At 37.5% G+C, this 128,954-nt stretch overlaps 1 protein-coding gene across 2 annotated transcripts; it reads left to right on the top strand.

The window, feature by feature from the left end:
- Window positions 1-3,287: 3,287 nt before the first annotated feature.
- ZNRF2 (zinc and ring finger 2) lies at window positions 3,288-115,126 on the top strand. 2 transcript variants are annotated; one of them, XM_025873093.2, is made up of 5 exons: window positions 3,288-3,803; window positions 61,061-61,156; window positions 86,190-86,295; window positions 94,188-94,267; window positions 97,790-115,126. In XM_025873093.2, exons 1-4 carry the CDS (start codon window positions 3,347-3,349, stop codon window positions 94,243-94,245), a joined length of 717 nt encoding a protein of 238 aa, XP_025728878.1. In that variant the 5' UTR covers window positions 3,288-3,346; the 3' UTR covers window positions 94,246-94,267; window positions 97,790-115,126. The 2 variants fall into 2 exon arrangements, with proteins under 2 accessions (XP_025728878.1, XP_073755119.1); XM_073899018.1 differs by lacking the exon at window positions 94,188-94,267.
- The last annotated feature ends 13,828 nt before the right edge of the window (window positions 115,127-128,954 follow it).

Consider the following 128,954-nt stretch of genomic DNA (forward strand, 5'->3'; position numbering starts at 1 on the left):
GCCAGGTACACAGGATTTAGAGAAGGGCTCTGTGAGGAGTCTGGGGGTCTGCTTAGCCACTGCGTAAGAGCCTGGGTCCCTGAGCCACCACTTGAAGAGAAACCCAAGATTGCCACTCAGGTGGGGAACCATCTGAAGAGATGAGAGGGAAGACCAGGTGAGCTCACAATGTGCTTTCCGGGCATTATGACCCTCAAGTTTAGTGGTTTGATTCTGCTGTGTAGCTTAGCCTGTCCTGACTAATGTTCTGCCTGGCATGACTAACACAAAACACCTATTTATGAGTTTCATGATCCACTTCAATTTCTATTCTCTTATGTCCAACATTCAGCCTGTAAATGACTTTCTGGCCACTCATTTTTTTTTTAAAGATTTTATTTATTTATTCATGAAAGACAGAGAGAGAGAGAGAGAGAGAGAGAGAGAGAGGCAGAGGGAGAAGCGGGCTCCCAAGGAGCAGGGAGCCCGACGCAGGACTCGATCCCAGGACCCTGGGATCATGACCTGAGCTGAAGGCAGATGCTCAACCATCTGAGCCACCCAGGCACCCTCTGGCCACTCATTTATTCAACAAATACTTACCCAGAGGCTACTGTATGCCAAGCACTGCCGATGGTGAGCAAAAAACCCACATGCCTTCCATGCTCTCAGGGAATTTAGTCTTGTGAGGAAGGGACATAAATCAAACAATTGTTCAGACATGTAAAATTCCAACTCTTGTGGATGATGTGAATGTTAGAAACCTGGTGCTATCAGATTTTTTTTTCCTAGTTAGGAATAAATGTTGAGTGCTTTCAGGTGTAATTGCCATCTGAGTAAAAATGATTTAAAAATCTAAGTTTGGATGTGATGAAGCAAAATATAATTAAATCTGAATACGACTAAGAGTCATACAGTTTTATCATTAAATCTTTTCATTTAATAGTTTTAACTACTGAATGGCATTTGCTCTATATTATAGTTACCTAAACTTTTAAAATGCATATATAATGATGAGTGTGAAATCCTTTAACTTACCAGTTGTTAGCTCCTCAGAGACTTGCTGAAGTCCTTTACTCCTTTTTTTAAATCATAGTGTTACTTTTCTATATTCCTGCTGAACCAGAGTTTTACACCAAAGGCCTCATTCAATAAAAGTTAAATCAGATCAAATCACTAAATACCTTCTTGAATTAGAACTTGTCATTCTGGTTACCACTTTAGCCTTTCAAATTTTTCTCTGCTTACCAAGTAACCAATGGTTTCAGTAAGCTCGTACACAAGATGAAATAATTTTAGATTTCCATTGAGTAGCTTTATTTTTCCATTTCCCTACATATATATGCACACATTGACACATATATATTGATAAATATATGCATACATTCACATCTTCAGATGTCTTATATATACAAAATGTATCTATCTATACATATATTCTTCACTTTTGTTTGAAAACTTAATTTTCATATTTGAATGATGAAAATCTTTACATAAATGACATTACAAATGTGGAAAAAAGATAAGGTATTTATTTTTGCAGTTCGTACAAAAATACCAGTTGCTATTATTTTCACATAGTGGACACTTCAGGAATTTTCAAAAAGGATATCCAGACCATGCTCTGCCACCAAGATACTACATCACAGTTAGAAATGAACTGAGGAGAATTTTGCTAAATTCCATTTTAGAGAAATTACAGGCTTTTATTATTATTTTTAAAGTTTATTTATTTAAGTGGGGCTTGAACTCACCAACCAAGAGATCGAGTCTCAGGCTCTAGTGACTGAGCCAGCTAGGTGCCCCTAGAGAAATTACAGGGTTTTAAAGCTGTCAGTGCCCTAGGGATTTAATACAAACATGCCAGATCAGGAAACTAAAGTCCAAAAAGGTAAAGTTTGCCTACTACACGTAGTTTAGTTCTGATCCCAGACCTAGACCCCAGATCTCCTAAATCAGATGCAGCTTTCTCTGCACCACGGTTTTTGCCTTACAACTGAAGGTCAGGCCGGATTATCTTTAGTTCTTCCAACTGCGCTTCCTCCACGGTCAGTTTTATGGGGTAAATCTAGTTAAGATCGAGTTGACTTCTGCCTTCTTGGTTATTTCTTATGTTTTTGCGGTTCTTAGTCTTTTATCATCAACATTGCTGAGCTTCTGTTTTATTTAAAAGACACACTCTTAGTAACACCAACGAGGAGGTTAACACCCACCCAAACTGGAAGCTCAGGACCTAGGACACAGCCATTCCCAGCCCCGCTGGGAAAACGTGAAGTTTGGAGACGCGGTCTAATCCACGGTCCCAGGGCCACGTGCGAGAGGAGGGGCCGCCTTCTGGTTGGCGCCCCGAGGGGCTCCGTCCCTCCAATCCGTTTAGGCCCCGCCGTGGAGGAAGGGGCGCGCCCGGGAGGAGGGGGCGGGGCCAACGACCTGTCCATCACCGAGTCCGCGGGTGGCGGCACCTACCACACCGCTGTACCTTGGCGAGGCGGGGCCGGGGCGGGAAGGTCGCGGCCGGGGGAGGCGGGGCCGGGCCGGCGGAAGCCAATCCGCCGGGCGGCGCGAGGGGGCGGGGGTGGGGCCACCGCCTGCGACCCAAACACCCTAGTCCGGGTGCACTTTGGAGCGGCGCTGCTCATCGGCCTTCCGGTGCGAGGGCCGGGGAACCTCCTCCCCTACTGGGCACCCCCACCTTCGTGGCCCAGAACCTCCCCCCCTCGCCCCTCCTTCGCAGGGGGTAGTGGGGCGACGGTTGCCGGGAAGCGCGCGCCGCCCCTCCCTCCCCTCCTCCATCCTCTCCTCACGCGCCACCCGTTTTTCCTCTTTCTCCGTTAATAACAGCTGGGTGGCTGGGGGAGGAGGGAAGGTGGCCCCGGCGGAGTCTGGGCGGGCGCCTCCCACTCACCCGCGAGCCGCCGTGTGAGCGGGAGGATGGCGGCGGTAGCTGCGGCCGCCCGGGAGGAGGCGGTACCGAGGCCCGGGGCGCAGAGAGCGGCGACGACGGCAGAGAGCGGTAGCGACCCGTCGCGGCGCACCAGAATCGAAACCAGCGGCAGCCGCACAGCCACCTGAGCCGCCCCTCCCGCCGGAGCTAGCGAGTGGCGTCCGCCGCAGCCCGACCTCCTTCCTCTCCTCTCCTCGTTTCCCGCGACTTCCCGCAGGCCGCCGGTCTCGCCCGCCGCTCCCGAACACAAGAGCGCGCCGGGCGCCGACCGCCCTTCGGGGCGCCGGGCGGCGGCCCTGGACGTGCGGGCTTCTCCTTGCGCCGGCCGCGGCGCTTCGGCCCTGCCCGCTCGCTCCTGCGCTCGCTCCCGCCCTCCCGGCGCTCGGGGCGCCGCGCGCGGGCCCGGCCCGGGGCAGGGCGGCCATGGGCGCCAAGCAGAGCGGCCCGGCCGCTGCTAACGGCCGCACCCGTGCCTACTCGGGCTCGGATCTACCTTCCAGCAGCAGCGGAGGGACCAATGGGACCGCGGGCGGCGGCAGCGGCACGGGGGCGCGGGCCGCGGCCGCGGGGAGGTTTCCGGCTCAGGTGCCCGGCGCGCACCAGCCCAGCGCCTCCGGCGGCGCCGCGTCGGCCTCGGCGGCTCCGCGCAGTCGCTCCCTCGGCGGGGCCGTGGGGAGCGTGGCGTCGGCGGCCCGCGCGGCGCAGTCCTCCTTCAGCATCCCCAACAGCAGCAGCGGCCCGTACGGCTCGCAGGACTCGGTGCACAGCAGCCCCGAGGACGGCGGCGGCAGCAGAGACCGGCCGGCGGGCGGGGGCTCCGGCGGCCCGCGCCTGGTGATCGGCTCCTTACCAGCTCACCTCTCGCCGCACATGTTTGGAGGTACGGCTCCCTCCCCTCCTCGGCTCCCCGGTTCCCTGCCTCTCGCGGGCCGCACGTGCGCCACGGCCGCGCTGGGGTTTACCCTTCTTCTTTTCTCCTTCAGCCTGAGCGTCGCGGCTTTGCCGCGCGGCCCGGCCGGCTCGCCCCTCTGGGGAGGAGAACCGCCACTGAACCCCGGCCGCGCCGCTCCCGCTACTCCCTGGGCTTTGGTTTTTAGACACCGGGGGGTACCCCCCGCCTCACAGTGGGTGCCCAGTAGAGGAAGCCCTTGTTTTCCCCTTGGGGTGAATGGAGCAAAGATTGTTTCTGAAACAAACCGATGCAACAGCCCTCGTGCTTGTAGCTTCTAGTATCAGGAAGTCAGAAGACCAGTTGCCAAACGTAGTTCTAACCGGGGACTCAAGTGGTGAGCATTTTTTTTTAAAGGCCAACAGTCAGAGGGTCTCAAAGGAACATACGAGTATTTGATAAAGGAGGGAGTTATCTCCGTTGGACTGTTAATATAAAACTGGAATCCTTAAGTCTATGTAAACAGCCCCACCTACTGCATACAGTTTAATTGGTTGAATGTGTGATGGAAAAATGTATTTTTGACCCCAATGAATTGCTACTTTAGAAAATGGTTAATGTGAGTTCCTCTTAATTTGGACAGGGCATTTTAAAAAATTGAAAGCAGTTTCTTATGGGAATCCTGCCTAAAAGATGCCGTAAAAGCATAGGTGCTTTTGGAAAAGCAGTGTTGACTGCGAGTTCAGGAAAAGTCACTTGTGATAAGTGGAAATTTTAAATAGCAAAATGTTGTGCTTTTATGTAGAAACAGGAAGGGTGCACTTGATCTGAGGAAACTTAATTTGGCCTGCTCAGTTATGTTCAGTAGTGATTTACTTTACCTCAAAACGGTTAATATCGTAAACGAATCAAGACACCTTTTCCTTCGCAGTTCTTGAGAAGAAATTGGAAGTTTAATCTGGTTAGAGAGGCCGACTATAGAAGATAAACATCCCCGTGTCACTGCATTAAAATACATAAATTCACAAGTGAGCACAGCTGAAACTGAGGAAACCATTCCCTCCATTTTTGTGGCCCCTTTTTTATATGCTTATATATGCGAGAAATTTGAGTTGGTGAAGTGGAATGTTCAATAATGTAATTTATCTGTTCTAATATTCTGTACTATCAGTATTCATGTTAGCATATTGAGAATGGGAATGTCATGTTTATTTTATTTTTTTTTTTAAGATTTTATGTATTTATTTGACAGAGAGACACAGCGAGTGAGGGAACACAAGCAGGGGGAGTGGGAGAGGGAGAAACAGGCTTCCCGCTGAGCAGGGAGCCCGATGCGGGGCTCCATCCCAGGACCCTGGGATCATGACCTGAGCCGAAGGCGGACGCTTAACGACTGAGCCACCCAGGCACCCCCATGAAAGACAGTTTCTTGAGAATGGGAGATTAGTGCAAGAATAAAGGATAAGCTGGTTTTTAAAAATATCTTTTTAAAGTGAAAATTTGCATTTAGCAGTTATCAAAAGATGTATTTAAAAGTTAAAAGAGTAAGAAGCAGCTTGTCAAATTAATATCTTATTTCAAATATATTGATTAAAGGGCTAATAATTTCCTTTAACAAAGAGTATATCTGTATGGGTTTATTTTCTGAAAATAAATACCTTCCATTCAGAGCAGGGGGCAAATAGTTGACACTTAGGTTTTTAATTCACAGTAAATTAGCAAATAACAAAGACCTGGTTCATAAAAGTAGAAGTAAAGCAAATTTACCTTTTTTCTTATTTAAGTTCCTAGTTCTCTGCGCTTAGTTCTTTTTGTACTTTCAGGGTTAGGATGATTGGGGCCTAATAGCACAGTGATACTGTGGAACTTGGGGCAGCCTTTCTTAACCAGGTGTCTGCAGAGAACAGTGCCCTAATGTCCTAAGGCAGCTAATTGTAGGCCAACTAATTTTTTTCTCCTGTGCTCTTAGAGTGATTCTAGTTATGTATCATTTTTCTGAAATTTGAGAAAACAAATAGTCTGTGGTAGTTCAGATAAAAAACTGGAGAGAGCGTGGAAGGGGATCAGAGAAATTACTTGTTCCCATCATATGATAGGAACAAATCAATATGCCAGGACCTTAAATCCTGGTTGACACAGGGAGATGGAGTACACTTAACGTAAAAACACATCTTTCTACTGGCATTTGCTTTATTGAGATTTTTACTTCTGTTTCAATGGGTAGGTTTATCAGGGAAACTTAATAGAAGCATATTTCTCCTTATCCTGAGATTTAGGAAGCCAGATGATGAATCTTACTTTATATTTATTTTCAGATGATGAATCTTACTGTAAAAAATTACACTTGATTATACTTCACATTGATTTAATTTCTTAGTGTGTATTATAGTATCAATGTCTTCAGTTACAAATTGTATAAATGGGCATATATGAAGTGATTCCCTCTGAAAATTGAGAAAAGGAATTATTTTTTATTTAGTGGGAAGTTTTGCTGTAATTTTTTAAAACTTAATTGATATTTGTGTTATTTTGTAATAGGAAAATATGGTACTAATAAGATGGAAAATTGTCCTCCTCTTTTGGGCTGTCATGTAATTTATAGAAAACCTAAACAATATACCACTTCTTTCTTTATTTAAATAGTAGTCTAGCAAATTGAATTGTTAGTAGTTTCATCATAATGAATTACCAAATTGAATGAGGTTTTCTGTGTCAGTTTTATGTTTTGAGTATGTATTTTAGGTGAATACATTCTTAGTTCTCTCTGGAGAGAACCAGAAGAGAGGTGCTTAATCCAGAATATTTTAGTTTACAGAAATTTCCTAGAACTGAACGGTTTTTCTTATTTTTGTTACTTTTTTTGGACTGCTGAGTCTAATACTATTAAAGTGAACAAAAGCCTTCTCTTGTCTATCACCTTTGTTTTAAAACAGGCCTTTAGTGATATATATATATAGGCTAATATTTTAAAGCCTTGGTATTTTAGGATTTTTTTTGGCTTTATGTCTACATTTTTTCCACTATCAAGTTGCTAATGTTCATAAAATCAGTTATTATGGGTGGTAGAATAGTCTTTTAATGATCCAGCAAGGATAGGGAAGGTATTTGAAAAAGGACTATAAAATATACCAGTGAATGGAGATTATTTCTGGAAATATGTGGGCTTCTCTTATAACCTATCCGTGAGTCTAGAAGTGAAAATGTAAAATGCGTTAATCTAGACTGTTAACTGGTGCTACTCAGTTGCTTTCGGCCTTCTCCTAATTGGCTTGAGTTTGTTTGGGTCTGTTGTGTCCTTCAGTGTTTCAGTAGTCTGACTAATTCAGGCGCCTTCTGTTACGTAGGAAACCTGATTCCTTATGTTGAAGGAGTGTGGGTTATCTCTTAAAATGGAGTATGTTAAATGAAATCTGTATTTCTAGACAGATTTATTTCTCCTAATCTTCAAGAAAGATGCAGGTTTTGGGGCACCTGGGTGGCTCAGCCGTTAAGCGTCTGCCTTCGGCTCAGGTCATGATCCCAGGGTCCTGGGATCGAGCCCCACATCGGGCTCCCTGCTCGGCGGGAAGCCTGCTTCTCCCTCTCCCACTCCCCCTGCTTGTGTTCCTGCTCTCACTAATTCTCTCTCTGTCAAATAAATAAATAAAATCTTAAAAAAAAAAAAAAGAAAGATGCGGGTTTTTAAGGTAGTGGATTATCTCCATTGTTACTGAATCATTCTCAGTCATCCCTTCTTACCAGTATCTAGTGCCAAAATACTTGAATTTGGGTTATTGTGATTAATCTACTTCCTGTTTCTGAATTTTCTTTAATTCATTTGAAAACCTTTATGCAGTGTGGCAGAAGAGAAATACCTGCTTCTTCATAAGAAAAATTACACTTCTAACTACCACCCTTGTCACTGCCCAAAAGAACAACTCTGGCGGTTAATGTTTCTCACTTGTAATCCCACATATCTTTAAACACTATAGGAGATACCTGGTGTTGTATGCTTTGTTATGCTAAAGTGTGGGCTCTGTCCTGGAAGTTTCTGCTTTGGGAATATTTTGAAAATCCTCTTTCACCCCTCTTCTTCCACCTCCAGCTTTATTTTATTATTTTTTTTCCCCGAAAGTTCTCTTGTCTGCAGGGTAGAAGGTGGGCTGGAGGAAGGAGTGGTTTGTGTTGCACTGGGCATCAGCTGATATGAAAGGTGCCTGACCTGAGTACTTCTGATGCTTTGCTAGTTGCAAAGCCAGTCCTTGAACTAAGGATAGTGCCTCCAGCAAGTCCCCAGCCCCCTCCAATTTGATTGCTTAGCCTCGTAACCAGTAAGTGGGTTATTTGTTTTTTGGTTACCAATACTGTTAATTAGGTACGAGTTTTTAAAATATTTATTATTCTGTGTTTATAAGGAGAATTCCCTTAATGTTATACTTAACTGAATATGCTGGGTATATCTATGATTGAGTATATTAGCAAATGGGTTAAAAAAAGTATAGGAACAGTTTTATGTAGCAAAGTACTTCTTAAATGTTTCAATTGTGCATGTATTTGGGATTAACTAATGAGTTAAGTTTGTTCTACCCTTGTTTAAGTGTTTGGAAATTGGGGAAGACATGTCTTTTGTGTAAACAGTAGGGTTCAGAAATACCTTAGGTTCTGATTTTGTAAGTTTTCTCTTCTCATTATTAACAAATTACTATACATTTTGCTGTCCAAAACAAAACATATCTATTCTCTCAGTTTTTATGGGTAAGGAGTCTGGGTTCATTTTAGCTTGGGTCCTCTGCGAGATTGCAATAAAAGTATGCCAGGACTGGGTTGTTATTTAGAGACTCAACTGGGGAAGGGTCTCTTTTTAAGCCGCCTCAAGTTGTTGTCCGAATTCATTTCCTCATAGTTGCTAAGCACATGACATCTTGCTGCTTCAGAGCCAGCAAAGGAGACAGTCTAGTGAGGTGAGCTGGTGCTACATACACTCTTACATAAATATGTACATGTAATCACATAGAGTTCATTGCTTTGCTGCTTGCACTGGTTGGAAGCAAGTCACAGGTCCCCCTATACTCAAGGGGAGGGAATGACAGGTGTAAATTTCAGAAGACAGGGATCATGTGTGGCCATCCTGAAGTTTACCACATTGATTGTAGACTTAGGTTGACCAGTTAAACATGCTACTGTTCTAACTTTATTTTTAAACTCACTTTTCATTTACTTTAGAAAAGTTCTAATGTATGTGGTAAATGTTGCTTTAGTAAACATGAATTTATTTTTTTAAGGGGCTGGCATTGTAGTTTTCAGGGGTGCAAACAAGGCTTTTCCTGTGCTTGCTCAGGTCTCAGTTGAATATACATTGTAACAAGTGCTGTAATAGGACTATTAACAAAATGTTTTGTAAGGTATCCTTGTTTCAAGTAAGGAATACTTCACAGAGACAGGTAACATTTGAACTTTAAGGATTTAGCAGTCGTTGGGGACGGGGAGGACACTAACAGACTAAGGAAGAATCCACAAAAGCCTTGGATTTTGATAGGGCATATTGAAAAGTTAAATGTGTCTGGGTTGTAGGCCGTAAGGATGACTGATGAGGACATGAAACTAGAAAAGTCGGTTTGGACCATTTGTTGAGGATTTTATAGTGCTGTACCTTTGTTTTACTTAGCCAAGTTTTAAAGTAGGCACCCCTGTGGTCATAGTTGATAATGGATGGCAGCCTTCCTGAGGAGTGCAGTGCTCAGCCTGTGACACTGTTAGAGCACTGCTACTCATGATTAAATTGCTTGTTAGGAGGGGAGAGATAGCAGGAAGATAAGCTAGGATTCTTTTAGACTATAATTGGTGGAAGGTGCCTAAATTGAAATTACAGCTTTGGTGGAGGAGAGGAAAAGTTGGATTTGAGTGAGGTTTCTAAGGTAAAACTGATAGGATTGAGAACCGGGGTGCATAGTGATGTCATTAACCAATACGAAAAATAAAGGAAAAAAATTTTAGGAAATGAGTTCCTTCAGGCCTGTTAAATTTTGAGTGGCTATGGGGTTTCCATCTAGAAACATCCTTTAAGCAGTTGGAAATATACGTCAGTAATTTAGGACATTACCAAAAATTGAGAAATAGTCAATTAGCAGATTTTAAGTGAAGCCAAAAAAATAGGATTACTAAGGGATGAATATAAATTGAGGAGGAGCAAGCATGAAATCCTGGGGAGCAAGAATTTTAAAAGACAAGCAGAGTAGGAGAACAATTGGACCTGTCATTCCCTCCCCTTGAGTCTAGCAGGACCTGTGACTTGCTTCCAACCAGTGCAATTGAACCCAAGGAGAAGTTGATGGAAATTTTTTTTTTAAATCATAAAAATAATACATGTTCATTAGAGAAAACTAAAATGCAGAAAATACTGAAAAACACATACAAAAAAAATAGCAAATAACTCGTAATCTTACTGCCAGAAATAAAATTTGGAACATTCATCCTATATATTCTTTTCATTTTATTTTTTATTTTTTTAAAGTTTTTTTTTTTAAGATTTTTATTTATTTATTGAGAGAGAGAGAGAGAGAATGGTAGAGAGAGAGCATGAGAGGGAGGAAGGTCAGAGGGAGAAGCAGACTCCCTGCTGAGCAGGGAGCCCGATACGGGACTGGATCCCGGGACTTCAGGATCATGACCTGAGCCGAAGGCAGTTGCTCAACCAACTGAGCCACCCAGGCACCCTATATTCTTTTCATTTTAAACTTTTGTGATGTTCTAATGTAAAATTTTAAAGCTACAGATTTCTCTCTGAGAATTGCTTTAGCTGAATCCCACAGATTTTGAAGTGGTTTTGTTAACATGCAGTTAAAAATATTGTCTAATTTCTCTTGTGAGCTCTTCTTTTATCCATGGGTCAGATATTCTTTGATGACATGCTCTTTCCACTTAATTAGTTTCTTCCATGACATTGAATTTTTTTATAACATGGTTTTTAATGACTGCTCAGTGTTCCCAAATTCACTAAGTATTTAATGAGGACCTACTTTGCCATGTACTGTACTGAGGATACAGAACTGAAGAAATAAAACACATACCCCTGCTTTCATGGACCTTCTGTCCTACTTGAGGAAGAAAGTAAACAAGTAAAAATAATGTGTCAGTGGGTGTTGAATGTGACAGGGAAAAATGGAGTGGAAAGGTGGGTAGAGATTGGGGGGTGGAGACTTGTCCCTATGTTAAGTAGTGTTCTGGAGATAACTTCACTGACAAGGTTGACGTATAAGCAGAGGGAAGGGAGCAAGCCATGAGGGATCTCTAAAGGAAAAACATACCCAGGCAGAAGGAACGGTTAGCTAGAAAGGCCCCGAGGAATGAATGTACCTGATGTGTTTTGGTGAGAAAGGCTGTGAAACCAGTGTAGTTGGAATGCAGAGGGTTGTAGATGAGGGCAGAGAGGAGGAGTGGGATGGGGCAGAATCATAAAACCACTGAGCTGGTTTTTTGACTTTTGTTTTAGAGATTTGAGAGTTTCGTTTTGTTTTTAAAAGATTTTATTTCTTTATTTGTCAGAGAGAGCGTGCTTGCGCAAACAGGGGGAAGGGCAGGCAGAGGGAGAAGCAGGCTCCCCACTGAGCAAGGAGCCCAATGGCAGGACTCGATCCCAGGACCCTGGGATCATGACCTGAGCCAAAGGCAGACGTTTAACTGACTGAGCCACCCAGGCATCCCAGCATTTGAGAGTTTTTTGAGCAGAAGATTGACATAACCGGCCTTGGGCCTTTAAAGGATTACTCTGGCCACAGTGTGAGAGTGGACACTAGAGGGCAAGAGTCAAGCAAGGAGTTAAAAATCAGGGCAAAAGAGAACAGTGGCTTGGACCAGGGTGGTGGCACTGAAGGTGGTGAGGAGTGGCCAGACTCTGGATGTCCTGTTCTTGGAAGATGGAGCCAACTGGATGAGCTGTTGGAGGAGTGAGAGTGAAAGCAGAGGCGGGGTTTATATGGTTTATTTGCAGTTGGGTGCTATTATGTACTAGTGCTGTCACGATCCTGGCATGCAAATGTTTATGTTTCTCCAGTTCTTAAAAATTTATCGGGAGTGTGGGATTGTTAGAACCAAAGATAGGCATTTGTTCAAGGCATTTGATCTTTATTGCTGAATTGCCCTTTAGAAAGGGCAGCTTCTTCAAAGTATAATTTCAGGAGTATTTAAATTTTTTCTCCCCATGAAAACTCTAGTGAGGTTTTTAATACTTAACAGGGCAGGTTGGTAGATGCATTTTGAGTAATATCTATCAGTCATGATTTAGTGCTCTTTTTTTTAATAGTAAATTTAGTGTATCAAAAAAGAATAAGTATATTCCATCATTTGAATTTAATAAATTCTGACCATCTTATATATCCTAATTTTTGTTGAAATTGTGATTAGTTTGATAATATATAAATTTATTTGTATACATGTGAGCTGAGAGAAATAGAACAAAGAAAACATATACAAAATGAGTTATTACATGTAATTGATTTCAAAGAGCCAGCTTTTGGTTTGAATGATAAATTTTACCACTTTATTTTTTTTAAATTTCATCAGTACTGCTCTTATCTCTTATTTTCTTTCTCATTTTGTAAAGTTAATTGTGCCCTTCTAGCTTTTTTTTCCTTTTTTTTTTTTTTTTTTTTAAAGTAAGCTCTACACCTAATGCGGGGCTTGAATTCACGGCCTTGAGATCAAGAGTTGCATGCTGTATTGACTGAGCTAGCGAGAGGGGCCCCTCTTTTAGCTTCTTAGTCCATTTTATTTTTCTTTTGTTCTTTTTTAATAATAAAAGCATTAAGGCGATGATTACTCCTCCGTACATGTAGTCATTTCCTATAGCTTTCGATACTTAGTATTTTTATTGTCATTAAGTAAATGAACACTCTTGAGGAATAATTTTGTTAACTAAGATTTTTTTTTTTTTTAAACCTAGGAGTTATATTAAAATGACTTTAACATCTTTGGTAAATTTACCGTTGTTTTGCTACCCTCTTGTTATTTCTAGTGTAAATTAGAAGTATTGCATTGTGGTCATAGAGTCTTAAGACTTTTTCAGTTGCAAATGATAGAAATTCAATGGAAAAACAGTATTATAGATCTTGGGATAGATCTGTGTTCATCCACTCTGCACTGCATTTTTGATTGGCGCTTTCAGCTTGCTAGCTCTTATCTTTCATTTTGGGTAGTTGTTTGGAATTATTTCTGTGATTATTTTTTCTGCTGTTTTCTCATTTCAGTGTTGGATACTTAGAGTGATCCTTTGCTGTATCTTTTTTCTATCTTTGTTTTTGGTTCTTTTTATGGGAGTTTTTTCCCCAACTTCTGTCTTCTAACTCTTTACTTGACTTTTGTTTATTTCTGTAATCTTTTTAATTTCCAAGAGCTTTTTTTTTTAATTGTGAATTTTTTCATACATTTTGTTCTTTTGTGGGTACAATCTTTTTCTAAGAGTATTAATGATACGTGTTTATGTGTATGCATATGCTTTATTTCCCCCTCCCAATTACTCAGTTTCTTCCCAGTTGCTTTTTCTCTTTGTTTGGCTTCAGTCTTCTCTCTTCAAATGTTTGGTGATTGTTGCCTGGTCACCATTCATTCTCGTTGGAAGCTGTGTGTGCATGCAGGGTTATCTGTTTGGGCCCCTTTTCTTAGGAATTGGGAAATTCCTAAGAATTACTGTCTTTTTTTTTTTTTTGGATTGGCATATTTTCCAGAATGGCTTTTCTCTCTCTCTCTCTCTCTCTCTTTTTTTTCTTTTTGCCTGGAGGATGTACTATTTTATACATCTGTTCTAGGAGCAGAGTGAGAAGAAAGTTGGGAGTGTTAACACTCAGTGTGGTACTTTCATTTAATTCCCATACTCATTATCAGTAGGTACCTCTGTCTTTATTCCTGTTATCCCCAAGTCCAGAAACTTGCTCTCTCCGAATAACAAACCTCCAGTCTAATGCCAGCGTGGGGGAGGAACAGCTGCCTCGTTGCTGGGAATCGGGGAGGATAACTGGAAAGAGACTTGCAGTGACTCTTTCTCTCTTGTGCCTCGTGTAAATCAGCTTGCCTTTCTGCTTTCCTAATTCTGCAGTGAAAGTTACCACTCATTTTCTTTCTGTAGTCTAACGATATCCCTTTTTCCCCCTCTATACTTTTATAGGCTTAATTCCTTTAAAAAAAATACATTTTTCATGCTTTTAGTAAGATGTTTGAACTGAGGGGAGTCTGATAAATGTATTCAAGCAGTTGACTTTAACTGGGAGTCCTCTTTTTTTCCCCCTAATTGCCTAAGAAATAATCCATTTCTATGAAATTTCAACAGTTCAGATAAATGAAAGTCATTTTCATTCCTTCTCTGATGATCCCATTCACTCCCAGATGTCACTGTTATCATTTTTATGTATGTGTACTTCGTAACTTTTTGATAAATTGATTTACATACTTACAGAGAAAAGCAGTTTGATTTTTATGAGATTTTGCGATACTTATTGTTGACAAGAACATGGTTGTACTATATTCTTCTAAAACCTGCTTTTTTCTTTTTAATGGGTTTAGGAGTTTTTAATGTGGAAGGACATATATAAGTGTAACTCTTCTTTTTAACTGCTTACTTTTCCATAATATGCATGTACTGTAGTTTATTTATGGTAAGCATTTAGGATGTTTACACTTTTCAGTGTTGTAAAAAACATCTTTATCAATATATGCATACGTACAGATTTTTCTCAGATAGGCACTACTATGACACCAACCATCTGGAATTAGTGTCAGACTCCACAGGTTTAAGGGCACTGCCCTGAGAAGACCGTCCTCATTTCAGCTTTAGCTACATTTTGGGGTTCCCGGGCTGCCTGAATTTCTGATCAAATGACTACAAATTTGGAGGAATGGGGGTGTGAGGGAAGGTCCCATGACTTCTCAGGTTTGATAATTCACTAGAATAACTCATAGGACTCAAGAAAATGGTATATTCGGGATTATAGTTTTATTATAAAGGATATAAAGTAGGACCAGCCAAATGAAGAGACGCAGTGTGAGGTCTGAGAGGATCCTGAACACAGTGCTTTCCTGCCTTCTCCTTATGGAATCAGGCTGTGTCACCTCCTGGCCCTACTGTGTGTTCATGAACTAGAAAGCTTCCAAAGCCTAGGTGTCCAGACTTTTTATTTGGGTTTTATTACATAGATATGGTTGGTTAAAAATCGGCCATATGATTGGACTCAGTCTCTGACTCCCTCTCCTCCCTAGAGGTTGGCCTGTCTCATCACCCCTCAAGCTTTTACTCTTAGGACCGGTCTTTCTGGTGACTAGCCCCTATTCTGAATTGTCTTAGTAGCATAAAGTCACGTGTGATCCCAGGGGCCTCATGAATAGTGAAGACATTCTTACCACTCAGGAAATTCCAAGGGTTTTAGAAGCTCTGTGCCAGGAGCCCAGGAACAAAGACCAGACAAATTCCTTATTGTACAGCAGGTAGCTGGAAGTAGGATTTTCTGGTTGGATGGTATCAACACTTTAACCTTTAATAGATACTGAACAGATAACTGATTTCAGTAGATACCCACCTCAGAGGCACTGCTAATCTATTTTGCACCATTTTATGACAGTACTATATTTTCCATAACTTTGCTCTTAGATGTTATTTGTTCCTCCATTTCACTTGATGAAAAATTTTGATTTGCATTTCATGATTGCTAGTGAAAATAAGCATCTTTTCATGTGTTTATTATTAGCTGTGTATATTTCTTTTTTGAATTGCCTACCCTTTGACTTTGTCCATTTTTTTAAAGATTTTATTTATTTGAGAGAGAGAGAGAATGAGAGACAGAGAGCACGAGAGGGAAGAGGGTCGGAGGGAGAAGCACACTCCCCGCTGAGCAGGGAACCCGATGTGGGACTCGATCCCGGGACTCCAGGATCATGACCTGAGCCGAAGGCAGTCACTTAACTGACTGAGCCACCCAGGCGCCCTGTCCATTTTTTTTGGTTATCTATTTTATATTGATTTGTAGTTCATTATATATTCTACAGATTAGTCTTTGGTTGTTTATATATTTTAAATATTTCCTTCCAGGTTATTGACTTACAAGATTAAATTTTTATGAATTAGATTTATTGTGTCAATTCTAATGGTGCAGGATTATGAATTTAAATTATTAAAATGCTATTTAAAAGTCTGTTGCTTCCTATAAAGAAGAAATGGCCTTTTGGGAACCTGGGTGGCTCAGTCGGTTAAGCGTCTGCCTTCGGCTCAGTTCACGATCCCGGGGTCCTGGGATCGAGCCCCACATCATCTGACTCCCTGCTCAGTGGGGAAGCCTGCTTCTCCCTCTCCCTCTGCCTGCTGCTCCCCTTACTTATGCTCTCTGTCAAATGAATAAATAAAATCTTTAAAAAAAGAAAGAAAAAGGGCCTTTATTAATGGCAAGATTTTTTAAGGTGATTTTTAGCTGTCTCAGATATATTGGATCTAGTTTCAGAGGGATTTAAATTATATAAGCTCCCAATTGTGTCCCATTTTTGGGGAACATTTGAACTCTTTCAGAGTAATGAAGAAAGGGAAGAAGAGAATATTTATTGTGGCAGTATGGTGGGAGAAGTCCAAAAGTAATAACTAATTAAAAAAAAAATTCTGCAAATGGATTTATCCAGATCATTCCTCTTCTGTTTTATTAAAGGTGATTTAAAGGGCACCTGGGTGGCTCAGTCAGTTAAGCGACGGCCTTCGGCTCAGGTCATGATCCTGGAGTCCCGGGATCGAGTCCCGCATCGGGCTCCCTGCTCAGCGGGGAGTCTGCTTCTCCCTCTGACCCTCTTCCCTCTCGTGCTCTCTATCTCTCATTCTCTCTCTCTCTCAAATAAATAAAATCTTTAAAAAAAAAAAGGTGATTTAAAATTGACCATAACTCCAAGTGACATAATTCTATAAATATTAAATTCTCTATTCTAATAACTTATATGTTTAGTATCTTTATAAATTGATATATGATGTGTTCTTCATGGATTATAAAAGTTTGTAGTAGAAGATTTAGTTCTTGTATTTAAAATTTTTTAACATTGAAGGGTCTCTTGGCTAGCTCAGTGGGTAAAGTGCAGCTCTTGATCTTGGGGTTGTGAGTTCAAGCCCCACATTGAGTGTAGAGCTTACTTAAATTTTTTTTTTTAACCATTGAAGTGATTTCTTAGAAATATTAATTTTTTTGGCCTCAAACTTTCAGAAATACATAGTTTCAATAAATATCAATGAAGCCTTGTTTATAGAACTCTTAGTTATATATATATATATGTATGTATTAAATATATCTTAATATTCCAGCATGAATGTTATCTTGTGTGATAATATTACTAGTTCACATCTGTAGATATTTTACAGTTTATAAAAGCATATTTACATACTCTATTTTCAGGTAACACTTTGCAATACACAGAACATAATTTTCATTTTATAAATGAGAAAACTGAGCCTCTGAAATGTTAAGAAATTTGACTTTTAAGCTATATAAATCATTATGACTCTGAATCACATCAGTGTTTTGTTTTCATTTCACCATGTGTATTAGTTTCCTATGGATGTTGTGACAAAGTACTACCAATCTAGTGACTTTTTTTTTTTTTTTTAAAGATTTTATTTGACAGAAACACAGCAAGAGAGGGAACACAAGCAGGGGGAGTGGGAGAGGGAGAAGCAGGCTTCCTGCGGGAGGCCGACCTGGGGCTTGATCCCAGGACCTTGGAATCGTGACCTGAGCTGAAGGCAGACGCTTAACGACTGAGCCACCCAGGCACCCCCCAATCTAGTGACTTAAAGCAGGGCATATGTAGTCTAGTTATGGAGGTCAGCAGTACAAAAATGGGTCTCACTGGGCTGAAATCAAGATGTTTATAAGCTGCTTCTGGAGGTTCTAAGGGAGTACTTGTTTCCTTGTCTTTTTCCAGCATTTTTCCAGAGACCACCTGCACCCCTTCCTCTGTCTTCAAAGGGGGAACAACATTGGGCCAAGTTCTCTCACACTGACCTCTCTCTGGTTTTAATTCTTCTGCCCCACTTCCACATTTTAAGGACCCTTGTGATTGAGTTGGGCCTACCCAGGTAATCTAGGATAATCTCTCTATTTTAAGATCAGTGACCAGCAACCTTAATTCCACTTTGCCATGTAACCTAACGTGGTTCCAGGAAATAGGCTATAGACATGTTTGGAGGGCCATTATTCTGCCTACCACACCATGATATCTCTTCAGTATCCCATTATTTAAGGAAAATGAGGTGGTTTTTGCTTTCATAATGAGTTATCGTTATAAGAGGAGAAAAATGATATCAAACTGGAAAAAAATATTTAGAGTAAGTGTTATGTATTGGCTATTGTTTCTAAAAGAAAGTTAGAAATTCTTTTTCGGGGTGCCTGGCTGGCTCAGTCGGTAGAGCATGCAACTCTTGATGTCAGAGCCATGAGTTCAAACCCCACATGGGGGTAGAGTTTACTTGAAAAAAAAAAAAAAAGAAAGAAAAGAAAAAATTCTTTTTCTAAAAGATGGTTAAATAAATATTTCCCAAATCTTCTATGAAGCAATAAAAATGAACTGGTAGAATTGGAAAAAAAAAAAACCACAGTAAACAAAAGAAAAAATGCAGTAATAATCTGATACAGTTTCTTAAATAATTCAAAGCAGAGTTGTCATTTTTATTCATATTAAATACTAAAGTCAAGTCTAGTTATAGAAAAAGGTTCTTCACTTACAGTCTTTTGGTCATTGAGTTCATGGGATAAACTTCAGGTAGTTCATAAAGCTTCTGAAATTATATACAAAATTTTGTGGTTAATGTTAATTTTTTTAGAGGAATAATTTATGGTTTTCATCAGATTCTCAGAGAAGTCTGTCACCTTAAATTAACCATTGGTCTACAATTTTTTTCATCTCCAGTTAAATTACTTTTTTTGCTACAGTTCTCTGATGTTTTTGTATAGTTCTTTTATACTTTAGATTTAACATGTAAAACAAAGTATTAAGCTTCTGCCACATGCTAGGTGCTGATAAGTAGTGAATGTAACAGATATGGACCCTGTTTTCATCAAGCAGGGTAATTGTCACATTCTTTTCTAATCTTTTTTTTTTTAAACCATTTTAATTTTTTTTCCCTGAGCCTTGTCTTAATTATCATTGAGAACTGACCGCTTTGTGGAAAGGAAGTAACTACTTTTTTCCTTTTTTTTAGAAGTTGAGGATTAATTTCCATACATTGGAATGCACAGATCCTAAGCGTACAGTTTGAAGAGTTTTGGCAAATGCATTTGACAATACACTGTGTAATATACTATCAAAATAGAGAACATTTTCTTCACCCCCAAAAGTTTTCTTATGCTTCTTTACAGTTATTCACACCCTACTTTCAAGAGGCTGCTTAGTAGTACCTGTTTCTATTATCATTAGTTTTGCCTGTTCTTGAACTTTATATAAATGGAGTCAGACAACATGTACTCTTTCATGTTTGGGGTAATTGTAAAGTAAGTTAGAAATGGGAGACATTGGAAAGATTAATGAAATTTTTTCTTGCTGCTTCCATTTCTCTGTCCCTTCATGCTACTCCCTCTCGATTACCATACAATACTATTAATGTGTGCACACTGAAACTAAGAATATACAAAGTGTTTAATGATGGATACCTACAAGGTGTGATTGTGTGGATATCTCAGATACAAGACAAACTTTTATTTAAAAATTAATGCTTAAATTTGTTCCTACTTTATTCTTTATTTTTAAATTATCTGGGAAAGTTTTTAGATGATATTAAATGTTTTAGAGGGTATTCACTATAGCAAAGTGGGATATAGTGGTTGATTTATTTGCAAATTGTCAGTCGTCGGGAGAAGGACAAAGTTCCGAGAACTTTATTTTTCAGGATCAGTATTGCCAAGTATGAGGGAAATTTTTACTTGTCCATGGAATATAGATAAGTGGTTGAACAAAAATTCAAGAGTTGGAACTTTTGCTTTAGTCTAAATCTTTTTAAAAATTAAATAGACAATGGCCAGGCATAATTTTCTTTTTGCTTATAACATGTTTTTGTTTTCATACAAGTCTAAGTATAAATGAGTCAGCAATCATATTAAGTTCTGTGTACAATTTACCTATACTCCAAAATAACAGCTGGGCCTGAAAGAAATTCTAGCCTTTATGCAAGAGGAATCAGAATCTCATGGCTGTTATGACAGCGAGACAGACTATACCAAGTCTCTGAAATCAAGATTCACCAAAGCTGAGACAAGTGAGGAGAAGGATCTGCTCATCTGTTCTAGCCTTCTGTATTGAGCTGTATGGATTGAGAAAGGTGGCAAGGATAGCAGAACCTCAGCTGCGGAGTCCTTTAGTAATTATGAGGAGTGTTTTTATATATTTTAAAAATACAACATTCTGTAAATTTAAGGTGTACAGTGTGATAATTTGATATGCATATATATTGCAAATTGATTATCAGAATAAAGACACTTTCATCACATCATATAATTACCATTTTTTTTGGTGGAAAAAACATTTTGGATATACTGTCTTAGGAAATTTCAGGTCTATAATACAGGACTATTAGCTGTAGCCACCAAGCTGTACATTAACTTCCCTGAAACATATTCATCTTATAACTGGAAGTTTGCACCTTTGGCCAACATCTTCTCATTTCCTTCACTATCCAGTCCTGGCAACCACCATTCTTTCTGTTTCTATGAGTTTGGCTCATTTTTTTTTTTATTTAAGTATAATTAACATCCAGTGTTATATTAGTTTCAGGTGTACAGCATAAGGATTCAGTAGTTCTGTATGTTATTCAGTGCTCACCACGGAAAACATAGTCAACCATCTGTTACCGTACAACACTATTACAATATTGTTGGCTGTATATCCTGTGTTGTACTTTTCATCCCTATTTTTTTTATTTTTAAGTAAACTCTGCCCCTGACGTGGGACTCAAATTCGTGACCCCGAGATCACGAGTCACATGCTCTACCGACCGAGCCAAACCAGGCGCCTCACCACAACTTTATTTTATAACTGGAAGTTGGTACCTCTTAATACCCTTTATCTATTTCACCCATCCCCCTACCCACCTTCCCTTTGGCAGCCACCAACTCTGCATTTGAAAATCTGTTTTTTTTGTTTTTTGTTCATTTGTTTTGTCTTTTAGATTCCACATGTAAATGAAATCATATGGTATTTGTCTTTTTCTGTCTGACTTATTTCACTTAGCGTAATACCCAAGTGCATCCATGTTGCAAATGGCAAGATCTTATTCTTTTTTATGGCTGAGTAATATTCCATTTGTGTGTATGTGTGTATGTACATGCGTGCACACACATATACATATGTATGTGTATGCACCACTTTGGGGAAGAGTGTTTTTAAAAAGCTAGTAAAAATTACTAAAAGCAGTCTGGGGCACAGTTCGCTGCATTTACTTTTGATATATTAAATATTTTTGGAAGACTCACTGGTAATGGTGAGACCAAGTTCTACTTAGAAGTCAATAAAACTAGCTTTATGACCTTCATCTTTCATTTTCTTGGACTTCAGTTTCCAAGATAAACTATAGAATAATAAGGCTTTTAAGTAAAAGAAAAAACATGTCCATGTTTTTTATTTGAATATACTAGGATAGGCAAATTCCATTATTACAGATTCCAAAAAGGTAATTAAATTTACTGTATAAGAACAAATGATTAGGTCAGCAGCCTAGAGAGAGTGTCCTTTTGTAGGCTGGTGCACTAAAGGGAGTCATAATGATACTTATAGAAAGATAACCTGCTGTTGCTTGTTCAAAGAAGGAGGTGGTTTCACTTTTTTCAGGGGTGGTGGTAAACTTGTGCTCTCAGCATCATTTCTTTGGTGTTCTGAAAACAATTTTCCTCTGAGAGTCAGGAGCTATAGAGGAATTTGGGAAATTTGACAAGCTTACTCCACAAAAATTTGAGATCTGTTGGGTATCAAATTGTCTACCATCCCACTGACATTATTCTTGCTTTTGCTTTGTATGCACATACTTAATGTCTTAAGACATTTTAAAAGGTGGTGTTATATATAGCAGGGACTAGAGAAGAATATTCCTTATATTATATATGAAAATGTGATAGTGGACTTTACAAGCGAAGGCAGCACAACAAAGCCTAAATATTCTTTTGTGTTTTAACCGCCTTTAAAAGTGAGCATGGCGGAAACTTGTTCTCTTACCATCATATATAGTCTCTCTGATTTTTCTTTGTTGTTTTACTTGGTCATTAAATATTTAATGCCTGCTGCAGTAGGCTAGGTAGGCTTTCTGGTACTGGGAATGTAAAGGTGAAAAACAATTTTGTTCCGAAAAAACACATAGCCTAGTGGAGAGATAGCTTGGAAACAAATGATTATAAAAGTGATAGGGGATTTGTTTTGGTATTTTGTTACCAAATTGAGTGTATATATGTGTAATGAGAAAAAAGACCAGGAGGTATTCATCCATATACTAAAAGTTGGTTATCTCTGGCAAGTAGGAGTACTGCTTTCTGTTTTCTCAAGTATTGTATTTGCAGTAATACACAGGTAACTTCTATAAACAGAAAAGAATTGGTAGTGGTTTCATTATCACGGCTACTATTAGAATTCTTGTGCTACCATTACTCATAATTCCAGAGCTCAGATTCACACTCAAGTCTGTCTGACTCTGGGTATATGCCATTAGCCCTTTGGCCCAAAGGAGCAAAACCTATTGTAGATGGAAATGATTAAACCTGCTTCAGAAGGTTGTACTAACAATTAAATGATATAATGGTTCCAGAAGTGCCTAGTACCGGGCCTGATGCATTCCACGTGCTTACCACCTTGCTAATTGAAGTTCATTCTCTGAACCAATGGTATTAACTTCACTTAGGAGCTTCTTAGAACGATTTCGGGCCCCACCCCAGATTTATGGAAACAGATTCTGCATTTTAAAAATGTCCGGGTGATTTGTATGCACATTGCTACGTGAGAAGCACTGATTGTAGCATATACCTTGGGAAAAGCTTTCCTGATGGAGTATGTGACTTAGTCTCTGCTTTGTAAACTGACCACCCAGGGCTCTTTCTGTATAGATGTTACCAATTGGAATATTGTTATTCCAGAGCCCAGAAATACTTTGCCTAAAATGACAATATCTACCTTGGTGCTTCCTGACTATAAAATAATGTATACTATTATTAAATCTTGAAATAACACATAAAAGTATAACAAAATAAAAAAACTACCTGAAAATCTACTCCCTGTGATAGATAAATCCGGGCACTTTGGTACACTAGTCAGTGCATGTCTTTATACATGTGTATATGTTCACACCTAATTTTGAGGGGACTTTCTTTCCCTTTTTATCCCCCCACCCACACCTTTACCTGCCAGATAAACTAACCCAGTATTTATTTTCTGAACCTTTGTGCTATGCAGGGATATAATGTTTTCACACATAGAGGGATTTTGTGGTCATTGTTTTACAAAAATGGGATTATATTATGAGTGCTTGTCTGCATCTTTTCTTGAAATACTGTAAAAATTCCTCAAGAAGTGTACAAATTCTTTTTAATAATGGCTTGATAGGCCATGATAGGGATATTGGACAAATTCAGCTGTTTTTATTGATGGTCAGTTTTTGCTACTACAAACAGAAGTAAAAATCTTTGTCTATTCTTTGTATACTGATAGCATTATTGCTAGGATAAATTACCAAGTGAAGATTGCTGGATCAAAGGTAATTCTTAAAAATTGTTTTTGTTATGAAATATATTTTACATACAGAATAGTATATAAAACACATATACATCTTAAAGACTAATAAAGTGAATCTTCCTGTACCACCATCGATGCTAAAATAGAACATCCATGGTTTCTTAAAATCTCCCTCTGTGCCCTTCTATTGTATTCTCCTTACTTAATATTTTCCCTACTTCTATAGCTTTACCACACTCAGTTATGCATCCCTAAACAGTATGCTCAGGCAGTAGGCTTGGTTTTCAACATTATATTAATGGAGTCATTCCAAATATGTTACATTATTTGTATATTTCACTTATGTTATTGTCTGTAGCTATAGCGTATTCCTCCTTATTTTTATTCATTCCATTGAATGAATACCACAATTTATCCATTTTTATTGTTGATAGAACTGGTGGTGTTAACAGTTCTTTATTATTGTAAACAGTGTTGCCATGAGGGGCGCCTGGGTGGCTCAGTCGGTCAAGCATCTGCCTTCAGCTCAGGTCATGATCTCAGAGTCCTGGGATCGAGCCCCACATCGGGCTCCTTGCTCAGCAGGGAGCCTGCTTCTCCCTCTTCCTGCCTCTCCCCCTCCTTGTGCCCTCTCTCTCTGTCAAATAAATAAATAAAATCTTTAAAAAAAAACCCCAAAAATAATGCTGCCATGAACATTTTTATTCATGACTCCTGGTGTATGTGTACACAAGTATTCTGGGTCAGTGGGCTTCAATCTTTTTTGCTTTTTTATCCCCAAAATAATTTTGTTAAGCTGTCTACCTCCTTGTACATTTTTAAGTTGACATTTTTTTATCATGTTTAAATAGTTTCAAGTATGTAATCTCAGAAACATTAAAAATATTGATGTTTTAAAATATTTATATGCCTCTATTTTTTGTTACATAATTTTAATTCCAATATTAACATACAGTGTTACATTAGTTTCAGGTGTGCAATAGAGTGATACAACACTTCTGTACTCAGTGCTTGTCACAGTAAGTGTTCTCCTAATCCCTTCACCTGTTGCACTCATCCCCGCTGCCCCACACCTCCCTCTGGTAACCATCAGTTTGTTCTCTATAGTTGAGTCCATTTTTTGGTTTGTCTTTTTTTCCCCTTGTTCTCTTGTTTCTTTTCTTTTTTTAAGATTTATTTCTTTTGAGAGAGGACAAGTGCGAGCGGGGAAGGGTAAAAGGGAGGGAGAAAGAATCTGAAGCTGACTCTGCAGTGAGCACGGAACCTGACGTGGGGCTCCATCCCATGACTGCTGTGAGATCGTGACTTGAGCCAAAACCAAGAGTCTGCTGCTTAATTGACTGCGCCACCCAGATGTCCCCCTTTTGTTTCTTAAAATTCCATATATGAGTGAAATCATATAGTATTTCTCTTTGTCTTGACTGGCTTATTTCACTTAGCATTACACCCTCTAGATCCATCCATGTTGTTGCAAATGGCAAGATCTCATTCTTTTTTATGGCTGAGTAATATATTCCATTGTGTATATACATACCATGATTTCTTTATCCATTAATCTATCAATGGATACCTGGGGGCTGCTTCCATAATTTGGCTATTGTAAATAATGCTGCAGTAAACATAGGGGTGCAAATATCTTTTCAAATTAGTGTTTTTGTATTCTTTTGGCAAATACCCAGTAGTAGAATTACGGGATCATTTTTAAGTTTTTGAGGAACCTCATACTGTTTTTCACATTGGCTGCACCAATTAACTTTCTCACCAACAGTGCACAAGGGTTCCTTTTTCTCCACATCCTTGTCAACACTTATTTGTATGTTTGATTTTAGCCATTTTGACAGGTGTGAGGTGATATCGCACTAGTTTTTTTTTTTTATTCTTATTCCAACTAGTTAACATACAGTGTTATATTAGTTTTAGGTGTACAGTATACGAAAGTGTTGAATTACTATATTGTACTATACTGTCTGCTCATCACAAGTATACTCCTTAATCCCCATCACCTATTTAAGTCACCCCCGCCTCCCTCCGCTCTGGTAACCGTCAGCTTGTTCTCTATAGTAAAACTGTTCTTGGTTTGCCTCTCCCTCTTTTTTTTTTTTTTAACCCCCTTTGCTTGTTTTGTTTCTTAAATTCCACATGAGTGAAATCTTACGGCATTTGTCTTTCTCTGACTTATTTTTCTTAGCATCGTGCTCTCTAGCTCCATCCACGTCATTGCAAATGGCAAAATTTCCTTTTGATGGCTGAATAATATTCGTGTGTGTGTGTGTGTGTGTGTGTGTGTGTGTGTGTGTGTGTGACTTCTTTATCCGTTCAGCAGTCAATAGGTGCTTGAGCTATTTCCATAGTTTGGCTATTAATAGATAATGCTGCTATAAACATGGGGTATATTGCTCTTTTAAATGTATCCAGTAGAATATAAATATAAAATACTCCAGTGTTTTGAGATTTCCTGGTATCTTTTAAAACATCCATGAACAGGCTAGTCTATAAACGTTAGAAATTTTGCATTGTTCGTTTTCCATCTTGAAATCCTATTTCTATTCAGGTTCCCCCATAGAATTTTATCCCAGAGGGGGCGCCTGGGTGGCTCAGTTGGTTAAGTGACTGCCCTCCGTTCAGGTCATGATCCTGGAGTCCTGGATCAAGTCCTGCATCGGGCTCCCTGCTCGGCAGGGAGTCTGCTTCTCCCTCTGACCCTCCCCCCTCTCATGTGCTCTCTCTCTCTCTCTCATTCTTTCTCTCAAATAAATAAAATCTTAAAAAAAAAAAAAAGAATTTTATCCCAGAGGAGCACATTTTTGTATTTAAAAGTCTTCATTGATCCCTTTGTCATACTCTTCTTCATGTATGCGTGTGTATATATGTATAAAACGTCGTATTTACGGTTTCATACATTTTAAATATATTTTAATTTTATTAAAAATTTTACGTTGCCATCAAGCTCTAGATGTTAAATATTGCAGTTTCCAACAATTGGTCAAAAATAACAGACGTAAAAATGTCATAGCATAAAAATAAAGTGGAAGAAGGGCACGTGAAATGGGAGATAGAGGGAAGGAGAACCTATACCACTTTCAGGTAAGTATAAGAAAAGGCACATTCTGAAGTTGACTATGTGAAAATTGATGCTTTGGAAAGTCTTGGGGTACCCTCTATTTTAAGACCACCGCCCTCAGGTAGGAGAGGAGTCTTTGCCTTAGTGGAAAAGAATACCATACTGTTTCCTGAAGTGATTAAACCAATTTCAGTACCCACTAGCAGTGAATTTATAGTTCAGTTATTCTGTATCCTCCCTACCTTCTGTCAGACTTCCTAATTTTTGCCATTTTGGTGGGTAAGAAATGATATTTCAGTGAGATCATAATTTTCTTTTCCGTGTTGCTGACTTACTGTTCATAAACGTTTTCAAGTGCCTGTGTCTTTTGCTTATTTTTCTGTTGTCATTTGTCTTCTTAGTGATATGTAGGAGCTCTTCATATATTCTGTATTCTACTTTTGTGTCAGTTGAGTAAGTTCTAAATTTCTTCTCCCAGCTTAATGCTTTGTGAGAGTAAAAGGAAAACTATACAGAAAGGTTGAGAAAAATAGTATAATAAACCACCATTTCTCAGATTTAACATTTACCAACATTGTTGTCATACTTTACCATCTATCTCTCTTCCCCCCCTTTTTTCCCCTGAAATATTTTAAAGCAAATTCCAGACATGCCGTTTCTAACGAAGACTTGGTAAACAGAAGTCACTTATTTAATGTTACATTTATCATTTTTTTCCTATTTTCTAAACTCTCCCCTTCTCCCAGGTTTTAAAAAATATAATAGCTTTGCCTTTTGTATTAGGACTTCAATCCTCCAGGAATTGATTTTTGTATATAAGGTCAGGGTCCAGTTTTTGGATACCCATATGGACACCCATTTGTCCCAGCACTGTCTATGAATCCTGCCTTCTGCGTTGCCACCCTTGTCATAAAATGTTTGCTTTCTGGGAGCCTGACGGCACATCGGTGGCCCCAGGCCAACAGTGTGGCATCGCCGTTGCCTGGGAACGGGTTGTACAGATTATTGGGCCCACCCGCTTACTGTGACCTTGGAAGGGGGTGGAGCAGCGGCATTCCACGTTTAAATAGGCCCTCCAGGGATTCTGACACAGGTGGAGTGTGGGAATGCCAGTTTAGGGGTTTGAGACCACCTTGGAATTACAAATTGAGACAGCAAAAGCAGCAGGAGCTCTGTTTGTGTTTCCAAATGTTCAGTGGTGATTTTTCCACCCCTTCCTCACCCAATGTCAGGGTTCAGTGGATTTTCCTTGAAGTTGCCTGGGGATGGTGGCGAGGAGAGTTACTTCTAATAGTGAAGTCGTAGCCCATTGAGGGCATCCTAGTTCAAGGCAAAAACCTACCACTGTTGGCTTTACTGCTTTGGGTTTCCAGCTTTCTCTCATTTTCTGGCCTAAGTATTTGTAGCTTTCCTTGCCAGCTCATTTATGTTTTTAAGATTTTTTTTTTTTTTTAAATCCTGGATTTGGAGTTGTTTCTATTAGGAGGGTTGATCTAAGTACTATTCTCTATTCCTGGAACAGCATTCTCTATTACTAAGTTCAATAGATTTTGACAGACTGCTTCCTAGGGAAATGCAAACTGAACTAATAATACGATAGCACTTTTATGCCAGTTAGATTGGCAGAGAGGAAAGTAATAACATAGCACTGCAGGTGACATGGGTTGTAAATGATACTGGTAGAAATGTAAATTGTGCTGGTCTTTCAGGAAACTTAAAAACAGCTTATATGCAGGCAAAAATTGTCATGTCAGAAGAGCAGCTTTGGGGAAGTATGTTGGCAGCAAATGCAACTTGCCATTGCTTTCATTTTTCTGTGGTGAAGACTGGAGAAAAGTATGAGTGAATGTTACCAGCCTCTCATGTTTGGGGGCGAGGGGTGGGGCTTGCTTAACTGAACCGCAGGAATAAGTGGACTTAGGGGACATTCACATAGGCCTAGAAGAAATGATTGCGAGAGCTTGATTGATTAAAATATTGCAGCTTTCTTCCTTGTTAATCCACCAAAAAAAGGTGTAACAGAAAAATGAGAAAGAAACAAAGGACTGGGCAAATTAAAAAGGGAACTGTATGTCAGTGGTATGCTGGAATGAGCTCTTCCTGGAGTTGATGGTTAAATCCAGGATTTTGGCAATCATTGTTAAAATGAAATTATATAAATTTACAAATAAACTATATTTAAAACATAGTAAATTCTCAACTCATCACTTCGTTATTTTATTGTTTTACTATTGTGTTCTTGAGGTTACTTCCCCATGCTGTGTTCAGTGATGATGCTTTGAAAACTTGAAATCAGTCATAGTTTATACCATGGAAATCAATAAATAATAAAAGCTAGGATTTTTTTTCTTCTGCAGAGTAATTGTTAAACATCTCCCAGAATACCACTGGGTATAAATAACATTTTGCTGTTCGAGATTCCAATTGCCTTGCATCTCTGTACATATACTTGTTTTCTGAAGTTTTGGGCCTTCCTCTCTCCTGTATGCAGTGTTAATTGTTCTTAGGGAAAGGGGGAACTATTTCTACTAGTTCTACTCAAGTGTTTTTAAAAAAATATTTTAAGCTTAAAGGAAGATATGCCTTTTATTTAGCTTTTACTAAATAATGTAGACTATTTATGCAAATTTGTTCTTAGAGTCTTTTTAAAACAATGTTATTTAAAGGTATCCTTGAAAAATCTTTCTTTATAACAATACAGAATTTATCTGTCTTCAAAGCCATTAGTCTCATTTCTTGAGCTTGTAGCAAGAAGGAATATACTTTTTTTGTTCCTTTTAACATGGACGTGTTTGCATGTGTTTGTGTGTGTGGTTTCTTATTCAGTGTTATAGGTGAGGTTGATCAGTTAACGTTAGGAAACATTACTTTTCTAGTATTTCTACTTATGACTGGAATTTGATTTTTTTGGTAAGATTACATTGCTTTTTTTGTTTTTTTAATTATTTTCTACTTGTATATTTGGTGTCTTTATGTTCTGGTACATTAGAAAATCAATGAATTGGGAAATTTTCCGTGAGACTTGTGATTCACTTTATATTTATCTGTCATACATAATTTCAGCACTTAAAGATAAGAATAAGAAAAGACTGAAACGTTGTGAACGTATTATTCTAAGTTGCTTATTTATTACCATCTATATAGTATAGTGGTTTAAATTCTTGGATCTATAGTTGGACCTTTTGTGACTTTGGCCAAATCATTTAAAGTCTCTCAGCCTCTATTTCCTCAGTATTAAAGTGGTGATAACACACCTACCTCATATAGTGGTTTTGAAGATTAGATGAGGTAATGTAGCATTTAGCAGGTTGGTAAATGGTACATTTTCATGGTAAAGTGCTCTGCAAATGTGAGCTAACATCCTTATCAAAATGATAAATTCTTTCTATAAGTTGCCCTAAAAGGTGGATATGAAAGCCAGTAGTAAGTAAAAGATTACATGAAATACTTAAAATAATAAAAGCTATTGAAACAAACTCATGAAGAGTAAAATTCAATCTTTTATGGCATATTAGATGCATATGGGTATGGTGATTAAATGTCACCTTTCATTTATTTGTTCAAGATAATGGTTTGATAGCCATACCAGCAAATAATAACACCATGTATTTTCACTGAAATGCTAAACAACTACTTTAGTTCTATAAATATATTTTTGGATAAATGTAGATGATTTTCCTAAAATACTGGATAGCCCAGTTACTAAAGAACGGAATTTAAGTCAGAATAGGATTCTGGGTTCCCTTAGCAATTTAAGTTGCTTATTGACTTGTTGGCCATAATAAAAGTTACAGACTTTACCTTCTTTGCCTTCCCAAGTCTGCTTTTCAGAATAGCTAGCTGTTAAGTAGCCCTGTGTCCAAGTAATAAGTAAAACAGGAATGGAATAAGGGGCAGAAGGGGGTATTGATAACCCACCTCTCAATACTACTAGAAAGCTAGCTGTCTAATCTCATATTTTGTATTTATTTGCTATTTTAATCTAGTTACCTAGAGTTGATATTGTTTTGCCACTTTTTATTCTTAGTATTGATTGGGTTTTCCCTCTTTTTTCTACTCTGCTACCTCTATTCCTTCTGGAACCAGTAGTTTAATGGTAAGTATTTAAATAAGCTTTACAAAGTTTTTGACCTAGTGAGGAATTTTTTGCCCTCACCTGTCTTGGTGAAAACTTTGTAGACTCCAGATGGTCTCTGTGGTTTCCCAGGTTTTCATTGTTGCCTTGTTTGTGTGTAGACTGACAAAACTTTAGTTTTGAGGTACTCCTGTCCTTGCATGCTGTGTCAAATGGCATCCATTGTTTGTGTGTTTCATAGTGATGTTTTTCCTGGAGCTTGCATTCTTATTTCCCTTCTTACTGCTGGTTTTTTTTTTTTTTTTTTTTGTGGGTGGGTTTGGGGTGAGAAAAAAAATCTTTCTCACATCTGCACTTTTATTTTTCCTGCAGTATTTGGAATCTTTCCAAATTTTGCCAGTCAGATATATGTAAGATATCTGTTCTGTATACATTAAAAGCATAATTACTGTTATCTTTGGGCAGAATTATAGATTGAGTCCAAGTCTATTAAATGATACTGTTGTCATCCATTGACTCTTAACTGCTAAATTTTCTATCAGACTCTATGTTGCTTTACTTCTAGTTTAAAATTGCAAGATGTTTGAGCCTTTCAAGTATTTTTAAAAGGTAGAGATGTGACTTTTAGGATTTATCATAGCAATATCTATTCATCATGCTGTTGCCTCAAAACTTTGTATTTTAATTTAATGAAATTTGCATTTACCACCAAGCCTAATGTTTAATTTTTTTAACTCAGCTTATGAAATACAATTTAATTGATTAAAAGGATGAGGCTAAGTTTTTTTATTTTTATTTTTTTATTTTTAAAGATTTTATTTGTTTATTCGAGAGAGAGAGAGAGCATGAGCAGGGGGAGTGGGAGAGGGAGAAGCAGACTCCCCGCTGAGCAGCGAGCCTGATGTGGGGCTCCATCCCAGGACTCTGGGATCATGACCTGAGCCGAAGGCAGACACTTAACCGGCTGAGCTACCCAGGTGCCCCGAGGCTAAGTTTAGAGCACTATAAGATTCAAATAGTAAACTTAGAAAGTCACTTTCATAACATTCTGTCATCAAAGATCTCTTAAAATATTTTTCTTGTTTATACATAAGAAAAATGAGTAAAACAGAAGAGTACAGTTTTACAATGCAACTGTCACCTATGTCTAGAAGTAGATAGTACCTCAGAAACCATCCCGTATGTCTTCCTGATTATAAAATGTTTTCTTTCTTTTAGAATAACCATAATTTTTATAATAATCATTTTCTTGCTTTGTTTTATTATGTCACCTCGATATAAGTTGGATCATACTCTTGTTTTGGGTGTTCTTTTCCCCAGTATTGTAAGATTTATTTATATGTGTGTAGGATAGGGGAGGAGGAAGAATTTTCCCTCTACACTTTTGAGTTCTTAGCTGAGACTCCTGTAATAAAAGACAGATGAACAAAACAAAAACAGGGGCACCTGGGTGACTCAGTCAGTTGAGCATCTTACTGCGGATCTCTACTCAGGTCTTGATCTCAGAGTTGTGAGTTTGAGCCGTTTTGGGCTCCACAGTGGGGGTGGAGCCTACTTAAAAAAAAGAAAAAAAGAGAAGGACAAACAAGTTTATTAATATGTACGCTTCATTAATGCATGGGAGATAGCCAGGGCAAGAAGAGTAGCCCTCATGGCTTAGATGACTGAGAATTCAGGCCTAAGTATCATCTTAATAGGGAGATGGGAGAAGAGATGTAGCCCCTCAGGAGAGAGTAAATGCTGTTTTAGTAAAGCTGAATGGGCCTTTAGAATAGATGAGACTAGAATAGATGATCATACATGACACAGTTGGTGGGGATGTGGTGTCAACTTCTAGTCTCCTCTCCTGTGTTAAGAGTCAACGGTTCCTGGTGGACGAAACTCCTAGGGAGGGGATTTATGGAAATGGGAGATAATCTCTTTAGATAGATAAGGGAGTTCAGAGTAAGCCTCTCCTTGTATTTGTTTTTTTAAAGTGCTTTCTGCTCAAAATAATCAGTATACCAAAGAGGCCTCTTTTGGAGTGGCGTATTCTGCCCTTCAGTAGCTGTGGTCATCCACATCCATCATTCCGTTCTATGAATACGCCATAGTTTATTTAGCCATTCCATTATTGGATATTTGTTTCCATTTTACTCTTCTGAACACTGCTGCTCTGAATATTTTGTTAAACACGTATTCTGGTAAACATGTGCATAGATTTCTTTAGGACAGTATTAACTCAATAGTGTGATCCTCTGACCCCAGCACTGGTGTTGTCAACCGTGAACTTGTTAGAATTGCAAATTCATGGGCTCCACCCTCACATACTGAATCAGTTTCAGGGGTCCAGAAAACAAGCTCTCTGGATTAATCTTATGCACGTTAAAGTTTGAGAATCACTGCTCTGGGTTATATACCTTGAAGTGGAATTGCTGAATCATAGGTTATGCATACCTTCAGCTTTATTTCAACTGGTTTCCAATATAGTTGTATCAATTTTTACTTAGGCTGGTGGTGTTTGAGAGTCCATTGTTGCTCTGCATCCTCTGTGACAATTAGTATTGTCAAAGTTTAATTTTTTTTCAGTAGAATTTTAGTATTTTCTGAGTTCACTTTTAACTACAGTTGAATTTTGCCTTTTCAGATTTATTGCAAAAATGGACTTTTTAGATTTACCAGAGACTTTTTAAAAAATATTAGAAAAGTTTTCATATATGACTGAGCTTAGAAATAGTACAGTGGACTCATAAACTTCATATAGACATCAGCCACACTTACCAGTTAACTGTATTTTGCCATATTTCCTTCATCTATCCCTTTTCTCTGAAATATTTTAAGCCAGATCCCAGATACCATATCACTTTATCTCGTATATTTAGTTGTGCATATTTGAAATATATGCCGTTTCTTTTGATGATGTCTTTCTTAATGAGGGCCTTTTTTATTTTAAAAAGAGCAACATCATTAAAAACATAAAAACTCTGAAATAATGACAAAGCACAGTTTATAAACTGTTATCATTTGGGATATCATGAGAGATTTTGAATGAACTTAAAGTCTTTGAACATTCTCTGTACTCTAATGTATTCAGTTAAGTAATCATACTGAATGCTTTCTATTTCATGAGCAGAGTCAAAAATTCAGGTTTCTTAAAATGATGGATTATCCAAGGTTTTGCTCTTAGGGATAAGGAAATGTTTTGAGTGCTTAGAAATTTATTATTTCTCTAATAAAATTAAACATGTGTTATGACCGTCCTAGTTGATGATTTGAGTAGACTATTAAAAGAGACTTTATTCTGACTATTCTTAGAAGCAACCTTCACAGACATACAGTCTTCCATATCTGCCACTGGCTTGCTGTGAGTTGTGCTGAGTTCAATGCCTTGAATCAGCACATCCTAGTCTCACCTTCCAGTAGAATTAAGAGTATATTCATGGTTTTATAATGAATCAAGCAGTGAGTAGTTTTTGAGTGGGACTCCTGTGTTTCATTGTTGGATAAAAGTGAAAGTAGAGGTAACTTTCAGAGTAGTTAGGAAGGCAAAAGTTAAATAACACTGCATATAATTTTACAGTACAAAAGATATACGATACTCTGGTTGATTTTTTGCCTTTGTGATTCAGTTAAATACTAAATCATGTTGATGGGAAACTAGAGCTACATGGTATGTAATATACATTATTTTTTTAAAAAGTGGTTGGAAGAGAAATGAAGCTGGAGTTGGGAGCGGAGACATAATGCAAGGGTTTGTATAATGAATAAAAAGGTGTGTGTGTGTGTGTGTGTGTGTGTCTGGGTGTGTGTTTTAAACAGAGTAACAAGATCGAATTTGTATCTTGAAGATGACCTATAAAAATAGTTTGAGGAGTAGAAGGACTAGAGCAGATGTGTATAGAAGTTACTGCAGTAGTCCAGGAAAAAAAGATGGAAGTTAGATATAAGGTGGTGATGGATGTCTGAAGAAGTAGGGGATTTGACAGGTCCTTGAGGAGGTAAAATTGACCAGGTTGGTGGTGGGTTGAGAATAAACAGGTAGGGCAGCTCCGGGGAAGCAGCAATAATACTGGACTGGGGAACAACATCATCATTCTTCAACTCTTGTAGGTAAAACTTTTTAATCAAGTTCACTGGCAGCTTACAGAGTTTTTATCATGACCAAAATTTTTCAGAGGGGTTTTCATACTTCCCCCCCGTTTTGAAACAAGTATTTAGATATTTTGAACAATTTTTAATGACTTCAGAGGTTAGCAAACTTCCAGTAAAGGGCTAGATAGCAACTATTCTAGGCTTTGCAGACCATTTGATTTCTGTCACCATTTTTATAGTGTGAAGCCAGCCATAGAAAAATACATAAAACATAGAAGTGCACGCATGTAGCGGTGTTCCAATAAAATTTTATTAGTGGAACTGAAATTTGAATTACACAGAATATTCATGTGTCATAAAGTATTTTCTTTTTTTACCCAGCCATTTAAAAAATCATTCTTGACTCAAGGGCTATACAAAAGCAGGTGATTAGGCTGCATTTAGCCCATGGGCCCAGTCATTTGCCAGAATTACTCCAAGTGCAGTTTCTTTGCAAGAAACTTTTAAGATTGTTCCAATGTTAATTCCTTTCATTCCTAAGGAGTTATAAAGTCTTTTAAGTCTGTAATGCTGTCATTTGATCCTTCCTTTTATGAGTTTGGGGAGCCCCAAGAGACAGGAATACACATAAAAACAAGGAACTACCAGAAAACTCAGTATAGCTAGGGAAATGTTTAATGCAGAATGAATTCTCTGAAGAACTGTAACTTTAAGAAGGTAATTAACACGGTAGCAATGAGAAGTAGTTTCCAGAGGTCAGCCCCTATGGGAAAGAAAGTCAATAACTTTTGTTAGACTAAATACATACAAAGGTGTTAAGAAAGTGGAGTTGGGTTATAGTGTAGAGATCTTTTTTTTTTTTTTTGAGATTTAATTTATTTATTTGACAGAGCGAGAGAGGGGGAACACAAGCAGGGGGAATAGGAGAGGGAGAAGCAGGCCTCCCACTGAGCAGGGAGCCGGACACGGGGCTGATCTCTGGACCCTGGGATCATGACCTGTGCTGAAAGCAGACAGACACTCAACGACTGAGCCACCTAGGCGCCCCAATACAGTGAAGAGATCTTGATGTGTACTTGGGAGTTGGCATTTCTTTGCTCTTCTTGGAATATCATACACTAGTGATTTCACATCTGTTAAACTTGAAAACCCTTATAGAACCAGCCCCTTAATTCTAAATCAGATTTGATAGGATGAGTCATAAGGATTAAATTATGTATGCATGGCATACTGGAGATACTGGCAACATTGAGCCTGCTTATTTGAGTGCAAACAGAGTGGGCAAAGTTTTATCTACGTAAAAGCAATACTGATTACAGTCATGTGCCCAACTGTTTCAGTTAACATTTGATTTTTATTGTGATACTAAAACGTTAATGGGTGTTTGCCTTCATTTATCTCCTCATTTCTCATGGTGGCCATAAAAAAATTAATTATTGACAATAACAAAATATTTTTAGCCAGTATATTTAATATTTTAAAGCTCCAGTTGTCCAAAGAGCATTTCTAAAAATCCAATCAAATTTTGTTAGGTGCATTTTGGATTTGATTAGATACCTAAAAGCAGTTATTTGGTAAAGAATGTAGTATTTGTGATAAGTAGATTTATGTTAAATGCACACACTTGAGAATTGCTGTATTAACATTAATTGTTGGTAAGAAATCTATAACATGAAAGACATTACTTATAGTGGAAAACAATAGAATAGTTAATTTTTTAAAAAGTTATATCTGCCTATTTAAATTAGAGTTTTTTGTTTTAATTATTTTTGTCTCATTTCAAATTATAGTATGTTAGTATGTGGGGGGGGGAAGTAGTTTTATTCACATAAGTGTAAGATACAACTAGGATGGCATGAATATGTTATAAACCTAATTTTTAAAAGTTAAGAAATGTAGATGTTTTGCATACTTGTCCTCGAATATTATCTGTGACCCAGTGCTTTTTCTTTCAGTATTGCTTTGCGTTTCCATTTAAAATAATTTTTTCTTTTTTGGAGAGCATAGAGCACACTGAGCAGGAAGTTGCAACTGTAGGAAAGAGGGTATATCTTTTCGTTCTTTGCTCTGTCTTCCTGTTTTCCCACCTATATTCTAACAGCTCTGTTTTAGCCAGTACGTCAAGGCTCTGTATGTTCTCTTGCTCTTTAAGCCTTCCCAGTTGGGTCTTAACTTTTCTTTCGCTTCTTTGTTCTAAGTAGCTATTCTTGAGGAATCCTTTCTTTAAGTCTCTAATTCCATGCAAATGAATGGTATCAGTAAGATTTTAAGATTTAGTTGATCAGGATGAGTGATAAAAGATACCTCCTTTAGAAACAAAGTACACACTAAGAATTTTAGCATTTTTTAAAAAGATTTATTTTAGAGAGTTGCGCCCACGCAAGTTGGGGGGAGGAGCAGAGGGAGATGGAGCGAGAATCCTCAAGCAGATGCCCCATTGAGTGCAGAGCCAACACTGGGCTCTCTCCCAGGACCCCGAGATCATGGCCTGATCCAAAACGAAGAATCAGGTGCCCCTAAAAATTTTTAGCATTTTATTAAAATTTAAATCCTTTAAGAATACAACGTACATACTATTTTCTGCTCTTTAAAAACTTTTTTTTTTTTTGGGGGTCAGTGAGGGAGAATTTATACTGTGATTATTTATCAGGAGAGTATGTGCCTCATTATGTTGGCTTCTCTCTGATTTTCCTGAGGCTATGAATGAAACATTAAACCCTTTAAATATGTTTTACCTGAAACAGCAGCAGAAAGGCACCACTATTGTCCACCAAATAAATAGTCTAGATTTATATTAAAAAATAACAAATCTTGGGGGGCACCTGGGTGGCTCAGTTGGTTGAATGTCTGACTCGATATCAGCTCAGGTCATGAACTCATGGTCTTGGGATCGAGCCCCCCCCATCCCCCACCCCGCTTTGTGCTCAGTGGAGAGTCCGCCTGGGATTCTCTCTCCTTCTGCCCCTCCTGCCTGCTGTCTTGCTCACTCGAGAGCGCTCTCTAAAAATAAATCTTAAAAACATGACAAATCTTGGAATTTGTTTTCTCAACTTTGTGGTCCCCACCCCATTTTCTACTTTTTGGAGAATTAAGTTTTATATATTTGTTGTCTTTAAATTTAATTCTTTTTTATTTTATTTTTTAAATTTTTTATTGTTATGTTAATCACCATACACTACATCATTAATTCTTGATGTAGTGTTCCATGATTCATTGTTTGTGCATAACACCCAGTACTCCACGCAGAATGTGCCCTCTTTAATACCCATGACCAGACTAACCCAGCCCCCCACCCCCCTCCCCTCTAGAACCCTCAGTTTGTTTTTCAGAGTCCATCCTCTCTCATGGTTCGTCTCCCCTCCGACTTACTCCCCTTCATTCTTCCCCTCCTGCTATCTTCTTCTTTTTCTTTTTTCTTAACATATGTTGCATTATTTGTTTCAGAAGTACAGATCTGTGATTCAACAGTCTTGTACAATTCACAGCGCTCACCATAGCACATACCCTCCCCAATGTCTATCACCCAGCCACCCCCTCCCTCCCACCCCCCACCACTCCAGCAACCCTCAGTTTGTTTCCTGAGATTAAGAATTCCTCATATCAGTGAGGTCATATGATACATGTCTTTCTCTGATTGACTTATTTCACTCAGCATAACATCCTCCAGTTCCATTCACGTCGTTGCAAATGGCAAGATCTCATTCCTTTTGATGGCTGCATAATCCATTGTGTATATATACCACATCTTTATCCATTCATCTGTCGATGGACATCTTGGCTCTTTCCCCAGTTTGGCTATTGTGGACATTGCTGCTATAAACACTGGGGTGCACGTACCCCTTCGGATCCCTACATTTGTATCTTTGTGGTAAATACCCAGTAGTGCAATTGCTGGATCGTATGGTAGCTCTATTTTCAACTGTTTGAGAAACCTCCGTACTGTTTTCCAGAGGGGTTGCACCAGCTTGCATTCCCACCAACAGTGTAGGAGGGTTCCCCTTTCTCCGCATCCCCGCCAACATCTGTCGTTTCCCGACTTGTTAATTTTAGCCATTCTGACTGGTGTGAGGTGGTATCTAATTGAGGTTTTGATTTGGATTTCCCTGATGCCGAGCGATGTTGAGTACTTTTTCATGTGCCTGTTGGCCATTTGGATGGCTTCTTTGGAAAAATGTCTGTTCATGTCTTCTGCCCATTTCCTGATTGGATTATTTGTTCTTTGGGTGTTGAGTTTGATAAGTTCTTTATAGATTTTGGATACTAGCCCTTTATCTGATATGTCATTTGCAAATATTTTCTCCCATTCTGTCGGTTGTCTTTTGGTTTTGTGGACTTTTTCTTTTGCTGTGCAGAAGCTTTTTATCTTGATGAAATCCCAATAGTTCATTTTTGCCCTTGCTTCCCTTGCCTTTGGCGATGTTTCTAGGAAGAAGTTGCTGCGGCTGAGGTCGAAGAGGTTGCTACCTGTGTTCTCCTTTAGGATTTTAAGGGACTCCTCTCTCACGTTTAGGTCTTTCAACCATTTGGAGTCTGTTTTTGTGTGTGGTGTAAGGAAATGGTCCAGTTTCATTCTTCTGCATGTGGCTGTCCAATTTTCCCAACACCATTTGTTGAAGAGACTGTCTTTTTGCCACTGGACTTTCTTTCCTGCTTTGTCAAAGATGAGTTGACCATAGAGTTGAGGGTCCATTTCTGGGCTCTCGATTCTGTTCCATTGATCTATGTGTCTGTTTTTGTGCCAGTACCATACTGTCTTGATGATGACAGCTTTGTAATAGAGCTGGAAGTCCGGAATTGTGATGCCGCCAGCTTTGCTTTTCTTTTTCAGTATTCCTCTGGCTATTCGGGGTCTCTTCTGGTTCCATACAAATTTTAGGATTATTTGTTCCATTTCTTTGAAAAAAGTGGATGGTATTTTGATGGGGATTGCATTGAATGTGTAGATTGCTCTAGGTAGCATTGACATCTTCACAATGTTGGTTCTTCCAGTCCGTGAGCATGGAACGTCTTTCCATTTCTTTGTGTCTTCTTCAATTTCTTTCATAAGTATTTTATAGTTTTCTGAGTACAGATCCTTTGTCTCTTTGGTTAAATTTATTCCTAGGTATCGGTTTTGGGTGCAATTGTAAATGGGATCGACTCCTTGATTTGTCTCTCTTCTGTCTTGTTGTTGCTGTATAGGAATGCAACCGATTTCTGTGCACTGATTTTATATCCTGCTACTTTACTGAATTCCTGTATGAGTTCTAGCAGTTTTGGGGTGGAGTCTTTTGGGTTTTCCACATACACTATCATATCATCTGCAAAGAATGAGAGTTTGACTTCCTCTTTCCCGATTCGGATGCCTTTGATTTCTTTTTGTTGTCCGATTGCTGTGGCTGGGACTTCTAATACTATGTTGAATAGCAGTGGTGATAGTGGACATCCCTGCCGCGTTCCTGACCTTAGGGGAAAAGCTGTCCCCATTGAGAATGATATTCGCTGTAGGGTTTTCCTAGATGGCTTTTATGATATTGAGGTATGTACCCTCTATCCCTATCCTCTGAAGAGTTTTGATCAAGAAAGGATGCTGTACTTTGTCAAATGCTTTTTCTGCATCGGTTGAGAGGATCATATGATTCTTGTTCTTTCTTTTGTTAATGTATTGTATCACGTTGATTGATTTGCGGATGTTGAACCAGCCTTGCAGCCCAGGGATAAACCTCACCTGGTCATGGTGAATAATCCTTTTAATGGACTGTTGGATCCTATTGGCTAGTATTTTGGTGAGAATTTTTGCATCCATGTTCATCAAGGATATTGGTCTGTAATTCTCCTTTTTGATGGGGTCTTTGTCTGGTTTTGGGATCAAGGTAATGCTGGCCTCATAAAATGGAAGTTTTCCTTCCATTCCTATTTTTTGGAACATTTTCAGGAGAATAGGTATTAATTCTTCTTTAAATATCTGATAGAATTCCCCTGGGAAGCCATCTGGCCCTGGGCTTTTGTTTGTTGGGAGATTTTTGATGACTGCTTCAATTTCCTTAGTGGTTATAGGTCTGTTCAGGTTTTCTATTTCTTCCTGGTTCAGTTTTGGTAGTTGATACATCTCTAGGAATGCACCCATTTCTTCCAGGTTATCTAATTTGCTGGCATAGAGTTGCTCATAATATGTTCTTATAATTGTTTGCATGTCTTTGGTGTTGGTTGTGATCTCTCTTTCATTCATGATTTTGTTGATTTGGGTCATTTTTCTTTTCTTTTTGATAAGTCTGGCCAGGGGTTTCTCAATCTTGTTAATTCTTTCAAAGAACCAGCTCCTAGTTTTGTTGATCTGTTCTACTGTTCTTTTGGTTTCTAGTTCATTGATTTCTGCTCTGATCTTAATTATTATTTCTCTTCTCCTGCTGGGTTTAGGCTTTATTTGCTGTTCTTTCTCTAGCTCCTTTAGGTGTAGGGTTAGGTTGTGTATTTGAGACCTTTCTTGTTTCTTGAGAAAGGCTCGTATTGCTATGTACTTTCCTCTCAGGACTGCCTTTGCTGTATCCCAAAGATTTTGAACAGTTGTGTTTCCATTTTCATTGGTTTCCATGAATTTTTTAAATTCTTCTTTAATCTCCTGGTTGGACCCATTCATTCTTTAGTAGGATGCTCTTTAGATTCCATGTATTTGAGTTCTTTCTGACTTTACTCTTGTGATTGAGTTCTAGTTTCAAAGCATTGTGGTCTGAAAATATGCACGGAATAATCCCAATCTTTTGGTACCGGTTGAGACTTGATTTGTGACCTAGGATGTGATCAATTCTGGGGAATGTTCCATGGGCACTAGAGAAGTGTATTCCATTGCTTTGGGATGGAATATTCTGAATATGTCTGTGAAGTCCATTTGGTCCAGTGTGTCATTTAAAGTCTTTATTTCCTTGTTGATCTTTTGCTTAGATGATCTCTCCAATTCAGTGAGGGGGGGTGTTAAAGTCCCCCACTATTATTGTATTGTTGTCAATGTGTTTCTTCGCTTTTGTTATTAATTGCCTTATATAATTGGCTGCTCCCATGTTAGGGGCATAGATATTTACAATTGTTAGATCTTCTTGTTGGATAGACCCTTTAAGTAGGATATAGTGTCCTTCCTCATCTCTTATTACAGTCTTTGGTTTAAAATCTAATTTGTCTGATATAAGGATTGCCACCCCAGCTTTCTTTTGGTGTCCATTAGCATGGTAAATGGTTTTCCACCCCCTCACTTTCAATGTGGGGGTGTCTTTGGGTCTAAAATGAGTCTCTTGCAGACAGCATATTGATGGGTCTTGTTTTTTAATCCAATCTGATAGCCTGTATCTTTTGATTGGGGCATTGAGCCCATTTACATTCAGGGTAACTATTGAAAGGTATGAATTTAGTGCCATTGTATTGCCTGTAAGGTGACTGTAACTGTATATTGTCTGTGTTCCTTTCTGATCTTTGCTGCTTTTAGGCGCTCTCTTTGCTTAGAGGACCCCTTTCAATATTTCTTGGAGGGCTGGTTTCATGTTTGCAAATTCCTTTAGTTTTTGTTTGTCCTGGAAGCTTTTTATCTCTCCTTCAGTTTTCAGTGAGAGCCTAGCTACATATAGTATTCTTGGCTGCATATTTTTCTCGTTTAGTGCTCTGAAGATATCATGTCAGTCCTTTCTGGCCTGCCAGGTCTCTGTGGATAGGTCTGTTGCCAATCTAATGTTTCTACCATTGTAGGTTACATATCTCTTCTCCCGAGCTGCTTTCAGGATTTTCTCTTTGTCTCTGAGACTCATAAGTTTTACTATTAGATGTCGGGGTGTTGACCTATTTTTATTGATTTTGAGAGGGGTTCTCTGTGCCTCCTGGATTTTGATGCCTGTTTCCTTCCTCACATTAGGGAAGTTCTCTGCTATTATTTGCTCCAATATACCTTCTGTCCCTCTCTCTCTTTCTTCTTCTTCTTCTGGGATCCCAATTATTCTAATGTTGTTTCGTCTTACCGTATCGCTTCTCTCTCGAATTCTGCCCTCGTGATCCTGTAGTTGTTTCTCTCTCTTTTTCTCAGCCTCTTTATTTTCCATCATTTGGTCTTCTATATCACTGATTCTCTCTTCTGCCTCATTTATCTTGGCAGTTAGTGTCCCCATTTTTTATTGCACCTCATTAATAGCCTTTTTGATTTCAACTTGGTTAGATTTTAGTTCTTTTATTTCTCCAGAAAGGGTTGCTCTAATAACTTCCACGCTTTTTTCAAGCCCAGCTAGTATCTTTAAAGTCATGATTTTGAACTCTAGGTCCAACACCGTACTAATGTCCGTATTGAGTAGGTCCCTGGCTGACGGTACTATCTCTTGTTCTTTTTGCTGAGGTGATTTTTTTCGTCTTGTCATTTTGTCCAGAGGAGAACAGATGAATGAGAGATCAAAATGCTAACAGGTTAACAACGTCCCCAGCAAATATACTCTATACAAATCAGAAAAGACCTGAAACCAGGGGAAAAGAAAGGGAAAGAAAGAAAAAAAACTAAAAAACAAAAAGAAAAAGATAAACACAAAAGCAGAACAATACAAAAAAAAAACAGAATATGATCAAATATGATCAGGCTAGTGCATAGATCAGTGCCACACACTAGATTTTGGGCGTATTTTGGTATGTTAGAAAAAAGTGCCTCGTAGATTTTTAAAGGAAGAAAGACTGATATATGTATAAAATAAGAGTTGATACAATGAAGGGATGGAAGATGACTGTAAAGATGAAAATTATAAAAGATTTTATAAAAGGAATTGATAAGTTGTTTGAAAAAAGAAAGAAGATTAAAAAAATGAAAAAAAAGAGAATGTGATCAGGCAGGAGACAGAACAAAGCCATACACTAGTGATTTAGGGTATATTTTGATCTGTTAGAAGAAACTGTATCTCAGAATTCTAAAGAGAGAACAACTTATATGCCAAAAATAAGGGTAGCTCCAATGAAGGGATAAAATATGACTCTAAAAATGAAAAATAAAAAATGTTTTTTTAAAAAGGATTGATAAGATGTTGGTTGAAAAAGGGAAAAAGAAAAATTAGAAAGTTAAAAAAATTAACTTTGAAAAACTAATGAATCATGGTAAAAAAAAGCCATGAATTCTATGTGCAGTATTCCCCTAGCACTGGAGTTCTCCTGTTCTCCTTGATGGGTAAACTTGGTCTTGGCTTGCTGGCTGTTCGTGCTGATCTTCTGGGGGAGGGGCCTGTTGCCGTGGTTCCCAAATGTCTTTGCCGGAGGCAGAATTGCCCCACCCTTATCGGTCTGGGCTAAGCAAGCTGCTCGGGTTTGCTCTCAGGAGCTTTTGTTCCCTGCAAGCTCTGGTACAGCTTTGGAGGACTAGGGTGAAAATGGTGGCCTCCCAGTCTCCACTCGGAGGAGCTGAGAACTCGGGGCCCCGCTCCTCAGTGCGCCCCCCAGAGAAAAGCAGTCACTCCCGTCTCCCTGGTCTCCGGCCGCACTGCGTGCTCACCCGGCCTGTGACCGAGCGTTTCTATCTCTGGCACCCGACCCCATGTGGAGTCTCCAAACCCTGCGGTGCGCGTCCGCGCCGCTCCTCCTGGGGAAGGGAGAGGAGTCTCCCCGGCTCTTCCGCTTGTTGGGTCCCTGCTGGAGGAGCAGTGGCCCGACTGTGCCGCGGATCACAGTTTATGGCCACCCCGAGCTGAGAGCCCGCGCCTTGGCTCCGTCTCTGCAGCCGGCTTCCCTGCTCCGATACCTGGGAGCTCTGCCGCACTCAGGCACCCTTGGTCTTTCTGTGACCTCGAGGGCCCTGAGACCACACTGTCCCGGGAGGGTTCCACCCCCAGCTTAGCCACTGGAGCGACATCCCTCAGCGGAGCCAGCTTTTAAAAGTTCTGATTTTGTGCTCCGTGGCTCTATCACCTGCCAGAAGTGGCCAACGGAGGCCCCCTCCCCCGCTGTCTATCCTCCCGAATATCGCCTCGGATTCACTTCTTCAAACGTCCAAACTTCCAGTAAGTGGTCGCTTCTCTGTTCAGAGAGTTGTTGCTACTCTCTTCTTCGATCTCCTGTTGAGTTCGTAGGTGTTGAGAATGGTTTGATCCCTATTCAGCTGAATTCCTGAGACCAGACGAAATCCAGGTCTCCTACTCCTTCGCCATCTTGCTCCTTGATCTTTAAGTTTAATTCTGATAGCTGACAGCATAATAAAACCTCCGTGGTGGGTGGGTGTGTGTGTGCGCGCCTGCACGCATGTGTTACAGGTACATATGTGAAGGGGAGAGGGGAAGAGGTGGAGAAAGATAGTGAGCCTTGCTTCAAAAATAACATTTAGCTGCCTGCTCAGAGCTGCCATTGTTAGTTTGAGCAGTAAGAGAATTGTGGAAAGGGAAAAAACTACACTTTATCCCCAAATTTGGGCAAGAGGAAGGATATATTAGGAGGATATAGTTATTCATTAAGTATCGAGTATCTGCTCTACTTTGGCATGGTTCTGTGAAGTAAATGGATATCTTGATGTGAAACATGAAGATATGTTTAATTTTTTTTCTTTTGGAGATGTTTTAAAATCATTCCCTAGGTTTTCAAGTTCAGTGCAATATTTTGAATATTTCATACTTTTATTTGAAAGTTCTAAAGTCATGTGACAGTGGTTTCATTAAGACTATAACTAGTCTCTGGTTCTTGAATACATTTTAAGTCTAATGAAGTCTGGTTACTGCACAATAAGAGCAGTAATTTTGTTTTCATTTACATTTTAAAGAGACTTAAGGACCTCAGTAAAATTCAGCTGAACCTTTGATAAACAATTTCTGGAATAGCTAAAACATGGTGAGACAATGATAAATTTGATAGGAACAATATGTAGATCTTACAGAACCTGAAAGGAAACTGATAAACAGTTATAAGTCATGGGGCATGTACCCACGTTGATACTGTTTCTAGAGCTCATTATCAAACTTTGGTCATATTCTCCAAGTCAGGGGACTTGGAAACATGTATATTTAGAGGCCAGCTATTTTAGGACATTAAGGTTATTGAGAATTTTAGCTGTGGCCTATGTAGATTTATCATAATGTTTTGTTGTAAGCCAACAAGTATAAACAGTTATTAACTGTACTGGTTAGAGTTCATTGTAATAATTATTCTGAAATCTGTAGCTTAAATTTTTTTTCTCTTCATTTGACTTGTGTGTTTAACTAGGGTCATTGCAAAACATATAGCTCATATGTTACATATGACCCCATAGGTTAGTCGGCATTATACAGTTGAGCTATGTCTTGGATAAAAAGCTGTGGCTCAGAGGTGCATTTCTCCATCTAGTGTGTGAATTCCTAGAGCAATTACTATTACTCCATCCTCTGCCTCCCATCCCCATCTCCAACAGAGAGAAAATTCCAGAGCAGAGGCTATTGTCCTATATATGAAAATAAACAAATAGACTCTGACTACTGTTGAAGTTCAGGCTCTGTTCCAGAAGTGCCTTGCATACTGTTGTGGTCTGAATGTTCGTGTTCCTCCCCAATTTGTGTTGAAAACCTGATGCCCAAGGCGATGGTATTAGGAGATGGGGCTTTTGGGAGGCAGTTAGGTCATGAGGGTAGGACCCTCAAGGATGGGATTGGTGCCATTATACAAGAGGCTCCAGAGAGCTCCCAGCCCATTTTACCCTGTGAAGTTACAGTGAGAATGCTGTGACCAGGAAGACCTCACCCAGTGGTTGTGGCACCCTCAGGTCCAGAACTGTGAGAAATATATTTCTTTTGTTTATAAGCTACCTAGTGTCTGGTATTTAGACTGAAACACATATATAGGCAAATCTCTAAAATTGCTCCCAAGAATGTGGAGACATTACCCTTGGCACTGAGGCGGCCTCCTCCTTTCCTGATAGTGCTGAAAACTGCTTACCTCCCTTCATCTGTGTTTTGGTCATTCTGTACTCTGCTTCACTACCTTACAACCCCAGTGGGGATGTGTGGCCATTTTGAGGTTCATTGATGACAGAAGATATTCAGTATGTTGAATTTTACAAGACTCATTGTACTAGTTAAACCACTGATCCCTAGGTCCTTATACTATTATTGGCATACTCATAAATTGTAAAGATAGCTTGTTTATATTGCCACATGGAATTGATTTAGTTTTGCTTGGGAGCTGACCTGCCCTATACTACCATAGTTTAAATTTACTTTTTCACCATTCTGAATAGCTGTTTGCTTCTTCTGTTCCCCCTTTCTAGCTGTTTAATATGAGCAATCACATCATATCCTATTTAGCATTCTTATGTAAGATGGGTTAACTTTTTTTTTTTAAGATTTTATTTATTTGACAGACAGAGACATAGTGAGAGAGGGAACACAGCAGGGGGAGTGGGAGAGGGAGAATCAGGCTTCCCGCTGAGCAGGGAGGCTGATGCGGGGCTCGATCCCAGGACCCTGGGATCATGACCTGAGCTGAAGGCAGATGCTTAATGACTGAGCCACCCAGGTGCCCCAAGATGGGTTAACTTCTTAATTCATTTAAACAGATTTAAACAAAATATTTGTTTTCACAGGGAAATAACCCATGGTGCTGAAGATCTTTATTTTCTAATAAAGCTGTGAGTTACGGTATCAGAATTATTTTCCATATATAATAAAGGGTTTACACAAATTATAGGGACAGAGGAGTGTTCTTTGTCAGTTGTAGCCCACCATTAAGATCTTTTATAGTTAATTGATCAGATAATGTGGGATGTGTGTATTTAAAATAATCTGAACAATAAAAAAGCCAAAATATAGAATGAAAAATCAAGCTATTGGGGTATTTTTGGGAGTGGAGTTGGAGAGACGAATAAAAAGTTGATAGAAAGTTGTTTGATAGGCTATAGAACAATAAAAGGAATAATAAAATAACGTAAAAGAGTAAAATAATAAGTAGGAAACAAAAGCCAAAAGTGGGCATCTTTGCAGTATTTTTCTTTAAGATTATGAATGTGTCAAAGACATGAACATTTATGCCTGTTGTGCTTGCATTTTAAGACTTTAACAATGGCTGCAAAATTTTTCCACTCAGGGTGTAGGAAAGTTATTGAATCTTTATCTCTCTCGGTTTCTGAATAGTTTCCCAAATATGTGAAGTACATTTGTTTAAGATATCCAGGATTGGTCCCAGTATGGATTTTGATTTGCTTGTGGTTCCTAGTGTATGTTCTTAATCCTAGCCATTTATTTTGTAGAATTTTGCCACTGTTCACAAGGAATATTACTGCTCTTTGAAAACAAACAAGGTCAAAATAGATCCCCTCTGATGGTTTCATGGTTATAACATTTTTATGTATAAAGAATTGTAAATTGTTAGTTTAATTGGTTATAAATGCTTATGAGAGAGGTCTGGTAGATGAGTGGTCTGCAGAGTGTAATGAGAGACCTAGTTCTGGGCATACTGCTAATTTGTTTAAGGGCGTTCGGCACACAATTTCACTTAGCTGGGTTTTCTTATCAGTAAAAGATGAGAGTAGATGTTCCCTTAGGGTCCTAAATGGTGTGGGAATAATTCCAGTAAACATGGAGAAGTACCTCTTTTTAAAAAACAACACTGAGGTCGTTGTTTGGTGCACCTAGTATAAAGTATATAAAAATGTCCTGTAAGTATCTTATCAAAAGAGGGAAAAGAAGTTACACCCCTCCCACCCCCCACCTCCCGGTTTTAAACTACAAAGAAACCTTTAGGGCATATTTAAAGAACTCTTGTAGTACATTTTATGAATCATTTCAGTGTGCTGATATTTATAGAATTCAATATTTAAATATTTAATCTAGTAAATCTGTTTGTTAAGCAGGGTTGAAACTTACTCTATATTGTGTTGTGGGAACATTTGCTGTCCTGCTGTTTTTATTTTGTTGGAGATGTTTTTGTCCTTTATTAAGTAGCTGTGATTATTGAACAATGTAGGCTTTACTTAAGTGTTTCCTTTTGGCTTCTTGAGCACCTTTTTTCATAAAGCAGAAATTTTACTTATTAGACAAACATGATAGAAAATAAGCAGCCTGCAACTTACCTTGCTGGTGGTGATTTAAGTTACTTGGCTTAAATTTTCTGAGGAAATTTTTCATAACAGATAACCCTATAGTTGCCAAACTCTGAGCAGGTCCTACTGGCAAATGAAATATCTTTCTCCTCAGTTTATACTCCAGACCTTTTGTTGTATGGCATATATTATATATACTATAAAACTTTGCTTATGGATGTTGATTTATTTACCTTTCTTTTTATTGGCATGTTTTTACCTATTTTTATTGACATGTTGAGAACAATTTTACCTTTAAACTGAAAATTTTTTTTTTTTAAATGCTGTTCATTCCTGCAAGTGATGGTTAGGACTCTTATAAACTGCAATTAGAATTCCCTAATCTGCTTTTAATTGCACAACTCTTGCCTCTGTAGAACTAAGACCAACTATACAGTCCATCCATGCATGCATTTAGGTATTTATTGAGTCACCTCTAGGTCTAGCTGGATGCTGGGGGAGGTTGGTTGAATAAAATACTTAGAAGAATATACAATTTCTACCCCACAGATGTTACTGCAATTTGGGAGATAAAATCTGCATGGAAGAAATGTAGATGATATATATCAAATGACCGTTACCAATGAACGGAATGTAGTAGAACAGAGAGGGACATTGTGGTTTTGAGTTCTCTTAAAAGTTTTCATGGCAGTGCTGAGACTTGATCTGGGCTTAAACAGTTAGGAGCAGATTGTTAATAAAATACGAGAAAAAGCAAGGCATATTGGCTTAAGAGCAAGGGCATAAAGGTGCGAGTGGGTATCTTCTGTTGGAGGAAAGATTGCATTGGCGACACCAAATTTGTATTAGCGTAATAGCTATTATGTGAAAAGGCCAGTGTAGGAGAAAACAGTGTGTGTGCGTGTGTGTGTGTGTGTGTGTACACACGCGCACGCAGTAATATAAAAGATGATCAAGAGACAGGAGCTGTGGGAAAAACCTTGATAGCTTAGGAATTGGAAGAGGGGAGTTCTGTCACTTTTGATTTTTTTGCACTTAGGTTGCTGTTCTGTGTAAGTGAGCAGTTTCAACCAAGAGAGTCTCTGGACTCCTTTTGCTTTAATATTCTTTAATTCCATTATTGAAGATAGGAAGTGGCAACCACTATTTTTATTACCTGGGAAGTTTGGTGTAGAAGATGGAGGTCACCTGCTGTAAATATCTCCTAAACACATTCCTCTGTTACTGTTTCATTCCATTGTCCTATTTGGTACATGTATACCTAAGTTTTAAGCTTATTGGTCATTTCCTTCTAAATTATATTAGTCAATTAAATTACCTAATTGAGATCAGATGGAATAGAGCTTTGTTTAAGGGAAAATGTAGAGGAATAGTTTTAATTTTGGAAAAACTTGGGAGTACCAGCTTTGAGTAGAGAACATTGGTAATCAGTGGGGTTAATAGTAGGTTGATAGCATCTGGGGGAGGGCCTTAAGTGCCATCCCCGGGGTCACATAGTTTGTATGTGGTAGAACTGGGTTTGCATTTTCACTGGACTGTTTAAGCTAATAAGGAAGATAAACACAAATAAGTAATTACAGTGCCATGTGCTACATTGTAGTATTGGAAGTATCATCAAAGCGTAGAAGAAATACAGAGAGAGGAATGATTAAATCAGCTTTGAGATGGAGCATTTAGAGAAAAGATTCCTGGAGAAGGATGATACCTGAATAGGGCTTTGATACCAATCTAAAAGTTGTGTAGGGTAAAAGGCAGGGAATAACAACAATCGTGTTTCAGTACCTCTATACTTCGCTTTAAAAGACCAGGGTTATCTGGCTCATTTCTACTGTCCATTCTCTTCCATCAGTCTCCCTTGTCCTTTTTTATTTTTTTTTAAGATTTTATTTATTAGAGCGTGCACACATGTGAGCATAAGTGGGGGGGAGGGGCAGAGGGAGAAGCAGACTCCCTGCTGAGCAGGGAGCTGGATGCGGGGCTTGATCCTAGGACCCTGGGATCATGACCTGAGTCAAAGGCAGACGCTTAACCAGCTGAGCCACCCAGGCGCCCGTCCCTTTGTCCTTTTTATACACAAACATGATCATGACATTCTCATCCCAGGTTTGGGTGGTTATATCATTTTCACATTGTTGACATTTCTGATATTTATATACCCTACCATAGCAATAATTTCTACAGTTGTTTTCACTTATTTCTTCAATTAAATAATATTGTATGTAGTGTACATACTACCTGTGTGTGTGTGTGTGTGTGTGTGTGTGTGTGTGTGTGTGTGTAAAACACCACAGCTTGTCCATTCCTGAATTTTTTATTAATCTCTTGGTTGGGTCTTGAGTCTGAATATTTGAGGATATACATTTCTTGAGTCCCACTCTTTTCCCCTTCTAAGTGTTCTGAAGACACCCTGCCCCCCAGGCATGCACAAAAAAGTGTCCAAAGTAATATCTGGGTATTCTGTGTGTAATTCTGAGACCAGTAAGATTTCTGCCACCCTTGTTCCTCAATTATTGTAGACATCTTATATTTTTATTTTTATATTTTCTGTTTAGTCACTAGGATTCTTTTTTTTTTTTTACTATCTTTGATAATTTTGATCTGTTTTTTTGATTCTATTCTCTTGTATGGGAAAAGCAGTTAGCCTTTGTTTTCCATGAATTTGTCTTTTTTCTGATCACTGTCATTTCTGTTTTGTTTTCCATTACTCTTTGCTTTCTATGTCAGTGATGTTGTCACTAGCTATTTCTATTTCTCTTCAGTTCTTCTGTGGTTTTTATTTCCGTTACAGGTTTATTGTCATATTTATTTGCTGAACTATAACAGCTGTTTCCAGAGTTCTCTAAATTGTCTCAGTCATCTGCCTTTTTAGTGCTTTTGTCTTCCTTATATGGTGGATTCACACAGTGCATAGGTCCCTACTGAATCCTTTTTTATTGTTATTCATCAAAGAATGGAGTCACTTCTAGTTGAGACTGTTGTCAAGGGAAGAACATTGTGGGGAAAGGGCAGAGAAAGTGATCTAGGGGAGGCAGCAGCTTCAGTTGGGATATGTTCTCACGGAATACTTTTTCACTAGGCTCATGTGTCCTGTGCTCTGAAGACACATCTTCCTTTAAAATAGTTTTTTAATTACAATTTAAGTAAAATTAAAAAATTAAGTAAAATTAAATCAAGGTAATATGTATATATTTTGAAAAAAAGTACTTATAAAAATCATCATTCTCTTGCCTCAACTCTCCCCAACTCTCAGTTTTTATTTTGAGACAACCATTTTCAATACTTGTAGCTGTCACTTATTACATTTACTTCCATATTTATAAATAATATGCTTATATCCTTTTTAATTTTTTTAGATGTTGACTGTTAACTGCTTATTATGAAAGATGAGGATTTATATACATCACCTGTCTACATTTTTATCGTCCTACCTTTTGAATGTCTTTTTAAATGATGATCTGCTTGATACTCATCGTTTATGACTGTGGATTACATTTCCTGTTGTGTATTTGTCTCGGAGTTAAAAATTGCCTCCATCTATTTGCCTACTTGATTTTCTAAGTTCCTATCAGTTCTTCCCAAACTTGTAAAGAATTCCAAAACTGTCTGAACACAGTACTGTTTTCCTCCTGATAAAACACATCAAGAAACTTTATCTGTTCACTCCCTACCACTTTCCACCCTCTTCCTCTCCTCCTGGGATCCTCTACTCCCCTCTTCCAATCTGGACCAGATATCTTCTAGATCTGTTAATGCGTTATCCAAGGATTTCCCTTCACTTCTCTCCTAAGAAAGAGCTTATTTCCTTTATCTTGGTGTCTTTTTGTTTTTGTTTTTTCTTTTCTATTTGCTCCTTTGTTTCAGTGGACCGTGTGTTCTAGAAATTTCTGGGGGGTGCATAGGAAGGACAGTTTTTGATACTTTGCCTATGCTTTGAGAAAATGTGTGTGGCTATGTAGTAGTTTGGGAATATAGTCTAAGTGAAATAATTATCAGAATTTTAAAGTTATTACTTCATTTATCTCCTTTTAGGTGTTGCCATTGAGAAGACTAATGCCATTCTGATTCTGAAAGGCAGTTAACTAGACTCTCCAAAAATACTAATATCATGAAAGGCAAAAAAATTTAAAAGTCTGGGAAACTGTTCTAGATATTTTTCATCATTTTTCTTTTTGAAAGCATTTAGACTTTATCCCTACTGCTCTGTTATTTCACAGTACCCTACCTTGGTATGGCTATTTATTTTCATTTGTTATATGGGTACATTCTTTTAGTCTGCATAGTCATGAACTTCAGTTTGGGAAATTATGTATTTGGTAGTTTCTTCCTTTTTTCTCAAGTGTGTTTCTAGTTGGATGTTAGATCACCTGGATTGATCTTCTGACTATTATTATTTATTATATCTCCTGTTTGACTTTTGGTTCTACTTCCTGAGAGATTTAAAAAGATGTGCAGAGTGATGGTTGAGGACTTAGGCTCTGAAGCCAGAAGCCCGGTTTGATTTCTGGCATTGCCAGTTTCTAGCTGTGTGAAGTTACTTACTCTTTCTGTTTTTCATGTATAAAATAGGGTTTGTATTAGTACCTCACTCAAGGATGTGGGAATAAATGAGTTAATTCACCCAAAGTGCTTAGATAATTTCCTGGTACATAGTAAATGTTCATTGTTATTATCATTTGGCATCATTATTACCTCAGGTTAATATTCAGCTGTCTATTTGAATTTTTAGTTAAGAATTCTTAATTTCATCAAAAGTTTATTTCAGGAGCTTTTGTTTGCTTCTCTGTTCTTATAGTCTCTTGTTTTGTGGATGTAATATCATCTTGAATTATTGGGACAGTTGAGGAAATTTGAGAAAAACCTCCAACGTATAAGATGGACCCCAAAACAAGTAGAAACAAAATCATATAAATACATAGAAACAAAAATAAATCGAAATCTTATAAGATTCTGAGGGTCTGGTAGTGCTAAGGTTTTCTTTGTTTCCTGTGTTGGTAGTTTTATCATACTTCTTTTCTATGAATTCGTTTTGGTGTACATCTTGTATGTTGGAGGCTTTTTCTAAATTTCCTCGTAATGAGGTTCTAGTTATATTTGGTAGAAGTATACCTAAGTATTGTGTCCTCAGTGAGTCACATCAGGAAGCAGAGATGTCAGCTTGTCCTTTTGTCGGTGATACTAAGTTTGAACATTTAACGTGAGGTCAGGTAGTTTCTCCATTTTAAGAGTACCTTTTTATCTGTGTTAATTAAGTGATCTTGGGTTGATACTTTCAGAATGTAATTATGTATACTTTTGCATTCTTTTTAAATGTAAGATAATATGATCTATTATGTCATTACCCGTTTTGATTCTCAGATCCAAATCTAACCAGGAGAAGCCCTTTCAAGCTGGCTTCTTTGCCTTTTTATGTGTTCATGTCAGTTTTTGAGCACTTCCTTAGTCTGGCATGACAAAATAGTCTAGGTTTACCTTGTACTTTCCCTGCCCCAGACCTATAACTCAGATTTTTCTCCAAGGAGCTCTTGTTTCTCTTCATGGAGGAATGATATTAAGAAACCCAAAATCTGAGTCTGCTTTTTGCTATAGAGGTGTCATTGCTTCTAGGTCCTTTTAGTGGACTGAACTGTGTATGTGTGTGTGTGTACATACATACATGTGTACCTGCACATGCACAGGCATGTGTGTGTTTTCTTTGTATCTGATATACAGTTAACATTTGTTTCCATTTATATTTAATTTTAGTAGGGATTTCCCCCTAATTCTTGTTTATTTTTGGATATGTATTCAGTAACATTGTTCGAAAGTCAAAACCTTTATTAAAAGGTACATGCGAGTATCCTTTTCCCTTTTTTTTAACCACATTTTAACTACCTACAGGCAACATGTATATAAACCTTAGTTTTAAGTTTTCCTTCCTTGTTTCTCTGTTTGCAGATACATACATGTACATGTATTAGTTACTCTTCTTTGTTGCACAGTAGTTTGCATAACATTGCATTCTTTTTTCACATTGCCTTTTTTTTTTACTTAAGATAGCCTTGATATCTCTCCCATCAGTTCAAAGAGAACCTTCCTCATTTCCTTTTTATAACTGCATGTATTCCATTGTGTAGATGCCTAATGGTTTCTTCACTATGTCTCTTACATGTTTATAGTATTGTGCGATTCCAAAGAATGCCATCATAACTTACTGGGTATGTGTGTGTTTTAATTAAAACATAAATTTATTATCTCTTGAGGTTCTACGAGTAGAATGGAATCAGTTGTTGGAGCTCTCACTTGGTGAGTCTCTCAAGCAGTTGCAGATGGAAGTTAGGGCTAGAGTCATCTGAAAATTCAAAGTAACTCAACATCCAAGGTAGCTCACCCAGTATACCTGGCAATTGATGCATATTATCAGCTCAGGGCTCACCGCAGGCTGTAGCTGACATTCCAGCTGAAATGCCTATCTGTGACCTCTCCATGTGGCCAGAACTTCCTAGAGCATGTCAGCTGGGTTCTGAAAGGGAGTATCCCAAAAGTGAGCATTCCAAGAGGTCAAGTGGGAGCTGCAAGGCTTTTAAGATTTGTCTCAGAAATTCCAGAACATCACTTCTGCACTCTTCATCAATCAAAGCATTTAGGCTGGCCCAGATTTAAGGAGAGGAGAATTAGCTGTCTTCTCTTAATGTGAGGAACAGGGTGCATGAAATTGAAAGCAACTGTATTTGGAGACTGTATATGTAGTCTGTCTTCTAGCAATCACAATTCACATCCTTTCCATATGTAAGATGTATGCACTTTCTTTCTAGCAGTCACACAGTCTCATCCCATTAAGGCATCAGTTTGAAGTCCAGGATCTTGTTATTGGAATCAGGTCCAGATATAAATGGATAAAGCTTCTCAGGTGCAGTTCCTTTAATACAATTCCTCGAAAACAATTCCCCTTGACCTGAAGACCTTTATTGAGACCTTTATTTCTCCTTACGGCTTTGAGCTTACGGTCTAGTGTTTTTTTATTTCCTCCATTTCCTCTAGGACAGGTCTAGTGATGAACTTCCTCAGCTTTTGTTCATCTGAGAATTTTACAATTTCTCCCTTACTTTTGAAGGAGTTTTGCTGGATATAGGATTCTTAATTGACAGGGTTTTTTTCCTTTGAGCACTTTAAATACATCAGCCCACTGCCTTCTGGACTCCAAAGTTTCTCATGAGAAATCTGCTTAGAATGTTAGGATCTCTTGATGATCACCTTTGTTTTGCTGTTCTTTTGAAAGTTTGATTATAATGTATCCTGGTGTGGGTGCCCTTGAATTCATCTTACATGGAGGTTGTTGAGCTTCTTAGGTGTTTATATTCATGTCTTTCATCAAATATGGGAAGTTTTCAGCCATTATTTCTTCAGATATTCTCTCCCCCTTTGTCTCTCCTGGGACTCCCACAGTGCATATGTTGCTCTGCATGTTGGTGTCCCATGGGTCCCTTAAGCTATGGTCACTTTTCTTCAGTCTTTTTTTTTCTTTTCCTCAGACACGATAATTTCCACTGTCCTATCTTCAAGTTCATGGATTATTTCTTCCTGCTCACATCTGCCTTTGAATTGCTCTAGTGAATTTTTCATTTCAGTTATTATACTTTTCAGGTTCAGAATTTTTTTACGGTTTCTGTTTAGTTTTAGTATGGTTTCTGTTTAGGTTTCTATTTAGGTTTTCTATTTATTGATATTTCCATTTTGTTCATATTTGATCATATTTTCCTGACCTTCTCTACATCTTCCTTTATTTTTTTGAGCATCTTTAAGCTAGGCATTTAAATCTTTGGCTAGCATATTTGCCATCAGAGCTTTTTCAGGAACAGTTTCTGTTTTATTTTTTTATTTTTCCTTTAAAGGCCAAACTTCTCTGTATGCTTAGAGTTTTGTTTTTTTTTTCCTGTATGTTTTGGTATGCTTAGGATTTGTTTTGTTTTTTACTGAAAACTGGTTATTCGAATCTAATAATGTAATTTTAGAAATCAGATTTTCCCCCTTCCCCAGTGTCTGCTATTTTTTATTATTGTTTTTTGGGGGGGTATTATAGGTTGTCTCTGGTGAGGATCATCAGCCTGAAGTAAAAACGTATGGTCTTCTCTGAGACCTACCTGGGTATACACAGTCTTTCTAATTTCCGCTGTATGTATAGTTGTTTTTTAATTTCCTAGTCTTTTAATGTTGGGCTCCCAAAAGGGGGAAAAGTGAGAAATAAAGGTGGGCGAAGGGCATAGGCTTTTAAATCCCCTTGAGGTTTCTTCGGCTAGAGTGGGAGGGCTAACAATGGAGAAGGTCTGACAGCAATGATTACCCTTCTCTGTGTCTGTACCTCTTGGATCGGAAGCAGCAATCAGAGTGCAAAGTCCCAGCATTTGGAGGATAGAGTCCTCTAGCCCAGCCTGGTTCCTGCAAGCTATGTTTAAGCTGCTCGAAGAAGAAGTAACTGCTGCCTGTCATGTGGCTGGGGGTGGAGTATGGTGGGAAGGGTGGCTGTCACTGTGCTCAGAGCTGAAATTTACCACGGTGTACTGTCCAGGTCTTCTGCCTGGAAGTTGCAAGCCTTCACTAACCTCCAGAGTTCCAAAAGAGTTCCCTCAGATGCCACCAGTGCCATTATTTCAGTGGGGAGGACAATTCTACCAGTGCTTCCTGCTCCACTGTCTCCTCAGAATCATCTATCTGTGCATGGGCTTTTTGTGTTTTGGGGACACACCTTCAGAGTGAGAAGCTAGAAATGGGATTGCTGGATCGGAAGATAAAGACATATGTAATCGAGTTAGATATTGCCGAATTGCCCTCTGTGGAGCTTGTAAAATTTTGCATTCTTACTAGCAGTGTATGAAAGTACCTGTTTCCTCACAGCTTCACCAACAGTATGTTGTCAAGCTTTTGAGTTTTTGCCAATCTGGGGTAAGTAGTGATATCTTAATGTAGAGATAAAATTAAAACCTAAGGAGAGAAAATGGTATGTACAAAGAATTGACCTGGCTTTCTAGTTAAATAAAGTGAATTAAATACGTGTTTTCTCTTCCCTCCTAAAACCCACTAAAATGGGAATAAAGAAAAAGAACTTAAGAGGAAGGTGCTTCTTCAGTTCTGACACTGTGCAGTTTTTCATTTGTTTAAAGGTCAGTTGAATATCCTTTTGGTGAAATACTGGTTTAAAACTTTTGCCCATTTTTCTAACTGGTATTTGATTTTCCACAATTTTTTAAGAATTCTTTTTTTTTTAACTTTTTACTGATAAACTTTATTTTTAGAGCGCTTTTAGTTCACAACAAAACTTAAAAGGAAAGTACAGGAGTTCGCATATAACCCTTATTCCCTACACACATGCAACCTCCCCAACTATCAACATCCTGCACCATAGTGGTACATTTGCTACAATTAATGAGCCTAGATTGACCCATCATTAATACCCAAGGTCCATAGTTTATGTTAGGGTTCATCTTGCTGTAGTACATTCTGTTGGTTTGGGAAAATGTATAATGGTATATATCTACAATACATAATAGTTTCACTGCTATAAAAATACTCTATACTTCACTTATTTTTTCTTCCCTTTCCTCCAACCCCTGACAACCACTGATCTTTTTCTTCATAGTTTTTTTTTCCCCCAGAATGTCATATAGTTGGAATCATATAGTGTGTAGCCTTTTTAGATTGGCTTTATGTATTAAGGATATTGTCCTTTTGTAATACATGTTGTAAATATTTATGTCTTTTGGATTTGCTTCTGCTGTGTTGTGTTTTAACCATGCAAATTTTTTTCTTTTATTGCATTATGTTTATGAGCGAGGCCCTGAGAAGCTGATTGGAAGCTTTTTGTTTAAGGCTGGGGCTTATCCATAGACAAGGGTCTTGATGTTTTATTCTGTGGGACCTTTTGATTTAAGAGAAGAATCTACCAGTTTCTTGGTAAAGAGAAAAAAGGAAATTGGCAGATGGGCCCTTTTCTATACATAGATTTTTTTTTTTTTTTAAGATTTATTTATTTGACAGAGACAGCAAGAGAGGGAACACAAGCAGAGGGAGTGGGAGAGGGAGAAGCAGGCTCCCTGATGTGAGAGTCAATCCCAGGACCCCGGGACCATGACCCGAGCCGAAGGCAAATGCTTAATGACTGAGCCAGCCAGGCGCCCCTGTACATAGATCTTTTATTCCTGTGTTTTCTTCCCTTCCCATTGCTGTGCCTGGGGTCCTCAAGTCACTCTGTTTTGGGTCTTTTATTTTATAGTTAGGCTTCATTCTCCTGCTATACTTGGGGAACTGTAGTTTCTTGTAGTTGCTATATGTCATGGATTGAGGATCTAGGGGGTTTTTTTTGTTTGTTTTTTCCCCAGCCCGAATCAAACTAGATTTTAACGTCATGCCTCACCATTGTCTTGGGAAGTCATTTGGAGGTATAGATTTTGGAGTCCTTTGAGAATTAGGTAGTGAGAATTGACTGACTTCCACAGGCACTTGGGATGTCTGTTTTCTCATCTGCTATCTCCTTTCAAGTTCTTCTTTATCTTATTTTTATTTTGTTCTCATTTCAGTGGGTTTTAGATGGGAGGAGAAAGAAATACGTTAATTTATTGTATTTAACTAGAAATCCAGGTGGTTCTTTGCACAAAGTTTTCTCTCCTTTGGCTCTACTTTGTGAGCGGTTGGATAGCTGTCAGTAGTTCACAGTATTGTACTTTGATAATTTAGAGTTTATGATCAGATTTATTATCAGATGATTCTGATCAGTAGTTAGAAAATTGGTTGCCTCTTTTCCTCTTTTATGCCCTTTTTAACTTCAAGGGAAGAATTTTTTTTTTACAGTTCCAAGCAAAAGATTGTTGGTCCTTGAAATATGAATGACACTTGAGAGTCTCTGTCTTCTCCCCATTTGACTTAAATTTCCTTATATTGGTATTTGGGGATTATAGCTAGTTTATAGTTTCATTTTAAATGAATTTCCTCTTTCTTCGTTTTCATTTTGGTCGTTTTCAAGAAGGGGAAGTAAACATACCTTTTTTCCTTTCTTTTAAAATGCATTTACTACAATGTCAAAACAGTGTTCAAAATCGTACCTGGATTAAGTACCCATGCCAGAACCTTTTCCTGATTTGTATAAATTTCTGCATGAAGTGTGATTCTAGTCTGACACATTTGGTCACAGTGAGTTTTAAGTCCCAATGAATGGAGGAGAACGCCTCTAAGAACACACATGTGCTGGAAGTATAGAGCTGTCAGACTCGGAGGCAGTGTTAGGGACTGGTTTCTTTCACTAACCTTCTTACTAGCTTTTGTCTCTCACGGCACTTCTGTTCCTCTCTGCACATCTGCTCCTCAGTCTCCATGCAAACCATTTTCCTCTGCTGGCCCTTGGTTTCTGTTCTCTTCTAAGTTCAGCTTACAGAGCCGCTGGTCTCTCTCTAACCTACATGTGCCCTTTCTGCCTCAGCTCTTTACAGCTAGCAAGTGTACTCTCTTGCTGTTTCCTGTCATATTTCCAAGAAAAACAGATTGGCCCAGACCATCTTTTTGTGCCGCTTCTGGTTTGTTGTTCCTAGCCAAACTATAAATTGGCTATCTTGAATCAGGTGTCCAATGCTACTCCATCTGCTTCGGGATGTCAGAGAGGGAGAAGTAGGGCAGCAGGGCAACTGTAAGGAACCATAGATAGGACGGGTACCCTGGTAAGTGAGGGAGTAGGGTTGAGCTGAATGTATAGCCGATTCTCTCGTTCAGTATACCACTTTATTTTTAATAGACTGCATGAGGCAAATGGTGCAGATGGAATATTGTAGGAAACTAATATTTAAGTGTCAGAGTTGACTGGGAAATCTGCCCTATATGATGCCATTTTTGGTTGGCATTGTGACTTTAGTAGCATAGTGTAAGAGAAAGATCACTACTGGAAGACAGGAGTCTTAGCTTTTAGACCTGATTTTGCCAATTTCAGAATAATTTTTAAAAGGTCCATGGAGTAGAATAGTTTCTAAAGTACTGTCTAGCTGTAAAACCTTGTGACTCAAATTGTGCCCTACTAAGCTGGAAGGGTAATTTCCACAAATTCAGAAGTTCAGGTTAATGTAAAAAATTAGAAACAAGAATGATTGGACCCATACGTTAGAAAAAGATAAGGGAGTTTCATAGTGAGCCTAATTCTTCTCATTTGTACTTGTTTCATTTGAAATGGGATGGTCTTTATAAATTGATTGAAGTCAGTTATTATAGTTACAAAACTCCTTCCCCAACCTAACTTGGAATTAAGTAGTGTATTACTGTAAGAATAATACTGAAATTTGAAATGCTTTTTGTCTTTGCTGCTTTTTTAAAAAATAGAATTGGATAATCAGAATAATTGAGTAAAATGGGTTTCTTTTACTTTTTAGGATTTAAGTGCCCCGTATGCTCAAAATTTGTACCTTCAGATGAAATGGATTTGCATCTTGTGATGTGTTTAACAAAGCCAAGAATAACCTATAATGGTAAGTCCAGTGCTTTAAAATGCGATTTTAAATTAGAATTACCTTAGATTTTATGAATTTTATGTTTCAGGTAAAATTTAAAAGGCAAAGGGCAGATTTTTCAGTGTAGCCTTGGTACATTTTGAAATAGACTTGAAAAAAAATCATATAGTTCATTCCTGGCTTTTTTCAAAATTTCATAAATAGACAAATTTCAAAAGTCTACAAGAAATTTCAGGGATTTTTCAAATTTAATATTTGGTTTGAAATAGGAAGTAGGAATAGGAGTAGGAAGAGCACCAGTAAACAGTGAAGCCAATTGCAAGGTTGACTTCATTCAACAAATGTCTTTTTTTTCTTTAAAGATTTTATTTATTTGAGAGTGCATGATTTGGGGAAGGGGCAGAGGGTGGGGAAAGGGACAGGCAGACTCTGTGCTGAGCGTGGAGGCCCATGCTGGGAGATCATGACTCCCGCAAAACCAAGAGTTTGGTCACTTAACCCACGGAGCCACCCAGGCACCCCTCAATAAATGTCTTTTGAGAACCTGTGGAGTATGAGGTGTAGTGTTAGGAACTTGGGATACAGCAGTGAATAAAACAGATGGATCCTACAGCCGAGCATCAGCCAGAGATTAATCAATGTAGTAGCACTCAGTTAAGAATTTGAGATATCTCCCCGGATTACAAAAATGCTGGGGTGGGGAGTAGCTTATGTCGATATTATCGATATTGTGCGATTTATCGATATTTATTGGTATTTATCAATAAATATTTATCGATATTATCGACATAAACATTTTACCCTGACTAGCGTTTTTGCAAACTGATTTAGGAATCTCTCTGTAATAGAGTAGTGCTTTAGCCACACTGTCATAGTAGTGACAGTAGAACTTTTTTTCCCATTTATTTCCCAACGAATAAGTAAAAGGAGATTGTAGCAATTCCTTTGAATAGTAAATGTACCTGTTGATTAAATCCAAACCTTTCTGCATTGTGAAATTGAATTGAGTACTTTGCATAATATAATTGAAATTCAGTTACTTAAAAAATAAAAAAATACTCTCAGTCTCAAAATTTGAGGTAAAAGTGATGGGGCTTGTTTCTCATTTGTACTCCATTATCTTATTACTCTCCATAATTATTATGTTTATTGCAGGTGTCTTAAAAATAAAAACCCTTGAATGTTAAAGTCTAGCCTTGAACTTTGAAAGCACAGATGTTAATTCCTTGACTCTATATTTGCACATAACCTTAGTATTCTGTACATTTACTTATTGTGTGATATATATATATATATGCTGCAGTCTTTATGAATGTTGATATTTAGCAGTTTTTAATTTCCTGATTTAACTGGGCTCAAGTCAAAGTTTTTTTACTAGCTCACATATTTGGTGTCGTGAAGATACCTTCAGGAACCAATATGTAACCTTCTGCTTGGGGATAGTGTTCTTAAAAAGGAATCCACAGGCCCAAAATGGTGTCACTTAGGTCAAGGCACCAAGTCAGTAAACCAAGACTTATACCTAACCTAACTGCAGTTTCAGCCCCCCACCCCCACCCCAAAATGTAACCTTAAACCAGTCAACATGAGAATTTCCTGGTCAGCGCTAGGAAATCTGATAGATCTCTTCAGTTCCCCTTAGAAGGGTGACCTTGCCTAAAACAATGGATTCTTTGCTAATAATTTTCTTTTTTCCACCTCCTCTCTACCTTTAAAAACCTTTCCTTGTAGCCCTTTGGAGCTCCCCTTTACTTGCTAGACAGGATGCTGCATGAATTGATTAATAAAGCCAATTAGATCTTTAAAATTTACTCAGTTGAATTTTTGTTATTGAACACTGTAAACCAAGAATTTAGGTCTTAAATATTTAATAGTCTTCCAATTCAGTAGTAAACTTAATGAGAAAAGCAAATAAAGTTGCAAATATTTTTAAGAATGGCTACCTACTTTATGGTAGGTAGATCTGAAATGTTTTAATTTGTTAAATATATATTAACTATAAACATTCAAAACAAGCAGCCAAAACAGCTTCTTCATAAAAATTATATGTGGCTCTTGAAGTTTTAAAAATGAGATAGTGGCCAGCTGTGGTAAAAGGAGTTGTTTCGGTGGGCTGATTTAGGTTAGAGAGTGGTGGCTGATGGGCAGTATGCCTCCCCATTACAGTCTGGGAATTCTTACACCAGGCTGTTTTGAGGGCAGAACCCTGTAGCGAGGGGAAAAAATAATCGTTCTACCCTTCTGAGTTCTTGGCCGAGACCTCTAATAAAAGACAGATATTTAATAAGAGAAAAACAAACAAAAGTTCAACATGCTTAAGTCTTGTATACATGGGTGATACCCTGGGAGCAGGGAGCAAATCTCTGAGATGGTTTAGAATGTGGATTTAAATACCTTCTAGTGCTAAAGACAAAGAATGTGAGGGTGGGGTTGGGAGCAGCTAGTTATGGGAGGTTACCAGGAAAATCATGGTAAACAAGGGGTTTGTTATGCATATTTAAGTCTGGGTGCCTTCTCCACTGATAAGATTCTCTTGTAATATTCTCTTATGATTTAGAGTCAGCCTTTTCCTGGTGTTGAAAGGGAGACACTCTTACAAAGGAGATTTCCTTCATGAATGTAAATTTCCCTTACAAAAGGATAACGTTTACTGTGTTTTCAGAGCTTCTCCTGGGTCTGTTGTTTTTCATTCTCTTTAAAATAATCCTTATACCAAAGAGGCTTATTTTGTGGTAGTATATTTTCTTACGCTTCAGTCTCCCAAATTTCATCAATCATTACTATAAAGTTTAGAGCAAGTTGAGTCAGAGAATCTTCAGTCACCTGGGCTTCTTATATAACTTCATATTTGAATTCCTAAAAATCGATTCTATAGAAAGAGAGATGCATCAGAGAGATGGGGCCTCTAAATTGTGTTGATAGTCAGATGAGAATTTTATTCAGCATGGTGCTTATTTTACCTTTTACAACCTTTCCTAGACTAGCTAGAACTGAAATTTTGAAGTTTGTTTGTTAAATGTGTATTAATTTAACTGTGTAAATATTCACAGCAAGGAGATTAGTTGGGCATGTTTTTCAGGCTGGATATATTTATAGTCAAACAATTTTATTTTATTTTATTATGTTATGTTAATCACCTTACATTACATCATTAATTTTTGATGTAGTGTTCCATGATTCATTGTTTGCGTATAGTCAAACTCTAGAATAGGATGAATTTCAGAAATTTAAATATAAACTGGTGATTCGGAGTTTCAGATTTATACTCACAGAGATGTTGGTTTGGTTTCCAGACTAGCTCACAATGATTTTCGTGTTGTTGTTGTTTTTTTTCCTTTTAACATGTAATACTATATGCAAATACGCAAGTCTTGGTAACTGAAGAAGAAAATTGGCTAGGTGGAAGCGCTCAGGGTTGAGGCAGCTGGCTCGGCAGAGGTTCAGGTAGGAGGCCCAAGGCAGTCTGGCAGGGAATGATTCAGAATGATGTGAGTGGTTATCTACTGCAGGTGGTGTTTTGGCAGGATAGAAAAAAATTCATAGTGCCACAGTGAGTGTTCATCTATATGATTGCCCTTAAGTCAGGGACTGCCTGTTGCATGATCACTGAGTGTGCCGTGAGGGTTAAGAAAAAACACATGAGACATTTTACTGTGCAACTCAGAGTAAGTTTATTTAGCACGGGGACAGGACCCGCGGGCAGAAAGAGCTGCACTCTGCAGTGTTAAGCTGGTGGGCAGATGCTTAGTGCTCAAGGGGGAGGGGGCTTGCAGGGAGTATTAGATCATAAATGTTCTCTTAAAATTTCTGCTCATAAAACTACTTTCACAAGATTTCTCTGGTACTTATCATTCAGCTTGATATTAGCTCTGTGTGACATATACAAGCAGTCATGAGACCCTTTAAGAATGTAGCAACCAGTCCATATTTGATCCTTATCGGAACTATGCAGGCTGTAGACCAGCCTTCTGGGCTAAAGGTGAACATTTTTCTGCTTCTGTCTGTCATCACTGCCTATTTCATATACTTTACCCTTTTCTGTGTGCTTCATTGTTTAGTTTATGGACCTAATTGTTGTGTAGTCTGTGAACTTAATATAAATTTTATGGGCATAGAGTCTTTCTTCATTTCTTTGTTCCTCATTTTCTGAAGTGTTTCAGATCCAAAACCAAAAGATGAAATAAATATTGTTAGCAAATTCTTACTCTTCATTTTATTGGACTTTAAAGTTCACTAGATGATAGCTTGTTTTGTGTCCTGTAAATTTCAGTTTTTATTTTAGTTTGCAGGAGTGCAGTTGAGGGCAGTAAGGTTCGTATTTAAAGAAATCTTTGCTTCATCGGCAATTGGTACTATGTGTGTGCATGTGTACCTGGAGGACATGTGACTTAAGAGTTGTTTATTATACTTATCAGTGAATCAAAGCAGAGCTTTTCAGAATCATCAGGAATAAACCTGACTCTGTGGACAGAGTAAGATGTGACTATCACTCTGTCAAAGTAAACAAATTTGAAGAAAGATTGAGTCACTTGGAAGGGAACTCATTTTGTAATGGAAGTGAGGAAAAAGGCTCCCTCCTTCTGTGCAGTCTGCCAGAGAATGTAATGTACAGACTCACTCAAATGTTGAAGATAACATTGCACCAGGCAGTCAGACTTGGATTCCCGTGTGTACAAGCAGCCTTCTACTGGCCTGGCTTTCCATGTAAGAAAAAATGTACTTTTTCCTTCTATAGATACTGTGACTTTCCAGATGGTTGTGGTTCTCATTTTAAGTTATAAACTTGCTCTTTGCCTATGTACTGCATTTTCTTGGTTTTAAGACCCCCTCCACATGTTTTAATCTTCCTGGATACAGGATGCTTTCTGAACATGGCATATCTCTTATTAATTGAGGTTAAAAAAAATTTGCCAGCGATGAAGCAGGATTTTAAATAAGGAGGTAGTTATCATTGTCTGAGTTTGTGTAAACTTTGCCTTTTGTGGAGTTTCTGTTATATATGATTTGACATCTCTGTTCATTTATTTGCCTTGATGGTTACTGTGGTTGAGTTTTAACTTAAATGCGGATTCCTAATAGTTTTAAATGACTTCGTAAAGATTACATTATTATAGGACAGCATTGAAGTAAAGTCATTATTTCGCCCCATAAATTGTCAGGCAATGCAGTGAAATTGAAGGCAGTAGAAAGTATCAGATCCCTTGTACTGTATATTGAATTAAGAAATTTCAAAATAGATGATATCCTAGAAGAGGCTGGCAAAACAAAAGCACAACTGTTCTAAAACCCACATGGGATTCCTATAGAAAATACAGTCACCATTGATTAAAGGTGAATCTGAGATGAAAAATTAAAAATATACAAGGAGTGAGAGCAGATGTGATTAGAATTACCACCCCCAAGAACTTTAGAACTGTAGATTTATTTTTAAATCATTACAGTGGTAAAAGGATGAAAAGGAAATAAGTTAAAAAACAAACAAAAAAAAGACATGGTGAATAAGACAGAAATTGAACCCTTTAGACTTCTGTCATTGAAATTAAAATCACAACTATTAACAGCAAATTAGAGCCATAAGGAGAATTAGGTATAAGATGGGTCTGAGGAAATTAAGCAGAGTGTAACAACGGTGGAGAATATGAGAGAGGTGCATGGTATGGAGCCTGGGACAAGATAATCTACCATATATAAAATAATCTCAGAAAAAGAGATGGAGTTGACTTCTGGTTTCTAGCTCCACATGTAAGAAATTTGGAAGTAGCCACTCTGTCCTAACAACAAGTAAAAAGCTGAGCAGACTGAGAAACTAATAACTTTTCTTGAATTCATAAGAGATGGGAGGACACAGGACAAACTGCCCCCTCTCCCTTAGTGATTGTAGAGACCAGAGTCTCAGGTTTAGCAGAGACTTAAGAGTGGGAACCACTGCAGGAAACCAGTGCCAGGGTAGATAAACCTGAACTGTAATTGATGAGTTGCTGGGGGCTCAGTGCAGACAAGTCTGAGGGTTTAAAACTCCAGGGACACCTAGTCACACTGGGGCCCCCACAGTTTTGTAAGATTGTCCTCCAGGAGTTTGACCAGGTTCCCATTATAAATACGGGAAAAGAATCCCCTCCTGCTTCTGGTAAGGGGAGGGAGAGAGGGACCATTTTGAAATATACCAGAGGATTCTGTTCTTAACAGGGCCTGCTTCAGAGAAACTAGTTAACCAGAGCCTGACTGACCTGGGAGAAGGGAAATACTCAACTCCAGCCCAGTCTAGCCATCCTGGTCCACCTAGTGAGGGATGAAAAAACCTGAGAAATATTTATCAAGTTTACAGTCCAAAGGCATAGGCTCACTAAAAGACTGTGGGACTAAAGGTACGACGTATGTATGATGGGAGATGGAATTGGCAAGAGGCAATGTTTGAAGGGAAATGGTAGAGAACCTTCTAGAATTGTTGAAAGACAGGAATTCTCCAATTTTCAGGAGCATTATAATGCCAAGTAGTATAAATAAAAATAAAATCATACCTAGAGACACCATAAACCAAGTGCCAAATGAAAAGAGAAAAATGTTAAAGTAACCTGAAAAATATTTTACCTTGTTCCACTTGCGTTAGTATTTCTTTTCTTTCTTTCTTTTTTTTTTTTAAAGATTTTATTTATTTATTTGAGAGAGAGAGAATGAGAGATAGCACGAGAGGGAAGAGGGTCAGAGGGAGAGGCAGACTAGCAGGGAGCCTGGGACTCGATCCCGGGACTCCAGGATCATGACCTGAGCCAAAGGCAGTCGCTTAACCAACTGAGCCACCTGGGTGCCCGTGTTAGTATTTCTAAAATGCTTTTTGTTTTGTGTAGTAATTTAAAATTTAGTATGTGTTAACATTATAAAGGCAATGGATCAGGCATGGTCATACAAGAAACTTAAACACTTACAGTCTTACCCATTATATGCCATCATGAAAATTGTATGCCTATAAGACACTAAATTCAGTTTTACTGCCCTACTTTTAATACGTAACTGCTCAAAAACAGCACCAGTTTGCATTTAAAATATTAAAAAGAACAGCAGTACTTTGAACAAAGTACTAACTTTGAGTTCAGCTTGCTGAGTTCAAATCCTTATTTTACCACTTAATAGCTATGCCATCTTGGTCTTGGTTTTCTCTCCCAGAAATTTAGGGCTAGAAGTAGTGCCTCTAATAGATTTATTTTAAGAATCAAGTGAGAAATCATGCATAGTCTTTGTAGTAGTGAGTGCTAAGTAAACAAGACTTGTTCTTACTGAGATACTACCTTTGACTTGGAGTAGGTGCCTAATATGCTAACAAATCTGCAATTCCTTTGATATTTTAAAAGCCCGTAGTTATTTAATTCCAAATTAGATGTCTGAAGGTCTTGCACAGCAGTAATAGTTGTGTAAGATATGGAGAAGCAGGGGGCGGGGATTCGACTATCTGCTCTCACATGATGTGACAATTTAAAGCTGCAATTTAATTAAAAAAATACTTCCTGCTTTTTACGAGCAACTTGGTGGCCTACACGGCTAAAATCTGAAGTCTGAATTTGACAGGCAGATTGCTTAATCTTGTGGAATCCTAGATCCTTTCATCCTCCCTATTAATAGAAGTACTGTGGAAAGTACAGTGACTACACGTGGATAACTTTATCTGGAGATACATTCTTTATAGCATCCTTTCAAAGGAGATACGTAGAATAGAAGTTGAAGTAACATACATAGTTCCGTAGAATAGAAGTTGAAGTAAAATACATAGTTCAGTGAGAAGGAAGTTCTGACAGATTCTAAAGCATGAGGTAGGTTTCAGATTCCATTTCTGATTTCATTAATAAAATTTCAGGATGAGGACATTTCTTTATTTACCAATTCCTGATTTGTCTCATTTCGTAGATCTTTCATATCATTCATCAGTCTTGGCTCTTTTGTGCTCTCCTTATCCTTGCATCGCTTTCATAATGTTCATTTTTTTAAAAAAATCATTCTAACATTCAAAGTAAGCTTTCCTGATTTTAAGAAATCTGAAGAAACACAACAGAGACCCTAAAAAGACCAAGTGAACCGACAGTGTTTTGTCCTCAAAGGGAAAAAGGTTTTGTTCCCTGGTCACTGTTCTTGTTTTGGTTAAGATGTGTGGTATTGACAAAGTCTTATTTTCAAGGAAGTCTAATACGAATACAAATACAGTGCATTTCCAAAGTTCTCATTTTTTTTGTGTTTTCCCTCTATAAGAGCAAAGCTAGGGTTCACCCAATGTCTGTCAACAGTTTTGCCCTTTTACAAAATAATTTATATGTATAGAAAAGTGCATAGTAAAAGATGATCTATTTAGATAGACCTTGAAAGGATTAATAAGGTTTGGAGAAGAAAAGGAGGGCCTGTTGAGGAATAACAAGTAGGCCGGTTTGGGGCAAGGGAAAACAGTAAGAGAATCGAAGATGAGGCCTTATAAAGAAGTTTTTAAAATGAATTGTTTCGAACTTGGATCTTTCATATGCAAAAATGTTTGTAAAAATAATTTCTTTAAAGACCAGTTTAGAGAATGGTGTGGTACTTGATGTGGAAGTGGTTAGATGAAGCACTGGGAGGAGAAAGCCATGTCAGAGGCATTTCAAAGAGAAGATGAGTTGGGCTTAGTGAGTCTAGAAAGGGGAGGGGGAGGAGTGTTGGTTCCAAAGCTCCCCAGAGTTTCCCAGCTGTGATATGAAACTGCTCTGCTATGCATAGGGCGGGAAGAGACCAGGGAGAGGCCAGAGACCAAAGGAAGAGACAGACCCGTCCAAATTGGTAGATGACAGCTTTTTGTTTTTGTTTTTTTTATTTTTTGTTTTTTTTAAAGATTTTATTTATTTATTTGAGAGAGAGAGAGAGAAAGAGAGAGAGAGAGCACGAGAGGGAAGAGGGTCAGAGGGAGAAGCAGACTCCCCGCCAAGGAAGGAACCCGATGCGGGACTCGATCCCAGGACTCCAGGATCATGACCTGAGCCGAAGGCAGTCGCTTAACCAACTGAGCCACCCAGGTGCCCCAGTTTTTGTTTTTTTAATATTTACTTAAATAATCTCTCCACCCAAAGTGGGGCTCGAAATCACAACCATGAGATCAAAAGTCGCAAGCTCCTTCGACTGAGCCAGCCAACCAAGCCAGCTCTGGTTGGTGACAGTTTTTATAAGCAAGGGAATTTACATACGAGGCTTATCTTGGGCAGCAGCAATACTAGTAGATCCCTGCCTGCCAAATCTTAAGACTATATAGAGCCCTAACTAGGTTTAGTCGCATATATTGTCCAGATGTTCTCAATACCACATAACTGTCTCAAGGCTGTATCCTTGAGGCAGCTTCTGGGAGTGGGGAAAGGAAGCAGAAAGCACATTTTAAGGACAGAGGAAGGGGTGAGGAGCCTCCAGATTGCCAGGGTCCAGCTAGTGAGTCAGCCTGCAGTTATAATAAGCTTCTCCAACAAGGAGTCTCAGGTGACTCGAGGGTTAGAGGTAGAGTGACTCAGTTTGGGGTGAAGAGATAGTTAAGAGAGTACCTGGTTCCTCTAAACAAAATGCCAGGGATGTTGAATTTTTGCAAAATGTGAAAATTATGAAATGTGATTTCCCCCCCCCCCCGCCAAGGGAGGAGTAAGGATTTTGCAGAGAGTCACTGAATATTTTGTTGAGTTCAAGAAAGATTTTAGGGAGGACTATTAAAGAAATGCTTGTGAATAGTTTTTCAGTGACCATTTATTACTTGCATAACTTTTTTTTTTTTTAAATGCTTTTTCTCCCCCTCTTTAAGTCACAGTAGCCCTGATAATTCAGAATACTTCCCTGGATTTGCCTCTGAGATGGCCTTGAGTAGTATCTCCCCAGCCACTGAGTGGTTTGGTTTCAGGGAAGGCAATATTAGAGTGGCTCTGCATTGTGGGGGGATTGTATTTAACTCTTAACACTTTTAAGTGTATTAAGGTAATATAACAATAAAAGCCATAACGGATATATTCTAGATAGTCCTATTCCTTTGCCATCTAAATATTTATAAGATTTATGATTTGCTTGGTTTCTTCCATTTTCTGCTAGACTGATTTGGGATCTCCAGGCTTCTTGACCTCTCAGCACCTCCTAGATTATTGTTACTTGGGTGTCCTTTTACCTTAATCTCTTTAAACTGTACTCCTTAGCATTTATCTCAGTCTGAGATTTAGTATATATAAAGAAAGAGTTTTATAAAAAAATGTTCTTGTTATTTACTAGATAGCTACTCATTTCAGTTTTTAATCTGCTTGATTCAGGAGTTAGCTAGAAAAAAAAGGCTGCATTTCAAAAGATACATTTTGGGGGGAGGGATGTGTGTAATGAGAAGTCATTTTGATGTAGATATTAGATTTACTTTTTAAAAAAGTATATATATATATTTCTAAAAAGTTGAGTTTGGTTACATTATTGAAATAGTCTGTATCCTTGCTTATGTCTGACAGATTTAGGAAGGAGTTTGTTACGGTATCCCCTCTGGTTATAATTTTACCAATTTTTTTAAGTTTATTTATTTTATTTTTAAGATTTTTTATTATTTATTTGACGGAGGGAGGGAACACAAGGGGGGGGGGGGGGAGTGGGAGAGGGAGAAGCAGGCTTCCCGCTCAGCAAGGAGCCAGATGCAGGGCTCAATCCCAGGACCCTGGGACCATGAACTGAGGCAAAGGCAGATGCTTAACGACTGAGCCACCCAGGCGCCCCTAAAGTCTTTTAAATTTCTTTTGGTGATATTTGCCTTGCAGCACATTTTTTCCTGGCTTTATATATTTCATAGCTATGTTATTTGCCCAAATATTTGTGCTTTATTTTCCTTTTGCATTGAATGTTTTTATATTAAACGCTTCTCTCTTCTGCTTTACCTAATAGTTTGTTTTATCTGATATTATTTTGACTAATGCAAAAACTGAGGGGCCTGAGATTTTACCCTTCCTGCAAGCTGACAAGTTAGCCTGCCACAGTTCCATGGATTCTGGTAGAAACCAGAATCAAAGGACTTTTTAATGTTATTAATCATAACAATATCAGCATTTTCTTGTGCCCCTTCCTCCAGCCTCAATTCCCACAGGGTGATGTGAGAGGAGCCAGGTGGTATCTGCACACTCATTGAGTTGCACTGCAGAAAAGGAACCCTGAGCTTAGTTAGGGAACCTGAATGTTTTATGGTGGGAAGTAAGCAGGTCTGCCCTTGGCTCTGGAGAAGACACTGCCTCTGTCTTCCAGGGCTGTTTGCTTTATAAAAATCATTGAAAAGAGTCTAAGACATGCTGAAACATGAGAGACCTAGGGAGAATTGTCTCCCAATGATTTCTTTTTGTTTACATTCACCTGCTGTCTTTTTGCTCACCCCTTTCTTGTAATTGATTTTAATTTTGTGTTTGAAGAGGTAACATGTTTGCAGTGGTTCCAATGCAAAGAGACACAAAGGATATCCAGTGAAGTCTCCCTCTCACCTGTCCCTCAGTCACCCTTTCCAGAGGCAGGCAATGCTACCAGTTCTTGTGATCCTTCCAGAGATACTTACTGCATATGTAAAGGTTACACATAATCTGCCCCCCACACTTTTTACATGGTGATATCATGCTGTAGATGGTTCTGAACCTTAAGTTTTTTTCATAATATATCCTGGAAATTACTCCAAATGAGTTTCATTGTTCTTTACAATTACCTTATATTTTATAGGTGGGCGAGCCATAGGTGATTAACCAGTCCCTTGTTGATGGATGTTAAATTGTGCCTGGTGTTTTGTATCTGTATGAGTAGGTTTGTGGGACACAGTCCTGGAAGCCTTGCTTGGTCTGCGATGTATGCGAATTTGTTATTTCTGATAATACTTGGAGTTTTACCTTTAGTGTGGTGCTGGAGTGTATTTGCTAGTATTTCAGTTAGGATTTTTGCAAAACTAAGATTGGACTGGTTTGGGCGTAATCTTTTTTTGAGTCTTAGAATCATTGTTATGCTTGCTTCAGAAGAAATCATTTAGATTTCCTTTTTGTATGCTCTGCAGCTGTATAAATAGCATTCAGATTCTCTGAACTTCAAAGGTTTGGTGTAACTCCCTGCGGAAGTGTCTGGGCCTCATGCTTTTTGAGGATAACTCTAAGAGCTCTCTCCGATTTCTATAGAAATAATCTGTTTGGATTTCTGCCTTCAGTCTGCTTTGCTTCTTAAAAGTAAAGTAGAAAGTTACCTATTTCATTGCTGCATATTGTTAGCAAATTAGTCTCTTACGGTTTTTTATTTTCTGCCTAAATGTGATTGTTTTCCCAATTTTTTCTTAACTTATGTATCAGTGTTTACTTTCTTTCACCCTTTTTATTGTTGGCCTTAGATACCTTTGGGTCTATCATTTTTTTCCTGTTTTAGAATTAATTTCTTAGGCTTTTAAAAATATTTTTTATTTCTTCTGATTCCTTAGATGTGCTTTTCCTTGTCTGTTGTCTTGGGAGTATTAATTCGTTTTCTTTCATCCTTTCTTCTTTTCCTTCCTTCCTTTTTCAGCATAAATATGCAAGGGTATGAGTTTTTCTCTTATATTTTAGCTCTGCTCCATAGATTCTGATATATAGTATTTTATCACTATTACTTTCTTTTTGTTGTTTAGATATTTTATATTTAGGGGATCTCTTCTTTAGCTCAAAAGTTAAGGGAGAGTTTTTAAATTCCCAGATGTTAGGTGCCTTTTTCCTCCAGTTTTGCTATTTGTTTTCTAGTTTTACCGTATTATGATTGGAGGATGCTATCTGTACTATTTTTGTATTTTTAATTTACTAAGTTTTTTCTTTGTGGTTTAACATGTCATTTTTGGCAAACGTTCCATATTCATGTTCAATTTAAGGTCTTCTATATCCATCTTGTTTTATTTGATCTGTCATGGACTGAGGTGAATTAAAGTTTCCTACTGCTGACGTTTCTATTTTTATTTGTATTGCTTGTACTTTTTTGCTTTATAGAATGTTGCTATGATTTTGTTATTCATAATCATTATAACTTAGGTGCAAATTGCATCTTTTAGTATTTAAAGGGTTCTGTGTCTCCTTTAATGCTTTTTGCACTGTGACCTTGTCTGATATTAAGAGTGTAATTCTTTCTCTCTTTTTTTTTTGTTTGTATTTTCCTGATAAGTGTTTTCTTTGTATTTCCATCTTTCATCTTTTTGTTTCAGATATACTTCTTGTGTACAATACAGGGTTAATTTTATTTGGAATCCAATCTAGTCTTTTTTTTTTTTTTTTTTACTGTGTTGTATTAGCCCATTTACATTTAGTGATACAGCTAGTTTTAATTCTGTCATTTTATATTATACTTCCTGTTTTTATAGCTTTTTAAAAACATTTCACCAAGTAGCCAGTTTTTCTTTGCTCCATATTTCTTCTTTTAGTTAGGAAGAACTGTATTTCTTTTTTAGAGATTAATTTCATAAGTGTGACTATAACTATATAATCTTGATGCTCATATTTTTACACGCTGTTAATTTCTATGAGCAGTGATGAAATACGAAATGATGAATGAAATGATAAAAATTTTTCCTTTTTTTTTTTTTTTTTAAGATTTTATTAGAATGAGCAGGGGGTGGAACATAGGGAGAGGAAGAAATAGACTCCCCACTGAGTGGGGAGCCCCATGTGGGGCTTGATTCCAGGACCCTGAGATCAAGACCTGAGCCAAAGTCAAATGCCTAAAACAACTGAGCCACTCAGGCGCCCCAATTCCTTTCCTTCTTCTATATCCTGATTTTGGTTATTGCATTATCTCTTGTTTACTTTTTAAGAGTATTAAATATATTTACACTTCTGTTATTTGCTTTGTCAGCTTTAAATGATACTTAAATTATTAAAGATAATAATTAGCTCTTTTGCCCTTAATTTAGGTTTTCAGTTTATACAATCCCTAATCATAATTCCCATGTTTATTTTGATCTTAGAGTTAAGTAGATTTAATTCTCACTGCCGGTCCTTTTGCTTTGGTTTTCTAGGCATCTCTTGATTAGCTGAAGTTCATCCTCATGTAAATCTTTTGAGAAGGGTTCATGGGAAATAATTTTCTAGACTTCTTGTTTAGGTGTGAAATCTTTGGGTTACACTTACTTTCCTGGAGGGTATTATAAACATTCTTCCAATCTTGTAGTGTTAAAATGCTACTGTGAAGGAGTCTGACACCAGTAGGATATTTTGGAAATAGATTTGGGTTTTCATGGCTAGGTTTTTTTTTCTAGGACTCAGTGTCCCCTTCAAATATGCAGCTTTAGTTGTATTTTCATTTCTGTAATGTTTTCTGGAATTTTATTTTAAGTAATCTCAGCAACCAACGTGGGGCTCAAACTCATGACCCCGAGATCAAGAGTCAAATGCTTTTCCAACTGAGCCAACCAGGCACCCCTTGAATTTTATTTTTGACTATAGATAAGCCGTTGGATCTCTCTTGTTTTCAATAGATACCATTTTTTTCTTTGTTTTTAACATTTTCTTCATTTCCAATTTATTTTTCTTGTTTCTGACTCCTTTTGTCCCTGTGATTTCAGGAATGTCTGCTCTTTCTTATGCATCTAGATTCACCTTCATTTTGTAAATCCTTTTTCCTTCTCTTTTTCATCTTCACTCCTGAGCTGTTACATCTTTGCATGTGCTCTAGGATAGTTGCTTCCCTGTGTTGCCCTGAGTTGTTTGTTTGTTTGAATTCATGGCAAATAAGTTGATTTGTTGAGACTGAATAGTAGATTACACTATTCGATTTAATATTTTAAAGCTGACAAATTTGGAATTATTCTGTCACTTATTTTTTATTTTATTTGTTCTTGTCCAGCTTCTCTGGATTGATCAAGTTGCTTTCCCTTCCCTCTAAATTAATCCACAACTTTACTATGCATCTTGATATTCCTGGTTGATTACCTTACTTTAATGTGTATCTTTAAACATATTTTTCTGTCATATTCTATCAAAATTAAGGTTTTTTTGTTTTGTTTTGTTTTTTGTGCTCTTTCCCTCACCTCCTCCCCTACTATCTGCAATTCCTGGATGTTAGGAAACAGAGTTTGCATTCTACATCATTAAGTTTGCATTGGTGAAATACTGTTTTCATTTCAAAAACCTATGGTTATAATACAGTTTCAGTCACAGTATTATCTATTTACATTTCACTTACACATGTTTAATTGCTCACTGCGGTTTTTTATACTCTTTATTTTTGTGTATATTGAGATTTTTGTTCTTCTAATTTTCTTTTCTTAGAAGCATTTCCATGAATTATTTCCTTAGACAACCTTTCATAGATTATATACTTAATGAGCTGTTGCATGCACAAATGTTTTTGGTTTGCCTTCATATAGAATACAGGATATTGTTATTTCAGGGTTTTTTTTTTTAAGTCTATAAAATTGCTCTATTCTCTAACTACTAGTATTATAGATGAGAAGTCTGGCTAGGTCTCACTATTTTTCATTGTAAGTTACCTGTTCTTTACATTTGAAAGCGTACAGGTCGATTTTGTGCTTTGAAGGTTGGAAATTCAATTTTTTTCCCAGAATGTGTCTGTTTTAGTGTTTTTCTACCCTACTCCCATCTCTCTAATTAATCCTGCATAAAGCTTCATGAGCCCTTTCAGTTTAAAAAGTCTTTAGTCAGCTCAAGGATTATTTTCTTCTAGTATTTCTTTCTGTGTTCTTTTTTCTCTTTCTGTAATTTCTTTAATTTCAATATTAGAACTGGATTTGTCCTCTGTGTCTGTTTTCATTCATGATTTTGGGTTTTTGTTTTTTGGGTTTTTTTGGAGTTACTTACATGACATTATTCTAGATTACTAATTTAGTTTTCTGCAATGACCTTTCTTTTATCCTTTCTCTGAAATATTAAAAAATTATAGGTTGTGGTTCTCGGAAGTTCTGCTTTATAAAGTTGTCGCACCTTCCTCGTTCCTCCATCCCTTCCTGGCTTTCTTTCTGCCATTTATTCTTTCTGACACTGCAGTAGGCATCGATTTCAATTCTTTATCTTGCTTTACCTTCGTTCACTTTGCTGTGTGTACTTAGCTCATGACCTTTCTCTGTTACGTAATGTCAGCAGTTGTAGAATCTCTCGACATACATGTAGATCATAGTGTTATTTCTTTCTCTGATAGAAGAAGAGCCTAGTGATCATTAACTTGGCCACACACTAAACCCTGTTTGTTTGAAGGTGTTAGGAAAGAAGTTTCCCTCCTCTTGGGTGCAGGGAGAGTTCTGTTGTCAGCCCAGTTTGGTGCTTTTTTTGGTTTCTCAGTGTCGAAGCAGCCTTGTTCCTTGTCCCCAGGAGAGTCACTCAGATACTGCTGACTGGCTGGGAAACTTGAGGATTGGTAGACTTTGAGCAGGCCCATTGAAAAGAAAGAAACCTTACAAATGAATGTATTTTCTCTGTCCTTAGAATATTTGTTAAAAACCCTTTTCATACTTGCTTTTTTTTGATTTTCATATGCTTTCATTACCTAAATCTTGATTTAGATTCTCCAGGATCCAGCAGTTGGTCACCATTATTCTAGTAATTTAGTAGCCAGAGTGAAAGGGGATCAAGAAAGAAGGCTCGGTTGCCATTGTTTCATGGCTCTTACTGTCAGAGCTACTGCTTCACACTTTGCTTTATCATTTCAGGACTGGACATTTTAAATAGCTTTCCTGTGCGTACATACTTTTAATACTTTACCTATCCATACTAATCAACCTAAAAGTATTTGTTGGCAAACTCAGTATATGTCCAGTGCTTTCTGGTCGATTGGCTGATAACCTCGTGGGTAAAGAAGTCAGTACACTTAAAAAATAGTTCTGAGCTCATCTGAGTCATCAGACTGCAAAGTGCCCAGGCCACTGAAACAGCAGTCCCCGGCCTTGGGGCATTTTCTCTGTTCGTTGGCTGTTTCTTTGTCACTTGGTGTTTTCTCTGGTCTTCTGAGATCTTTTGCTTCATTAATTGTTCAAAAAATATTTTATTCAAGTACTTACTGTGTGCAAAACACTATGCTGCATGCTAGAGGAAGCAGAGCATACAAGGTTCCCTGCCCTCCTGGAATTTACTGTCTTTATTACAGAGATTGCAGAGTATTGACTACATCTGACTACATTCTCTTAATTGGCTTACACAGTATCAAAATGGGTTTTTGTCAGTATTTTGAAAAATGAGAAATTTCACCTAAAAATCTAAATTTGCAGCTGCTTTAAATATATAGTATTTGGCCACACTGGGCCCTCATTCCTACATGGCATTCTGCCCCTTTAGATAGGACTGTGTGCATCGGTTTTTCACAGTTAACCTCTTCACCCTTAAAACCAAGGCCAAAATTCGGTTGGCATTCATCGTCACAACTGTGCTGTTCTTTTCTCTTACAAAATGATTAAGATGAGTTGCTCCTTGAATGTTTTCTGGCTATCCTCCTTCAGGCATTTGAGTTTGTGACCTTTGTATGATACTTATTAGCCTACTAATTATCTTACAGCCTCAGCAGAAAGCAGAAGGGAAAGACATCATGCTTCAGCTTCAGTCAACAAGAGCAGTAGACATATAATTGTAATACTCCTTCTCAGATTCATTCTAACAAAGTGATAGAATCCTAGTTCCATAAATCTGATAATTCTGACATAATATGTATTTTTGCATGTTGTAATACTATTTGAGTTGACATTTTTCAGTTTACTTCAATAATACTGTAGTAAAATTTTGTTTATATTCAGCTGATAACTTAGTTCAAACCTTTTAGGTGTTTTCACATTTATTAGCTCTTTTGTTTTTAATCGTCAATATTGAAGACCATATGAGATGTAGGTATTATGACCTGCAGTTTATTTGAAGAAAAACGAGGCTCAAAGAGGTTTGCACATTGTCCAAAGTCCAAGCCTGTTCTTTTTTCCATGAGACCGCCTTCTCCCGTTTGTACTATCTCATTAGATCTTCACAACAATCTTAAGAGACAGGTGGAGCAGGTTTCATCATTTCTTTCGATTGGAGAAAACAAACTCCGAGGAAGAGTCCTTTTTTGCCCGTGATGCCATAGCTAATCTTCAGAACATGTCTGCTGCTTGCCAGCCACAGTGCTAGACATTTCACAGGTCTTCCTTCATCCTTCCCGCTCCCCTATGACATAGGTATTGTTACTCTCATTATATTCCTAAATAAGTTGAAGAGTTGGAATTTGAATCTAGAGCTGTGTGTAAGTAACACTTTTTTTTTTTTTTTTTTTTTTATCCTATTAACAGGTTGCTTGACTGTCTGTAGTGCCATGAATAGCCTACATTATAATTTAACACATTAATCTAATTTTAAAAGTACACAATAATCTTGAAAATTAGCTTTTTTGTATTTTTAGGACTTGTGTTTTCTCTCTGCAGTGATTCAAAACAAAGGTGGACCAAATTTAAATTTAGTTAAAAGTCTATATTTTCTATTTTTGTATATGTTCAGCAGTTTCTGAATATTCCTATACTTTTTAGTGTGGACAACTTGTCTGAGAAAATGACTTGTTTAGAGTTTAGCAAATCAGTGTATTGGTTGTGAATTTTGGTTTATTGTTGATTTGTGATAGGGAGGGGGCATAGGATAGTTCTCTTGACTTGAAGATTGGGGAATAATTCGGTAATCTAATAATTTCTTAGGTGACTTTGACTTTCGGCAGCTTGTTGTATACCTAATTTTATATAATACGCAGCCCTAGCTGGCCTTTTAAAGTAAGTTAGGAATAAAAGGCCCAAGAAAGCTAAATCTATTAAGTATTGAGTTTGTGTTCCTTTTGTATATTTTACCTTTTAGAGTTTCTAGTTTGAGTTCCATTTTATTCCACTTACATTTTCATTTTCTTGGAGAAGGTGCCAGATGTCTGTATTTCCAGAAATATTCCCAAGAATACACATTTTTCCTTGAAAGTCATCAGAAGAGTCACAAGTTCTATCCCACTTTTAAAGAATTAGTCTTAATATTAAATGGTTTCTTTCTTTTTTTTTTTTTAAGATTTTATTTATTTATTTGACAGAGACACAGGGAGAGAGGGAACACAAGCAGGGGGAGTGGGAGAGGGAGAAGCAGACCTCCCGCCGAGCAGGGAGCCCAATGCGGGGCTCCATCCCAGGACCCTGGGATCATGACATGAGCCGAAGGCAGATGCTTAACGACTGAGCCACCCAGGCGCCCCTATTAATGGTTTCTAACGTTGCAAATGATAAGTAGCTCTGTGTATAGTCAGTTCTCAGTTATATTTAAAGAAAGCATTAGAGGAAGCCAGTCATTCCTAGTTGAACCAGAGGGTCTAAAAAGGATAAAAGCAGAGGTTGACCATGAACTTTGAGTTTTAGACACTCTAATAAATAAAGGTCACTCCCTTGTTTTTATTGATATAGTTGTCTTATAGTGAAAATGGCAGTTTCCCTCTGTTAAGTATCATTTCTACTTCCCCTTACGATATTTAAGTACAGTAACAGCTCACGGATCTATAATGTTAACTTTGTCTTTTAAGTCCATTAGAGATAAATTTATTTCTGAAAGTATTTATTAATAAGTCCTGTGAGCCCCTATTTTTCATTCTTTGAGTAATTGCTTCTTACTAATGTTATGAATTTTTTTAATTCTTGATTTTTCTAGGGATTATTTCACATTTCAGCTGCTTTTGTTTTCTACTGCTATCATTGAGGGTTCAAGAACAAAAAATAAGTCTTCAGGTAACATGCCTGATCCATGGTAGTGCTTGGCATTGTATTTTGCTGAAAAGATCATATATCTGTTTGGATGCTTGATCTGAAAATAAAGTTGTGATGATTATGAAATTTTCGCATGGAGTTTTCTTGGCTGCCTCTAACAAATTTGGTCTTATTTGTTCTCTTTCTTTTCAAAGGATTTTTTTGGGGGGGGGGAGCTGTCTGCTTTTTTTCCATGTCTTGATCTGCAATAACTATATGGATATGTGCTTGTACTTGCTAAATATTTTAATTTTGCATATTGGGCTGCTTGAATTTTAAATAATTTTTTTGGGCAATGCAAATTAAGAGCTTGAGGCTATAAATGAAATAGCAATCTACAGAAGTTTTTAATTAGTTTATAAATGTATGTTCCTTATCTATCCTATATTTTCAGGTTTTGTATTTTACTAAAATGAAGGACAGTTAAAATTCAGTTTCTCAGTTGCACTGACCACATTTCAAGTGCTGTTTTCAGGCCATATGTGGCTAGTAGCTACCAATTCAGGCAGCACAGATAAAAAGACTGTTTCTGTCATCACAGAAAGTTCTAATTGGACAGGGCTATTTCCCTGTCCAATAGAAGGAAGTAAGCAGTAAAGTATAAGCTCATTTCTGATACAGTTTTGACAGCAGCTTGATAACTCCAGAAGATAAAGCAGTCTTGAGCATACTTCCTCTAAATATGTAGCCATCTCTTGTAGCAAAATTCATGTAATAAACAGGCCAGCGACTTAGCCTTAATTTGAATCCTGATCCCAGAACTTAATTTAGGTTAGTAATTTCTGATAAGTTACTTAACTTCTTTGAGCCTCAGTTTCCTTATCTGTAAAAAAGAGGTAGCATTAGTTACCTCATAGGATTAATAAATAAATAACAATATATGTAAAGATATGTAATGGGACATTTATAGTACTTTTAAATATAGAATGAAGCCAAAACATTTAAAAATTAGGCAGTGTTGTTTGCATGGACTTGTTCACACCCTTGAAACTATAATAGGTCTCTAGAAATAGGTCAAGAGTATTCTGTAGTAAGTTTCTGGTGGCCATGGGATTATTTATGACACCGTGTGAAGTTGAAACAGCTAGAATACCAGAATGAGGAGAAAAAGAGAAAAATGACCAACTTTGTTTTTGGAGAAGTCTGAAAAGTGCTTTCTGATAACAATGGTAATAAAAACGAATATTTTGTATAATGTTTTGATAACTTATAAAGCTTTTCACATAACTCTTTAAAATTTCATCTCTATAATATTTTGGGTACCTTTATACTAATATTAAAGGAGAGTAAAAGGAAACTCAAAGTTGACCAACTTTTTGGAGATTACATAGCTAACTGAAAGGATGGAGATTCCTATTTTCAACTTTAAATCTTATGCTCTTCCTACTTCGACATGCTCTTCAATTGATAGCAGTTGTGTTTCTGAGACAGGTGTATATTTCAGCATCTCCAGGGATGGGGCCCACGTATATGTAATTTATTTTCTGTATTGAGACAGAATGCCTACCCAAGTGATCCTGGTGCCCACCTCTGGTTAGAAATCATTGCTCTCTTCCTGCTTTAATTCTTCTTTTCCTGTATCAGTACATCTAAATTAATGCATACACCATATGAATAAGACAAAAAAAAATGAGACTGATAAACAGTACACTGATTTAACTTTTAGTGTTCCAAATGTTTAGGTGGGACATCAGCAATACTTGAAAAAACAATAAAAGTGTTTCTATTCACTATCTTTAGTGCCTCCCCATTTATAAGTGCTTGTGGAGAGCAGGAATCCAGTCAGACTAGCTAACTATGGAAGTTAAATCTCTTAGTGTTCCTTTCTCTGCTTCTTTAATAACAATTTTGGCTATTAATAGTCTGCCCTCGATGTATTGCAGTCCTAAAATGTTGACTCCATATTGCTTATAGTAGTATCTTTGTGAATGTTTTCAATTGATTGGCTAAAGATTTTTAACATTTTTTCCCCCAGCTGTCTTGAAGATGCTTCAGTATCCTGGACTTTGTGGTTTTTCCCAACCGTATTTAAGTCTGAATGTTTCCCATTACCAAGCTCAAAACTTTCCTTTGAATGGAAGGGCACTGTCATAATGGGGTAGCAGAGGGGAACATTCTAGCAAACCCCCCCCCCATGTAGGCAAAAATGAACCATGTTGCATAGTGAATTTTCAAATTATGCATTTGGTATTTGAGACAGTAACTGGGGTTTTGCAGTGAGTGAACTGTCTTTTGACTCAGAGTTGCTTATCAAAATGCAGTTGAGTAGTGGCTGTCTATAACATGTTAACATTTACCTCTTAATTTTCTGAGCAGAGATCATTTCACTAGAAGCTATTTACAGTGAATGTAGGCTGCTTCTGCATTGAAATTTGCTTGGAATGTTGTTGTATATAGGTGCACCTTTCTTAACATAGAATATATAGTTCTGATTATTTTTCATTACTAGGGCTTAGGGAGCTTATGATTAAATGGCTGACTTTAATATGGCATTTTAGATTAAACTAAAATGATTTTTTAACTTAGTACTTGCAAAGCATAACATTATATTCTTAAAATAAATATCATTATGTTAATTATATGCAGATTATATTTGTCTTTGTTGTACCGTAAATAAATTTACTTAAAAACAGGATAAAACCAAGACCTTCAAGATATTAAAATTTTCCCAACTCAGAGATTTTTAAAAACCTTTTGTAATAAAGAATTGAGACTTGGTCTTAGGTCACCATAAAAGTATTGTTAAAAGACACTTATTTTTCTGTGAACGGTGCATTCAGAAGCTTATACTTAATGATTCTAGTTCTTTTCATTTGGTGCTGACAATCTGTTACATAGTAGTATATGGCAAAAAATAATGGCAATGCTTTTTCCTTATTTTTTAAAAGCTGGCCTATCTCATTTTCTTAATATAAGATAATGGAGATTATATGGTTCCTTTTGACTTAAATCTAGATGCAATATTAATGTATTCCAAAAGGTAGAAAATGTGATACCATGTTTCACCAGTTCTAAGACACACTTCATACTTTAACAGCTCTGGAAAATGAGATGCATCTTAAAGTTGATTTGTGTCATTTCAGTGGTGGGGTTTTGGGGGGTTTGTTTTACTTATGTGCAGACTAATGGTACATGTTCTAATCATTGATGTCTTAGGCTTGGTAAAAAGTGATGGTTGATTTTTTTGAAGTTTGTTGTAGAACTCAGACTCATTGTTAATGATGTGGTATATCTTTGCGGTGAAAGATATCGAATAGATGCTGTGAGAATATACTGTTATTATTTGGAGTTACAGACCTTTGCTAAGATCTTTTAGTGTCTCCTTCACATCCTCTCACTGCTGTCATCCTAGTGTCAAATGGCAAAACTAAAACAATTCAGTAATGAGTTTGCTGTATTTTATTCAAGGGAAAATAATCCATAGATTGAGGGAGTACAGTGCCTCACGAGCACTTCTGAAGGTATTTTTTTGAGAGCGACTTTTATATAATGTTCGAAGAGGCAGCCCAAAGCAGGGCATGATTGGGTAGAAGGTCCTGTTTTCCAGGGTAACGTAAGCTAGCTAAAGCCAAGCTGGAGGATTGTGACTGGTGTTACGTTGCCTTGATAGTGAGATGTTCTCCGTAAGTGCAGGATGATTGAGGTTTAGATTTGTGACATGGGTGGGGCCACTGGAGTGGCCTCCTTTCGTGCGTTCCAATATACCACTAATTAGGTTTTTTTACACTAGACTGGTTTCCCATCTGTGGAAAGCTATCCAGAACAGTAAGAAAAAAAATGGAGATCAAGAGAAGGAAGGAAAGACTTGGGCTCAGGGTGGGTGGAGTGGAGGTAGTGGACGGACCTCCAGGGTGAAGAGGGGAAAAGTGGGGACAAGACACTAGAGGGGGTTGTTAATGAGAACATTATCCATTTACCCAGCTTTGCTTATCCTGGCCAAGTCTCTGATTGTGGCATGTCAGCTTGTGAACTACCCAGTAGTTAGCTAAAGTCATCTCAACCATATTCCCTAGATTCTGAACACATGAACTTTTCATTCCAAGGCCTTTTTCCGCAGAGGTTGCCCTGTTACCCCCTCCAGCCTTACGGGTAAATCATCTGTCTGCTGGTATAGACCCAATAGAGTCTGTGTTTCCTCTTAATGTGCTGTCTCAATATGAATAACTGAAAGGCGAACTACTTCTTAGAGAATGAATTTTTCTACAATGAACGATTACAGATAAATGCACAATTAAATTCGTTGGTTTTTATAAGAGGTGTGGGAGTACCAGGCAAATAATTTTAGGAACTTCCCTACCTTGCACTGTCTTTCAGCATTAGGTAGAAATTGGTGTAGTCTTTTCTCTTTAGCCTATTTGATTTTTATTTCTACAGACAGTAATTTAGTTATTTGTGGTATAAATTCATATTGCATGGTCCTGCTTTAGTTTTCCATTCTCGACACTTACTGAGTATACATTCTCATACATTTGACAGTTTCTCCAAACTTTACAGCAACAGCATGTTTTAGTTATTCGTCATTTTATCTGGCTAACATCTCTGTTTTAGGCAAGATCCTTTTAAAAAATTAAGCTTTAACATTAATAAAATATTTATTCAGTATAAAACATAAATTGAAAGAACCTTTTTTCCCCCCCAAAAGGAATTTTCACTTTGTAAAGGGTTTTACCATAGCAGTGTTTTAAACACTGTGCAGGGCCCTCTGGAAGCCAGTCTAATTAATTGCTGCCTGGTGTCGACCGGGTATTGTTCTGGAAAAGGATTAAGAAAAATTGTTGCCTGTCTGAAATCCTCAAGTTTCCAAAAGTCCCTTTCAGAATCTACACAAAACTTTAATCTACCTTTGGATTTTCTTGAATTAAGCAGACCTTTTTAAGAAGTCCCATATTCAGGGTGATTTCTTTAACTTACCCAATTTTGTTATTTTAGAATTTTAAAAATTATAATAGTATTTTCATGTCTTTTCAGCCACATTACAGTCTAAATTTTTTTGAACTATCCTGGGCATCAAATTAATATTGATTAGTAAGAGAAGGAAAATAAATTCCAAATTGCAAATAACTGACTTGCTGATGAAGTTTTATAGCAAAATCCTTTGCAAGTCGGAGGATTCTGCACTGTTCTTGCTTACTGTAATGCCTCAGTGAGATGTAAATGGAAATAAGATGCTGTCTATGAGTAAAGGTAAATATTATTCACTGACTTATGAATAGTATTTCAAATATGGGTGCTGAGTTTTATGTATTTCTGACAAAATATGCCAGTCACCACTCTTTATAAATTAGTGTTCCTGTAATTTGTCTTTCAGTTTTATTGTCCTGAATTCATTTTCTCTTTCCTCAGAGGATGTACTGAGTAAAGATGCTGGGGAATGTGCAATATGCCTTGAAGAATTGCAGCAGGGAGATACTATAGCACGACTGCCTTGTCTATGCATATATCATAAAGGGTAAGTTTCTTTTTATGTTAACCAAGTTGATAGTAGAGTAAGCGATGCTTCTCAAAATTTCAGACATTGCCCTTAGGGCTGAAAAATTTTCTTCTTAATTGAAACTCCCTTCCCGTGTTTCTTAAAAAAATAACAGCCTTTTTTACCTGCTAGAACTAAGATTAAAGCCCACATCTGTTTGTATCCAAAAATCTACCATTTGTTAAACATCTCCTGTTACCCAGGTATTGTCCATAACAGCTTAGCTAGGTTATCTCATGTAAACCTTGGAACAATCTCATTCTGTAATTGAGGGAATAAGCCGAGGGACCATAGGAAATCACTTCAAGGTCACATGGCTAGCAAATGGAAGAGCTGAGATTTTAGCCATGTCTGACTCTAACATCCATCTAGATTCTCATAAAGTATTCTTAGTTTCAGAGCAACACAGGACAATTTTTAGGTAAAAAAAAAATTTAAGGTGAACAGAAAAAAATAGAAAACTATAACATTTTAAACCAATAAAAGGAATAAGGTAGAATTTTATTTAAAGGTGGGTGTGGGGAAAAGCATAGAGAACACAATAAATAATACAAAATAAGGAGGCAAAATAAATACAATATCAGCAATTTTAATAAATCTAAATAAAACTCATCAGTTGACAGCAGACTGAAAGATATGCTGTTGCTGAGCAAACACTTAAACATAAGGATATAGAAAAATGTGAAAGTGAAGGAATAGAAAATTATGTCCGGATAAATATTAACTATGAGCAACTGACAAAGCTAAATTAATAACAGACAAAATAAATTTTAACAAAAATATTACTAGTATGATATGATAAAGCTATATAAAATTCAGTTTTTGGTGAACCTAAGAACAGTCTCAAGGTAAAATATTTATAGAACTGTCAGAAAAAAATGGACAGAAATGTCATGATAATGGGAAATTTCAACATAATTCTCATTGAGTCAAGCAGATAAACACAAAATGAGTCAAGACCTAGAACAAACAAGCAGTACAGTTCACAGATTTGTCTAATGGATGTATGTGTGTCTGCACCTAGCAATTAGTACATTTTCTTTTCAAGCACATGTGAAATACACAGAAATTGATGGTGTGCTGGGCAATAAAGCAAGTTTTAGCAAACTACAAAAAATTGGTGCCATACAGAAAGCTAGCTGTTCTCTGGCCAATTATAGGTCAGTAATAAAAGATGAATAATCTTCACACATACTTTTAAGTAATTTGTAGATTAAAGAAGAAATATAATGGAGGGGTGTCTGGGTGGCTCAGTGGGCTAAGTGTCTGACTCTTGATTTGGGCCCAGTCGGAATCTCAGGGCCCTGAGAGCAAACCCCCTGTCGGGCCCCGCACTGAGAGCGGAGCCTCCTTAGGGTTTTCTCCCCACCCCCCACCCCCAGAAAGAAAAGAAATCGTAATGGATCTTAGAAATACTCAAAACTGAATAATAATGAAAAACCCTTCTGACATTTTCTAGAGTGATCCTTGGAAGGCTTGTGTTAGAGTGGAAAGAAAGACTGGAACTCATTAAACAAGTTCTTCCTTAATAAATTAGAAAAATGAAGAAACAGAATAGAGCAAAAAAATAATAAAGATGAGAGAAGAAAATGAAATGAAAAAATTACACACTAGAGACCAACAAAGCCAAAAGTTGGTTCTTTAAAGACAAATAAAATAGGCCTCTGGCAGGATTGTCTCTAGAAGGAAAAAGTGAACAGTATAGGAATAACACATAACTTCAGACACAGAAATTAAAAATAATCGGAAAATTTTGTGAAAAATTTTACAGTCTGATTTAAAAATATAAACAAAACAGGCAGTTTCTTTAAGAATATTATCTTTCCAATTCATTATATATTTTATAATATATAAATATATTTATTATATATTATTAATTGTATATTATGATATGTAGTAATTACCAAAATGATTCAAGAAGAAATAGAAAACCTGAGTTGACTGATAACTGTTACAAGTAGTTATTAAGACAAACCTTGAAAAACAACAAATATTAAAAATTAAAACAAGACCCAAAAACCTAAAAACAGGCCTACAAAGATGGTTTGACAGCAGGTTCTACCAGACGTCCAAAGAACACCATGTTAACAATTGTAAACACTTCAAATAGTAGGAAAAGATTGTAGGTTCTCCCACTTATTTTATGAAAATGGTATAAACTTGATATTAAAATCAAACAAGGTAGGACGCCTGGGTGGCTCAGTCGGTTTAGCATCTGCCTTTGGCCTAGGTCATGATCCCGGGGTCGTGGGGTAAAGTCGCACATTGGGCTCCTTGCTCAGTGGGGAGCCTGCTTCTCCCTCTGCCTGCCGATCCCCCTGCTTGTGCTTGCTGGCTCTTTCTCCCTGACAAATAACATCTTTAAAAAAATAAATAAATAAAATCAGACAAGGCAAGTATAGGAAAGTAAATTAGAAGGCACTCTTATTCATGAACATAAATGCAAAAAATCCAAACACATATTAGCAAACCAAATTCATCAATATATATCTGAAGTAATGCCTCATGACTATTAGGAATGTAAAGACACTGTAAGATTAGAAAATTTATATATGTAGTACACCACATTAACAAAGGAGAAAGACCATATTATCTCAGTAAATGTGAGAAAACAGTAAAACTCTATACTTACGAATTGATTTCAAAACAAAAGCGAAGAGTAGATGTTAGATAAATTATTAAAATTAATAAGAGCGGTGCCTGGGTGACTTGGTTGGCTAAGTGTCTGACTTCAGCTGAGGTCATGATCTCAGGGCCTGACCCTTGTTGGGCTCCCCACTCAGAGGGCTCTCTCTCTGCCCCTCCCCTGACTCTTGCTCACTTGCTCACTCTCTCTGTCTCTCTCAAATAAATAAATAAAATCTTTAGAAAAAAATTAATAAGAACTGGGGCACCTGGGTGGCTCAGTTGGTTAAGCATCCAGCTCTGGATTTCAGCTCAGGTCATGATCTCAGGGTCATGAGATCAGGCCTCCCTGAGATCCTGCTTAAGATTCTCTCTCTCTGTCCCTCCCCCTCTGCGCACATACGTGCATGCTCTCTCTTTTGCTCTCTTTCTTAGGGATTAAGAACTTAGCAGGGTTGCCAGATAGGAGCTCAACATGAAAATTAGTTGCATTCATATCCCAGTAAGAAAAAAGAAAATACAACTTTTTTTTTTTTAATAGAATAATAACATTAACAGCCACAAAACCTACAATAACTGTAAGTTGTGTTAAGAATACATCCTACAAAAGTTGCTCAAGATTTTAAAACTTCGCTGAAAGATACAGAAGATCTAAAATTTGAGGTATACCATCTTGGGGATAGAAAGATTCCATGTCATAAAGATGTCACTTAACCCCAAATTACATAGTTAATATTGTCCCATTCAAATCTCAACTAGTTTTTTCATGTAATTTTATAAGTGGATTCTGAAATACACATGGACCAAAGAGCCCATATGGCAAGAACAGTCATACTCACGAAGAAGAAAACTGCTGGGGGGACTTGCCCTGTACAAATACATTATAAGATTGTTATTAAGACAAGTGTGGGTAGGGCATAGGAATAGAGTCCATAAACACTTGTGCGCTTATGAGAGACAGCATAGGCACCGGGTTGTTAAAAGCATAGATTCTTGGAAGTTAAGCCTTCCTCCCAAGATTCAAATCCCAGCCCCTCCACTAATTCATTGTGTGATCTTGGTCAAGTTGTAGTTAGTTTTTCCCTCCCTCAGTCTATAAAATGAGGCGATAGTACCAACTTCATAGAGTTGTTAGGAGGTTTTAAATGAGTTAAATTTTAGAAAGTGCTTGCACATAACGGATACTATGTAAATATTTGTTAAGTAAATAAAAAAAATTGATTTGGCAGAGGTGGTATTACAGTAGTAAGAAAGAATGAACAATTCAGTGAATGATACTGAGATCAGTTGGTTATTGATGTAGAAAAATTTTATAGTTGAAATAATCAGTTCCCATTTGACTAATCATGTGCCTTTGGAAATCAAAATCTTTACAAGTGTTGGAAAGAATGTAGAGAAATGTTCTTGACCTCTTGGTAAGAGATATTTTTAGGGCTAACATACCTCCCCATCAACTTCAAAAGAAAAGTCTATAAATTTAACTGTATTAAAATTTAAAACTTTTTTGCATCATGAATTTGTGAAAAAGTAAAAGAAAATTAGACCTCAGGCTGAGTTCTTTTCAGTACACGTAACAACAGTTTTGTTGGTATGGTATCTGAAACGAGCTTCTTCAGCAGCTTTCTGTAATGCAGTTAGCTCATTGCAGTTGGTAAGTGGAAGAACAGTGACATTGTAATGAGATGATCGTACTGGTTCATAAAGAATATTTCTCAGCACATTAGTGTTTGCTCCATCAAATAAAAACGGACGAAAAGTATATATATATGGAAACAGGCCGTGGGAGAATACAGTGTAGATATACCTTGTTTCATTGTGCTTCATTGTATTGCGTTTCACAGATACAGCCCCCCCCTTTTTTCTTTTTAAACAAATTTAAGGTTTCTCACAACCCTGCATAGAGCAAGTCTATTGGCACTATTTTCCCAACAGCGTTTGCATACTTTGTGTCTCTGTATCACATTTTGGTAACTCTCACAGTATTTCAAATTTCTTCATTAGTTATTTGTTATGGTGATATCTGAACAGTGATTATGACTCACTAAAAAGTCAGATGGTAGTTAGCCTATTTTAGCAATAAAGTATTTTTAATTAAATTATTAGATAAATTTATTACAAATATAGGTAATTTAATTTTATATTTTTTCTTTTTTTCTTTTAATTTAAATTCAGTTAGCCAACATATAGTACCTCATTAGTTTCAGATGTAGAGTTCAGTAATTGATCAGTTGTGTATAACACCCAGTGCTCATCACAGCACGTGCCCTCCTTAATGCCCATCACCTGGTTACCCCATCCCCCCACTCACCTCAGTTTGTTTCCTATAGTTAAGAGTCTCATGGTTTGTCTCCCTTTCTGATGACTTCCCATTCAGTTTTCCCTCCCTTTCCCAATGGTCCTCTGCCCTGTTTCTTATATTTAATTATGTGTATGTATATATATTTAAGACATAATGCTTTTGCACACTTAGTACAGTGTGAACATAACTTTGATAAGCACTGGAAAACCAAAAAATTTGACTCATTTTATTGCGATATTTATTGCAGTGGTCTAGAACTGAACCCCAGGATATGAGGTGTGCCTGGTACTATAAGAATACCCATCCACTGAACATTCTTATACCCAGTTTAGTTGGACCACAGGCTTTATTTTGGAAGTGCTTACTTCATTCATAGTTCTCAAATTTTGTGCATTAGGCTTTTGTCCCCATATTAATATTAATCCTTCCTTAGTCCTCTTTTTTTAAGTTATCTCTATACCCAACATGGGGCTTGAACTCACCACCCAGAGATCAAGAGTCCCCTGCTCCACTGACTGAGCCAGCCAGGCTCCCCCTTCCTTAGTCCTCTTTATGTCAAGCTAACTTAACCCTTTTTTAAAAAAAATCCTGTATTTACAGTGGTATTTTATTTATCTGGAACAAACACAGCTTTGTTCTGGTTAGAAGGTTGTATTGTTTGAGTGGTCTGCCTTTAACATGGGTTTTCCCATAAGCCCTGTTAGTTTTAGTGCATGATTTTGTAAAAAGCAATGATCATCAAAAATGTGTATACTATATTATAGCTGAAGTATTTGGATAATAACTTCCTATAAACCTATAAGAAAAAGACAAAATAGAAAATTTGTCAAAAGTTGTTAAGTCAATTCAGAAAAAAAAAAACCCCAAATGGCCAGTAAACATACAAATGTAAGTTGGTATACTTAGTGAATAGCTCTGTCATAGCTGTGTACTGTGTATATTCTACAGTTCAGTCATTCCACTCTAAAATATAAGCCCTGGAGGAATTCTTGATCTTGTGCTCTAGGACGGTGCTGCTACTCATTGTGGCAGGTCCAGGATTAAATAAAGGAGCTTGTGCGAGAATGTAAATCAATATAATACTGTCTTCATTGAGGAAGACTTGCAGTGATTTAAAATTTTTTTAAAAAAGTTAAAACACTGTGGTTAGAAGCAAAATAAATGGGTGTTCTGGCTCAAAAGCCCCTTATTTCATTGAGAACTGGTAACAAACAGCTCATGGATTAGCGCTGTGTTTGTGGGCCACTCTTCGAGTAGCACCGTTCTAAGAGACATGTATAAGAATGTTCTAGCATCACTGAAAGTGTCCATCGTAAAGGGATGGACACATAAATTGCAACATGCTTGTATTTATGGAATATTACAATGATAATCTCTCAGTGTGAATCAAGATTACATGGCTTGTAAAATAAATACCCATTTATTTTAAATCACATAGGTACTGTGAATTGTTAATATATCTGGAGTATTTTGTTCAGTACTTCTTTTTTTTGGTGGGAGGGGCAGGGTAGAGGGAGAAGGGGAAAGAGAGAGCCCCACGTGGGGCTCGGTCTCACAACCCTGAGACCATGACCTGAACTGAAGTCAAGAGTTGGACACTCAACCAGCTGAGCCACCCATGCGCCCCGGTTCAGTACTTCATTTTAAGGGATGTTTCAGTAGACCAGAGGACCACTAGAGCCAAGTAAGTAGGATAGAGAGCAGGCTGAGAAGCCAATTTGGGCATGATTATTTAGACAATAAAAGTCTTAATAGCAACAGAAATTATTTTAGATATTTGAAAGAATATTGTGTGGATGAGATACTTTACCTTTTTTCCTTTTGATTTCACCATTATTTTTACCCACCAAACTATTCTATCAGGATATGAGAAGGATACATAATAATTTTGCCTGTAAGCGTATTAGCCAAGCCTTCTAGCTTTGTGGCAAATGCACATTTGAGATTCGTCAACAATGAGAATGTTGAGCAGTTTGAATTCTGCTTGGGTAACTTTCTAGCTGTTGGACAAGTTACTTAACCTTATCAAGGCCTTACCACTTATCACAGTGAACTAAAACTTTCTGCAGTGATGAAAATGTTTCATATCTGTGTGTCTGGTAGAATAGCCAATAGCCATGCATGTGGCTTTTGAGCACTTGAAATGTGGTAGTGTGACTGAGGAACTGCATTTTTCTTTTATTTAATCATAATGAATTTAAATAGCCACATATGGCTTGTGGCTACTGCACTGAACAGTGCAGATCTATAATGAGGAAATTATATGCACCCTAATATTTAACTTCTAATAAAATCACAAAATATAAATGCAATTGGATGATAGTATTTTTATTTGTGTATGTATATGTATTGTAGAGTGGGATAGAATTAAAAGGCTATATTTATATGTGAGTATTGAAGTATAGTCTTTTAAAAGATGCAGTACTGTCAAGAATTAGAATTTAAAAGCTGTTTTTGATTACATTGATAGGTACATGAACAGATTGTATTTGCATGAATGAATATTTTGAGGAGAAAAATATCCAGATTTGTCACTTAATTTTGAATATTGGTAAAGTGTTCTTTAGATTCTTTTTTGGTAATGGTTGTTCTACTTCAACTTTAAAGTACTTTATAGCATAATTTTGCAAAGTTTATTTCCTTAACTGCTTTGAATAATCAAAATGTGGGATGTGTGGCTGGCTCAGTCAGAAGAGCATGCCACTTGATCTTAGGGTCATGAGGTTAGCCCCACGTTGGGTGTAGAATTACAAAAAAAAAATCAAAATGTAATAAACAGATCCTTATCTTTTACTTACATATGCCAAATATACTCATTTAAAATATTGAAATTTTTTTCCTGTAAATATATATTAAGGTCAAGAAGTAAGAATTTTTATTATGGCTGTCATGATACCAATAATTAAACAATAAGTGTTTCAGTTTTTCTGGTTTTGTTCTTTTCTAGCTGCATAGATGAATGGTTTGAAGTAAATAGATCTTGCCCTGAGCACCCTTCAGATTAAGCATCAGCTTCCTGTTTTATAGGTAATTCTCCCTTTTTCTGTTTTAATTACTTTTAAACTTGTTACTTGAGTTATACATTCTCAGCCACCATTTTAATTCATTCATTTACTTATTGAAGCGTGTGTGTGTGTGTGTGTCCGTGTCCCAGACATTGTGTTAGGTTACTGTGTAAAAAACTCACATGAAAAGATACATAGAAAACAACTTTATTGATTCCATAAGAAAGTCATATATTGAGTAACTTCTCCATTCTTAGTACTTTAAAACACATTTAATTTTAGTGCTTAAACCCGTGAAGTATATGGTTTGTATAAACTTCATACATGTACTGCACATATGTAAGTATCAGTAGATATTACCCTGTTTTACCACTAAGAAGTCTGAAGGCCAAAGTAATTAATTTCATGACTTTAAGAAGCAGTATGCACAATAGTCCAAGGCATGCATTTAGTAAACAGAATCAAATTCTGTACTCTTATTCCAAACTTGACAGGTATGTTCTTAAGTAATGCAACATAATATTATAATTCTAATCATAACAGTTAGTTAACATTCATGTTGCATTATTATGTGCCAGGCATTGTTCTAAGCATTTTAACATCTATTACTAACTCATCTAATTGTTGTAACAACCCTTTGAGCTCAGGACTCTCGCTATTCCTTTTCCCATTATACAGATGAGGAAACAAAGTTAGAGGTTACAGAACTTGACTAGTCAAGCTAGTTCCTTGGTAGAACTGGGACTTGAACCCAGGCATATTGGCTGCAAAGATTGTGTTCTTACCTATTTTGCTATAATTAGGTAGGAGCATTTTCTTCAAAAAGTTGCATCATGTACTCATTCATTCAGTTTAATCTTGCCCCTTAGTATTCTCAGCATGTTATATAGTGCCTGTCTATACAGTAGCAGGAAAAGTGAAAAAAAAGATGAATTTTAAACCAAATACAGAATTTGTTTTGCTCTGCTGATTTAGCTGCTTATCCGGCATTATCTGAAATTGTTCAGTGAATTGAATGATAAACTCACTTGACTATTGTTTTTTCCATATTCCATGAAGTGAGTTAAATGTGACATCATTTATCTTTGAAAAAGTAGTTAATTTAATTGATATCTTCATATATATGAAAAGCTTTTTATGAGAAGACTTGCAGAAATGACATGAAGCACTGGATTTTTACATCCAGGCAGAACATTTTAGCCAATCCAGGAATTGTTTCAGGAGTTGGAATCTCTGTGTTCAGAGACCTAAGACGGTAACCGCCAACAGTCTTTTCTGAATGGCTAAGACTAAAGATAGGAAACTGAAACAGATCATTGCCCTTAATGAGGATAATTCAATAGCAGCAGATTAGAGTATTGAGAGAGGAGATTGGAGATTACCGAATAGCCGTTATAGCAACTGAAGTAAGAATGCAGCACGAAGTGAGACCTCTGTCACAGTTACAGCAGGGTTCTGCGTGGGAAATGGAGAAGTCAGCTTTTTTTTTTTTTTTTTAAGATTTTATTTAGTTATTTGACAGAGACACAGCGAGAGAGGAGGGAGAGGGAGAAGAAGCAAGGGGAGAGGGAGAGGGAGAAGAAGGCAGCAGGGAGCCCGATGTGGGGCTCGATCCCAGGACCCTGGGACCATGACCTGAGCTGAAGGCAGACGCTTAACGACTGAGCCACCCAGGTGCCCCAGACTGTCAGCTTTTGAACCTTTTCCCATGAGGTGATTCAGAGCAGACCTTGACACACTGGAAGTATGAATTGGGATAAGATTTCTGTATAAAAGAAGAGTGTCGATGGAGTGATATTTTGAGTATATGTGCAGGTATGTTTTTATTTCACGGTGAACAGGTGTTTTGAAGAGGATGCTTTGGAATATCTTCACTGTAACCGTATGTCTGGGCCAATAAACTAAAAATACGGCTCAAATTATAGAAGCATTTAAAGAGAAGTACTAAAAACTCGTGCTAATAAAATGAAATTTTTATCTTAGTATTTTACATACCAAGATAATAATGTCTAAAGTTTTCACCTATCGATAAAACGTGTCTTTTAGAGGCAGTAAACTTTTTTATGTGAGATGGGATTTTATGGTCATAAAAATGTTTTTATTTCATGATCCAATCAGCTAAATTTTTACTTTAGTGTTACAATGAGCTTATGGGGTATAATGAACATGTGTTTCAATATACATGTTGGTCTTAAACAGTGTTTCAGTTTCCTTACTTACGTATCAGTGTTTTTTTATTGATTTTTTTTTTATATAGAACCTTAGTTTGGTGGCAGCTGCCCTTACAAATCTTATAAATCAATGGAACCTGGGGCACCTGGGTGGCTCAGTTGGTTAAGCGACTGCTTTTGGTTCAGGTCATGATCCCAGAATCCTGGGATCGAGTTCCACATCAGGCTCCCGGCTCAGCGGAAAGCCGGCTTCTCCCTCTGACCCTCTCCCCTCTCATGCTGTTTCTCTCTCTCTCTCAAATAAATAAATAAATAAATAAAATCTTTTAAAAAATTAAAATCTGGGGTGCCTGGGTGGCTCAGTTGGTTAAGCGACTGCCTTCGGCTCACATCATGATCCTGGAGTCTCGGGATTGAGTCCCACATCGGGCTCCCTGTTCGGCGGGGAGTCTGCTTCTCCCTCTGACCCTCCCCGCTCTCATGCTCTCTCTCATTCTCTTAAATAAATAAAATCTTAAAAAATCAATGGAATTTGTCTCTATGGGTCTTAAAGAGTCATTTTTACAAATGTACAGACATGGAATATCTTAACTCAAATTTTTGCTTCTGTGCTGACTGTTCTTATTTGTCAAATGATAAATTCCTCCCATCCCTTTTGCTGTCTTAGATTAAACGTGTGGGTTTGAAGAGAATTTATTGTTAAAACATTTATTTATTTATTTTTAAAGATTTTATTTATTTGTCAGAGAGCGCACAAGCAGGGGAAGCGGCAGGCAGAGGGAGAAGCAGGCTCCCTGAGCCCGATGGTGGGACTTGATCCCAGGATCCTGGGATCATGATCTGAGCCTAAGGCAGATGCATAACCAACTGAGCCACCCAGGCGTCCCGGCTGTTAAAACTTTAAAACAAACAAACAAAAAAACAACATATAGCAGACATACAGCATTTCTGATGTTCTTCAGCCTAAGAATTTAATGGACAGCCCAAAATAGATATACATAACAAACTAAGGTTTTGATTAGTTAGGAAATTGTTTACTATTTTTATTGGAGGTTATTAGTTATTTAGGGGAAGGTTAATAGGTGTGTAGGTGTTATGTGTTGTGTGTTTTCTGTACTTCGGTGTGGTCTTTATTGTGGAGGGAGAATGACTTACGTGGTGGCTAATTTTTGTGACTGTTTTAAGCTTTAATTGGTCCTTCTGTCCTTCATGTGTTCTTTTGCAGAATACTAATTTTAGGAGTTTTTAGAATAGTAAGTATATGAAAATGCATAGCAATGTAAAGCAGTGTTCCTGGGAAATGGGTGTTGTATTTTGATTTGTATTAGTATTATGGACCACTGCTTAAACCTTATGCATCTGCTTCTACACAGGTTTTCTTGTCTTTCCAAGATGCTTGAAAAACTGAGAGGATATGAGGATCTGTCTCTGGAAAAAGAAAAACAAAACTGCAGGCATATTCAGCCAGAAATCTGAGTTCTGTGAGCCTTGGTAATGCAGAGATGGACAATCATACAGGGGAATAACCCTGCTGAAGAGAGGACAGTTGCCACAGAACTCAGTGTACCAAACATGCATATAAAGGACACACAGGGATTTTGAAAATGCTGCACATCCCTTAATAGTCATCTACATAGGTAACACTGATAAACATTTTGTATTCAGACGCCAAAGTTAACTGATTTAGAAGTTGATTTTATTAAGTTCTGTAGAGCCGCGCAACTAGTTGTGTTTTGACTTGTTTTTTGGTTGGGGGTCACTTTATTTTCCCCAACACGATGTTTCTGCATTCATCTAAAACTGAAAACCACATAATGTACTTCTTATAAATTAAAGTCTTAAATGTGAAACCAAGAAATGTAATCAAGCAGTAAAACATTGTCTGAATGTAGACCATGATCTCAAGTTCTTCTATTTTTTTCCCCCAAGAGTGGAAAATAGACTTATACATAGGAGAGCTAAAGTATGTTAATATTTGAAATGAAAAGTGTAACAGTACCAGAATGCAGTCCAAAGAGTAAATCAAGTTACATAATTACATTTTGATGAACTAAATCGAATTGCGATTTATTAAATGTATTATTTCCTCTTAAGTAAAACTGCTCAGTAATCAGTAATGAATCATCTTGCAGCTATGCAACTTTTAAAAAAAAAAATACAAATTACGAATTTTAAGTGCTGCCAGCTATAATAACTTTGTTTTAACGGGTATTTTTATTTGTTCTTTTCATGTAATTATTTTATTGTGCTTTGCATCTCCAGAAAGTTTTCCCACATTTGGGTAGAATGTTTAGCAGGTTGTAAACTTAGTAACTTATGAAAAGGGTAAAATAAAATTTTCTTGCATGGAACTTGGAATAATTTGAGGGACATTTTATATACTTTTAAAAATCAATTTAATCGGGATGCCAGATTTATAGCAATTTGCATCTTTAATTTTCCAGATAATCTGGAGGTTAGTGTTTGAAAAATGATTTTTTAAAGCAAATATGAAGATTTTGTTAATTTATAATTTATTAATGTGTTATTACTGTAATTGAAAATGTTATAGAGACTTTTAAATTCAGTCTTGTGTAGAAGGAAATGTATTAAGCAAAATTATGTGAATAAATATTCCCACAAAATACATTTGAATGGTTAAAAAATACTGGAAGAGAGCAATCAGGGCTACAATAGTGAATGTCTTTTTTTTTTTTAATATAAAAAGATACCAATAAGTAGATTTCATGTTTTCATCATACAGGGAAAATGTTATCAGTGAACATTTAAGCAGTGCACTTTACTTGGTATAATTGAAAGTTGCACAGTACTGTTTCCTTATTTTAAACTGTATTTAAGTATTTGCTTTTCTGTTTAATGCTGCTACTCTTATTCTCAAATTTTTCCCGTATTTCTGCTTCTGTTTCATATTTTTTGAAAGGGCATGTACAGGAGCAAATGCTGCTACCCAGAAAAATTGGTGTTTTAGAAGCAATTAAAAGAATTTTCATTGCTTTTTGTGTGATTCTAGACCAGATAACATTTTCCCTAAAGTTATGCTGTGAAATGCCTTTAGTTATGCTGCAGTTGACAAAAGCATCCAAAACCTCAGTTGTGACCACGGACAGCATGATTTCATAGGTGCTTTTTAAACCAGTTATGGGAAATACTCTTCCCTCAAGGAAAATATTCTTTCCTTAAATTTTTTTCTGTTATCATGAAATCTTAATAGGAATCCATTTTGTTTCACATTTTTAATTTTGTAAGCTTTAACACATAGACACATACCCCCCCCCCCCCGGAGAAGCCTCATAGAATATTCTGTGAATGATTCATTTTTTTCTACTACTGGTATATTGTTATGGTGAGAATTGTTTTGTTGTCTTCCGTTCTTGAAGGCAGAGATTAACTCTGGCTATAGTAATTACCTATTAATATTCTCCTGGAAGTTGATTTTCAGATACGATTTACTCATGGACTTTTTAATTTCCTAAGCTTATGTTCTTTTCCTTGTTTGTACCGTATTCTCGGTCTCTCGCTCAGCCTCTGATTCTCATAGGGTCCTGTGCGGCAGCTGCTACAGTGGGAGCCCTGTGCTGTAGAAGAAAGTTCAGTGTTTATTTGTGTCGAGTGCTATTTGATTATTATATTTGTCTAGAACAGTATTTACTTAAAATCTGTTTATAGCAATCCCTTTTTTGTTAAAATTGACAGAGGTTAGCACTTTTTTACTTTAAGTTCAGTCTCCATCAGTGATTCCTTAAAAGAATTTAGAAATTGAAAAGAAAATGTTTTTATAGCCCAGATACTCTGGTTTTTATTCAAAGTCAAAGTTGCTACTCTGGAAAATATTATAATATTCTACATAATGTGGCTTACAATATTTGTAAATCTGTACGTGGACACAGAATAGTGTAAGTAGGATATAAAATCACATTAGGTATATTTAAGTACATAGCTTGAAACTACTGACAAATGAATATTATGGAGGCAAAATAAAGATCAAAAACCTAGACACCAAGTTGGTGGTAGCTTTCTAGAATCTTTGTAAATAACATGTTTTCCAGTAAGATCGCACTTACATATTTAGAAAGCAATATGTTCTGAAATTTCACTTTAGTGCCACTCTTCATAATGGGTTTATTGCCAATTTTGACTCCTCGTTTTACTTTGATCTGGCTCTTTGGGTTTTGTTGTTGTTGCCAGAATGTATAAGAGATAGTAAGATTATTCTATCTTACTTTTTGACTTTTTGCCAGAGAAATTAGACTAAGCCTCATCTTAATCTCTGTTTTTCAGATCTGGTTATAAATCTGATATAGATTGTATTTTAAGAGCAGTGTTTGTGATTGAAATATAAATAATGGTTTCTATAACGATTTTTTTTTTGTGATAGCGGAACAACATTTAAAAGGCCATGTTAACTTGCATGCTATATGGGTTTTGGTTTCTTAGTGCAAGTCTTATACTTCTTTTAAATGTTATACTGTTATTTCAGTTCTCACCCACTAAACACTGTATTAGAATGTAGCCCCAAATGTCTGAGGGTGTGGCACTGTCAGCATATTTGCAATATGTATTTTGAAAAGATTTCAGGTTAAAAATGTATTCATGAAAATGGCATATTCCTTTTCAAAGCTTATTTTACTTTCTAAGTTTGGGTATAATGAAGTTTAAGAGCAGTCGTTTAAATTAACTTCCTATATAGCAAGACTAAGAGATATTTCTTTAAATGAAAAAAAACAATAAATTAAATGTAAATATTACCTAATTTTGTATACTAACTTGGAGAGTTGAAGAAAGGAAATTTCCTGACAATGAGCTACTATGTTCGAACAAAGCATGAAACTTTTTCTAAAAATTCAAGAATAATTGAATTTCGTATCTGATTGATAATCCATATTATGCATCAATAATATCCAAACCATCTTATTTTTCCACAGAGCAAGTTTACATATAAATCAGATTATTGAGAACTTTGTAAACTGCACAGAGGCAAATGTTGCTTATTAATTGTGAGTACAGTTCGTTAGTTGCAGGAAATCTTCTGGTTCATTGGGGCCATTTTCTTGCAGTTGGATCTATCTTGAGGTGAACTCAGTACATATTGACAATGTGTTAAATGTGAAGTGTCCCTTGTTCCTGTACAGATACTAAGTTTAAAAAAGAAAAAAAATTCCAGCATGCCAGTATTTTGTCTTTGGCCTATCACCCTGCAACCCCTTTTTTGAAGTGTGTAACTTCTGATTTTTTCTTTGCTATATTGTGAATAACAGTAGTTAAATTATCTGTTTTATTGTCTACTTTTCTTCTCTATCCAGATCTTTTCATTCTGAAACCAGATTGCTCCTTGGTTTTCTTTAGAGGAAGTTGCTACTTGGTATACTCCTACTAGTGATTCTTACTGGGGAACAGCTGAATGGGTAAAACTTCTGTTAATAACTTACCCAGGCAGTACTTTGAGTGCCGTATTCTGTGAGTGCTGTGTTTAAGTTAGGAAGCTGAATGTTCTTTTTAAATCACAGAATTCCTGAATTGAATGGGAAGTACCTGGTCTTTGAAGTTAAGCTGATTCTCTGGAAAGAACTAAAAGCGTGGAAGAAAACCAGATATATTAATGTTAAGTTTTAGCTGAAACATTACTATACTTAGGGGAGTTGGTATGTATTCAGATACTTAAGCCATCATTAATTTTAGACCAGTGGCTAATAATAAGATAAATTGTTGGTTGCTTGTTTATAGAGAAGCAAAGAGCAATATGGCATAAACTCATATCCCAGAAATAAAGGAAAAATTTTAAGGTGATACTGTAGTATCTGTCAACCAACATTGTGCTTCTTAGCTCTGCCCTGGACTGTGAGGCACCTGTCAGGACCCCACATCTTAGAATATGTGACTGATTTCTCCTATTATAAATTTTCATGCCTGCCTTTTTGATTTGATACGCTGAGATTGATAGGTACCAATGGTTTAATGTTTATAAACTTACAGTTCACCTCTGCCCTCTTTCCAGTGAACCTGGTGCTAGCGTTTTGAAAAGGTTACATTTTAGTCAGTAGCATTTTTGACACCTGTGTGCATATGATACAGTTAACAGACCCTGTGGGGAGATTAAGAGAGATTTTGGAATTTGATGATGGTATTGATCTTTATTACAGAAATCCATTACATTTTATTTCTTTGCAATGACTGAGTATCAGTTTCTTAGAAAATCACAGTAATAATATTCATTGCTTTGTTCATAGTTTCAACAATGACTGTTCTGTAATACCTCTTACTTTCCTCTATTAGAAAGTACTTTCCTGTTAAATAAGATCAGAAGCATCCATCACAAGAAATATAGAAAGTGTATTAGGAACAACTTGTATTAGTATGTTCTAAACTAAAATGGAACAATTCATTACTGCTATCTTAATAAATAAAACTTCCAAATGATCTTGCCAAATTATCCTGTTATTTAGAAATAGAAAATAGAATGTTTTCGAGGAAATTTGTCATATCTGCTGTAATGTCTAGAAGTTGGCAGTATATTACAATAAAACAGAATTATCTGATTGCTGAAAGGTTACCATGAATTAACTGATGTCACAGTTTCTTTATCTGTTTTTGTACACCCATTAAGTTAAACGTCTAAAATAGCTTGAGAAACAACTATGGTGGTAATGAACAAAGAGGTCTTCATTACCATAACCAGAAGTAAAAATGTACTTTGAAATTTCTAATGTGAAACCTATTTGTAAATTTTTTAATTGAAATATGATTGTAGTAGAGCTATTAAGTTTTGGGGAGGATGGTCTGTCTGTGTAATCATAACTTTTAAAATTTAGATTGTATTTGGTAATATTACATTTATGTTTTAAAAAGAGGAGTAATCTTTTGAAGTGCAGTTTTCATGATGTAAGAGCTATTGAGCTTTGTAGCAGAGTGGTTAAGAACACAGTTCTGGAGCCAGACTGCCTGGTTTTGCTATCTCTTTGACATTGGGCGAGATGCTTAACTTCTCTGTGCCTTGCCTCTGCCTATAAACCTATAAAAAGAGGTGAAGAAACTACTACCTACCTCAAGGTTGTGAGGCTCAATGGGGAAGGTACATGTATGCACCAGACACACAGTAAACAATAATATTAGGGGTAATTATAGACAATAAAAATATCTGTGCCCATCTATGAATAATTTTTGTTATTCTCTCCAGTCATGAGGTAGCAGAGTAATGTCTTAGACTTTAGCTGATGCATTTAAGAAACCTACGTATATAATAGAAGCTATAGTGGATTCTGTTCTTCCTTCTTGCTAAAATCTAGAGGTTTACTGTCCCAGCAATTCTGTATTAAGCATACTTGGTTCCGTGGACTGTTAGGGACCAAAAATAACAGAAATCTAAGCTAGCTAATCTCTAAGACCTTAATCTTTACTGGGGGAAGCAAATAAGTAAGCAAGCATATAATAAAGAGTAATAATTGCTGTTATGGACATGTACACAAGGTATAGTAGGGGTAGTGAGGAAGGTCACTGGATTAGGCAAGGGAATGATGAAACAAAGTTTTTAAGAACAAATAGGTCATACATAACTCCAGGGGATATGGATAAAAGGACATGTGCAGTGGGAGGTTTGGGAAGGGTATTCCTAAGGCAGAGAGCATAGCACATACAAGCAGGACATTCTAGGAGAGTTGCTCTGTCTAGAGAGGCAAGCAGATATCAGAGCACGAAGGGATATATGTGCCAAACTAAAATTGGAGGACCTTTTTTTTTTTTTTAAGGTTTTATTTATTTGACAGAGACACAGTGAGAGAGGGAACACAAGCAGGGGGAGTGGGAGAGGGAGAAGCAGGCTTCCCACAAACAGGGAGCCCAATGTGGGGCTCAATCCCAGGACCCTGGGATCATGATCTGAGCCGAAGGCAGATGCTTAATGACTGAGCCACCCAGGCGCCCCACAATTGGAGGATCTTAAGCAGGAAAAAGACAGATTTACTCATCAGATTAGAGAAGAATGAAACTAGAGGCAGAGAGACCTTGTTAGAAAATGGTTAGCAGTTCGGGCAAAATAGAGGCAAAACTAAAGGAATGACTATAGGGAAAGGAAGGATGAAGAACTTGAAAATTTAGAGAGGAAAGTGGACTCATCTTGGTAATCATTTACATGTGGGGGATGAGAGACCAGACCAGGACAACTCCATCTGTACTTTCTCCACATCGTGAAGGGGTGGGGTGAGTCTTAAGGACAGAATATCTCCACTTGGGGAAAGCTGATTATGTCAAATATTCCTGGAGAGCCTGAGATAAAGAACACCAACTCTAACATAAACTGGATCTGAAATGGGAGGCAGAGCCTTGAGAAAGAAGCCAGACAGGAATAGTTGGCAGGTTGTGAGAAGGCAGAACAATATACGTGGTGGCGGCGGGGCGGGGGGGTGGTGGTGCTGTAAAGGTTCAGGAGTTGTCTAGCCACAAACGTTGCCAACACTATTAGAGTCAGTAAGCGCTTGATAAGTGGGGTACACTGCACCAGTACAATGACATCTAGGTTTGTTGAGTTGGACCTCTCCCAAAACCCCTCCCAAAACCCCACCCTCGCATTCCCCCCTTAACTTCAGATGCCTGTTGGAATAGGGCCATGTTTTCTCAGGTTTGCGTGGTGAAATGCTAAGATGCATTCTGGAATATGAGGTTTTCTCTCTGGTCCTTTTGTCCCAGACCCTTTGAGTTATGCTTGTCTTCTTGGCCACTCACACCAGAAGGAAGGTATTATTGGAAGTCGAGTATTTGTAGAAGTTGGTATACAGGAAAGGTGGGTGCTACTTTGGGATAGGTGAGTTAGGCTGAGCAAGAGGGGGACCAGAAGAGGTTTACTAGTTTCTGGAAGGCTGTACGTTGCCAGTGAGTGCTTCATGACTATCTTTGTTTAGTGAAGGACAGAAAAAGAGGACTGATAAGCTTATATTTAGTTCCTGGAGAAGCAGCAGAAACCCTGGGATATCCTTGTATTATATTAGGTCAGGTAGTCCGTTCTCCTCAGAGATTCCCTAATCTAATACGGCATATCTGTGAGGACACCAGACTTTGACAGGTTTCTCTGAATTGGTTCGAAGATGCACCAGTAGGTAACTTGGAACTTCCTAGACCAGGAATTCCTACAAAGCAAGGCCTGTTAGAATAATAGAAACTTAACACCTTAGAGGGAATTGTCCTAAAATGTGAAAAAAAAAACAAAAAACCCTTATATTCAAAAATATAATTGCATGATTTAAGATTTGACTTCTCATGTAAAATAAAGTGAAAGTGCTTTTTCTGCAACACCTTAATGATGCCGTAATTATAAGACCGTTGTTAAATTCTGCCATATAGTGCCTTACTCGTCTGGTTCTTTTCCATGAACTTATGAATTCAGTGTTCATTATTTTATGAGCGTTAAAAAGTACCTGACCAAAAACTAACTCCCCAACAAAGTCAGTGTAAGACTTAAATTCTTTCTGATTGGCTTGATAATTTAGTAGCTGGGTAACTGAAAACAAACTGTGTACTGTTAGCAATGCAGATTTATATTTCAGAAAAATATCAAATAACTGGATGTCCTGAACCTTTTAAAGTAGCTCATTTATAAATTAAAAGTGTTATTAAATCTGTAAATGTTAAGGATATTTGTTATCCAAATAGAGGATATCCATCAAGGGAGTCAAACAGTATACAGTTCATCCACTGTTGGAGTTCAAACATTGCAAAGGCTAAAGGCCTTCCTAGGTCTTTAAATATCCAAATTATTGTCATTTTAGCATGTAATTGGTATAAAAATTGTCAGTGAGATATTTTTAGATGTTTTTTCAATTTTTGAAATCTGATGTATATTATAGCACATCTGTATTTGGAAATAGCCACATTTTAAGTGCTCAAGAGCCAATGTGACCAGGGGCTGATGGGTCTAGATGACTCTGGGAGGTTGGTTTTCCACTCTAATCTATCCTCACCTAAATATTTTTGAAGGTCTTATAATTCAAACTTGGTCTCTGAAAGTTAATTAGGTACTATGCATGAGCAGAGCTAATCCTCTTTTGTTACTAAACTGAGTCAGAGTTCCTAATTTTTTCAGTGAGACTGGAAATACCTTGAAAAGGTTGATTTAAGGAATCCTCTTTATTTGCTTTCACAAATGTCACTGGCTTTTGTTACGACTACAGCGTTTTGGTAAAGATGCACAAGCTCTGAATAACTGAGTCAGTGTTACAGTTAGGAGTTGGTTTGTTTGTGGTGACCAACAGGAGTTGTAAGCAGTGCTGATGAATAGCTCTAGTCTGAGTTGTCCCCTGTGTAGAGCCCTGTGGGGACAGTTGCGGGAGTTTCAGGCCTTCTAGCAGTAGTTAACTTTGTACCACATCCGTGCTTAGACTGCTAAAACTTGTCCACCAGACCCTCATTCACAAAACCGAGACTCTTCCAAATCCAGCGTTGAGAGTCACCAGTGGTGAAGTCTGAGCTGTCTTCAGTAAGCTGCTCCCTGGTTTGTGTGGGAGTTCTGTGCTCAAGCACCCTGTTCCCTGTTAAAAGGAGTCAGGGGTAGAATTGCCAGCGAGTTTGTCCACAAGGATGGCTACACCATGGGAAAACAGGTATATTGCACTCTCCAACTTTGGGATCCCTGCAAGTCAGTAATCCTTAAAACTTGACTGAAGATTAGATCAACTTGGGAGGTAGGAAGGGAAGACAGTTTTTTAAAAACTGTTAAGCCCTTTACCCCACACCAGAGATTCTGAGTTAATTGTTGTGGTGTGTGTGGTGTGTACACAGCCAGTCTACAACTTGATCTGGGGTTTTCTCACACCCCAAATGGAGTGTCAGCCCTTGGCTGGGGTGGGGGGGCGCGCCAAGCATGTCATAGACCTTTACCGCTAACATCTTGCTACATCCCCTCCAGGTCTCTTTCCTCAAACTTAACGGCTCTTTTTGACTGCGAAAACCTTTCCTATATCATTACCTGTTCTTCCAACTCTGTGGTTCATAGAATAAACTGCCTGTGTCAGCCAGGCTGGGGTCCTTGAATTTTTTTTTTCTCCATTTTGCACACCAAAGTTTGTAGATTGCTAAAAGCCCTTTCTGCCTCCAGAACTTGGCTCTGATAAATCAGAAGCCTTTTAGCTTCCAGGTACATGTTTCTTCCTTTGGCTTTAAAAAAAAAACTTTGACATCAAAGTTGAGCAATGATGTCTTACTTTTGATTCTTGTCTGTCCTTCCTGAAGTAGCAGCTGCCTGTGAGTCACTGAGTGAGTAGCCATAAGCACCAGCAACGAAAGGCCTGAGAAATGCGGCAGTTACTAGTTCAGAAATAGCATTCTGTTACACCTACAGCAATCACCAGAAAGCCACTAGAGGTAACTGAGTATGTGAGTAGCTGTTGTGTGATTTTCATTCTCGGAGCTCTGTTGGTAATCTTGAAGTCTTCTCAGCCTGAAGAAGAATGTGTGGGAGTTACTTGAACTGGAACAGGGTGAACTGAAGTGTGGGTTCATTCATTTAGCACATATTTATTGAACATTGGATAGAAGTACAATACTGTGAGACACCACATGGACGCCGATGTGGAAAAAGTTTCTGCCCTTAGGTTGCTTATGATTTCAGTATTTTTAGCAAAGGCTGGTGATGAGGCATAGCATAGCAAATATATAAATAACATGGTGTGTGAAACCTAGCTCTTGAATAAGCATTTGTGTCAGATCTGTCAAGGCGTAAGATTACTAAAGTCATTGGAAAACACTTTATGTGACTGTGCCTCTGTTAACAGTTGCATGCTCGTGCCAGCCTTGGTATGGTGTCAGTGCTGCTCAAACAGGTGAAAACAGATGAAAGTTCTGCAAACACTAGGATTGCAGGAGAGGCAGACAGACAGATTTGTTAGCTCATTTCCATTTTTCAGAGGCCTGGTTCCTCAATCAAAATGGTGATATATTTCTAATCAGACTTTTTTCTTAACAGCTTTTTTTTAAAAGCAGCTCCAGTAAGTTATAATTTACACACAACAAAAACATGTAAGTGTACAGTCTGGTGAGTTTGGATACATAGATACACCTGTGCAGCTATCACCACAATCGAGATGGAGAACACTTCCGTCACCCCTCAAAAGGTACCCGAAGCCCCTTTACATCCCGTTCCCACCCATCCACCATCCACCCCTAGGCAGCCATTGATCTGCTTGTGTCACTGTAGATTAGCTGAAAACATTCAGTATGTCCTTTATTTGTGTAAGGCTTGTTTTGCTCAGCATATCTGTGAGCGGCATCGGTGTTATTGCTTGAATCAGTTCTTTTTTATTGCTGAGTAGTATCCCATTGTATGACTGTCCTACAGTTTGTTAGCCACTCCCCTATTGGTGGACACTGGGCTCTTTCCAGTTTGGGCTATTATGAATAAAGTGGCTGTGAACAGTGATACATAATGATTTCATGTCTCTTGAATAAATAGACATGGAGTGGAATAATTGAATCCTCTGGTAAATATTTGTTTCACTTCCTAAGATACTGCCTGTTTTCCAAAGTGACCGTACCATTTTCCATTCTCCCCAGTGCTGTGTGAGGGTTTTCCCACATTATTGCCAATACTTGCTGTTGTCAGTATTTTGAATTTTGGCCATTCTCATGGGTATGTAGTGGTATCTCGTGATTTAGTTTGAATTTACCTAACCATTAATGATATTAACATCTTTTTTTTTTAAAGATTTTATTTATTTATTTATTTGAGAGAGAGAGAGAGAAACAGCATGAGAGGGGAGAGGGTCAGAGGTAGAAGCAGACTTCCCGCCAAGCCGGAAGCCCGATGTGGGACTCGATCCCAGGACTCCAGGATCATGACCTGAGCCGAAGGCAGTCGCCTAACCAACTGAGCCACCCAGGCACCCGATATTAACATCTTAACATTTGTCATTCCTGTCATTCTTTTGGTGGAAGGTCTCTTGAAATCTTTATCCCATTATGTTTAGATTTTGTGGGGGTATAATTTACACACCATAAAATCCAGTCATTTAAAGTGTTCTGAGTTTACCCATGTTTAGCATGCATTTGTAATTCTTTACTTATTTTTGCTGCATAGTTTTCTATTATATGGATATACCACATTTTTTCATTCATCAGTTGATGGAAATTTGGATTGTTTCCACTTTTTGGCTATTATGAATAATACTGCTATGAACATCCACTTCAAGTCTTTGTGTGGACATAGGTTTTTTTTCATTTGTCTTGGGTAAGTACCTAGAAGTAGAATTGCTAGGCAAAAAGTTTGCCATCATTCTTTTAAAAAAATTTTTAATTTACATGCCATAAAATCTGCCATTTTGAAGTGTACAATTCAGTGTTTTTAGAATGTTCACAAGGCTCTGCAGTCATCAGTCTAGTTTTAGAACATTTACGTCACTCCAAAAGGAAACCCCATACCCATCAGTAGTCATGCTCAGTTCTCCCCTTCTCCCCTTGCTCTTGGGAATCACTAATCTACTTTGTCTCTCTTTGGATCTGCCTATTCTGGACATTTCATTAAAAAGGAATCATATGATACGTGTCCTTTTGTGTCTGGTTTCTTTCACTTAGTGTAATATTCTCAAGGTTCATCCATGCTATACCACATATCAGTACTTCATTTTTTTAAATGGCTGAATACTATTCCACTGTATGGATACATCAGATTTTGTTGATGGACATTTGGGTTGTTAACACTTTTTGGCTATCTTGAATAATATTGCTATGAGCATTTATTTGTGCACAAGTCTTCTTGTGAACAAATGTCTTCAATTACCTTGGGTTAGAATTGCAGGGTGGGATGTATGGCGACTTTGTGTTTAACATGGAAACTGACAAACTTTTTCCAAAGTGGCTGCACCATTTTACATTCCCACCACCAGTGGGTAAAGGTTTTAATTTCCCCCCATCCTCACCTGACACTTGGTATTGTCCATCTTTTTTAACATAACTATCCTAGTGGCTATGAAGTAGTATCTCATTGTGGCTTTGATTTGCATTTCTCTGACTAATTATGTTCAGCATCTTTTCATGTGCTTATTGGCCATTTGTCTTATCTTCGGAGAAATGTTGGTTCAAATCTTTCCCCACTTTAAAATTATTTTTTTATTATTGAGTTTTAAGAATTTTTTTAAAGATTTCTTTATTCCAGAGAGCGAGTACGAGTGTGCTCACATGGATGGGAGCAGGGGGAGGGGCAGAGGGAAAGGGAGAGAGGCAGATTCCCTGCCGATCACAGAGCCTGACGATCACAGAGCCTGACGTCGGGGCTCCATCTCATGACCCTCAGATCATGACCTGAGCGGAAACCAAGAGTCAGATGCTCAACTGACTGAGCCACCCAGGTGCCCCTTAAGAATTTTTTTACTATGTTCTGAACTCTAGACTTTTGTCAGATACATGATTTGCAAATATTTTCTCCCGTTCTGTGCATTGTCTTTTCACTTTTTTTTTTCTTGATAAGGACCTTTGCAGCACAAAAGTTTTCATCTCGATGAAGTCCAATTTATCTAAATTTTTTTCTTTGACTGCTTGTGCTTTAGGTGTCTCTAAGAAACCATCGCCTCATCCAAAGTTATGAAGATTTACACCTGTTTTCCTCCAAGAGTTTTATAATGTTAGCCCTTACATTAGATCTTTGATCCATTTGGAATTAATTTTTATGTAAAATGTGAGGTGTGGGGTCCGACTTCATTCTTTTCCATGTGGATGTCCAGTTCCAGCACCATTTGTTGAAAGGACTATTCTTTCCCCCATTGAAGTATCTTGCCTCCCTTGTTGAAAATCAACTGACTATAAATGTGTGGATTTATTTCACAACTCTTAGTTTTCTTCCATTGATCTTTGTCTGTCTTTATGCCAGTACCAAACTATAATCTTGATAACTATATATTTGTAATATGTTTTGGAATGGGGAAGTGTTTTTGGCTTAGAAATGGAAGTTTTTCATGTCACTTGAACTAAAAATTAGGGAATGCCAGTTTGTAAAACATTAGGGTAGCTTTACATTTTTGCATAAACTAAATGATGGTGTCATACAAATAATGGGAAAGTTCTCAACTGGGCATTTTTCCCTTATTTGAGTTGATCATAATCTTGGCTTTATAGTATCTTTACGAATGCCCTCCTGTCCTTCCCTTGTATAGCGGGGTGAAAACTGAAACCATGATGATGGTTGCTGTTAAGTATTTGACTGTCAAGTTAGTGTATAGTTTTGTAAAAATCCTTCTTTGAGACAGTTCCAAAAATAAATATGTAGGTACTTACACAGTTAAGTACTAAATGTACTATTACCTCAAGTCCCATTGTAGATAGATAATCGCGCTTAATATTTGGTGACTATACTTATCAATCTGTATAAACATAATTTTACATGCATAGTGTCACACCAAACATTATCTTTCAGCCTGTGCATTCAATAGTATATCATAAATATTTGTGTCATTAAATACAAATTTTATAATTTTGATAACATAGTACTGTTGAAATATTTATAATTTCATTTACAGTGCTATTGTTGAAAATTTAAGCTGTTTCTATGTTACTCTCTTGACACAGGAGTTCAATTTGCCTGAACTCTGGGCAAAACTGAATTTTCTCACTATTTTTCCATCTTTGCTCTTCTGATAAGTGCAAAATCAGTTTTCATTACATTTCTTTAATTTTGGCTGTAGTTGAACATCTTTTCATTGGTGTCCTGGCCATTTGTATTTCCTTGCAAATTATTTGTTTATGACCATTGCCTCTTTTTGTTTTTTTTTCCCCTTAATGGTTTAAGATATTTTTAAATGTTAAGACTATTACTTTTTAATATACATTACAAATGTGCTTTTCAGTTTGTTATTTCACTTTGAGTTTTATTTATGATAGTGTTCCTTTCCTTTGGTTTGTTTTGCTTTTTTTCTGTTCAATGTTTTTACCTTTTCGTAAAAATAATCACATTTATGAATTTTTGCCTTTATGTTTTTTTCTTTTGTGGGCATGCTTAAAAGGATTTTACCCATCTTAAGTTTACATAGATATTTGCTTGTATTTTCTCCTGGTACTTTTTATTTTTTAGTACATTTAAATTTATAATCCATCTATTATAACACAACTTTTAAAAATCATAGAACTTTTTGTTTGGCACAATTAAGTGTCTTAGTAGGTAGATTTTGCTTTATTTTTGGAAAATCACCTACGTAAGCTTTTAAAGGCCCATTGTACCAATGCTGGAATAAGAATTAATGGTGAGATACAGTTTTTATACATAATATTTATGCCCTTTCTCAATATTCCAACTCTGCATAAGTGTCACTTCCTCAGATAGGCTGTCTCTGCCTACCCTGTCTTATTAAAGTATACTCTCTGATTATTCTGTCTAATGAAGACTACACTCATTGCTCTGTATCTTCTTCCCTGTTTAATTTTCTTCATAGCACTTAGCACTGTCTGACCTCATCATATTTGCTTACTACTCTCCCACCGGAGTGTGGATTCCATGAAAGCAGGGATCTTTTCTGTTTTGTTCATTGCTATATCCCCAGAACCTAGAACTGATTCTGGTGCATAGTAGCCACTCAATAAATATTTTAAGTCGGTGACAGTGTTTTAAAGTATATCATTGTGGTAATTTTTTGATGTGTTAACTTTTGTTGAGATGTGTGAAAGAAAATTGTATCTGAAATTAGAAATTAAAAATTAGTAGAGGAATATAATTCAATATAAAATGAAACTGTGCAGTCATCTAATGCTGGGGGCATAGATTGACCACACCTAAGTCAGTCACATCAGCCTTTTGATCTTGTTCAAGGTTTTGTGTTAGGATATTCTAATGAAAGTGATAGCTTGTATTTGGAGCCTTCTCTGAGCGCCTGCCATTGTGCTCAGCACAACTATCTCATTTAATCCTTACAACAACCCTATCAAAAAGGGATTTTCATCCTCATCTTCACAGATGAGGAAACTTGAGGAGACTAAGTGATTTGCCCCAGAGCAAACCAGTGGTACGTAACTGAACTTGAAATTATGAATACAAATATCAGGATTCCTGGCTCCAGAAATGTGAAAGTATACTAGCAGGAGTTTGTAGAGCATTATAAAGGCAAAGCTCACTGATCTGCCCTCATCCCCAATTTCCCTATTTTCCTTACCCTGCTCTAGAACAACTACCTGACAGACTTTATTTATTGTCACTCTTTCTCCTTCCAGAATGTAAGTGCTGCAAAGTCAGATTAGTCCGTTAGTTTTGTTCACTGTTGCATCCATGGGGTCTAAAACACTACCTGGCATATAGTTGGCTCTCAGTAAGCTGAGTAATAAGACTAACATACTGGGGAAGTGTGACAAGGAGGCAAACTAGTGTAAGGAATATTATCTTCTTACATTGGAGTTTATGAACCAAGAAGCAGAGATATAAGGATATTCACTGGAGGGATGGAGGTTATGACCATCAGAACTCAAATCAGACCATTGAGTTCGTTAGGACTTCTAAGGAGTAGGCTTGACGGGGACTGGAGTCGGGTGGATGGGGTAGTGGAGCGGCTTCCTTTTTTCTTGTACTCTTCTGTAAGATTTGATTTTTTTATCATACATCAGTTACTTAAGTAATAAAAGCATTTTTGGACTTCAATTTCTGGTGATGGCTAATAAAATGTTGATTAAAAAAATAAATGAAAAAATAGAAACTCCCAGGTCAGTTTTTGGAGGGAAGTCTGTGACCAAGTGGGGAAATGGAACATTGGAACGACAAAGCTACAAGAGTTGTGATCTGTAAAAGAGGGCTGTGTTGGTGTTATTGGAGCAGGTGAGGAAAAGAAATAGAAAAGGCAGTTTCTCTGGGAGTTTTGTGTAGATTTGCTTTCCTGAAGATTAGCTCCTTAAGTACGCATAGTTGGATGGGCCAAGATTCTCAGAATCTCAGCTTGACAGAAGCACAACAATCTTTGGACAAAGGCTCATCCCAAGCCTTTAATGCTTTTTCAAGGTTAATATGCAGCAAACAAAGATTCTTGCAAGTTATGCAAACAACCTGAATGTGAATGAGAATCAACAGAAATCAGAGATTACATAGACTGGTTACTATAATTGTCATTTTTTAAAGTTTACTGAGATAATTTACATAAAGTAAAATTCACCCTTTTTAGTGTGCTGTTGTATGAATTTTGATAAATGTGTGTGCTCACATACCCATCAACACAAGATAGAAATCAGTTCATTACCCACAGAATGTTCCCTATGCTCCCCTACCTCCCCCAGCTCAAGCCTCCAGCAACTACTGCTCTGTTTTCTTCCCTGTAGTTCTGTTTTAGAGAATAGCCTGTAAATGAAATCGCATATGGTATGTAGATTTTGAGCCTGCTTCTTTCACTTAGCTAAATCACTTGAGGGCGCCTGGGTGGCTCAGTCGTTAAGCATCTGCCTTTGGCTCAGGTCATGATCCCTGGGTCCTGGGATGGAGCCCTACATTGGTCTCCCTGCTCAGCGGGTAGCCTGCTTCTCCCTCTCCCACTCCCCCTGCTTGTGTTCCTGCTCTCGCTATGTCTTTCTCTGTCAAAGAAATAAAATCTTTAAAAAAATAAAAAATCACTTGAGATTCATCATGTTGTTGTATGTATCAGTAGTTTGGTCCTTTTAATTGCTGAATAGTAATCCATTGTGAATGTACCATGTTTTGTTCATCATTTACAAGTTGAAGGAGATTTGGGTTGTTTCCAATTTTTACTGATGACAAATAAAGCTGCTGTTAACATTCACCTAAAGGTTTTTGTGTGTGAACAGATTTCATTTCTCTTGGGTGCCTTTCTAGAAGTGGGATTGCTGGGTTGTATGATAACTATATGATAAATTTGCCAAACAGTTTTTTGAAGCGGTAGTACCATTTTGCATTCCCACCACAATGTACAGGAATTCCAGGGGGTTCACGGCCTCACTGGAACTCAGTATTGGTGGGGGTGGGTGGTGGTGGTGGTGGTGGTGGTGGTGGTGATGGTTTTACTTTGCTTTTTTTGTTTATTTTTGTTACACTGGGTGTATGGTTTATCTCATTGTTTTTTATTTCCATTTCCCTAATAACAAATGATGTTGAATTATTTTTTCACATTCTTATTTGTTGTCTGTATCTTCTTTAAAAGCAAAGGATTAAACTCATACATATTTTTTTTTAAACTGGGGTTTTGTTTTTTTAGTTATTGAGTCTTTAGAATTCTTTTTATATTCTAAATACAAATCATTTATCAAAAACTTGATTTGCAAATATTTTCTTCTGGTCTGTGGCTTATCTTTTTATTTTGTAAACATCTTTCAAAGAGCGGAAATTTTATATTTTGATGGCAGTCCATTTTTTTTTCTTTTACAGATCATGCTTTTGGTGTTGAATCTTAAGAAATCTTTGGCTAACTCAGAGTAATAAAGATTTTCTTCTATCTCTTCTAGAACAGATGTGAGCAAACTTTTCCTGTAAAGAGCTAGATAGTAATTATTTTAGGCTTTGGAGGCCATAGAGTCTGTGTTGTAGCATGAAAGCAGCCATGAACAATGCATACATGAATGGGTGTTCCAGTAAAACTTTAGTTACAACAACAGGTAACAGGTCAGATTTGGCCCAGGAGCCTTAGTTTGCTGACCAATGTTGTAGAAAATTTAGGTGTTACATTTAGTCTATGCTCCATCTCCAGTTAATTTTTAATGTGCCAAGTATGGGTTGAGGTCCTTTTTTTCTTTTTTTTGCCTATGTATGTCCAATTATTCTAGCACTGCTCGGTTATAAAGACTATTATTTCTCCAATTATCTTTATACTTTGTCAAAAATCCATTATCCATACATGGGTGGGTTTGTTTCTGGATTGTCTATTCTCTCTGTTTCTGCCCTTCACTAACACTGTGCTGATTACTGCTAATAGTAAGTCCTGAGGTTGGATAGTGCAAGGCCTCCAAACTTCTACCCCCGACAAAAAAATTTTAGTTTTTCTAGTTCCTTTGCTATTTTATATAAATTTTAGAATCAGCCTGTCAATTACACAAAAACTCTTGACTGCTATTTTCATTGGGATTGCATTATCAGTTGTTACAGTCTTTAATAGTATTGACTCTTCTAACAACTGAACACAGTATCTGTTTAGTTCAGTTTATTAAGATGTCTTCAGTAATTTATAGTTTTCAGCATACAGATCTTGCATATAATTTGATAGATTTATACCTAAGTATTTCATGTTTTTTAGTGTTAACTAAAAATGATACGGTTCTTAGAAAGTTTTAATTTCCAGTTTACTGCTATTATGTAAAAACAGTTTATTTTTGTACATTGACTTTGTATGCTGTGATCTTAAACTCACTGTAGTAGCTTTTTTGTGGATTCTTTGTAGTTTTCTGTATATACAATCCTACTGTCCAAAAATAGAAAATACTTATTTCTTCCTTTGTAACCTGTGTGTCTTTTATTTACTTCCTGGGGTTTTTGTTTGTTTGTTTTTATTGTTTGCTCTTCTTTCCCTTCCTCTTCCCTTCTTTGCTTTTCTCTTATTACATTGGCCGGGGTCTCCAGTAGGATTTGAGTGGAAGCCCTAAAAGCTGAAAACCTTGCTTGTTCTTGAACTTGAAAGGAAAAGTATTCAGTCTTTCACTCTTAAGTTTATGTTAGCTGTGGGGTTTTTGTAGATACCCTTTATAATAATGAGGAAGTTGTCTTCTGTTCCTATTTCCCAAGAGGATTTATCACAAATGTATATTGAATTTTGTAAAATGCTTTTTATCTATTGAAATGATCATATGGTGGGTGGCTCAGTTGGTTAAGCGACTGCCTTCAGCTCAGGTCATGATCCTGGAGTCCCAGGATCGAGTCCCGCATCAGGCTCCTTGCTCGGTGGGGAGTCTGCTTCTCCCTCTGCCCCTCCCCCCGCTCATGTGCTCTCTCTCTCTCTCTCTCATATAAATAAATAAAATCTTTAAAAAAAAATGAAATGATCATATGGGTTTTCTTTTTTAAATCTACTGATAAAATGAATTTCATTGATTTTTGAATGTTAAAACCACACTTCTGTATATTTCTGGATTCGATTTGCTAATGTTTAAAGAATTGTTTGCATCTATATTCATGAGGGATATTGGTCTGTAGTTTTCTTGCAGTATCTTTGGTTTTGGTATCGGTAGTGAAGGGCTCATTTTAAGAGTTCGGAAGTGGTCCTTCCTCTTTATTTTCTGAAAGACTTTGTATAAAAGCTATAAATTTTCCTCTATGCTCTGCTTTAGCTGTATCCAACATTGTGCTATGTTGGTTGAAAAGAACGGTGGAAACATGATTGGCTTAAGGATTGAGGGTAGACCATACTGGGAGTGTAAATAAAATTTATCATGTTAGATAAATAAAATTTATCACATTAGGGACAACTGCTTGTCCCCTAAGGCAGGCAGATTCACTGAATGAAAATAAGAGTTCTTCCAAATCAAGCTGGAAAGTGTCTGAGGAGAACACACTGACCATTGCCCCAAGGATAGACCCAGGATTTGTTCCCACTTCTAATGAACTTATAATGTGTGTACTATAATAATTTCAGCAAAAGTATTTTGTTGACTTGAGATTAGATTCCTGTTTTTAAAAGGCTGGAGGTTGGGGTTAATAAGTACGAGAAAAATTAAAATATCAGAAAGGATCTGCGGTATATAAAAAGTAACAGTTGTTCATTTTTTTCATCAGTGAGTTCAGATCGGGGAATGAAAATAATCTGGCAGTCCATTAGAACAGTAGCTGTGGATAGAGGAAAAACACAGGAGTTTTGCCTTTTCTTATGTCACAGGGAAGATGGGATAATGAGAGTACAACAGTGAGAGAATGTAAAAGCATTCTGTGAAACCATTAGGCGATTGCTAGAGGGCACCAAAGTACAGTAGTAAGTGTGATTGGCAGTAAAGCAAAGCAAAACAAAACAAAACAAAAAAACTGAATATCAGAAAATTCATCTTGTTCTGTGGTGCTGGGTGGAAGTTGTCTGCTCCAAGATTATCACTTGGATCTGAGGGTCTTGAGTTCACAGACTTCATCTGAGGATTATCTGCTCCTTGAGGATTTTTAAGATTCAAGAACTCAGGATCTCCTGGAAAGGCCTATTTCATCAAGATTCAAAGGTACTTTTTCTCTGATACTATATCGCTATTTTTATTTATTTATTTTTTAAGATTTTATTTTTTTGACAGAGGGAGCACAAGCAGGGGGAGTAGCAGGCTCCCCTCTGAAGCAGGGAGCCCGAGGGGGGACTGATCCCAGGACGCTGGGATCATGACCTGAGCTGAAGGCAGACACAACTGAGCCCCCCAGGCGCCACCCCTACATCCCTTTTTAAAATTTCTCTTAGGATTTTTCAGTATTTGTTCTTTTAGCCTGTGTTTAGAAAACTAAAAGGAGCTCTCAAAATAGTTTCAAGTGAGTTAAAATTTGAAGTACTAAACAATTCGGTTCATTCTATTATTAATTCTTTTATAAGATGAAGCAAATTACAGGTTGTAGCAATTCCATGATATCCAAAGAACATTTATTTTTTTTAAAGATTTTATTTATTTATTTTAGAGAGGTGGGAGAGCAGAGGGAGAAAGACAAGCAGACACCTTGCTGAGTGTGGATCCCGACATGGGGCTCGAGCCCATGACCCCCAGATCATGACCTGAGCCAAAATCAAGAGTTGGCCACACCTGACTGAGCTACCCTGGTGCCGCAAAACATTTAGTTCTAAAAGACACATTGGTAGTTTTACAAGGAAAAATAAAGAGTTGACCTAGAGACAAAATATAAACATAATTAAGAAGCATCTAAATGCAGGAAGATTTTTTTTCTCCCAAGTTTTTTACTTAAATTCCAGCTAGTTAGGAGTGCCTGGGTGGCTCAGTCAGTTAAGTGGCTGGCTCTTGATTTTGGCTCAGGTCATGCTCTCAGTGTCTGGGATCTAGCCCTGCATCAGGCTCTGTGCTCTGTGAGGAGTCATCTTGAGGATTCTTTCCCTCTCCCTCTGCCCCCTCCCGCCCCCCACCACTCACCTCACTCACCTCACATGCTTGCTCTCTCTAAAATAAATCTTTAAAAAAATAAATTGCAGCTAGTTAACATACAGTGGTGTAATACTGGTTTTAGGCGTAGAATTTAGTGATTCATCACTTAACATACAATACCCAATGCTCAACACAAGTGCCCTCCTTAATACCCGTCACCCATCTAGACCATCCCCCACCCACTACCCCTCTGGCAGCCATCAGTTTGTTCTCTGTAGTTAAGAGTCTATTTCTTGGCTTTTCTCTCCCCCATCCCCCACCATGTTCTTTTGTTTCTTAAATTCCACAAATACATGAAATCATATGGTATTTGTCTTTCTCTGACTGACATTACACTTAGCATAGTACTCTAGTTCCATCCACATCGTTGCAAATCCAAGATTTCGTTCTTTTTGATGGCTGAGTAATATTCCATTGTATATATATATACCACATCTTCTTTATCCATCAGGTGATGGACACTTGGGCTGTTCCCATAGCTTGGCTATTGTTGATAATGCTGCTGTAAACATTGGGGTGTGTGTACCCCTTCGAATCTTTTTTTTATCCTTTGCGTAAACACCTAGTGCAATTGCTGGATTGTAGGGTAGTTCTATTCTTAACTTTTTTTTTTTTTTTTTTTAAAGATTTATTGGTTTGGAGAGAGAAAGCGCAAGCTGGGGAAGGGGCAGAGGGAAAGAGAATCTCAAGCAGATCCCATGCTGAGTGCAGAGCCCAATGCAGGGCTCGTTCTCAGGACCTGAGACCACGACCTGAGCTGTAACCAAGAGTCAGACACTCATCCGACTGAGCCACCCAGGAACCCCTATTTTTAACTTTTTGAGGAACCTCCACACTCTTTGCCAGAGTGGCTGCACCAGTTTAAATGCAAGACAATTTTACAAGTTGGAAATGTAAAAGCAGCAATAAGTGATGATGATTATAAGAAATTTCATTTCTTTTCAAAAGTAAGAAACTTTGACAGCTTTTGGCTCAGGTCATGATCTCAGGGTTTTGGGATCAAGTCCTGCATCAGGGCTCCCCGCTCACTGGGGAGTCTGCTTCTCCTCCTCCCTGTGCCCCCTGCTCCCACTTGTGTACACTCTCTCTCAAATAAATAAAATCTTCAAAAAAAAATAAACTTTGTGTTAAAATAATTTATAACTATCCACAAGTATAGAGATTTCACAGTGTGTTTAAAAAGAAACTAGAGGTGCCTGGGTGGTGCAGTGGGTTAAGCCTCCAACTCCTGGGCTCAGGTCATGCTCTCAGGGTCCGGGGATCCAGCCCCACAGCCAGCTCAGCTAGGGGTCTGCTTGAGATTCTTCCTTCCCTCCCTCTCTGCTCCTCCCACTTGTGCTCTCTCTCTCTCTCAAATAAATAAATCCTAAAAAACTTAAATAAAAAGAAACTCTACTATCTGGGTACAGAATGAATTGGGTCATTTTACAGAAAGAAACCCTAATTTTAATATGACTCTTGTTATATCAGGTGATGATTTGCAGTGAAGGGTTTGTATGCCTTCCCCTAATGCACCTTTCTCAAGCCCTCCCAAATATTTGTTTAGACTCATGTAAACACATACTAAGATTACAGTTTTAATTCAGTTTTAAAATACAGTTGCCTTGATGAGCATGTTAAATAAACATGTAGTATATTGAATTTACCATCTTAATAAAATTAACAGTTCCCTTAACAAATAGACCACAACTATTATCTCATATGTATGAAATATATTGTTTTATAACTGTACTATAGCGTAGTCTCAAACATTTTATTACTTAATACCTTAACCAAAATAACACATTTTGTTTCTTCCAAACACAGAACTAAAACAAAAAAACAAAAAAACATAAACCTAATATTTTGTACTCCATTGCTATACATTTTGCATCTTTTAAAGATTTTCTGATATACAATTAACCTCTGTGTTCATAAACCAAAAATTCATATCATGTCAAGTTTTAACTTTCCTACTTTTTGGATCTGATAACCTAGTAACCAAGATCATTTATTCAAACAGCTTTTCCTCCTGTATATTAGCAAGAAAAATTTAAAGAGCCATTATGTGTAAAGCTTGAGACTTTAAAAAAAAATTGAATTTTATCTGGACTGTATAAATATATGAATAACAACAGAATACTTTTTGATCCATTTTTGATTTTTTATTCCTAAAGTCTTTCCAAGAGAAGGGGAAGGAGAAGGGAGGGGGAGAGGAAATGAGAAAGGGCCAGCTATAGGTAGATCAGATGGGGGCAAAGTTAACCTACCACCTGATAATTTTATAATTCTGAAAAATACAATTTTATAATTATAGAAACAGCTGTAGGATTTATAGTGCAACTGGTGTCACTTTGAAAGGTTTCTGTCCTTCCATCAGAAATAATCCACCTGGTGAGGGTGGGAGGGCTGCCTGATTCAATCAGCAGAGCGTGTGACTCTTGATCTCAGGGTTGTGAATTTGAGCCCCATATTGGGTGTAGAGATTACTTAAAAATAAAATCTTAAAAAAAAAATCACCTTGTTAGGCTAAGGGACCCATTGGGATTTGGATACTACAGGTTCCCTTGGATCTCCTTTATAAAATCACTCAGAAGCTCTAGTTCTTCCTCTTTGGGGCTAGAATGGGACAGTTTTCCAGAGACCTTTTTGTTTACAATATGAAGTTTCTGTATCTCCCGGACCCACCAAAAGAAGTCCTGCTTGATAGTGCTCAGGAAAGTTTGGAGTGTATGGGCCAACATGGAATTTGGGAAGTCCTTAACAATGACACAAAGATCGGAATGTAGCTAGGATCAGAAGTTGACACATTAGGAAACATGAGGGACCTCTTCATATGGAGGTTGCAATTTTAAGGGACTTTGAGTATGGATCGTTCTGAAGATGGAAAAGGAGGGAAGAGAAAGGAAAGATAAACAGGAAAGTGTGGAACAGGACTTAGGTGGATCCATATCTGAGGCAGATAAAATTTCTCATATCTCATTGGTCTAGGTAAACAATTTTAGGGAAATTTTAGAGTCTAGATTGTATTTAGAAGCCTCACCATCAGTTTCTTAGCTGTATTTTAAAAATAAATTTTTTTAAAGATTTTATTTATTTGAGATAGCATGAGCCACGAGTGGGGGGAGGCGTGGAGGCAGAGGGAGAAGCAGATTCCTTGCTGAGCAGGGAGCCCGATGCGGGGCTGGATCCCAGGACCCTGGGATCATGCCCTGAGCCGAAGGCAGACGCTTAACTGACTGAGCCACCCAGGTGCCTCTAAAATAATTTTATACTCATAAGGAATCACAAAAAATAGTACCAAGAATTCCTGTGTGCCTTCACCCAGCATTCCCCAGGTACCTCAGTGGTGATGTCTTGTATAAGCATAGTTCATTATCAAAACCAAGAAATGGACATTGGTACAATACTTATAATGACAGACCTTACTTGAATATCTGTGTAGTTTTATGGAATTTTATCACATATATAGATTTTTTTAAAGATTTTTATTTTTAAGTAATCTCTACACCCAATATGGAGCTCAAACTCACAACCCTGACATCAAGAGTCTGCCTGCTCCACCAAAAGAGCCAGCCAGGCACCCCCTACTCACATATATAGATTCTTAAAATTACTACAGCAATCAGGATACAGAATTGTTCTATTACCACAAAGAAACTCTCTGATGCTAACCTTTTTATAATCATACCTTCTCCATAGTTGTAACCACTGTGTTCTTCATCTATATAATTTTGCCATTTTAAGAATGTTATATAAATGGAATTATATAGTATATAAACTTTTGAAATTGGCTTTTTTTTACTGAGCATAATGGCCTTGAAATCCCTTCATGTATCAATAGTTTGTTGCATGTATCATGTTGCTTTTTATTGCTGAGTAATATTCCATTGTATGCATGTACTACAGTTTATCCATTCACTTTTTATAGGACATTTTGATTGTTTCCAGTTTTCAGCTATTACAAATAAGGCTGCTATAAACATTCATGTACAGATTTTTATGTGGATGTGTGTTTTCATTTCTCTAGGATAAATACCCAGGAGTATGATTGCTGAGTCTTGTCGTAAGTCTATGTTTAACTTAATAAGGAACTGCCAAACTCTTCTCTAGAGTAGCTGTACCATTTGATATTCCTACCATCTATGTATGGGAGATCTAGTTGCTCTATATCCTCACCAGCGATTAGCATTGTAGAATTTATTTTATGCAATTCTAGTAGATGTATAGTGGCTTTAATTTGCATTTTTCTAGTGGGTAATGATGTTGAACATCTTTACATGGCTTATATTACCATTAAATACCATTTACCATTTGAATATCCTCTTTGGTGAAATGTCTTAAGTCTTTTGCACATTTTCTAATTGAATTTGTTATTTTCTTACTGTTGCATTTAGAGGGTTCTTTATATATTCTGAATATAGATCTCATGTCAGAATTGTGAATTGCAAATGTTGCGCCAAGTCTATCTCTTAACGGGGTCTTGCTCAGAGCAAAAGGATTTAGTTTTGATTAAGTCCAGTTTATTGGTATTTTTCTTTCATGGATCATGATTTTGATGTCATGTCTAAGAATTCTGTTTAACTCATAAGATTTTCTTCTATATTGTCTTTTAGATTCATGGTTTCACTTTTACATGTAGATTTATGATCCATTTGGGTTAAGTTTTGTATTAGGTGTGAGGGTCTAAGTCAAGGTTCCTATTTATGCCTAAGAATGTACAGTTATTCTAACACCATTTGTTGGAAAAAGCAAAAACCAAAACAAAACAAAACCCATCCTTTCTCCTTCGACTTGCTTTTGCCTTTTTGTACACATCAGTTGGCTACATTGGGTAGGTTATTTCTGGTACTCTTTTTCTATTGATCTGTGTAATCCACATTACCACACTACCTTGATTATTGTAGCTATATAATAACTGTTCGAAAATTGGGTAGTGTGATTCTACCAACTTTTCTTTCTTTCCCTTTTTATTTTCTGTTTGTTTTTTGTATTGAGAATCAGTTTCTCTAGAACTAAAAAAAAAAACCCTGAGATTTCATAAAGTTGTAGTAACCCTATAATTCAGTTTGGGGACAATTGGTATCTTTAGTTTGTTGAATTTCAAAACATAAACATAGTAAGTTTCTCTATTTATTAAGGTCTTTTAAAAATGTTTTTATCAGAGTTTTGTAATTTTCTCCATATAGATCCTGTACATATTTTGTTAGATTTAGGCTGAAGTTCCCTGTCTTGTTAATTTTAGCCATTCTAACTGGTGTAAGGTGATATCTCATTGTGGTTTTGATTTGTATTACCCTGATGACAAGTGATGTGGAGCATTTTTCATGTGTCTGTTGGCCATTTGTGTGTCTTCTCTGGAGAAGTGTCTGTTCATGTCTTCCGCCCCATTTCTTGACTGGATTATTTGTTTTTTGGGTGTTGAGTTTGGTAAGTTCTTTATAGATCTTGAATACCAGAGAGGGAGACAAACCATGAGAGACTCTTGACTCTGGAAAACAAACTGAGGCTTGTGGAAAGGGAGGTAGGTGGGGGGATTGGGTAACTGGGTGATGGGCATTAAGGAGGGCATGTGATGTGATGAGCACTGCGTGTTATATAAAACTAATGAATCATTGAACACTACACCAAAAGCTAATGATGTACTATATGTTGGCTAATTGAATTTAAATTAAAAGAAAAAAGGATTTAGACTAAAGTATTTCTCTTTTAGGGGGAGCAATTATAAGTGGTTTTGTGGTTCTTAATTTCAGTTTTGATATGTTTGTTGCTGGTAAACAGAGATACAGTTGATTTTTGTATGTGAATCTTCTATCTTGTGACCCTGCAAAACTCAATTTTAAGTGTTTCCTTCTCTTCTGTTTTCTGGAAGAAATTGGGTAAAATTGCTGTTATTTATTCTTGTAATATTTGGTACAATTCAGGAGTGAAACCATTTGGCCTACAGATAACTTTATCAAAAGGTTTTAAACTGTTGATTCAATTTCTTTAGTAGTTGTAAGACTATTCAAGTTATCTTTCATTTGGGGTAAGTTTTGACAGTTTGTAGCTTTTGAGGACTTGGTCAGTTTCATCTAAGTTGTTGAATTTATGTGTATAGGGTTGTTTGTAATATTCCCTTATTATCCTTTCACTGTCTGCTGAGTCTGTAATGTCTGCTAATATCTCCTTTTTCATTCCTGATGTTGGTAATTTGTCTTGCCTCTTCCTTGTAGGCGCTAAAATGCTTTTTTATCCACTGTGTCCATCTCTTTTAATTCATGTATGTAAACTGTTTACATTTAATGTAATTATTGGTATGTTAGGATTTAAGTAAGCTATTTTATTTTTCTGTTTCTTCCTTCTGTTCCTTTTTGATCTTTGCTGTCTTCTGTGAGTCACCTGAACATTTTTTAGTATTCCATTTAGATTTATTTATAGTGTTTATAAGTCTGTTTCTTTGTATAATTTTGTTAGTGGTTACTCTACATTTGCATATGTAACTTAATCACAGTCTACCATTATCAACATGATACCACTTCAGATAGAATCTGAATGATTCTACCATTTCAGGTAGAATCATACCATTGGATAGTTGGGATCTTATTTCCTTTTTGTGCTAAGGTGCCTATCAAGTGAACAGTTTGCTCATGTCAGATTTCCCCAAAGTGACCACTGCAATACCGGATTGTCCTTGATGCAGTTGTGCAACTTGGAAAGTTGTATGCATGATTTATCAATAATAACAAGATACCATGAAGGAAAAGATGTCTGAAGTTGAATGCAGACTTCGACTACAAAGACCTCATGAGCATTACTGCACAGATAATGTGCTTGTGTAACTACATGTCTCCAGCATCTGGGCCAAGGACCAGCTGGTGCCAACTGAGGACTCCTATAAAAACAAAACAAAAAGAGCTCTAGGAAGATAAAACTAAAAAGAGTAATTCTTAAAATATCTTGTGGGTTGAATTGTTTTTCCAAAATGTTATGTTGAAGTCTAAACCCCAGGTACCTGTGAATGTGACATTGTTTGAAAGTAGGATCAAGTTAAGATGAGGTCCTACTAGATCACAGTGGACCCTAAGTCCAATGACTGGTGTCTTTGTTAGGAGAGGGAGGTTTAGAGATGCAAAGACACACAAGGAGGGAAGTAGGCCATGTAATGACAGCAGCAGAGATTGGAGCACTGCTGGCATATGCCAAGGAGAGCCAAGGATTACAGCGACCACCAGAAGCTAGCAAAGATTTTTCTCTGCAGCCTTAAAGTGGGCATGGCCCTGCTGCCACCTTAATTTTAGACTTCTCATCTTCAGAATTGTAAGAGAATCAGTATCTATTGTTTTAAGCCACCTAGTTTGTTGAATTTGTTGTGGCAACCCTAGCAAATGAATAATGACCCAAGGCAAAATCTGTTCCAAAGATGCAGGGCTGATGAGATAAGACGCAGGGCTGAGAGTCATCAGCCATCAGGACCAGCCTCACTGAGTTTATCTAGTCTGTGTCCCTCCCTATAGGCTTTTCTCTTATAGGCGAGTGATAGTTAAGACTGTGGATAGTTAAGACTGTGGATAGTTAAGACTTTTCTCTTATAGACGAGTGATAGTTAAGACCAGACAGATAATAGAATGCTGAGTTAAATGCTTAGAAGCAAAATTTCACAAAGAACAGTACAAACTGATCAGAATTCAAAAGTCCCAGGAATGAAATATAGACCTAACACTGAAGGGCTCAATGGATTATTTGGAGCTCATACTCAGCTGCTATTGTCTCAGAAAAGGTGGCCTTGAGAATATGGAGATTCAAGGAATTTGAGGTGTATACAACCAATTTCAGGTCAACGGGTCAGAGTTTGGGCGGGGAAGGGTTGAAGCCAGATCTCCAGAGCCTCCACTTTTGTCAAAGCTCACCAACCAGAGACCACCCAGCACACAACTGAGGTGAAACAAGGTGAGGTTTCTTGAGCTAGCCGAGGAACCCAGGGGCATCCTTGTAAGAGAATTGGACAAGCTTGTAGATTTGAACTTGTCCTGGGTGATTCAGGAAGGGTTAACGGAAGTGGAGACCAGTAGTGATTTGGGTCCTGTTGGGGGCTATTCGAATGTATACTTTGGTAATTTTATATAAGAAGGCAGTACACTTAAAGCTGAGCTAGAGTCATCATTGCCAAAAAACCAACTGTTAGAAGAATGGGGGTGTATAATTATATTTGCAGTTGCAGTGTTTTTGTCAGTTTCTTGTTTCAGACATGCTCACAGAGTGACTGTGCTCTGTCTCGGTCCACTGCGGTCACAGAGTTGTCTTGTCATTGTTGACATATTGTGATCATTGTTTATATTCCAATGGGAATGTTACAGCCTTTCTATTAAGTTGTCAAGGCCATTTTGCCCTTTCTAAGGGCCTGGCCTGGAGATAGCATATATCACTTCTGCCTACATTCCATTGGTTAAAATGCAATCATGTGCCCACACTTAAATGCACAAGAGGCTGGAAAGTAGATTTTAGCTGTGTGCTCAGAAGAAATGTGAATTAAGTTTTATAATTACATAACAACACTCTTTGTTTTGGGTTTTTTGTGGTTCTTTCTTTTAAATTATTTTCTTCCTTTGTCCCCATTCCCACTCCCATAGACCTATACCCTAGTATATTTAATGTATGTCCTTCTGATTTACCTTCTACATATTAATTAGATTTTATGAATCTCTGAAAAATATATATGATTGCTTTGGGTATGTTTTTAAAATGTATGTAAATGTTTCTTGTCTATATATCATTTGGATTATTCACTTTTTTTCACTATATTTTTTTTTTAAAGATTTTATTTATTTATTTCAGAGAAAGAGAGAATGAGAGATAGAAAGCACGAGAGGGAAGAGGGTCAGAGGAAGAAGCAGACTCCCCGCCGAGCAGGAAGCCCGATGTGGGACTCGATCCCGGGACTCCAGGATCATGACCTGAGCCGAAGGCAGTCGCTTAACCAACTGAGCCACCCAGGCGCCCCTTCACTATATTTTTTGAGATCTATTTATGTGGCTACCTATAAATCTAATTCATCCCTCATGACTGCTTCAAAATACTCCACTTATTCATACTCATTCAACAATTTATTCTGCCATATACAAAAGACAAGAGTTTTACTTATTTAATAATGTCATATTCATTCTTTCAATTATTTTTGCTGCATCATAAATCACCTCTAACTTAGTGGCTTAAGATAACAATCATTTATTTTATTCCCAAATTTGCAACCTGGGCTGGGTTTGCAGGGACAGCCCGTCTCTGCCCCACGTATTATCAGCTAGAGATGGAAGTGACTCAGCGGGCTGGGGCCAGAATCACCTGAAGGCTCACTCTCACATTTAGTGGCCGATGTTAGGTGTTGGTTGGGGCCTCACTGGGGGATGTTTGCTGGCATACCTGCACATGACATGTCCGTGTAGCTGCATGACTTCTTCATAGAGCAGTGGCTCAATTCCAAGAACAGTTGCCCCAAGAGGGCAAAGCAGAAGTGCCTGACTTCCTTGTGAGTTTGTCTCAAAGTCACAGAGAGTCACTTCCGTTGTACCACATTGGTCGAGGGGGACACAAGTT

Source organism: Callorhinus ursinus, unplaced genomic scaffold (genome assembly GCF_003265705.2).
Source record: "Callorhinus ursinus isolate GAN/ISIS: 27379988/994484 unplaced genomic scaffold, GSC_fseal_2.0 scaffold12, whole genome shotgun sequence".
In the NCBI taxonomy this organism is placed as follows: Eukaryota; Metazoa; Chordata; class Mammalia; order Carnivora; family Otariidae; genus Callorhinus; species Callorhinus ursinus.

Bases quoted from the DNA above. Each gene is read 5' to 3' on its own strand.
- ZNRF2 (XM_073899018.1), top strand. From the start codon at position 3,347: ATGGGCGCCAAGCAGAGCGGCCCGGCCGCTGCTAACGGCCGCACCCGT. The intron at 3,804-61,060 runs GTACGGCTCCCT...TTTACTTTTTAG, and splicing joins CTCGCCGCACATGTTTGGAG to GATTTAAGTGCCCCGTATGC. The intron at 61,157-86,189 runs GTAAGTCCAGTG...CTCTTTCCTCAG, and splicing joins GCCAAGAATAACCTATAATG to AGGATGTACTGAGTAAAGAT.